We start from the raw sequence: 144,179 nt of genomic DNA, 5'->3' as shown, positions 1-144,179 counted from the left end.
CTCGGTACAAAACCATCCCCGCGACCGGTCGCGGCCAACCCACGAGCTCGGGCCGGTGTTAAATAAAGTGGAATTTCCAATTACAGCTAAAAGCAGCGTGTCTGCGCGGCAACCAATCAATTTTACAGCAAAAACCCACAGCCAAATGATGCTTAAATCGTAGTTCAATTTCGATGCACTTGTGCGCGCTGCCTGTAGTTGGTTTCCGGTTACCCGACGGAACACACTCCCTGCGCCAGGACTTCGGCACTGGACAATGGATCGTGGGCGCAAGACTACCACGATGCTAGTCTACGTGAAGAGTGCAAAAGAAGCAAAAGAAAAGCAAGCACAAGTCCACCTTCACCCAACATCGCCGAAGGGTTGTTTATCGTCGCGCGCGAACCAGTGAAGGCGTGCGCTAAAGAACTCGCCCAGATTTGCTCCGGGCGGTGAAATCGAAACCGCGAGCACGGAAGCTGGGAAATGCAATTTTCCCACCGCTAAGAATAGTGCCAATAAAAAGTTGCAGCTCGTAAAAAGCCCGCACCCTAACCCGGGTAAGGCGGTTAGTTTGTTGCCCCCAGCTCTAGTGACTTTGGGCCGTGCTGTCGCTTTGGTTGGCCGGAAAGTCGCCCGGCCACCGAACCACGGGCGTTTCTTCGCCCGACCGACTCGGAAAAGGAATGGAAAAGCAGTAAAGAATAGCTACCGACGAGATAGAGCCCGGTCCGTAATCCTTCGGCTCACCCGCGCTTCATGCCCGTCCGGTTCTCGAACTCGCCCAATACATCCGTTACCTGAGCCGGATGTTTTTCGGTTGCATCCTTTGGCTGGCGCCCGGTGCGAAGGTCCAACAAAAACGCCACCCCGTGAGCGCGAGGACCGATTGGGGTTGATTTTCCGCGCCCGACCCAACGCATGGTCGGGGAAAATGCCTTTCAAATGTATAACGACAGGTTGAGTGGAGCAAAAATACAGGCCGTTCGGGTAAAACGGCGCAATGAAAGGACGACCCTTGAATGTAGCTGGGGTGAGAGAGAGTGAGAGAGAGAGAGAGAGAGAGAGAGAGAGACCTACTTCGCCCTACCACGGACACCCATCGAGGCGCGATTCTTCGAACATTTACCTCCCGTCTGATGGACAAAACCATGCACGAGAAGCCATGCCCGGGAAACTGCCTCACGAAACTCGCAATAACACGTTCTAGCTTTCAGCTGATGATGGCGGCGGTGGTGGCGTCGGTGTTGGTTTGCAGGTTGAAGCATAAACGGTTCGCTGTCGCTTCCAACCATTGCGGCACGGATTCGGGCGCCGAAAGGTGCAAAGTAAAATTGAATTTACTAAATTGACCTGAATAACTGTATTTTGCGCGATTTTTTTTCTGTTTGCTTCTGACGGTGTGTGTGTGTGTGTCTGTTTTTGCAGCCCAACGGCGTTTGCTCTTTCACCGCACCGTGAGGAGAAGACCTCGGGTCGAGTCGAAGAACTGTAAGAGCTCAATCATGGTTTTCAAACTGCAAAAGGGCTCCTCAACGCGAAAGAGAACCTCAAGACTGGCAAGACGTTGTCAGCTCGTCCAGCTTTTGCATCTTCGCAACCGAGTTGTTTTCTTCCTCATGGAAGACGATTATGCAACGCTGCGATAATTTTGAGGAAGTTTCATTAAGCGCCAAGGGCGAAATCAATTAGCGCTTCGAAGAAGACGAATGGCCCCGAAAATTGTCCCTGAAGCGCGCACTGATTGATCGCGAAACGCGAACACTCGGAAAGTAAAAGCTGGACGACTTCCGAGTGCGTCTTTAAAGCACGCAAATTATGGCTTCATCAACTCGAAGCGGCCATTAAATTACGCCTTCACGTGGCGCACGTCACATGCCGGCTTTTTTCATCGGCACCCATTCGTCACGGAATCGAAATCTGTGAATTCGATTTATAAATCAGTAGCACGGTTGTTTTTTTTTTTGGGGCGTTGTGTGCTCGCGTTCGCCCATAAATCAAACGCCCAGCCTCGAACACGTGTTACAGCAATACGCCACCGGTTGGAATTGAAACAAATAAAATCGTTTAGCGACAAGCGGAAGGTGACAAATTTCCCGCTTGTACAATGTTTAAGTGCGCTCGTTTGGCAAGCTTTCCATCCTCACGCGTCAGCGCACACTTGGATGAAGTTGATGGACACCATTTCGTACTTCTGTTCGATCGAATTGTCAGCCTCTCGTTCGGGAGCATTGTTTTTCGATTTCTCACCTTTGAGTGCGTATCAAAAAGCAAAACAATCAATCAGTTACCAATAAACGGTGCCACCTTCTGCCAGTGAGCCGATCACAAGGGCGTCTATTTTGGCCGGCGAGAAATGCGCCTCACAGACGGTGAAGCTGATGCTGATTAATGACAGCCGGCTATGAATGGTTCGATCTGCAACGTTTGACTTCCCGGCCCTTTGGAGAAGCACACAAAAACATCCTTCCCGAGGGCTCTAAATACGAGCCAGCCAAACAATGGTGGCCCTTCAGGCTCGAGGCAAGTTCAGCTGCCGCGGGCATTAGCCTCGATCCTATCTGCAGGAGTGTTTGCTGCAAGTGAAGTGTTCCGTGTCTCTATTTTTTTTTGTTCTTCTCACTCCTCACGCACGCTTTCACCTAGCCTGAAGCCCTCACAGGGCAGGCAGGCTTGTGTACTGCGCAGCCCGAGTGAATGTGCCGTGAAGCGGGTCGAGTGATAGATCACTTCCGGCTCATTCAGTATGCTTCCTGTGAGACTTTTTCGCCCAACGCCCCCAACCACCGGTGGGTGGAAAATCGAGCGGGAAACGCTTTCAACAATGCGCATCCCACGGCGTGATCTTTCCGCGCGCGTACAAACCAGCTCTGCATCTTGCCCGGTCCCGGTTGCCGGTGGTCCCGTGGTGGGAGAATTGGCCCGCGGAACGGTACGAAGATGAATTATTTCCCAGCGCCGGTTGGTGTATTCATTTGTGAAATGGCTTCACCCCGAGGATCATTTTTTATCGCACCGCCGTGGCCATGCCGTGTTTTTCACGGTTTTCCGAGGCCACTCACTTCTCCCTCCGGGGAGATTCCAGGGAATGGGAAGACCGCGGGAACGCTTCTCGACACGAGCTGGCGAGTTTTCATCACCATTATCAGTTTATTAGCCGCGCTAATGTCGATGGGTCTGTTTTGCAGGACTATTTGTAGGGGCAAAATGAACGGAGATAGGCATCCCAAAACGGTAGAATGGGATGAGCGAAAAAAAAAGAAACCATAGCGTCAAAAAACGGGCTGCAAAGGCAGCTAGCTACCTGCCGGTGTTCGTCTGACCACCGAGAATGTGAAAAATTAAAACAGAACGAGCATTCCACCGCCTGGTGGCATAATATCGCACATTTGTCACCGGGCACGTGATATAATTAATGAAGAATTTAGGTTTATTCCCCCAAGTGAAGCGGCTCCTGTCTGTGTGAATGAGCGACAAAAGGCAGTGGAAGCAACAAAAAAAAAACCGTCCAACCGGCGAATATTTAACAATCGCTAACGCCGGCATTGTTGCGCTCGTTATCGCTCACGGGCGCACGGAATCCGTCCCAGTGGGGCGGGTCCACGTGACGCGGTCACCGACCGCGATCGTTCTTTCTGGCCGGCCTCGAGCGCACGGGAGCTTCGATTCATCATTGATTTATTATTAGCGGGTGCGCGAAGGTGCGAGAAGCCATTTTTCGGGTGGCATGCGGCGGGAATGCGCCTTTATCTCGCATTACGGTGGAATTCAATTTCACTGCGCTGCGCTCCCCCGGGCGCCATATTTCATCGTCCGCGGCAGCTGTCACTGGCCGTGGAGTGTCCTGGGGAGTGAGTTTTTTCTTTTTCTTCTGTGTGTGTGTGTGTGTGTGTGTGTGTGTCTGTCTCTGCCACCATTTTCGGTTGCCTTTTATCGCCGTTTTATTCGCGTCGCACCCACGTCGCAAGGAGAGCAAAAATCGTTCCTTATGAATTAAATTGCTTCTCGCAGTAATCGCCTTTTTTCGAGGGCTTACGATAAGTTACGATGAACTTATGGTGATAAGTAGATTATGATGGAAATCGCTGAAAAAAACGCTGGTCTACAGTGGACTAGCAGATGCCGGGTTTGGAATCTTCATCTAAAATTCACTCCACCCAGCATGCGCCGACTGCAACGAAGAAGTCGAAAAATATCGAATTACTGCAACCCGAATAGGAGATGTTCACCGTCTAAACTCGCCAGGCACGTGGATCCACCCTGCGGCATGTTTTGATTGGATGTGTGCAAACATTGTTGAAAATTGTGAAGTAAAACAACAATCCCGTGTTCACCGATGGACAGTTCTTTCTCTCGCCCACGAGCACATGCCTTGGTGGCCATGATGAATAAACAAGGCATGAAGTAATGCAACGGCGGCGAGCCACCACGCATCCCTAGAGGTCCTGCGGAGTCAGAGTACGCAAAGAGCTCACCGGACGCCTGGCGGCCACCACAAAAACCGACCAAGCCGCAGCCCAGTCGGAGCCATCACGCGACAAACGAAACGCATATTGAATCAAAAATCCATTACTCACATGGGAAATTAACTTTCGCAACAACAATAACAATCCATCTTGGAACGTGGGGCCAGAGGCTGACTCGGTTGCTGGTGGCGAGCACGGATGGGTGAAAGAAAAAGTAGCGAAAAAGCATCGCAATTGCTGACCGGAATGAGGCTGAGGCCACGAACTGCCTAGCGATTTTTCGGTTCGGTAAGCTTTCACAGACGGCCTGGGCCGCGCGTTTTTCTTCTTCAAGCGTGGATTAAAAGTAACCCACTTCTAGGCGGCCATTTCGTCTCCACGACCGAGCACAATCGAACGCTAAGTGGCAGATGAAATGCTCCAAAGCGGTATGATTCGGTGTGGCACTGGCCAAAAAAAACCCCCAACTTTATTCGCTGGCCGCTCGGTGGCCATCAAAAGTGACAAAAGCGAAACCGAGCAACGGAAAAGTTTCACCATGAAAATGTTTTATTAATTCTCTTGCCGGCGTTCTATTGGGCCAGCGAGGGATGGAAGAAATTGGCCATTTTTCCTTACATTTCCCGGCGATTGCCATCCACCCTGGCGAGCGGACGGTTGGTTTGGTAAACGGAAAAGCACGGAAGCACACCCACAAAAACGCCGCCAGCGGGATGTTTTGCTTGGTTTTTGTTTGCACGTCGGATTGTTTGCGATGCTTGTTGAATGATTTTCCCAGGTTTTGGAGTGAAACTTTTGCCCCTCGGTCGGCGGTCAAGCGAATCGCACCGTACCGATATTTTCCCCGATCGATTCGATTGGATGCTGGTGCGTCGATCGATACGATATCCGGAACTGACTGCGGTTCGTTAACGGTGTCGTTTCCAACTAAAACCAAACCACGAGGCTCCTAATAAGCTCACCAAAGTTATGACTTTACATTTGTTAACCTGTTCCGGTGAAATGCGAGCGCGCTTCTCGCTTCCACAGCGGTGATAGGACAGTCGGGCCGGAATAGTTTTAATAACAGTTTATTATCGTTTTTATGTCACCGCCTACACTACCGGGCACCACTTCCCCCTCGGGAGGCTTACGATTTTTGTGCTCCAATTTCCCCGGAGCCACTCGCAAATGTCAGGTAAGCGAATAATCCAACCCAAAAACGAACCCGACATGGCTCCGGCAAGGCGGCTCAAGACAGCACATTGCTCCCACCAATCGCAACGACCAAGGGCTTTTGGGGGCGGAAATGAAGCCCCCATGGCGGCGCCTTGGGAGCTCGTCCCGAACGGGGTACGCGGCAGACGGGTGCCATCAAAATCGTATAAATTTGAACTTAATTTCAGCACGCCATTCCTGAGGACGCATTCGATCGAAGGAGCTTGCCCTGTTTTCCCGAACCGTTCGCCGGAGAAAAGTAGGTTACCATGGTTTCATGAAACATTTTCGGGGGCGTGAAAAGCTACATTTCTTTCCCTTAGAGGCCGCACCGGGAAAACACAAACTTTTACCTAAACGATTTCCATATCCGCCGCATCCTGTGTAATGGCTTCTCGCTTTGCTGTCTTCATAATTACCTTGCGAAGGGTCGCGTACCCAAACGGTGCTGCTGTTTGCTTCACAGCACGGTTTCAGCACGGTGGTTTATTCGCATCGCCCGTGAATGCGTAGCTGTAGCTTTTTTTTCTCCTCACTCTAAAACGCTGCTGCAATTTTAAGTGTAAATGGTGCTCATGCTGGCGCCACCGCGAGTGCGTTTTGGTTCAATTTTTTTGGTCAGCTACTTTCTCGGTCTAGCAAAACTCCTCCACGGCTCACGGTTTCGGTTCCAGCCCCTGTTGGAAGGCTTCCAACGGCATCCAAAATTGTCCACGGAGGCGGAAATTTCGTGGGATACCGAGCGGCAACAACCGAATTTGTCTCTTTTAATCTGGCCAACCGGCGAACAGACGGGAAGCAAAACATGCTGCCCGATCGCACCGGTCCCTGTTCACAGTGGGATGCCACAGCTCGCTGGCCACGTAGGCAGGACAAGCTTTTTTGTAGCTTCCCGGGATGCCCGTTATTCGTTTTTCAGCGAGGGGGATATCTTTTCCGTTCAATTGACCACAGGCTTCGGGGAAATTATGGGCGCCCGGGACGAGCTGCCCGGGAACGGTGGAAAGTAAATGAAAGTGACACGCACAGCGGGCGGTTTTTGGGATGATTGGTCGAATGTCTGCTCGCGATAGCTGGAACAAGATACCCAACCAAAAGCGGGCGTCGTTTCATGAAATGTATACCGTCTTTTTTTTTTTGGTTTATTTTTGACCGTCGAAAACTCGTGTCCGGCTTCCAACACTGAGAACCAGCTGTTTTAATACACTACTGTCGTATTTATTTTATATTTAATAGAAAAAAACGCAGCCACCTTTCTCGCGAATCACAGCGTCTTCAGGCACTTTGTAGAGAATGTGGCTTATGCCGTTGCCTAGTTTGCCGGCTTGGCGGGTATATTTAACGTCTTTTTTATTCGTTCTTCTCACGGTGGTCGTCCTTTGCCTCACCGGTTGCAGTCTTGGGGTATCTTTCGAGGCCGTTTACGATTCTCATTTCGTACCATTTCATTTTCTCATTTCCCTCCAGCAGAATGGTTTTGTTTTTCTTCTAATTATAATATATGGCCTTGGCAATGGTGGTAACGAGGCCACTAGCATTCCACGCACTAATGCTGCCGCGCCCTTCGAACCCATGAGCTCGTGGGCCCGTGGGTTCCTGTTTTGATCTTGTTGTGCTTCAGCCGAGGCTATATGTAAGAGATACGGTTATGGCGAGCCTTTCCGGGGAGCGGGTTTTTTTTGGGTTTGTATTCGTGCTTAGGTCGTGGGCCATTTTTTGCGAATTTTATTCACCGTAACGTGGAAAGATGTTGTTGTTCATGCCACCCGAAGGCTCACAGAAGGCTGCCAAAGGAAGAAAAAACGCCGTTAGCTTTTGGATAGTCTTGTTGTTTTAAGCACCCTTGTTTGCAAAACATCAACCCCTCTCCATTTTCGATGCAAGTCGACAAGCATTATGATAATCGGCTAGCTAAACACTTTTCTATGTGCGCTGTAAAACAGTATTTTACACGAGATAAGCGATAAGCGAGACAAACATTGATTTCCTGCTGCTTTACTTGTGCACTGCGGGTGATTTTAATACGAAGTGCTCATCGATATCTCTTTGAACAGTGAACTTGCTTAATCATCAGGAAGAGATAGAGGTGACGGAATGAAATAACAAATTTCTTGGTTAACAGCTTCCACAACCGGGTGAAAGACTGGGCGCCTCCATCGCACTCCAGCGGCCTCGAACAGATGGACTTGTTTGAAGCAAAAGCCGTCCGCACGGGTGTCGTTGCGAGAATTATAATTTCTAATCACACATCAACAATGCTGCATTACATTAGCTTCTTTTCACTTAGTTATCATGCTGGAAACTTCCGGCGCACTCGTTGATGGCATCTGTTGAAATAATAATTCCTCGGGTGGCCGGGTGCCCGAGGTGCTGCTTATGGTAACGAAAGACATTTTAATAAACTAGTTGTGCAAACTCTCCGAGGGAGTGGTGTATTTTTTCTCCATTTCCCCCTTGCGACGTGCTATTGCAGTGAAATTACTTTCCTTTCCCGGTGAGCCGGAGAGCCCTTGCGGAAGACCTACTTTCGATCCGGGACCCGGCACCGGCCGGAGCTGTGGGCATCGGCCGTTGGATTGCCGTTTCTTACTGTAGTTAAAAAGACATTTACATTCCACGCTCGCACCGAAGCGGTACGCGCCAGAGAAAGGAGGAAATTGTTTTGTGCCCCGTTTCGCTAGTCTGAGGCCCGCTTTCGCCCCTGGGCACTCCGGCCCTTCTCCGAGGGGTACGCGAACGGAAGAGTATCAAAAGTTTCCGGCTAGTTTCACTCACCCAAGCCCAGCCCGAAACCATGAGCACCGACTTTAAATTCATACCACAACAAACCACGACATGATCACGGTACGGCGTGGTATCTCATTAAAGTTTCCTCTGAAACGACGGCAGGACGCAGCCTGGTGAGTGCTGGTGCCGGGTCGCGGATAGCAAATAGATGTGCTGAATGATGAAACAACTTACCGGAAATGAGTTGAGTATGGTCGCTAAGTTTCCTGCACGCTGGAAGAAGGAGCTGCTCGGTCGGTTGGTAAAACTTGCTCCGAGTACCACCGGAACTGAGCCACTGGCACTTGATGCAGCCGACGAAAGACGTGTGCCCTCGGCAGCTGGGAGCTGCCAGGATGTCACAAGAGTTCGGATCGGTGGTGCATGGTGGAAAAAAAAACTCCAAAACCCATGACGAACGAGTTAAAACTTGTGCAAGCGAGCGGCTCGGAGCGAGCAAAATTTATGAATAACACTTCAAACCTCAAGCACACCGAGCGAATACACAAACACCCACATAATCGATGTTGACATCGAGGTCAGACCGAGCGCACGAAGTTCACGACAAGGATCGACCGCAAGCGGCACTCGCGATAACGCGTCCACCCCGAGAGTAAGAAATCATCCCCATCTACTCGGTGGTGTTCGATCGTTTTTCTTGTCTTTGCCATCGAAAGACTCCTTTGCAGTGGTCACAGGGCTCATACGAGGATTAGGACGTGGGATCACATACGTGAGCGAGATTCGAGGGCCGCAGGCGGTCGTTTGGATATTCGAGGCGGGATTTTGAGACAACTTTTTTTCTCGGTGCATCGCGCTTCAGATGCACCCGAGGAATGGCCGACAAGTATGGTGGGCGAAGGTCCTCGTGACTTAAATCTCTTACTGCCAGCAGCACTTTGGCCACGTGCTGATTTGGGTTAGTCTTACGAAGCTTCTCGATGCCATCGTTTTGACTGGGTAAGGATCAAACTTCGGCTCATGTTCAATGTCACCAAACAGATCGGATAAAGCAACGTGTTGAGCGATATGCAATTCAGAAGTTGTATACATCGAAGGTCCCACATCAGAAACAATGCTCTTTAAGAACCTTATTTGTCATACCATTACACCCCGCAATCCACAAACAAATAGCTCGTCGCAGTTTAATAATCACCTGGGGCAAATTTTCAGCTCTGTAATCATGAAACCGAGATGGAATCGATTGACCAAAACGACTGACACCATCGTTTATGAAAGTTGTGTATTAAAAATTGCCACTCCACGTGGTATCCGATCACTGAACCTCATTCTCAATGCACTTTTTGTACAGGGCAGCGAGCTGCCGACAAATAAAACACAAACACCGGAAAGAGCCTGCATTTGTTCGACGAATGGAGCACAAAAAATAACGGAACCCGTGTTTACCACTGTTCAACAATCGACTTTCCGAGCGGAACCGAACACCATTAACTCGACCGATTGTCAAACCGCACGCTGCTCGTTGTGACGCCTCACGTTTGAGTTTGAGCGCTTGGTTTTGCGAAAAAGCGGAACTAAAAACGCACCCCGGATGTGGGGTGGATCGATTTTCACTATGTGGCTCAACGTGGCGTGGTACAATGTAAAATTTCTCCTCCCTCTAGTTCGCTGTACGCGCTGCATGCATACGCGGTGATCGCTTCTGTGGGTTCGGTCGTCAGTTTAATCAAGCAAACGGTGCACTTTTCAATAATATTTTTGGTCACGGTTGGAGCACTTTTTTTACCGCATACAACCGCGAACGGTTGGTGCAAAAAGCACTGGTGGTTTGGTACATGAAATGTACTCACAAGAGCGACATCAACAAGGGCCAGTACAAATAGCAATCGATCGTCTGCATTTGCCAGTTCAAATTTAGTCATAAGCTATGAGCTTTATTTGCAAGCAGCTGCCGCCATTGAGCAAGTATGAAGACTATGTTTAGTTGAACGCTTCATATGATCGAAGGAATGGATTATAATAATGCACCAAAAGCCGTCCAAGCATCATCTAAACGCGGTAGTAATCTCTTTTGCATGTTCGACACGTTCACCGTCCATCGTGCAGGTTCACATGCGGGCCATCAAATAAGGTGGTACCATCCTTGCCACTGGTATTGGAACGGTTTGCATCAGCTTCAATGACGATTAGTGCGTGTTTTACGAAAGCTTATCGATTACCGAGCGGATGCATCGATAGTTCCAGTCTATGAGCTGTCGGTCCGAATCAACGGTCCACGAGTCGCTGGTCTGCCAAAATAGAGCGCGTCTAGCCGCTGCCTCTAATTTTCCCCGTTGTCATTATTCATTCGCCTATCGACTGCCGGAGCTGACGGCATTGAAAGCGACATGGGACGATTTCCACTGGAACGATTTCACCCGAAGCCCGCCTGTCAGCGAGCGGGTTATTTTGTGTTGTTTCTATTTGGTAGAGTGCTGGTTTTTTCCTCTTTTCATGCGTTCGACCAAAACAAACTGCTGCTGGTCGCTCAGTACCGTGGCTCATCAGCGATTTATTTTCGTAACGCTTGCCGGCACGCCGTTGCACGAATGGCTAGTTTATTTTGGCTCCATGCTTGTCACCAGGCAGCCCGTGAGGGTTTTACACAGCGATGAAGCGAGATTGAGCTTTCGAGGGACAAAGTGAGAGAAAAAAAAGCGTGCGGTTCGTCGTAAGCTCGCGTACTTACGTATGCACGACATGCTGTCGTCAGACGCGAACGCGCCAATTTCCCTCGCTCGCTCCACATACGCACCAGCAGCCCACGGGGACAGATGGTGCGTGTCCTTACGAACGCAAGATGAGCTGATGGAAAACAAGGTTCACCGGTTTAGCGGCCTACCCAGACAAGCTCAACGGATCCACGGTGAGATACGTGGCGAAGGTTGCCAACGCAAACACGGGCCTCGGAGAGACGATCCCACGATGTGACCAAATGGTGCGTAAAAAGAGATTCCATTTTGGTACGATTTCGTGCACGCCGTTGGTAGCAATTAGAACGAATTACCTTGTTGCTAGGAACGGTTCAGAGAGTGAGGCATGTGTTCATGGTAGACATTTTCATTTAAGGTAGAGTAATACCAAGTTTTGCTATTGCATCGTTATGGACTTTTCACTTTTAGGCACTAAATCAGCTTGCTTCTTCGAATCAAGTTCGGAATTTTTTAACCATTATTCCCAAGCAAACGGCTTCAATTTCATTTGAGCAAGCATAATCGGTAGCACTAAAAGCAGACAATGTCACCGAATACAAACAAAATTACGTCCAACCCGACAGGGGAGTTTGCATTTCGATGCATGTTTTTCTTGCTCGTGATAGTACGGGAAAAAAAAGAATAACTAGTCTGGGTAAACTTCCATCGTACGTCTTACGAGGAGGAAAACGAAACTGCTTCCACTTGCGGGCCCCAACCAACGCGGTCTGCCAACTGGCTGTGTAGCCAGGCGACATGCAGCTCATAAATTTGATTTCACACTTCGGCGTGCGCAACGGAACAGAAAACTTCATCTTGGTTTTTATTTGCCACCCCTCGGGCATGCCTTTGTCCGTCTTGTGTGGCTGTGAGTAGATTATCGAAGCTTTCCAAAGGATTTCACCCGATGTTGGCCGCTTCCGTGCTACCGCTGTCGTTGCGTGTCGTTTGCATGCGTCCACCAGAAGGCTTCCGAGGATGGTCTTGGCGTTCCTTGCGCGCGTCCGATGCGCGCACGAAAGCCAGCGAGAAGTTAAGAGCGACGAATCCAATGCAACATTCCACTGCATGGTTCCCATTGTCAGCCGGAAGAGTTCTAGACAGTTTGCGCTGTGGTATTTGGTAAACGATCGCCATCCCAACACGCCGGGGGTGGGCGTGTCTCGAGTGAATATTTTTGCGGTGAATGGATGAGCAAAAAAAAAAAATGAAAATGTCTACCATGGTGACATGATGGCACAACGCTTCTATGCTTTCGCCTGGCGCATATCGAGATGCGTTTTGAGTTGCTCGTGGGATGGATATGGACTGCGAGTAAAAATTTCTCAAATGCTCTCAAAGTCCAAGCAGATCAGCAACATCGACCGACAGCTACTGTATGCTGGATGAAACCACACTCTTCAACATAATCTATCTGGCTGCATTCCGTCGTCAAGCTCTGAGAGCATAGTACAAACTCAGGACCCCTAGGCAGGTTGTCGTGAAAGCTCGTTTGTTTGTCCTGCTAATTAAGGGCGTTTTTTGCGCGTTTTCCATTTGTTTTTCATAAATAACGCCTCAACCAAGCGTGCTGATCCTGTAGAGCATAACTGTGTTTTATAAGCATTTCCGGGCTTTGGAGCGTAGCCACCAAAGTATGGGGAAACTTTTCGGAACGGTTCCACCGCCGGAGGGAACAATTTCGTCCGTCTACGGTTTGCGTCAGGGCTCGTGATCTGCGCTTCCTGGCCTTGCGTAGATCCGAGCGCCATTCTTGCAGAAAGTAACGCCTTCCGGAGGGAATTCCAGCACAGGGCAGTACAATGGAAGCAGACCTACGCCATTCCCTGTCTGGAATGTCCTCTAGGTGGCCCAGTGACGGACGGATTCCGGGTGGCCTCTCATTAATGTTTACGATTGCAGTGACTGGCGGACGACCACGACTGGCCTCGAGGGTCTTTTAAGCAGTTACGGTCGGAGAGATAAAATCAACCCCCAAACGGTGCTGGAAAATGTGGAAAGAGCTCCACGTCAACCCCTGCCACTATGGCGTGAGTTTCAGTGAACTATTTAAGTGGTTAGAACTAATCGTTCCGGGTTGGTTAGCTTTATCACATTTCCGGAAGAAATTGTGAGCTCGGTTGGCCAGAGCCTAGGCCGTTGGCTGCAATAAATTAAATACGGACAATGGATGATAATTTTCTGAGTATCAGGCAAACAAATTTTGCTAGAAACTGCGTTCGGTTTCTCCGATTTCTAAACACAGTGAACCGATGCGCTTACCGATACTAAAGTTTAAATGGATTTTCGTCCAACGGCTGCTTCTTGGAATAAGTAAATTCAAAGGATGCCCCTTATGTTCGATTCCTACGCGAGTTTGCTGCTGTGATAATTACTATCCAACAGCCGCTCGCGGCCATTAAGCCCTGCTTGTTCGAGCGGAACGCTTCGGCGAACAAAAACAATAGAATTCATAAGCTCCTCCTCTAAAGCGAGTCATCCGTTTGAACAAGTCGACTTCCGGATAAGGCCACAGAAACGCTTCGAATGAGACCGTGAAGCAGCCACCCGTGAAGCAACACTTGACCTTCCGGACATCAAACGACCGGCGTCCACAACCATTCTGGTAGCACTCACGATCATTATGCTGGTGGTGATTTACATTTTTCTCAAAACTCTTCCGAGAACTGTCGCTCCGTGCTTTGAAACCCAAACGAAGTCAAAGTGAACGAGTGTGTTGGGGGCGTGTTTTCCGAGCAAGAAAACAAAGCATGGTTGGGCGCCAAAATTCAATTATTTATAACTTCAAACCGGAACTGTCACGAAAACGTCGGGAAATTATTTTTCATTTCTTATTCATGCGAGGTTAACCGTGTCAGACGGAACATCTCGCACGCTCGATGACGAGCCAACCTCAGGCGCCAGCAAACGGGAGCAAACCCTTCAGGGTTTTTTTGGCAACGCCCTGGGGCCAGCAAAAGGCTGCAATGCTCGCATGGCGTCTCGGAAGCCGGTTTTGCCTTGAGCTGGAAACCGGTTCCACGATGGAGCATCCTTTCCCGGGGGACATTCAACAGCACCGAGCCGCTGGGGCTGGCAATTTGTCAGCTGAGCCAGCGTGCATGGCACACACACACATACACACATTCGAAAACCGAACCACCAAAGCCATCCATTTACCGGAGGTCCTTCCGCAGGAGGTTCGGTTTGGATGAAGACGCAGCCAAATGGCGTGGCGTTCTAGCGCTTGCTTTGCGAATGGCTAGACGGTGGTTTCGCGAATGCACTTCGCCTCGGCCCCAGGACCTACTGGTGGGATGTTAATGTTGTTCCCGATCGAACGGATGCGTTCGCCAGCCGCAGCTCGTGGTAGTTGGGTTCATCCGCTCGGAATCGGTCTCAAACGTGCATTAGCACGAAAATTGCATCTTTGCTGTCTCCCAGCAGATCAGAGGCAAACGCGCAAAGCGACTGGCGGTGAGCAATAAAAATCGAGAACAACGACGAAGCAAAGATCTCCTTTTGCTTTGGCGTGGCCGTCGGGACCAGGTTTTCGCGACACACCCTGAGCGCAGGCGAGCCCTCCGGACGCCAAAGGACGTGCAACAACAAAGACTTTGGACAAAACGATGGCCCAGTGTGGGTGTGTGTGTACACGAAATCCAGACGCCCAGGGTTTTTGCAAATTTATGATTGCATGCTCCGGCCATCCCCCGTTCGGTGAGAGTTTTCTCCGTGTGTATGAGTGTGTGTGTGTGTGTGGGGGGGGGGGGGTGTTTTCCACTTTTGAAATCGTCCCAGTTTTCCGCCAACACTCCCGCCTGGCCGGGTATTCTTGTTTTTCGTCAGTTTTCCCGAGCAGCTCAGTTCGGTGGGTGAGTCGAATAATGGCTTTGCTATTGACGCTTCGGTAGCTGACGGTGCGAACTGCACTTGGGTGCATTTGGAGTTGCGAAATGTGAATCGACTGGACGCGATTTAGACGCGCGAAGGACCAACGCGTCCTGTTTGTGCTGATAGCGCAAAATCCACAAGACCACGCTGGATCGTTAAAGCAAACAACGACTTTGGCGACAAACGTTTAGTAAGTGTTAAATACGGTGCAGATTGCAGTTAACGAGCACAAACTGCTGTCACTTCTGGTGGCTCGCTTCGGCCCTGGGAAGCATGCTGGAAAGCACACAATGAAGCGAACATTTTAAAACCACGTTCATAAACATGACCGCAGATTGCGTGATACAGCGCGTTTGTGTGCAATTTATTTCATCGCTTCTGCTTCATTTATTTCAGAACATTCTTTCAATCCGCTTGAAGCGTTTGCTTGGGGAGTTTTGTTTTTGCTTGCTTGCTTCTGCCTCTCCATTTTCATTTGCCATAATCCCATCCCATGCATTATTTCCCGTGTCACGCAAATTTATCCTTCCGTCTCGAGGGAGCTTTTTGTTCGGCCGACAAACGCTCCTCTGGGGCGTACGGTCGCTATCGGTCCGTTCCCGTCCGAAGATGAACGTCTTGCGAGCAGACCCGTCCGGCATTCTTTGTGATCCGCTTTGCATCGCTCGCATAATGGCGGCCCGAGGTCGAAAGGAGCCATTCGGTTCGGTGCCAGGGTGCGGTTGCTCGTATTTGATCTTACCATTGACCTCTTGCTCCTCATGCTGAATCGTACCCTTACGGCTGACAGTTCCATTGTGGGTTCACCTCCTTCGGGGTTCATTGTGAAAGGTGTCCCTCCGAGGGACACAACCACCACGGCCATTGTTCGCCCGGTAAAGGAATGTATTTGATTATGTTTTGCAGTGGAACCGGTCGCCCGGCGCATTGTTTTTCCGACCTGCTGCCCGTGCGCTGGAAACGAGGCATAACGATCAACCTTCGCAAGGACTCTGGTCCCACGGCACAGAAGACGCAATTTGCCTCGCGTTCGAGAGCAAAAACGCCTGGATGCCACCTGTGCTCGGTCCCTTGCTCTATCTGAGATTTTTGGCATCATTTCCCGGAAATGGGCCACAAAAGAAACCAACCTACTTACCTACCAACCAACCACCGTCGATGATGTGAGTGTGACATTAAAACGTGAAATATGACCGGTAAGATATGTGGCCACGAACCCGAACCTGTCACCGCTTTGTCCACCTGGCCCGAGGGTTTTATTGCCCGTTTTATATTCCCGCACTCGGCCCGTGTTTTGTTTTCGCAGATTTGCTCATTGTTCAACCCCAACGCCATCACACGCGCGAGGAGTGGGAAATTATCCCAAACCGACCAAGGGGTGGGAGTAAAAAATAAGACTGATAATGTTTCCACGGACCTGGGAGGCCGTGTCGCGTGCTGGTGACACCAAAAACCGCGCGCTCGCAACACGCGCTCGACAGTTAGTCATTTATCTCCGGAAAATTGCCACACGGGTTGAGAAATAACTTTCCCTGCCACTGGCGCACCGGAGCCAGCGCCCGGCTGTCGTCGAATGGCGATGGTTGGTGAAAGGTTTTAAAGTGTTCTTCTCGGTTCCCGAAGACAGGATTCGCTGGTATCGTGACATGAAGAGGACCTCTTTAAACCAAAACGCCACACGTCTATTGTCGATTCGGGTGGCTTTAAGTGTGGCAAAAATCACCCCATAATTCGTGCATAATTAAAGGCTCAGATGGACCTGAGGGCTTGCCGACGGAGGCTGGCAGTCGAACGCCAATCCGCTGTCACTCGAACGAAGCAGACTTTTCTGCGAAAGCCCATCCGACAAGCCCGCGACAGCTACTAAAGTTCGCCCCAAAACTCCATGCGGCCGACCACACACCCTAAACGAACGCCGTAAAAGGACCTCCAGCAGAACGGTGCGCAATCTGTGTGCCAACCGCACTCGTCCTGCTCCTTTCAGATGTCGATGGAAACGATGCTAGAACCACAAATCGAAACCAACCTCGGTGTGGGGTTGCACGTGCCCCCGTTTGTCTGGGGCTTAAATTTCGACCAACAATGTCTCGGTGATGGCAGGCCCGGGGGCACTGACTAGTGTCGCTTCATATTCGACTTTTGTGGCGTCTGGGTGGCGTCCATTCAAATCAAGTGAATGATGCCGATGGGGCGATGTCAAACATGAAGCGTACGGAGAGAAAATTAATCGGATTCCATTTCATCAGAGTTGGCTCAGCTCGGCTCGGCTAATGATCTCGGAGATCGTCAACCACGCTCAGCTGGTGAGAAAGGATGTCTCAGTTAACATTGTACTGGCGTGATCACCCGATCGATGGGGCTTGTTTTATTGTCCTGTTTTGATAACGGAAAAAGCTGGAAGCAATTACTTAACGACCTCGTAAACGTATCCCGGTAAACGCCCGGTTGACTGGTGTAAAAGCGCCGCACACCACGCACCCCGACAACAAAGAAGGAAATCTATTATTCTTTCCCTAATTATGACACTCATTGCACCTTGAGCACTCCGGCCAGTGGGCTGCCGACTCATGGAGCACCTTCGCCTAGCTCCGTTAGCGGTCATTACGACAACCCTGCGCTTGGCCAATCGATGCCATAAATCTTCTAAATTAGCTTACCGTGAGGACGGTGCCCATTACCAGACCACTCATTAACTCCTGACACAGCTTAATGCCGCACGGTGGTTGTGGTGGTGGTGGCTTTGGTGCCTTAGCAACTCCGTCTTCAGAGTTCACGTTGCAGGGTTGTTCGTATATCCTGAGGCACCCTGGGCGCTCTGGTGTCGTATTACAAACCTCCGCTTCAAACTAAACGTCAGTGGCGATTGAAATTTGAATGAAAAAAACTCCAAAACCATCGTAACTCAAGGATTGCTTAATGGGCTTCGAATAATTTCTGAACACCCTCACGATGGCCAATAAAAAAGCGCGGTACATGGAGTGGTCGTTCCTTGGTATGCCACTGTTCGACCGTTTGGTGGTTCGTTTTCCCACCTAGGTCAGCAGTTATCAGCTATAACAAATCTATTTTTACCTCTTCGAGCCCACAAAAAAATCCTAAGATTCGCCCCTTTTACGCGCGCGTTCATTTACGCTGAGGTTAAAATCTGAAAATTGGGTACTCACGTTTCAGCCGCAGGTGAGCGTTTCCCGCAGGCAGCCAAATCGAACGACGGCCGGGTGTACGAGACATGGGCTATGGTTTTCCCATGGGCGGATTGGGAGGATTAAATTTTAAAAAATTCCAGTCATGTCCCGCACGCTGCTTGCTCAGCGGTTCGATTGGATGATTGCAAACATTGGTCCGGGAAAGTTGGGACGCGCGTTTTTTTTTATCCTTCACTTTTTTTCACTCTCTTTTCTCTCACGTCTTCGCCCACCGCTGGTTGTTTCGTGGACCATACTAACACACTTCTGGTAGAAACTCGCCTTCTTCTAGTAGCAGCTCGCATCCCGTGCTCAATAACCATCGTGCTTAAGCAAGACTTCTTTTTTTTCTTTTCTCTTTTTTCCTCTTCCCCAAAACAACCTACTCGCAGGACCCCATCAGGCGTAGGAGTGCGGAAATTCAAGCGTCGTGCCACTGAACGTTGAAATACGGCACGAATCCCGAACCACCTTCGACCAGCTGTGCAAGAACTTCTCGTCGCACGTTAAGGAGAAGGACACACCAACCTGGCCTGCAGAAAAAATCGAACTTGAAGTGCGGAAGGCTGAAGGCTGAACTCATTCAGCTGGTAGTGCGAAAGTGGTTGATAAAAGTGGAACCATCGGTAGGGCTTTTGCAACGACTTTGAGGGCGCAATCGAAGCAATTCCGGTAGCCACATAACCGCAGCCCACTAGGTACACCGTTGTAGATTGTGATTGATGTTTGAACAGTTTTAAATGATCGATTAACGTCGAACGTCGCCACACGGTTGACCGATGGTTAGCCGCGCAAAAGCACCCGTACGTGGTCAGTGAAGTCGGTGGAGACGAACTGAACGAAAGAAGAAAAAAAAAGAAACAGGAGACCCTTTTCGAGGTGTCCTTTGAGGTGTCCGCAAACCACACCCAACACAGACAGCCGCGCTGGACGAGCCGACGAGACGCCGTGTCCTTCTTTTTATGCTGCATCCAAACGGTCCATCACTAGACGATCCCAATGAATGTGGTTGGATTGCTGCAAATCATAATAGGTAAGTACGAGAGACCACTTGTACCACAAATGTTTTAAACAAAAAAGCAAAATTTAAGCACTGTAATTACATTTCCGAGAACTTCGTTTACGAGCTCTCGAGAGAAATCAACCTCACGAGACAACACGTCACCTTACTACTGTTGTTCCCCTTGAGGATATCGACATGCAATAACGTTTTATGCACCGAAGAGAAGACATGTCCTTGTGTCGATGTCCCCATGTGGAGTAGTCGTCCTACTCACATTCGCTTCAGACTTCCATCATCGGACGCTTTCCTGGTGCTTCAGCTAATTGATTGAGAATTTCATTCAATCCTGCTATGGTAATCAAAACAAAGGCACTCGACGAGTCCCATCCAGTCCGGTGCTCGTTTCTTTCTCGTCTGGTCGAATCTGGACGACGGAAGATGATGATGGGCGTCTAAATGATCACCCGCACTTCCCTGCTACCCACCCACGTGCCAGTGACCACTGGTCTGACGGGAGCAGTTCCGGGAGCGTGCTATCGGGCGGAAAATGACACTTAGATAAGATGGCTCGCACAGTGAGTAATAAGACCGAGTGGTTCCTCCTCGTCGGTTTGGTTGGGGCGTCCTTTTTTTTCTTTCTTCTAGTCAACCGTCTTTTTATCTCGCAACAAGCCACCCTTCTGGGAATCTCGTGTTCAAGCGCCCTTCCTCGACGTTTCCGGAAGCTTTGAGCCTCGCCCTCACTATCGGAGCAGCGTGATAATGCGTTCTCATGCCTTCCGAGCATGCTATTTTAGCGCCGTTGATATTTTCTCAATTCCATTTTGCTTTATATTAACACTCCACGAGCGCATAAAACAAATTTAACTGTCAGCCATCGTTAAAACGGGCCCGAGCGACGTCGAGCCCTTCGAAAGGACCCTCGCGTGTTGGTTGTTCGTTTTTTTCTCCTGCTCGATCCGGCGTCCTTCTTCACGGTAACGCTCAGGGAGATGCTCCTCGTCAACCGGACAACGACGAGTGGACGCCTACACGAAGCGGGTGCGTCGGCTCCAAGAAAACGAGACAAACGCAAACTTTGGACGGACGGATACGGATGACAGCTCAAATTATCACTCTCAGTCTCGTGCCCCCGCAAAGCGCAAAGCCGAACACGCCCGGATGGGAGGAAAATGATGTAAGAAAGAAAATGTAAAAGTCCAGTATCCGAGCGACGATCGGGCGATCTGAAATCTCGGGCCCCAAAATTACCACCCTAATTGATACTTGTGCGGACAACGATGGCACTGCAGCACTGTGCTGGACGGGATCCGTTCGGCGTTGTTTCTTTTGCGCCGTAAAAGGACCCTTGCGCCCAGCGCAACCTGTTCCGGCCGAGCGAACGCTTCAAGGAGCTGTTTTCGCACGAAAAGCAGAAGGTGAAGAGTCGGATATTGAATCGCCGAACATAGGCTGAAGTGTGTATAAAAAGATCTCCCCTCGGGAGACGGAAGCTAGAGCAGGGTAGATTGAGCGAGACGAAAGTAGCCCAAATAAATGAAGGAAAGGAAGCTAAAAAGCACGAACGGCACCCAAAAGTGGAGGGCAAAATTTCACCGGCACACAATCGCAAAGCGAGAGCGATAAAATCATCATCTTTCACTCGGCCAGCAGCGAAGCAGCGTTGTAGCTTCGGTTTTATCGTATTTGCATCATGGAGCTTTCTGTTTATTCGTTTTTTTTTTGCAACACCACTGTCGGTCGTCCCGCAGGTCGTCCCGACGAATCCTGCCGGTATAGGGTCCCGGGTTTTCCTTTTGATCTCGAGTTTCAATTCCCCGGATGGCTTCATTTGCATTGAAGATTAACCTTCGGTACCGAAGCGGTACGCGGCTCGGTTTCAAGCCCCGGCTCAGTCGGGTGTGGTTTTAGTTTGACGAGCCGCCGCACGTAAGCGAAACTTTCCCACCGAAAAGTGAATCTCTAAACTCGATTGTAGCTTACAGTGGGGTGGAAAAAAATCGTGCCCCACTCGATGAAATATAAACCGAAGCGAAACACTTTCCATCGATGGATTTCGTGGTTTCGTTGCCATCTCCTGGCTACTCGAGGGATAAACCGTCTTAACAGCTCAGCCACGAATGGTTGAGCCGAAGGTATTGGGGGTTTTTGCGCTCAACGAGAAGCCAAAGCTCGTTCGCTACTCGGTCACTACGCAAACCACAAAACGCTGCCGCCACATGCCTTTTCTGCTTTACAGCCCATCCCATCGGTCGCTTAGGGATGCCAAGATGGTTTTGTTTATGGTCGATAAAAGAAGAGAAATGAGATGTTAATCTTTTGGAGGCAAACGTTTCGTTTGTACAGTATCCCCCACAGGCTGTAGATGAAGAAAACATTAGGAGCAGAACATGTTTTAATGTCCTTTTTGGAGCCTAAGACTCGTATCTGCATCAAATAGTAGTGAAGTTTACAATTCTGCTCAGTGTTTCTGAAGAATACTTCTCGCTGCCAATAAAATTTTGCTTAAAAAATGTCCCTCGCAGGACGTTTTTAGCTTGCCAGGACTTGTGTATGAGACAGCTATAAAGCTTTTACTAGTACTTTATAGCACTGACTACATTTTACCAAGAGACGAACCTGAGTATAAAAGCGACGTCAAGATCCATGTTATAGCACAGAAAAAGGATGCTTAATTATAGCATATGTTTTTGTATAGTTAGTGCACAGCTCGTACCATATAGCACTATCTATTTTATCGCACATCGTCGCTATAACTCAAGGATATTCAGCATTTGTACTATGAGTTCATCAGGATGTTCTATAAAAAGGAATTGTTTGCGATTATAGTTGTTTTATAGGATTTTTGACAGCATCTGGTGGGTTTTCTTTAGTGGTATTGATACAGGATATCGTATCGATTATAGCATTGGCAAAAGAATGAAATTTACCATTCAATTGTACACAATAAAGCTATTAGCTAGTTGTAATGGGGAAGCTTCAGGAAACTACCATTGTCGGTCTTTGGTGAAGTTCCGATAAGCACTTCAGAGTCGGGTTTAAATGTTAACTCGTCATTTAACCGCACGTCAAATTTACCCACTGTTTGTCGCAAATTCTTCTGCTCCACCGCGAACACCGTTATCAGAGAGCAACCAGTGATAGCGCAACATTTTCACATCGGTATGCAGCGCTGCCGCATCAGAAAACAAAAGGCGATTAATGAAACCTTGTCGAACACACATCCGGGTCAACGACGGACACGACCTGCATCCATTCTTCTGTCCGCGTGAAATAAACGGACACGCGCATCGCGGAAAGCAGATAACTTACTCGTGCCATGCGTGTGGTGAGCTTGTGGTTCGTGCGAGAGCGTCTCGTGTCGTACTTAATTATCATAAATGCATAAATAATGTTTTAACTGCTCGACCGCTTCGCAGCGGCAGTTTTCAGCCGAAAAAAAATGTGTTATCGCACCGGCGGTGCATTAAAAATTCCACCGCTGTCTCATTCTGACGAGGATACTGTTTTATTTCTCTTCGAACCCTTCACTGCACGTGGCGATCTGCACGGCTGCCTGCCTTTCTCTGTGTTTGCGGTGTGGGAAAACAACCTTCACGGTTTATTTATTGATATGTCATAACCACATTAATGTGCATACATATATATTTACCGTGACGGGGAAAAAGAAAGGGAGATTTTCCATTGCCACAGCCCATCGTTATTTCAGATCAATCAACTCCAGGAAGGCTGGTCGCGTTTTGATTTCTTTTTTACGAGCCGATCGAACGGTGGGTGACATTCCATCGCGAAAGCGCAAGGTTTGCGAGAGAACGATCGAACTAAAGTAGAGAGAAAAATGGCAGAAAAAAACCCCGGGTGCTTACCGGCGCTTGTGGGCAGCGGAAAATAAACGACGCCGATCAACGGGCCCAATTTATGATGATTCGAATTGTTGTCACAATAAAGGTGAATCATCATCGAAATTAATTATGATGCCGGTAATTGAATAACGATAATTAATTGATATGCAGCACAGGCCGACGAATTCATGGCCGATGTGAAGCACTCTTGCGGCCACAAGCGAGCGCACGTTTAGCTGCACACGAGCTCACCACGGCCGCGGAATGTTTAAATTGGTGCAGCTCGGCATACCAAGCCCTAGAAGGCGCTTCGTGGGCAATAGTTTCGAAACATCGGCTTCAAAATTGATTCCGCTGAACTATTTTGGTGGTTGATGAAAATTTCTAGCGGCCCCCTTTTCCCAAACCCGATTATGATAATTTAATGCCCCAACTCGCCCCAGGGCCGTTGCGTGAGCGCTTGGGTTCGTTTCATTGCTGGCTTCATCCCGTTTTTGGTCGTCTTCCTCCGAGAATTGTGTCGATTGCCGTTACCGCAGTGGAATGCGCGTTAGGCTTGAAGATTGAAGCAATACCGCACGATCTCGGCTGGCAGAGGCTCGGTCGCAATGTTGGCGCCAAGCATATCAATCATTTAAGAACCAAAGCACAGTACCAGCGAGGCAAACCGCGACGTTTGTCGATTGTGACACATTTGTGGCGTTGATTGATCGGCGGTCTGTTGGTGCAGGTGAAGGCGTCATAGGGACAAAATGTTCTGATTTAAATCGTGCCATAATCTCATCGGTGAAATTAACTGAATAATTACTGGCAGCGGGAAACCTGGTCTCGGTGCTGAAAGGCTGATGACGTGTCATAGGGTACCGTGATTGAAGCCGCTGTTTCTCGTTTTCGGCCTGTTTTTGCTGCAGTTTATCTTTTTTTTGCACTTGTGCTATCAACCACCAAAGCTGCTAAATAAATGGTTTACAAGTGAGAACAATTTGTTTGATTATGATAAATATAAGTGGTGGACGTACATTCGCGGTAGTGGTTTAACCAAAAAAGCAAAATCTTCCCATAACATTGCCATCAATCAATCAATCAGCAAAATGAATGTACTTTATCAGGCGGTTCGATGCGATCAAACGTAGCAAACCTTTGAACGGTTATGAGCCGCAATGACCAGTTAAATCCGGACCCTAAAAATATCGCCCCAGAATACCGTTGAATCCGCGCCGCGTTAACGATTTTTCTTCGACCATTTTCCTCGACCACATACGAGTGGGAGAAGGACTTTTCCAGCTGAACTCACACACGGGGCTAAGGGAACGGGAATAATGGCTGACCATAATCCATTTACGCTTCGCTAAACGGAATCGAGCCTTACCCACCCCATTCCCGGTGTCGGTTCGAATTCCTGCTCGATCATCTTCGTCCGGCCGGAAGGGAAGTCGTTGCGTATGCTTGATATTTATGGATTTATTACAATCACGCTTGAAAGCCAACCCACCCGGCGCATCCGTCACATCCCCAATCGAATGCCGCCAGCCGGTGCAAATCAATCGAAACGAATGTACGAGCCTGTACGCTGCCATGCCGGCAACACACATTTTCCCATCCATTCGTAATGGGTCTCGTACCGAGGCTCGGGTTCCATGCTTGTCATGCCATCGTTTGCATTACAATCACGGCGTCACTGGCGACATCCAGTCCGGAGAGGAGTGGTCAAAACGAAGGGATGGCCTGGAAAAGTGGGGCAAAAAACTCCTCCCAATCCTGACCGGTGGTCATCGGGTGCTCAGGATGATGCACGAAGCGTTTTCCGGCAGGGCTGGTGCAAGTTATGACATGAGTTATCACCAAGGATGCTCCATCGTGTACCTGGCTTGTGGTATCGAAAGCTCGTGGGAATCGAGCCCCGAGCGCAATTCGTTTCCACCCGCCCACGGTCGCTTGTCAACGAGACGCTGTCATCGTAATTGTCCTGGAGGGTATACTCGTTGTTGTTTTCCGCCGGTCTAAGACCCATGCCATCGGTCCGAGGCATGGGTGAGCTTTGCAAAGGGACAGGAAGCTATGGAATCAAAATGATTGTTTAAGGTCAACTGACATTGTGCTTCGGACGTAAATGGGTGAATGTCAAGTGCGGGAGACCCAGAAATGTTCTAAAAATACCCCACAAATTGCCACCGAGATCTCAAAACTCGGTGTTACAAAAAGAAGTCAAAACACATTCAGAAGATAATATAAATATGAAAACTCCAAAATGAGTGAAACGAGTGAAAGTTAATTGTGTATATTTTATTATGCAAATAATAAGCCCCTGCGCGGACGGAGAAAACCGAAAGCACACTCCCAAGGACATCGCAAAATATGCTCAAGTAAGAGAGACATAAAAATTACATGCTGTAAGCGGGGTTTGAAATTGTATTGTCGTATTTTTTTACGACCATCATCAACCGTTTTTGCTCGCAACCCCAGTCCACCAGTACATCTCCACTCAACGCTCTCCGAGAGGGTTGATGGTGAACGATGCTTGCGGTCGAACGAGCGGTCAAATGACACGCCGGTCAGTGGAAGGATGCGTGCAGGTTGATTACATTTTTTGCTGTTCACTTCCTCGCTATATCCCTTCTGGGCGCCACAGGATAACCTCTTGGCCTCTCGCTGGCCGTACAGAATGGTAATAAATTCTCAAAAACGGGGCATCGAGCAGTACCGTGATTTGAAACTCATGGGCGATTGGTTGGGGTTTGGCCACACAGAATCCACTGGATTAGAAAACGGATCCATACCGGTAGACGAACGATGCTTGGTCGTAATTCGTGCACCAAACCACGCGAAGGACGCGCTGAAGGATTATACCGGGAATGCATCCCGATCGAAAACTCCGTCTTCCTAGAACGCAGCAGCTCTGCCTAAAAGTCCGCGAATTGGAAGCCCTCGGGAAGCGCTAAACAAGCAACCGACTGGCTGATGGGCGTCGGTCGACGCCTGTCGTTGATATCGGCCACAACCCACCGCCCGGACGCAATAAAGAATGTGAAAATTTAATGACCATCCAGCCAGCCCACGTGACCACCGACCGGTTGCGAGGATTGCACGATGCCGGGAAGCGTACATGTTCGCCTTGCACAGCATTTCCCTTTGACAACGGTTTTAAACGGTCCATGCTCGGTTGCTGGTACCGATCGAGATCACCACCTAGAGAGAGGGAGAGAGAGAAAGAGTGTGTTGATTTTCTGCCCACTCGTTTCCCGTGGCCTCGGTGCGCTATCGAACCAGCGCTTCCCGCAAGGCTCCGCAGGCTTGCAGTTCACCCAAAGCGCCCAGTGTTCCGGTTTAATGGTTACCGTCGACTTTTTATGGACTGGTGATTAAGCTGATGATATTTTTATTCCACCATAAAAAGCTGAAATCCATGGCAATCGATTCCATGCGCTCTGTTGGCCCGCTCCCGGGTTGGATGTATTTTCCTCTCGGCACTTGCGTGGGGAAGGCACTGGATTAAGGACGAAAGCGGGTTGAACCGTGCTAGCTTGCCTGCCTGCCTGCCTGGCTGTGCGAGCGTGGGAATGGCCGGGTTTTTTATGGCTTTATTAAAAAGTATTCGTTTTGTCACGTTGGCCGTCATCCCGGTCGGGTGGTTTTGTTCTGGGCAGTGCTTTTGATGTGCCGCCGTTTGGGTTTTGCCCTTCGATTTTCCTGCACACGGATACGGGGAATCGAGGGATTACTAGGGGGGTGGTCTATTGATCGGCGGTCAAGATTGTATGAATCTCTTTAACTTGTTTTCCCCCGTTCACAACACTATCCCGTAAGGGTGGCAATGAAAGGGCTGCACGATAGAAACGAGAGAGTGAGTAAAAAATAATGGTTCAATTTGGAGAGCAGTGGAGCATTTTTTTGTTTGTTCTTTTACAAAGTCAAATAAAACGAAAGCACAATGCCAACATGCATGGGGTCGATAAATCATTTTCCCCTACCGACACTAATAAACCAAATTTCTGTCATCATATCCGAACCGTGCATAATCCAACGGTGTCTTGTCGTTTCGGACAATTCAGGACGCGCGTGAGGCTCAAATGCACATCGAGTGCTTCACAAAAGGAAGAATAGAAAAGGAGAAAGATAAACCCCACCTCGAGCGCGATTCGAGCGGAAGTGAACACTCGAAAGAGTCATGTGACGCGCGAGCCGAAATAAAAAGAGTGGCCAAATTTTTCATTCACCATTATTCCGATAACGAATGATTACGAGATGAAGCAAATTATGTCACACGGAAGAATGCACCCTTGCGAAATGCGGCCGTGCTTTTCCGCGAACCTTTCCAACGGCGAAAGGATTTCCGTTGCGCTTTTCATACGCAACCAGCCCTGCCTGTCTGCCTGTGTGCTTGTGTGCGTGCGAGTGCCCGCTTTCTATAGCCAAATCTGCCAAATAGTACCCACCGTGGCGTGGTGGCCTCAGCGATTCATCGCCCGGCATCGTAAGGGCCACCATGGTGGATGGAAAGTCGGCCAGATTTCCTGTTTGGAAAGCGGAAAAGTGCGAGCCGACGTGCCCGTCCTGCCACTGCTCACCCGGAACAGGAAAGTTCCTCCAGATCAAGGATCCCCGCATCGGATCATCCTCTCGTACCAGCTCGAATATTGTATGGCGCCTTCGCGGGCGCCACGTCGTTCCCTTTTCTCATTCGTTCTTTTTCTCGCGCTCCAGCACCAACTACACGCCATTCGCATCACCCTTTTCATCGCGAGACTCAGTGCGCGAGAATGTGAAGATTTTATCTAGTAGATTGAATTGGAACTACACGACGCCATACTTTCGGCCGGTCTCTTTCACGGGCCTTTCGCCTTTCCTGCTTTCACCACCGCCAGTGGCCGGTTAGGGTGGTTATCTGCCTCGCGTTTGACCATGCAGTTAAATCGCAATTTTCTCTCCATCTCTTTGTCGGCTACCCCACGAACGAAACGTGACGTGCCGCCCCGTGGCATGAGCGGGCGGTAGCACAAGAGTAACTTCCACCTTGCGAAAAAAGAGCCATCTCGAGGCAACCGGGACCTTCCGCAATGAGCGATAGTGGCGCTAGGGTGAAGGTGCAAGACAAAGCGCAAGAGCGTGTCGGAAGGATGCCGGTAGAGTGGCGATAAAAAAATCTCGTTCATCCAATTTTCCCACGAATTTGTTTGATAAGGGTGGGCAGCTTTTTTTGTTACCCATTGTCGCGCAAAGCCATCCGCACGGATGAGGATGCCGTCCTGGTTGGAATTTGGCAGACCGCTAACAGCATAATCACATGAAAGCGCGCGACAGTGCTAAACCGGAGCCAGGTGGGGTTAAAGCCGAACGAGTTGCCCGGATTCGAAGTTTGTGAACTCCGCCACACGACTGCTGGATGGTGTGCGGACTATCACGGAAAATTAGATGGTTTTCGTGGCCGAGAGCGTGCCAATCGAATGATGCACTTAAAAGCGTCGCTTTTCCAGCCGGTACCTGGCGCAACTGAATATGTTGCGCTTTTAGGTTGCATGCGTTGATCCTTCAACAATTTTAACGATAAAAATACGGTACTGAAAGTGGCTAACTGAGTGCGGAACGAACGAATGCGTCAGTAAGCAGGAAGTTTGAACAACAAGTGTGTTGAAACCACCGGAAGGGTTCGTGCTTCTTGCAAGCTTGATACGTGATAAACTGATTATTTCATCGAGTCAGCAGAAAACCACCTGCAGTGCCGATTGATCAATAATGCAGGATTTATTTGCAGTGATCCCACAGCATAAGCACCTTATGTATCATTCCAAGAACCGATGGGGCTGTAATCTTCGCTTCGGATGAAAATAATCTCGACTCGTTCGGATATCGCTCTAATTGCTCTAGCGATGAATGCCTCTTTGAGAAAACCCCACCATCCAAAGCCTACCCTACGTAGATTGCTGCAAAATCGAGTAGGGTAATGTTGTTTCGAGTTGTTTACTCAAACATTCATGACCATCGTCCTGCAGCACCGAGTGCCCATTCGGATAAACCATTCGATTAATAGGTAATGTTGTGCATCGATACAGGCGCAAGGTGCTAGATGCAGGCTTACTGAAGTCCAATGTTGAATGAAGATAAACGAAGCTATCAGTAAACTTGTCTCTTACAGCTGGGATTGATATCTGAGGCTTTTCGTTGGATGTGTTTCGAAAATCACTCATCTAATCAGTTGGTTTAAATCAGTTCATCTTCTTGAGAATTCCCTCTGGTCTTGCAGTTAGCATCAGCTCTAAAACTGTATAACAAACACTCAACGCAATTTAAAAGCGTATTGGCTACTGAACCGGCATGATTGAGTGCTGACTCCTGAATTCTTCTAATTAAACAACCACGGCTTGTCAACATTCCGCAACGAATCACATCTGACAGCCATTCGTTATATCATCGCAGCACGTGGTTTTCCGAAGGACAGGCGGCGAATCTTGCCGGCGTTCATCAACACGTTGCGCAAACTGCCCACCAGCAACGAGGGTTTGACGTTGGCCAATTTATGCTAACTGGAGGATGGATCAACGAAATTACCTACCCATAAAGCCGGTGTCGTGGGTAGACGTGGTGGTCTTTTAAAGAGAGAGAAAGAGAGAGAGATGCTGCGATAGAGCAAAAAAGCTCACCAAGCTGCAGTATTTTCGGAAGGCCTTTTCCCGCTGTCAATGACCGCCATCAATTGCGGAGGACGTGGCGTAAAATGGCGGAGTTCACCCGGTGTTACTTCGGGCACGGTGAGGGCATTTGCTCGCCAGCTCGCGAGATCGCCATTTTTATTAGCGCACCCATAAAAAAAAACGACCCGAATGGGTCCAAAAATTTCCCAACCAGCAAATTTATTTCGAAAGCTTTCACATTTGTTGCGCCCCAGCCGTGGGCGGAAGATTTATCCATTTTCTTGCCAATTCCTCTAATTTTGACGGTGCGAAACCTCCCCACCCGACGGTTCCTGCATCCTGCGACATGCGGAGGCGGAAGTATTAAGGTTTTTTTTTTCGTTCGTTCGTTCGTTCACCCATTTTAAGTGCTCTGCCTGGTGCTTTGGTGGCCCTGTCAGGTGCAACATGCCTTGGGGAAAGGCCCGGTGGGTTCGAGCCCGCTGTCAATTATCGCGTGGACGAGGGACAGCCAGACCGGGGTAGCGACGCGCATCATTTCGGCAGTAAAATGGCACCACGGGCGGGATGAATCGTTTTCATTTCGCACCCATGAAAAGCAGGTTTGCTTTTTTGCGTCTGTTTTTCACTCCCACCTGATTTTCGCCGCACCGGAAACGGGCGAAAATATTTGCTTATAATTTGAATACATTATCATCCGCATGCGCTCGGTCGCTGAGCCCGCTTTCTTTTCACCCCCTTCCGGTTCCGGGTGGGTGGTAACCTCACCTCTACCGCCACCCTCCCGTACTCCCACAGTCCACGTGGTTCGAATCGGAACACGATTGAACGTGTGATTTTGCGCGATAAGGTAGCCATTTCGGTGGTGTTGAGCGGTGGTTCGAAATTTATCGCCTCCGATGATTGCCGTGAAGAGTGTTTGGTGCCTTTCGTGGGTTTGTTGGATGAGCGTTGGTTCAAAGGGAGCGTTGCGTAACGGGAACCGAAGGTGAAACAACCACACAAACTTGAGCAAGTATAAAAAAAAAACTCACACACATTCCAAACGCATCGAACGCGAGCAGTCACGCGAACCGTTGGGGTCGTTTTCGTGCTGCGATGGAGCAACGAACGCTTCCTGGCGGATTTGCAGTGCATGCTTTCCCTTGCGGTATTTCAATAAATTTCAATCATCACCGCACGTAAATTATGTATTACAACCATGCGAAATGGTCAATTTCGAGGCCAATCGCTTTCGGAATTCGGCGAACGTTCTGAATCTGGTCCGCCGCTCAGCCGCCCGGTGAAAAGGACGTGAAATTATAACTCAACTTCCGTGCGGTACCCCGTTACCCAACGGTTCCTGGATGGGTGGGTTCCGATCGTTAGTGAATTTATCATGCATTATGATCATCGCAATTGAATCGCGTTCGACGTAATACCGCTGCTGCTCATTACACCGCTTGCAGTTTCGCGTCATGGCGAAAAGCCGCAGCACATATCGAATGAATTTTCTCACCCAAATCGGCACTACACCAGTAGTCAAAGCCGATCCTGTCGCTCGGAAGCCGCCGCTTCGAAAGTAAAAATAGCGAGCGCAAATATCGATCGTCATGTGCGGCTCGAGGACCTCTTGCTGGGCGTCGAGTTGCACTCTTATCTCCTGTTTCGTCGTGCTTCATCATTAGATCGGATCGAAAGCGAACCGCAACTGGCAGGAGCGCTGCGCCAATGCAAATTCTCCCACCTTCGCTCAAGAGCGATTGCTTGACCTGCATTTTTACTCACCAACACGGGTGGTGCCACCGCTCGCAAGCGTCCTGCGAACGACGGAACACACTCGTGTGCTTTATTCGATCCGATTGAGGGGTTTTTTTCTACCATTTTTCATCTCACACACGCTACACACTTTATACGGCCACCGTACGTACTCTGACACGTAATTTTTCTCACTTGTCGTTGCATCGCTTCCAGGTAAGCATTGCGATGACGCGTTGACGCCTGACAAATCGTTGTGCCCTTGAACCGAGGGAACCAAGCGACGGGTAAGTTCCCCATTGCGAACCCGCAGGTAAGTTTTCACTCTTACTCGTGTTGAAGAAAGCGCACTCTTGGGGCAACGGCAAACGGCCACGAAACAAGGGGAGTGCTCGTTTTTCCGCATGATGCGATTAGGAAAACGGCACTACACCCCGCCCAGTGCGGTTGGAGCAGGTGGAATTCAATGTCGGTAGTGCAGCGGAACCATTCCAAACGCGTTTCTGTCCCTTCTTGATGTGCCCGACCCGGTTTATTATATATTTCCGTGAGAACCTTCGCCAACGAGTGCGGGTACTGTTGACGCGGATAACCTTTTTCCAAGGATGCGTTGTGAGCTGTTGCAAGGACATCAGGCTGTCGTTCGTTGGAATTGCAATGGTGCAGGAAAAAAAAAGCGATAGATAATGCGGTGTGCCGGGCAAACCACATCGTCGGTGGCACGTTAATATCAGATTTAACATCGGACACGGCTATACCAATCGTATGGATCGTTAGGTTTGCCACATCCATCAAACCAACCGAGCGAAGTTCCATTCAAGCAGCCTTCCACTAACGACGACCGCCATCGAAGGGCTGAATTCGATTGTTTTCGCTTACAACCCCTCAGTGACTGCAAACGAAAAAGGGTGTACGTGCGGATTTTTTATGCAACGTGTGCATGTGTGTGTTGGATGTAATTTCTTTTCGAATTCATGCCCCAATCCGTGGCATACACCTTCGTTGTGAAATTTATTCCATTCCAAAATCACCTTGACGACTCCGTCAGAAACAGATGTGTGAAGCCCAAAGTCGGCAGGAAAAACGCTCATATTATTCAGGTGCAGATCTCACCGGCTCCATTGTTCCATCAGTGACCTGGACGGCTCGTCTACGTTCCAATATTCGCAGAAGACCCGTGCAGGTTTCCACGGATCCATCTGCGCAGCGTGACCCACGGCTGATTGCACCAATGCCGGTTAAGCACAAAAAAGAAGGCTCCGAATTTATGAACAAATCGTTGAGCGAATGGATGAATTTTTGAAAACAAATATATATGAATTTTGATTGAATCATCTATTCGTGGAAAAATAGTTAGAACATGCTGCGCCAGCTTTCGCGAGGTCATGTTTTCATGGCCCAAGTATGGCTTTCCTTTTGGAATGGCATGCTAGTGGAACTCTCAGCACAATTGGACGCTTGAGCTCGGGCTACTGACAAGCACGATGTGACTTTTGATTAGCGAACCGACGGGACTCCGGCACCGTGTCACCGATGTTCTGCCTGTTCGGTCGCGATTTCCCACGAAACAGAGTGGGCTGGTGTTTGCTCGATGACTGCCTGAAACTACCGACCGAGTTGCCCGCAGGATCCGTTCCGTCAGCTCCCATCGACACATCAATCTGGGACTGAGGTTTCCAGTGCGGCCCAGCCCGGACCCATAGCTGGATTTAGCCACCGCTGCTGCAGTACCCATGGAAAACGTCATGTTTTCACCGCGACGAGGCTCGCATCCGTCGCTTACTGCACCATCGTCACCGTGACCGTAATTCATTTCAAGATTGATGTTTGCCAGCGTTGCTTTGCTCAAACATTGACCCGGGCATGGTAGCGAAGCGGCGTAGGTTTTACTCGAACAGACAAATTGCTGCCCTACCGATGGGGGACGAATTTTCCCCGGGAAAGCGGCTCGATGCGACCGATGGAAGCCGGAGTTTGGTGAGTGTGCATTCTCGTTACGACGCATAACGACCACGAATATGTGACCTCAGCCTTGGTTTGGTTCGCGTATTTCCCATTGCTATTCGAAAGCTTCAAAAGATAACCGTGAGGTGGCAGTGCAGCGTGGGCATTTTGGAATTCAAAATTTGCCCGTATCTTAGCCGTCGATAAATGAAGCAGCTACATGGAGATGCGATAATAATCGTTCAAGAGCCATCGAGTTCGTAAAATTAACCTGCAAAAAGCTAGCCAGTATGGATGATGCTTCACGTTTCCCAGGCAGCTTGAAGGCCTTAGCTAAATCCATGAGTAGGTGGTCGAAAAATGTTTACCGTTACCGAGAAGCAACATTGATTCTCGAACTCCGGATAAGCATCAGGGTCATTTTCTTGCAAAAAGTTTCAAGTGAAAGTTACTTTCGGCCAAGCAGAATTCTAGGGATTTTTGGGTCTACGATTTTTCTCTTCATTATGTTACAGTTGCACAAAGCGTGGTTTACAAAATGCCAACTTCTCAACAACTTTAGAAGCAACGGCACGATACTACGCCTAACAAGCCATTGTCGTTACGGCTCATCAGCCACATGGAGCTGAACTTGCCGTAACGTGGTGATTCCAATTATTGAATGTTCCGGGCGTGGCAAACGACAACCAGCATGGTTACGAGCGCCGTGATACTGTCCGTATCAATTACTGCAAACTGTGTCACTTTATTTACCGTCCAACACTTTTCCGACATGCCCGATCGCCACCCGTCAGGCCCGCGTTCGTTTGTTGTCATTTTTCCGCAGCAATCGATGCCGACACAAACAAATTGAAGCTTGTTTCATTTTCCCCCAAAACGCTTACCAACGGCGCCGCATGCTCCCCGGGGATCATCACCAGCACAGGCGCGGGTCGGAGGATACGACGAAACGGCGCTTGCACTCGAGATTACTCGAATTACATAATTATCAGTTCGTTTGGCTTATTAAGTTTAATGGCACTCGACACTTTAGACATTGTTCGAGGCGAAGAAAGAGCCGGAAAATGCCCAAGCCCCCGAGCAGGCGCTTTCCCGGATAACGCTTTTTAGAGCGGCTAATGAAGATAACGAATAACACTGCCCGGCTTAACGATCCCTCCAAGGGCAAGATGCTGGAAAAGCCGAGTGCCCAATACAATATGATGGTGCTCAAATCGATTAGCAGGAAAACAAGCGAGCAGGAAATTGTTTTCGGGTTGTGTATTCCAATCATGCGCGGCGTCCGGGGTTTGCCAGGCGGGAGAAGAAAATTAAATAAAATCATCTGGCCGCCTCCCCACAGCCGGGTGCCCTTTTTCCGCCCGGGTGAGGAAACTAAAAATCGTAATCATGCCAGAGGGATAGACATTTGCTCAAAAGAAACGGCGCAGTCGGGCTACGGGTTTCTGGTTGAAAAATGGAATCACTTCGCGCCCGTTGGAAGCGGACGGAAAAGTCTAATTGATTTCGCAAACAGCTTTCGTCCGTGCCTGGCTAAGACGCGAGACCGGCATGGCATGGCCGGAAGCAGATGAGAACAATGCTCAAATTACTGGCCGATTTGAGCCGCCGAGCAAATAGATCTGAGGTGTCGGTTGTTTATTTATGTGTTTTGTGTAGCGCTAGAGTTTATAAATCCCCGGGCTTCGGTGCAACGAACCGGTTAAGAGAGAACCGGTAAATTGACCGAACCAAGTTTGTTACACAACAGCACAGATGTTTCAACACTTTGATCCTCTTAAAATCATCATCTACTGTGAATTAGAAATGAAATAAGACAAAGACAGCCGATAGATGAGTTGCTGTTTCGATTATGAAGCAACATCGGTGTGATTTATATAAGAATGTCATCGACCTTTCATCAAGTTTGCCCTTGGTTGGTGACGCGAAAATCGTGAAATGTGTCTGGAGACATTTATTATTTCAAATCATCAAACTTTCCAGCCAACGTTAGGGCTGCTGAAGCAGTGCAAGAGGTTTTATGGCCTTTGGTGCAAAATTTGATAATCATATTCTGGTTTGCATTTCCGATCGTACTGAGTCACGATTGCGCCGGTTGGTCGGTTGGCATTCCCGACTCTTCCCAAGCTTATTAGCATTCGTTCCGCTGCGATAAACGTGCCAAAAAAAAAAGAAGCAACCCAACGCCGATCATCGGTTTGCGGTGGTCCAAAATTACTTTTCCAAATTTAAATTAGTTCAATTTTGTTTGCTTATTATGGTCTTTCCGCTACTCGCTCCCAGGATGCTACTAAAGCTGAAGGATACGTGAACGATGACGCCATTCTTAGCAGGTTTTTTCGGGCTATGACGATGCAGAGATTGAAATTTTCATTTTCAAACTGTTGGCTTTTTCAATTTAAATGTTCACTGTGAAGTGAGTTTGAACACTTGCCAAACTTCTGCTACTCATTTCTGCTTATACAGAGAACGCAAACACAAACGGGCCACCGTAGTATACTTAACAACTATGGTTACTCATACAAGGAGCTTTTGAAAACATGTTCTCTAAAGCATCATTAATGAGCGGTAAAATGGAGCGCAAACAGGCAACCAATCTATTAAAATTCGTCGTACTATAATGTTATCCCGCATTATCCCCTATTAAGTCAACATTAACAAGGTGCTCATGCCTCACTATGCAGCTTGTACTTTCAGCAATTTACATTCAACCCTTTAGCAACGGAGTGATTTATACGAGAATATATGGTGCGCGATAAAATAACAATTTGATTCGTTTCCTCCGCTCTAAAACACACAATGCAGCAACCATTTTCACGAGCACTTTTACACAATGTTCGGTCAACATCAAACACAAATTGGGAGCCACGGTACCACCTGTACGGTCATTTGAATAAGTCGTTAAACTCTTCAATTATTCCAACGAGCAGACCGTGGAACCGAAACACTGCCAAATGAAGCCCGTCCTGGTGCTATTCGGAGAACCAACCGATGTACCATTTTATGGCCGTGCATCAAGCAAGGGCAAGATGTGCTTCACCTGTCAATAGAAATCATTGACCAAGCACTTGAACATCCTGCTCAATCGTTCAACAGCCGTGCGATACGAACCAACATTTCGACGCTATGTTCTGCACCAGTCTTGGGCTCGGTTGCCTGTCAATGGTGTGCTATAAAATTTCTTATTGCTACGTAAATTTAACAATCATTTCGATACATTCCACCATGCGGTGCCGTCTTGCAGTGCGATTGAGGAGCCACGCGATAAATGAACGCAAAATGTGATCTCACACGAGCTCGAGGGAACTGAGGCCGAGAAATGACGACAATCAAAACCGGTAGGCCTGCAACAATTTCGGACCGCACTCAGGCGTCCTTCTGTGAAGTAAACATCATCTTGTGGACATTAAGGCGCAAAGCCATGGCAAAACAAATACACCAAAAACCCTTACAACCACAGTACCAGCGATCTGGGAGTCGGTCGTTGAATTGGGTGTTTCTTGCTTATTTTTTTCACAACTGCAGGAGCTACTCTTTTGGGAATCTTAAAGTGCATTTTGAAGTGCTCTTTGACGTTAGCTGTTGAAGAAATCCCGACCGAGCCGCACATTTGAGAATAAACGAAACAACCAAACGTGCCTCGGAATTTGTATGAACTGTCATTAAAGAACAATAATATCTAGGCCTTTTAAACATCCTTGAAAGTTGGGCCTTTTCAAACACTCATCCATGCCATCTCGTGTCATGGTGGAATGAGTTGAACACGGCTTAGTCGTGTCTTTGGGCACCAGCGAAACGCGCTAGTTTCGCTAAAGTCCTTACAAACTGTCGCAGATTTGAGCTAAAGTTTAACAGATTTCTCCTTCATGCTCGCTCCATCGGCTTCTTGTCAGCGGCTCAACGCCTCAGCAGTGCCATCATCAGATAAGCCTCGCAGCTGACAAAGCGGACTGCCACGGCACTCCGAAGGTGCAAAGAACAGGCTTCGTCGGTTAATGGGGCGAAAACAGGCTGATAGTAGCCAGACAGGCAAATGGACCAAAAAAAACAGGCACACCTCAGACGAGTCTTGAGAGGAAGGTGAGAAATGATTTGGGTATTCGAGATCAACCGGGTGTCTGATAAATGAAGTTTTTCTTTTTATCATAGGCATATAACCTTTGATAATAGCACAGTTTGGAAAACCGTTATAACCCCACGGCTAGCGTGTGTAAAACAACAAATAAATTGAGGAAATTCACACATACTCTACCTATTCTACTGCCATAGATATTAACTTTGACCCAGTGACTTAAATCTCATTGCTCGGGCAATAATCGTGCGTTATCGTTATTGCAGCACCGAATCGAAAATCCACACCACAAGGAACAACGCCTCGAGTAACAAAAGCTCGTCCTATCTCAACACGGAATGCATTTGCGTGGCCGTACTCCACTGAAAAAAGGCGTATGTCGTCCTTACCGATCCAACACGAAGCAAGGAAACTCGAGCGCTTGCGTTGCTCAATGGTGTTTCCGAATCGCACCCGAGATTCGGCGGCTGAAATGAACACGGTTTTCGTCACGACCAAAGCTTTCCATCGCTTACGAAAAGCTTTCTAACACACTCCCAATGAACGTGTTCATTCGGTCCAGGCCTCGCCCGGAATGAACTACGGTTCGGGTTGGAAACATAAACCGCCCGGTTCGGTTTCCGATCGAGCTCAAAACACGGCAACCGTGTCCCCGATCGAGCCCCATTCGCCCAGTTTATCTTTAACCGCAGGCGGGACTTGTTCGACTACGGTTTACAGTTCGGTGACTCCATCGTGTTATCTAAATCGAATAGAGAGTAGCTAGAAAAAGTAGCAAAAAAGCGTTTCAAATCAGCCGAGTGATTGGTTGTGGCTCCGTGGGCAGTTCGTGTACGTGGGGTGTAAATTCAAAACGAGAGTGAGTTTCAAGTTCAACCCGCAGCAAAGGCTATCGTTTTGTGTTGTGCGCCTTACGCCTAAGGGTCTTTCCTTTCAAAAGTACGCAATCGGAGGCGCGTAGTGTGTCGTGCTCTAGTTTCGCATGGACTACTGCCGGTTGCTCGAATGTCCGTAATATCTCGTCACATTACATAACAACCTCAAAGGGCTCGCACATTAACTTAGCGCCAACAAAATAGGTGCCAGCGGATCCATTCGCCACCAGCGAGTGGGAAAAAATAAGCACCGGCAAGCATAAACTTAGCGAACAACTACCCCATCCACCAGCCTCCGATCTGCAACGAATGGTGGCGCCGGATAACCGCGCGACTAGGGTCCTTCCCTTGCGGGTGAACGTGTATGTGTGTTTGACGTGTAAGTGTGCATATCTGACCGTGTGAGCATGCGAGAGCCTTCAAGTGAGTGAAGGATAAAAACCACACACACACACACACATACACACATCGGAGCACGGGTGAAGAAATCTCATCACCGGGAGCAGCAGGCTTCACCTGCCTGCCGGAAGGTCGTGAGAACAAGAAACACGGCTTACACCAAAAGGGAAAGCAGCAAGCGAGCATCCATACGCCAGGCGGCGGCGGCTCACAATCGCCACCGCCTCCTTTGATACACACGAGTGAAACAACACTTCACATCAAGTTCGCCCTTGCCGCCGGGTGGAGGCGCATGGTGGCCATTTTTCTTGCTCCCACTGCGTAGGGATTAACGTTTCAATAACGAGCGGAGAGGCCAGTGGAGACTTGCGGTACGCGGTGGATCGCTACCGGTGGTGTGCAGCCTTGCAAAAGTGAAACGGGAATGAAAAAAAAAGAAAAGAAAAAACGCTCCTTTATTTCTCGTGAGCTTTTCCAACGCAGGGGTGCTGCGTTTGTTTTGTTGTACGCGCGCGTGTGTGTGTAAGTGTGGGTGTGTTTTGTTTTCCCTCACCGTTGCTGTAATACGACTGGGTGTGGAAAATCTTAACGTTGGATTATACAGCATTTCTCCGGCAACGGTGCATGATGCTGCAGTGATACCATTCTTTTCCGTCGCCGCCCGGTGGAATCTCGGTGAAAAGCTCCATCACCGGCGGCTAGAGTGAGGGATATTATACGGCACTCTAAATAGCGGGACGGCTCGTGTGTGTGCGCTAAACAAATGATCCCCTCGGAGGAGTCCCCTCGGGAAAAGTGCGCGCCAGAGTGGCCGGAGCTGGGAAAAGTGTTTCGAGTCGGGAAAAGCCAGGAAAAAAAGCATATAAATAAATGCGCCCGAAGCCGAAACCATTCGAGCACCTACCGTTTGCTGGCTAGCGTCTACCCTGCGTTACAACGTGGTACATGAAAAAATAAACACGCCCCGGCTACGGTCGGGAGATTTCTGTCAGTGCGAGATTACGAAAACGAGCTTCCGCCGGCCTGTGCGCGAGTGCTTGGTACCATTCATCATCTGTACGGCACCGAAATATGGCATCTTGGTGACGCGACAGTCAGGCGCTTCCACGGAAGCGCCACCACGGACGCTTACCGGCCACAAACAATTGCATACACACACGCACGGCCACCATTTTGGTGCTGGGATCGGTCGAACGAATCGCACCCCGGATGGCGCCGTGCGCGTGTGTATGAAAGTAAGCGCTTGAAACGGCGCTCGGTAAAGCGGATTATCGCCAAAATCCCACCAAATAATTGCACCGCAGCTTCACGGCATCAGCTCGGTGGGATGCTATGGTGAAAAGTCGGCTCCGGGATGCCGAGTCCTTGAGCGCCACTATGGCCGCTATCGAAAGTTCTTCAATTATAACTGCATTAGCGTGCATAAAACAGTGTGTTTGAGTTGTGAGAAGTTTCGCACGCGCTGCTGCGAGTGCACAATTTTGCTGCAGTCAAGGACCTAGCTTCCTTCGAAAACGTGTCCTCGATCAGAAATTTGTGAGATGGCGCGTGTGGTTGCGTGAGACCGAAAGGAAGTGAGCAACGTAGGGAATAGCGTGCGAGTGTGTGAAAGGATGCGAATTCTTTACCTCGATGCTTCACTTAATGGTTCTTTGGAGCGGGCAAAGTGGTTTCCTCATCGGTTGCGTTGGTTTGCGGGTCCTTGTAGAATATCCGAAAGCTTTCACAGACAAAGCGCACCAAAGTTCGCACCGCCATCACAGAGTGATCGTATGAAAGAAAGAGAAAGGACGAACGCGCCTGACGATGTTCATTTCCGTTGCATTTTAAATCCCATTAAAACTAGAGTGTAATTGAATTTGATAATTTTCCATCGTTATCTCTAGCAAATTATTCAACGCGTGCGCATCGGACCGCTCGGTGCGGGACTGTAAGCGAGACGTCCTGGCGTGAATAGTGCAAACTAAACCGCGATAGAGTGAATAGTGGTTGAAAATTGAGAAATTCACCGCTCAAGCGGTGTAAGGTGATATCCTGGATTGTGGCAGCTGGCTGCTCGTATGGTGAACCGCACGAACCATGTGCATTGAGTACGATTTGTGCTTTTGACTAGTGATACTGCAACTAATCGGCGTTATGGTGGATCCACTGAAAATATTCTGGGTACTGACAAACAGCACTTATTTAGGTAAGCTGGCTCGAGAAACTTCTTATCAACTCGGTTCCGGCAGGACTTTCAATTGAAGATTTAATCGTATTACGATTCCATATGTTAAAACGCTTCCATCCACCGATTTTCCGGCAGTCAATGGCACGCTCTTCGTGGAATGGGTTTAATGTACCGCGAACAGGCTCTTCAGAAAGCCCATATGCTATGCCGAACGCGTCTCGACCGCTATCACGTGAGCGTATCTATGCGAGGTGTTCTTTGCTCCAACTCGTCGCGCGGCTTATGCATTTTCATGTGAATTCGTTACGGTGGAAGATTATTTTACCAACGTGATACTGTTAATCCACCTCCAGATCATGCATCGTGCGCCATCATCTAATCGCTTTCTGCCGAAGCGTTCGATTCGGCAGGCACGCCTGCAAGCGTTAGGATATGGGAAAATAATTGCACGAAATCATATCCTTAAACTCTTCGCGCATTTCATGAACTTTCCCGTGCCGTTACTTACGATTTGATGCGTCGTTGCTCGTACTACAGCGGAACAAGATTGAAAAACCCGCTTCCACCAGGTTGCGCCAATCCGTGGCATACATGAATGCGAGAAAACCTTCGCAATCCTCCTGTGGCACGTCGTCTGGACAGGGATGCGGAATAAGGCTCACGGGGCGTTCACTTAGCGACGGTTCGTGGGCTTTCGATACCATTTTCTTGCCAGCTGCTTGGCAACATGGAAAATTGCTTCGAAGAATGCGATGTATGTCGGCCGGTACGAGTGTGGTTCCCTTTTTTTCTTTTCTTACACGGCACGGTGACAGCTGCGCTTGTAATGTGTGCAGGTGTGACTGGCTCCGATTGCTTCGATTACAGCCAGCTGAGGGAAAACGTAACACGCTCGAATGCTATTGAGATTGAATCTAGTAGGTCGGAATAATGTGACTTACCCTTCGATTTGTATTCATATTGTATTCATGCGCAAGCAGCAAAGCCAAACCTGGCAAAATCAGGCAGTCAGAGCTACAAGCTTTACGCTCCCAAAGAACGACATTTATTGACGCACAATGTGCTAAGCTAATCACCAGCTGATTAAGAATACAAAATTTCAACGATCATTCAGGCCGTAAACGCTCGCTCAGGGATATTGGTTTATGGTATTTTGATGCCGTCCTAAGCAAGCACCATCGGGTAGCAACCCGAAATAAATATGCAACAATCCGAAACACAAACGGCACGAACTCGCCCGGAATGCAATAAAGCTGTCCATGTTATTGACTTTTCCGTGATACAGCGTGTATTCGAATCGATACTCCGTTTTTTACTGGATTTGTCCTCGCCAGACGGACGGAATTGGTCTCGAGACGGGATTGGCCATCGTCAAGCATGATAAAATTCATTAGTTTCCCCTTTTGTTTGTGCCACTTATAATGGGGCGCAGCTGGACACGGAGCTCCATCGCTGCGCAAACAGATGTGGCCTTCGAGGATGACGGAGTAGGAATCGGTCCCATTTTGAACGGAAGCCGAGCTGTTCTGATCCCGTCGGAGCCGACCGTCTCGGCCATCATTATCCTTCGCCAGCAGAAAAATGGCACGAAAATTCGGTCGTCATCACGAAACCGGAACGGGGAACGGGAGCGAGAAAACCGGCCCCACATTGCGGTTCCCGAGATTTACCCGAGAGTCCGAAGCCGGACGGATAATTAATCATCGAACGGAAAGTGACGCACGGAAAAAAAGGGGCATGTTAATAAAAATATTGCCACAACCAGACCTCGAATCCAGTGGTGCGATACAGCCCCGGGGCTAAACCCGGCTCAAGGACGAAGGACAGAAGGGGGAATGGAATCAGCTTCCGGTCAGAAGTGTTAATGTCGAATGGGGTGGCCCGAAACTTCGAAAGAGGAAAGGCTGCGAGGCTTAGTGCTGTTTCCTTCTCGAAATTGCGACTCGCAAACTCCGCAACCCCATTCCGTAGCGTTTCCGGCGAGCGTGAATAATCACTTTTTTCAATGATCCGAACTTTGGTCGGGATAAAAGCAACTGGAAAATATACCACGATGGTTTGAATGGCTGAGTTTGAGAGTTTACCAGTTGGAATACAATACTTAATTTGAGCATACTGGCTGGAAGAAGGGACACTTTGTGTAGTACATCCCTTCTTATATTTGGATGCTATAAACAAGCCTTATGATTCCATGCCCAGACTACTTTTATTACCTTTTATCATCGATTGTCAATAACATCTTTGATATTTTGTGAACCATTTAATGGTTAAGCAGTGGAAGACGATAATCACCAAACCAACTGCGGAAAGCATGGGAAATAAATATCCTTCTGTTTCTCAATCTACAAAATCGATGCCGTAGTCTACAAGCTGAGTCAATCAGCGACGAACAGCATGGAAGTTGCCCCCATTCGGTACAAAGATATCAGTATTAACTGGCAGTAAAATTGCCAATTCACTGCGGGTTGCCGCTTCTCGTTAATCAATAATGGAGGCGCCCGGTCTTTCAGCGCCATCGAGGCGCTCTTGAGAAGCGAGTCGAATTTCCGCAGCTGCTAACCGTCTCATGATGGGGCTCTTATTGTGCTACGGTGTATCGGAAACTGACTAATCATATGTAGGACGCGTAAGCCAATCGAGAGTGTGTTTACTGGGACGGACGGTTGGCACATCAACTCGAAACTTTCTCGGTAAACGTGCTTCATTTTTATAGCTCTCGACCTCAATTTTCCGTTTGATTGATAGCATGGTGCTACTAATTTTTGCTCCCCATGTACACGTCATATTTCACCGCGGGAGATGAAAAGTCTCACTACCCGCAGAAAGCAACCCTCTTCTCATTGTCACGGTTCCATTAGCCGCCTGGCTCCGGAGCAGAACCCTCCGAGAACGATACCCTCGTCAGAGCAAGCGTCACTCGGTGTTTTCGAGCAATGGTTTTATGACAAGCTTCAGAAAGAAACCTTTGCAATTACGTGCGACACCTCCACGAAGTGCAAACACGTCCCTTCACTCACAGTGTGAACGACATTTGCAAACAACGTGCACAGCGAGAAATCCGCCCGATCGCGCACCAGCAACGTCATAAATTTTATGACGTTGAGGTGGTGCTCAAATAAGCGATCCTGCTCATCTGCTACCAACATTACCCACGGCTTGGGTGTTGTAAAACGATCGGCATAAACTGACCATCGCACAACTGAACAACGCCCGAGTGGGTGGATGTAATTAAAACAATTATCTCAACCCTGTGGCTTCACATTCAGCACAGGCGTCGGTGGGCTCGAGAATTTACTACGCTTTAGCTGCTTCTGCAAACCAGCATCTGAAGGGGCGTCTTGAAGTATAATTTCTCAGCCACGAAAGAAAATGTGCTACACCCGGAACGGTAGGCAAGTTTCACCCCCGAAACAGCATCCATATTAATCTTCGTGCCAGTGAAACCGACCGTCGTGCTTGGTAAACTTTGATTTCAGCTCCTTAACCAACGGATCGTCCATCTTTGAGCTCGCTTTTCCACGCTGGCACGCACGCAAAGCCAGAAAACAACACCAAACATTCCGCTAATAAGCAAACAGATTAAAATGATTTCATTTGCGAATAATTGGTTTTTCTTGATTGCTTTTCTTGTCTTCCCGGAACCGGTCTGTGCGGGTAGAGGTAGACCGATCCTATCCGCTATCGCGTCCGGAGTAGGCACGGCAGCGAAAACAACAAACGGGAGGTGTTGATTTCGCTTCACCGATAGCTGAATATTTTTGGTGCAAAGAAATTTAGCGTAAAACTTTCCTAATGAAATTGAGAGCGCATATTTTCCGTCTCGACCATCCGGCTCGATTGCAGTTTTCTTGGTTGGCTGGATTGAATTACACAACGAACGCCACCAGCAGCCAACATCTGTTGAGTGTTGGCGTGCTTTTACGGCCGTTTGGGTGGGCGCGTACGAAATCGACTCACCCTCAGTGGGCTACGTTGCGGCTACGAGTGCTTACGCTTAGTTTATATTTCGTGGTTTTCCTTCGACCGGCGAGCATCTTCGTTCGCTGCTTCCTTGGGGAAAGTAGCGCCTGAAGAACGCCCCAGTTGGTGTGCGTGTGGACGCGACTGCCCTGTCGGTAGTAAAAAGTGCAACAATATTACTGCGACGGACAGCTTCGCTAACCGATTCAGGGCGCTCCAGAGCATTAGGTCAAACGAAGGCAGCCAATAAATTGTGCGGACGAGGGTCGTTGCGTTTTTGCTTTGTTTGTGCACCAGCTCACAAGCAAACACGACCTGTCCGTATCAGGCTTCACCTTCAGCGGCATCTTACCGGGAGCGTGCTTGTGTTTCAGGATGAAAAAAAAACCAAACAAACCAACCAAACAAGCTACAACTCGGCAACTTTGAGAACTCTCCCTTACAGGTAGTGGGAAAGCTTCTTCATAGTAAACTAAGCGAAGGAAAGCGAGAGAGAGAGAGAGAGCGAATAGAGTAAACAGAGAGCGGCGTCATAGAAGAGACGAAGCTGCTGACGACAGCGCTGGACCGTTGAAAGAAGTTAGTCCGTTTGAAAAGTAAAATCAGAAGCTTTTTTCCACCACGAACTGTTTCAACACCTTTTTCATTCTGTGCTGGGTGCAGCTCTGGTGCCAAGAAATGGGAGTAAAAACTCGAGGAGTTTTTATACCACATTAAATGCTACTCATTAGCAAATTGAAAACATGCGCGTATCTGTTGGATCTGAAAAGACGCTCCTACGTTCTGAGGGAAAATAGTACGAGGGTTGAAGGTGGCAAAATATTATGCCATTTCCTGCCGTTTGAAAGATACAAGTGTTGATTCCACGGCGTAGCTCTTTGGCATCATGAGTATTCCAACGAGATAATCGACGAATTAAAGCGTAAAAATGGAGTGTGCCGAAGCTGAAAGCGATCGTCCTGCGGTGGCTAGATTCAATGCCACGATAGCGACTAATATGAATAAGCGAACTCTAGATTCAATTATATGCGAACGATTCACCATAATAGTACCCGTTTGTGACATTCCCGGCGTGCCTCGCTCGAACGTAATCCCTCTGCATTAATTATTCATGGAGCAAGTGCGGCTCCAACGTAAGGACGTTTCGGAATGCAAACCAGATTGGAATGTTACCTTTTTCCAACCATCCGGTAGCGCTTCATCTTTCTAATTCCTCGCCCACGCATACACACACACACACACCCACGCGAACGTGCATTCGGCTCACCAACCGAGGGCTCAGTTTTTCCTCCTTTGATCTTCGGGTCGGGTAAGACTAGCGCAAACTTTCATCTTGCTCGGAGCGTATCATGTGTGCTCTCGCCGGAGGAGTCCCCTGATGCAATTAATGTCTCACATTTCGCCGGCTGCTTCCAGCTACGTAGCAGGCGTTGGTGGTGGTGGTGAAGGTGGTTCTGCAGGAGGGAACGTAGTTATCAGCATCAGCAAGACTGAGGAGGACGAGATTTTCCACTTTTGTGCCTTCTAATCACGCGGGTATGTACATTCGTTTTAAACATTCTAACGACGTACTTTATGGGTGCGCACGGAATCTCGGCATCCATCGACGCTGGAAGAAGCTTTTGAAGCCTTTTCAACGTGTTTCACTTCTTCCCCGGGGTTTCTTCCGCTACCATCCAGCGGATTCCGCAAACATTCCCGTGCGAGAGCACACGGATAACTGGTTATTTATGATATTGATAGTCATATTTACCGAAGCGGAAGAGATATATGCGAAGAACGCTTCAGAATGGAAAGTGACTCCTGCTTCCAGTGCTCGGTCGACACCGAAACGTCAAAGCGTCGTGAAGCAAACGCCACAAGGTACCATCTTGTCGCGAACGCTTCGATTATTGCCTCATGCACCACCATATGAACCATGTGGGCTAATCTGTGTGAGTTTGCAAAGGAAAGTGAACGAGAAAAAAAAGCCGCACCGTTCAAGTTGGCTTAAATCATCGACCATCCTTTTTGCTCCTGCCCCGAGATTCCCTTTTTTCGGACCCACTCTGCCGTAATGAACATCATTATCCGTGGAATGTCAAATTTATTGGTTTGCATCCGGTGGCCAAGCTAACGAACATACCGGCACCATACGGCACGGATGGCACGGCAAGCATCCCGGAAGCAATGTCATGGAAAGCGTTTTTTCCATCCTGCTTCGGGGAAAAATGGAAAGTTTTATCTCGATCTTTCCAAAAACCCGCACCCAGCAGCACCGTAGTCATCGTCAACGGCTCGGAAACTTCATTTACTATGCATTATATGCACCCCCGTACGAGCAATTGATCCGCGCCTGCATCCAGAACGGTACGGCAGTGAAAAGCGGCCGCTTGCAACGGGATCTCAAATATTCGACACGTCGTTAATTTTCATTTCCACCGTTCGTACCACCCGTAGCGCTTCCGCATGAGGCGGGTATTGTTCGTGTGCTTTTGTTGTTTACATTATTCCCATTTTCATCCTTGCCCGCATGCCCGATCCCTTTGCGCTGGCACGCTGTTCCGATCGCATTCTTCCGATGTTGAGCCTGCATAAGCTCGCTGCACCATGCGAGAGCATGATATTTTTCAACAATTTTTCGCACGGCTTAGCTCGTATGAAGAGCATCTGGTAGATTTTTTCTTTCTATCTCTCTCGCCCTCTTTCTCAGCTATGGTCTGCCTTACTTTTATATCTGTGCTTTTGCGCTGCGTTGGCGCTTCGGGATGATTGTCAGCTTTTAGCGCGGCTTCGTTCGATTCGCGTGGAAAGTGGAACGATTTATTTGAGCCGGTCGAGCTCGAAACCGTGCCAGGAAACGGACGGGCTGCCGGATCTCGGTACCCACCACACGGCAGTCACGCAAGATGCATGATAGTGCATCAGCAAGAAAGGCGAGGGCATTTATCCACGGTCATGCCGCGCTTCGCTTTATTGCACGTCTTTCACGTCAGAGCTTTCGTCCGTCTCGGACGAGTGCTCCACCCGAAGAGCATCCTTCACGAGCGCGGATACGCCAGGCAGCCTACCAAAGGCTGAGTACCGGTCGAGGATTAGCTCCATGTAAGGCAACGACCCGAGCACGTTCGCCTGCTGTCCATCCGGAACGCGTCCGAAGTAATTGCGTGCATAAGCCGGTGAAGGGACCGACGAGGGCCAGTAAACTCGGTATGGTGGGATCGATTTTGAATGTTTTTTTTCCTAGTTTTCCTGCAAACTCACTTGCAGTCCCGAGGGGCGAATAATTCATCGTGTTGCATTCAAAATGGCTATCCATTAGCCGAATTTCCACCGGCGGATGCGGGCTCCAAGTTGGAAGGGCTTTTAAGAAGCTGCGTGTCGAGATTGCAGCATATCCGCTCGTCCTTCGACGGGCGGACAGTTGGACAAGGGTTGAATTTATGGATCGGAAACTGTCGCTCGTAATTTGGGAGTGTGCGTAAACTGACCGTGAATAACCGGGCCGAACAGCGCTGCAAACTTTATCCTTCATCGATTTCGACACCGGCTACCGAAACGAGGAGAATCATCACTGCACGAGGCGCATATAAATCACGACCCGCCTCTATGGAGCTGTGTCATAATCAAGCGAAAATCGGGCGCGTCTTCTGTGCAGCAGTCACTCACATCGGGCACCGGCCGGGTTGAGTGTTTTCCGAGCGTGACTAAAATATTCCCACGCGAAACAGCGAATCCTGGCCGTACCGGAGTGTACCTGCATACATGGTGACGTCAAGATAAAGGACGAGCACGCGCCGAGATGGTTGTCTTATCACGATCCGCTGCGATGTTTCCGTTACGTCCTTCTATGTGTAATATTTTTGATGAGCTTCTTCAAGTTTTCCCTTGACACGGCTCGATGAAAGAGCGATATGAGCGTCGTGTCGAGCGATGCTAGCGCCATCTGCGTAAGCTTTCTTCAAATAAACCATTCCTGCTTCCTGAGTGGCAACGTACTTGGAAGGAGTAAATTCATCCTCGCAACTATCGAACTGAACATCAGACGAGAAAAGCCTCGAGAAGCATCCGTCTTCAGCCTCACGACCCATCACATTAGCTCCAATGTGTCAGGATCAAAAGCTCGTGGAGGGAAACTTTAATTACTCCTCGCCCGGCAAGGACGTGGCCGCGAATAGTGTTTGCGCACAACCTGTTTAACTTTTGACAGTTTAATTTCCACGAATGTCACAACGTGCTCGGTTCAAGTGTAAACATCCGAGTAGGCCGTTCGCCCAAACCGCAAACAAAGCCGCTGTCGAATCGGTTTGATGAGCTGAGCTCGCCGGTTCCCGACCCGGGACGGTTTGTCATCGATAATCCTTCTTAACGCGAGCACACTGACGCGCCATTGTGAGGCAGATTTTGACATGAGAAGATTTTTTGACACCATCTTAAGATGCCAAAATCCATCGGATGCGGTGTCGGGAGGCAGCGATTTGTCAAACGGTAGCACTGGCTAGGCCGTGCGAACAAGCTGACAACAACCTGCCCGACAAGAACCCAAGAGCCCACGTCCACACACATCCCGGTGACGAAGCGAGCCCAAGCCACCAGTCGCCTACCGTCGCGTTGAGTGTCGAGATTGATGAAGCTATCATCTTACGGGCGTGATCCAGCTGTCAGAGAGACAGTCGTTTGGAGGCCCGAATCCTCTGCCACGCCGAAGGTGGCGCGAAGTGGAACACGGGTGAATTTATCATCTCGATCGTTTCATTAGGATTACAAGCGGCCTCCTATCGTCCTTCGGCTTTCCTTTCACGCTCTGCCTGTCAGCAAAGCGAAAGCGAAAGAATAGCAAATGATAGACCGCCATCCGCCGAGGATTGCTGTTGTGATTGGTAGAAGTCACGCTTATCGATGTTGTCACTTGTCGATCGGCAACATCGCCCCGGGAGACGATGGAATCGTATCCGCCAAGGCCCAGGTGGTGTTCTGATACGTGCTCCGTTACACAGTGCCTCGATTGCAAGGGAAAGACATAAGAAACAACTCAAAAAAAAAAGTCCTCGACATAATCTCGCCCTACGGGAGGGGAATTGTATTCTTCGTGGCACTTTATCATTGCACTGATATTGAGAGAGAGAGGTCTTGCTTGTCTTGAAGCCGAATCCTGAAAATTGAAGCAAGTGAACGCTACGCTGTGTTCTTTCGCGTTCGCGATATTGAGGACAAAGCTCGATTAGAAACAAGCTGCTGATGACCTCATTTCCAGTTGAAACCCTGAACATCGGCATGCAAAGTGTGCCACCGATGGCGAAGAAACATAAAAAACACGACGCATTGTCACCACGCGAGGACGCTCATAATTTTATCTCTCCATCGAATTTACTTTCCATCTTATCAACTTCCTTCAACCACCTTGAATGTCATCGTGGCGCACGTAACGAGTCCGCATCCCATTCGCGCGTCACCCAAAGCCACGCTGACAGGGCAATTTTTCGCGTTCACGTTCGCGTTCGCCCATCACCCCCCCATGCACCGGTTGACGATCGTTTCGCGAAACAATAAAATATTGTTTACGACATTCCACCGACACCCGCCGCGGTGGCTTTTCCCGTTCCCCGCACGCTGCGCACCGCCCGTAATCAGCTTCCGCGAAATTGAATCTTCAAACCGCATGTTGTCTGATGGCATTATGTCGGATTTGGCATCTAAGCCCCATTCACGGCACATGATGTGCGCAGGTCGTACAAAAGGAGTGCCTTCGTGCTTCCTCTCGGGACCTCTTGTTACCGCACTCGATCCTTGGGTGGGGCGTGATGCTTCATAAAGTCAAGGTGAATCAGCTCACACCGAGGCCAGCCGTTCATCGATCGGGCTGGCTAATGACTTCACGGATTGCTGACGAGCTTCGCACGGCACACGGCGTGACTCTCGGCGGTTGGTTCTTCTTTCACGTGAACCGACCCACGGGAAAAAGGTCGCGCAAAGTTTGACATTTGCTTCGGGTGATTTTGTATGCAGGCATCTAATGAGCAGTGTGTTTCTCGTACACGTCCTCAGGCACTCAGCCCGCGCTCATCTGCAGGGGTTTCTGCTTTCTTTCACGCTTCACGTGTTTTCTGCCGCGTGTCCTTCTCAACATCCGACGGATCGGTGGCTCCTGTCAGCTTCAAGGACGAAAACCATACTCAAGCGCGTGAGCCACGCCGTCACACGTAGCGTGGGTGAAAAACGGCTTGCACTTAAAAGCCACGGAAAGTGATTGTATCTGTCACTCAGCGCTTCCTCGTAGCTCGTGGTGGTTTTCCTTGCCTATCGTTTTCCCCACCATTGGTGGCATTGACAATCGTGCGAAACGACGGAAGAAAGGGCTCGAGTCACGTAGCAAGGACCTTCCTCTCGCAGGAAACACGGCACCTAACCGCAAAGCCCTCCCTGAGGCCTCGTGGAAGCAATCGGCTGCCTGGGTGGCAAATTGTGAAGAGAAATTTCACCGACCGAAAGGATCATTAATTTAATTTTCCCGATTTCCCCGGACACAATGCTGACAGGAGTTTAGTGGTTCGTTGGGATGTTATTGCGCCCCGGTCGGCCATTTTAAAGTGAGCGGTTCGGAGCGGGAAAAAAAGCAAAATTCCTTTGGAGAAAGTGCACCGCCACCGGTCGATGGAGAAGATCGGGTTCACAAAATGATGCTTCAGCAACCGACCGATAAGCAGAACCCGCTCGACCGGAGTGGATTAGTGATAATCGTCCGCAAAATGATTGGCATTTGTCGGAAAATACACACACTCACGCCCACAAGCGGCGTTCGGCACACTTTTCGTTTCATTTTTCAACAGATTAGAATCGGACTTTGAGCGGCTTTTCGGGTGCTTAAGGGAAAAGCGAGCCACTCGGTCGACCAATTTGATACGAAGGTCCTTCGGCAGAGCTGGAGAGCCCCAAATGGACCATCACCACCGGCACCCAGAGCGCGGTTGAGAAGATAGAAATCAAATTAAAAAGTTCAGTTCTTCATCTCATCCATCCGTCCAGATGCGCCTTTATGCGAGACGGAACAAACCCGAACGGCGTTCCTGGTCAACGAACGAGCGAGAAGAGCACGAAAAGCGCCGTTTCCATTTGGGAGACATTTGTCTTGTGTGGTACAACGTAATTATGGCTTTTCATTTCTCGCAAGCGCTCGGCCGAAGGATTCGTTAGCTTTTCCTCCATCCGTCAACCGGCCAGCCCGTGCTGGTAGCCGTTTTTGCATAGTCCGACCGAGGAAAGCTATCTTTTAATCGAGTTTTTCGACTTCGGCACAATTCAAAGGCTGTTCGTGGGTGTGTTTTTTTTTTCGCCCCTTCAATCCTCCTTCTTCTCGTCGACCGAACGATGCGCTTCGGAAAGGCGTTGGTCGATCCGGTTCCAGTGCAACAGCAATCAGCATTTCCGGCGCGTTCTTGTCCTTTCACAGGACAGGGCACTAATTCGATTCTCGGGACGAAAATCAAGGCCTTCCTTCGATTGAAGCAATTTTCCGGCCGCTGGACCGATTCAATCGCCCGGTGGTGGTGATGGAGGTGAATGCGCTAAGTGGGAAAAAAAGGTGGCTTTGCACTTCCACCGGTGTGTGTGTGCGCGCGTGTATTCAGAGGACAAGTGTTTTCGGGATTGGTCTCGTTTCCGTCCCAAGCTTGTGTTTAGTCGGAATCGAAAATGATTTGACCAAGCTCTAACGTCTCTCGGGGCCACCTCTTCTTTCCAGCTCCGTTCATTATCGATTTGGCAACGCTAATCAAGTGTTCCGTGCCGTGTTTGATTGCTCGCCTTCGTTTTTGTTCCAATGGTGTCGATCCTTCGATTGCGATTTGATGAGAACGTTTCTTTCTTCTTTCCTTCTCGTTGCAGGTAAGGCGTATCCTGCGTGTGACATTGGCTCGGGTCTCGAGCGATGGAGCACGAGTTTGCATAAATGAGCGCTAAAACATAATCAAGTATCGGTCGAGCTGCAGATTGCATCCGATTTGAAACCGTTTTCGTATTACAATTTGATTCATGTGATTTCAAACCGTTTCGTACGGTTTGGCGATAGCGTCTCTACTGACGCTTTCGATCCAAACCACTCGGGCTTGGTGACGAACCCAAAAAAGGGGGACATATTTCATCTGATCCTAGAACGTAACACAATTAGTGTCATCCAGGAGTTGCACTCCGATGGAGATTGCGATCCGAACAGGGGCCACGTGGTAAGGGTGTTCGCCAGAAAAAGTTGGTCATCGCGAAACGCCATTAGATGCAGCTGCTGCAATGCACTGAGTGGTGTGGCATTTGGTTCCAAAATCATGACTTATGACACCTCGGGTATCGCTGGGAACCTGGCGAGTTGACCGTACAACGATAACCAGAGTAGCTGGCATGGTGACGTTGGTCAAAAGTTGCTGCGGTTTAGCATCTCCTGTAGGGCCTCAGGACTCAGTGACTCAGCTCTAGCACAGAAACGAACATTTGGGTACTGGAAAAAAGGACTCGGGCACCCCAAACGAACATCAAACCACAAATAAATCCTACCAGCTGCACCGAAAGAAGCCATGTGATAGAAAAACAACCCATAGGTTCAAGTCAGCCCCGTCCCACTTAGGATAGCCTAGCAGCATCCCGTAAATTAACTAATGCTTCATAATAAAAGCTCTCCTAAAGCAAGTCGGCTCGTTGACCGCTCAGATTTATGCACATGTTTTGAGTAAACATAGTTAAATCTCATCACCACACCTCGAGCCGTGTGTTTCCTAAATAGCTTCAGCTCGTGCGGTGCCGATGCTTCGATCATCGAAACAGATGCAAGAAGACACAAGCATAAGCATCCCACCGGGACGATGTCCTCGAGCCTGTACCGTCTCGCTCAGCTCAACCAGCATGTAATGCTTGTGCCCGCAACTTTTCCAGCTACCGGATTGGTGTGGAAGCGAGCTCTTGGCGTAGTGCCGGTTGCATATGTGTGGCGGTTTTCCGATGAACAACGCTGGCATAAGTGTGTTAGTTAGTTTGTGTGGTGGCTGTCACAGTTCGTGTATGCCACAGAGACCAAAGAGATAATGCTACCGTCGGTGCGAGTCGGTTCGAGGTGTATCTAATGAAATATTTATTTCACTTTTTTTCCTGCCCGCTGGCGGTTGTGTTGTGACTTTTTCGGAAAACCCAGCCGAGAGAATGTTGCGCTGCTGTCTAAGGTCAGACCACGAAGGACGAACGGGTTGCTGTGGTGGGCTGAAAGTGATGCAACTGCGATCCGTGTTCCAGACCGACACCGACAGCGAACGCTTGTCAGGGTGGCCGCCTGTGTTCGATCGTCGCTCCGACACGGGAATGGTTGGCATTTCTGCATAATCATGTCAACAGTTATGGGTTGCCAACAGCCCTTCTGGTGGCTGCACTCCGAAACCAGCGATGGCCGCCGTGGGAACGAAAGATTGCATGCTATATTCAAATCCCATCGCCACGCTCGGCGCCGGTAGGACCTCTGGGAAAATCGAGCTCTCTCTCTCTCTCACTCGCTGTGGATGCCTTTCTGGCCAACTAGTTTGTGTTTGCAATCGGGAAGAGTGTTTTTCCGCTGCCGGTCTGAACCACGGTTCACGGTCAGGTTCCTCGTCAGCAGCATCTCGCCCAGTCAGCCCGCAGGTCGTGGTAGCAACCTGCTTGCGAGCATAAATATTTGCGTATCCACCATTTGCTGTTGGCATTTTTCGGGTGCTTTCCAGGCCACCATCGGCAGCTTCACCGAGAGCCTTCCGTTACGAGACTCGGGATGGTTTCGCGTGGTAAGGTTTCGAAACCACCGAGCCATTAACGGTGCAGACCAAAGGCAGCAGCAATAGCAACGTTGCCAGCATGTAGCACCCGGATGGTCCTGGAGAGGCAGTTAGTTCTAGTGCCGTTGGGAAAAGATTTCATAAAAATACGATTGTTGCATGCCCGACTGGGACTGGTGGAGGTCTTTTTTGAGCATAGCGCAAGAGCAAGGGGCTCGTACGCGGTCTAAAAACAACGCTTCGTTGCGTAGGGATATAAATAATGCATACAAGGATGCCATGGTGTCGTATCCCTGGCAGAGGATGCAGATCCTCTAACACGAATGCGCGTTCATTTTAAATAACAATGGTCACCCCATCGGCACCCGTTGCTTACGGTGTGTTAATGTTTAGATGGGATTTGTGATAAAATTTTTAAGACCTCACATGCACGAAGACTACCAAACCAGGTCAGCTGAAGATCGCCAACAAACAGGACACACGTTGAGTCGATGGATGGGAAAATAAAATCACTTACCAACCCACCAGCGTTCATTTGCTCGGATGACCTGAACCTCAGTGTCCTGCTGTGTTCGATGAGCGCTTCCAACGCGCCCACAAACTCCCTGTTCATGCATAATAATGATGTTTAGCGAAACTGTGCCTCTCGTGGCACGGCGTAATGCTCAATGGACGGCGACAGCAGTTTTTCACTTTTCACTGATTTCCTTCGGGGAAAGCACGCCCACGTTCGAAACTGGACCCCTGCTATCGTTGCTACGGCGATGAAGATGGATCGAGACTCAGAAGATGCTATCGGTGGCGCACGTGCACCGGTTGCGATCGAACTGAAAGTTGATTGTAAATTGAATTTTTCGCATTTCTCTCGTTGGACCCGCCGTTGTCGGCAGATTGGCAGCTCATACCGGTAACCCGTGTTGCACTAGTTGATGAAAAAGTTTGCTGCTCGGTCGTGCTGAGTGGTCTATTCGAGCATTTGTGCCCACCCGTCGCATGGAGACCGGTTTCTATAACAAAGCTTGCTTTGATCCTCTGACGGTGCTGGTGTTTATTAAACATTAACTGCTCATGTAGAGCATCATAAATGGAAACGTGTGTAATTTTTTATTGAAATATACCAGCAACTTACAGTACATGCTCATTTGCACACCATTTCGTTACATCAGCTCGAGAGGAATTCAAGTGCAATAGAAGTTGAATTCATTTTAAAGTAACGTGGCCCACTCAAGGCAGCGATTAAGACAATCAGATTCAATCTAGCCGTACAACCGAGCAAACATCCCGTGCCGCGGGTCGCTTGACTCCACGAACCGTGGAACACAAAATCATGATGTTTGCAGAGCAATCTAGCTTGTCTTCGGTGGAATTTCGACGCGCGCCTCATTTACTGTTCGCCATCGGCGTTCCCCACCCAAGAAACCAGCCAAGAAGCCAGACAGTTTAGCGGGGCGATTCCTCCAGCAACTGTGCTGAGCTTGGCCACACAGCCGGTCACGAGCAGTATCGATCGCATTTTCCGAAAAGGACCACATTTATCGCATTACCTTATGCCGCTGCCGCTGATTAGGAACCAGGCTCGGGCTGGCGCTTTGCGAAAAAGGGATTGAGGTTGCGACCGGTCTCGGAACGGCAAACACCGGGCGAAAATGCCAATCTTTCGCACGAACGCCTTCGCGCTGCTGGTGCTACGGCCACGATGCGGCATATTTTGTGCTGTTGGGTGCCCTGTTTCCGGCCGTGCGATTCCATCCCGACATCGAGAGCCAGTGGTACACACGCACGGCAGGATGGTGCGCTACTTGAAGGGCGTGGAAAAACCTTGCGAATGAGCGTTTTCTCCGTCGTCCAACGTGAGTGAGCAGCAAAAAAAAAAAGCAGTGTACCCAAGGCACAGGAATCAAATTTATAACAATCGTCAGTTGGCACTCGGGCCATCAGAGGGCGCCACTGCTGGAGGGAAGAAAATGGTCCTCACGGCTGCAGGAAAACGCTCCCAAAGCCACATGCGGTATTCGTGTGCAGGCACACCATTTGGCCACCGGTGTTCCGTCATTTATATGCATGACTGTGTGGCGCACGTACCCGGTGACAAATGTGTTCGCAACGCGGGAAAATGAGGCCGGTAATGCGTGTTTGCGCGATGAAATGAAATTTGCCGCCTACCTGACTTGTCACCCACCGGTGGGTTCGGGTGGTGTCTGAAAATTGCATTCGCCGTTCGCTCACTTAGCGCGACTCATGGCGTACTAAAATTTCCGGCCAAAGAGCTCCGTCGTCGCTGGTTCTTGGGCCGGCTTTTCTGCCTGCCACGCGTTACTCGCATGTGCACACAAATTCTTGACTTGATAATATTCTGGCCGTGCTGTGTCGGCTCCGGCAGGCGGCCCATCCGTCAGGACTCGCAGGCCTGGATGCCGTGTAAGGATACGCCCTTGGTTCACCACTTTCCATGCCGTGCGGTTCAGCAACTTTCTCCAGGCTCCAGCTATGTGTCACGCGAGGTACACACGAGTCTGGCAGTTTTTCGGAGGGCTCAAACATTTAGAGACTCGTACCCAAGATACCGACCTCGCCAGTGCGTGGAACGCACATTTCATTAACATGCAATGAAGCAGCAGTCACCATCGGCACGGTTCAGCAGTTCGCTTGGTTGGCTTTCCCACGAACTTGCCACGGTGCCTTCGGTGACCAAATCCATTACACGCTGGCACTCCGGGGAGATTCAAGAAAGCGACCTCGGCGCGGTTGGAGCGCAAAGAATTTGGTGGAAAAGCGCCAGAAAAGCCGCGAAACATGACAAACGTTCGCTCCCTCGGGAGGCACCGATATGGCTGCCGCTCGTGTTCCGGGACCATTAGCGACGTTGGCTGCTAGCGATCACCTGCTGGCAGTCCGCTCTTGTGCCGTGGCATAGAACCAACCGTGCCGACTGTCGAAATATGACTAACTGCCCGAAAAGGCCAGTTGGGTGGCCCGAAATTTTAGCCGGACTCGTAAACTTTGCTAATCGCTGTCACGAAGCTCCGGCAGCTGCTGCTTCTTTGGGGGATGCAATAAAACACTACACAAAACGTGCCACCCCCCCAGGCCAAAAGCCATCAGCAAGTGTGAGAAGAGCGATTCCATCGTGCAGCTTCTCGATTTTGCTCACACCCACATCGATGGGGTGGATGGGAAAAGTTTTCCTATTTTTCCACATTCCCCTCGTGGGTGCGAGTGTTTGGGCAAGAGGATTTCAAGTCGATACAACGAACGGAAGAAATGTGAAAACAAAACCCTAATCCCTAATCTTCATGTTGATCTCATAAGTAAATCCTCCGGCATCCATCGGCAATGCGCAGGCTTTCGCTAGCGTCCGAAACCCAGCTCGGGGGAAGAAAACCGGCTTGGAAAAACACACCAAACCCTTGCTTGAACCAGCCGCTAACTTGAGTGATAGTGAAGGTGTGTGTGTGTGTGTGTGTTGCCCTTGCTGGCTGCTGATGCCACCTACAAACAACGGGAAACACTAGTTCAAGCAGTTAAAACATCCCTGCTCACCATTAAGGTGATTCATGTCCGACCGCAATCTAGCGCGCCTGTTCCGACGGTCAAAAAGCCTGCCAAAAGGCCTACACCTCTAGATCGGTGGTGTTGGTGTTGGTAGCAGGATCGCACACCTTTCATGAAATGGAAACACCTTTCCCACGCGTAAGCCTTCCACCCGCAATGGATCGATGGCGATTTATAAAAATTATCCAGGTGCTTACAGGCATTATCTTGCCGGCGGGGATATAATCCCATCATAAATTTTGCTCCCCCAAAAAACCCGTCGGTCGCAACCCGGTGCAAAGCGCCTTTGATTGTAACGGTTTCTTGTCGTAATGTGAAGATCGGTTCGTGCCGCTGCACAAAACGCCACCACCTCGAACCGGGAAACTCACCCGTCGACTCACTAAATCCCGCCGATAGGCCGCGATGGGATGAAGCGAGATACCGAATCCCGGGGAATTTATATATACACACTTTCTACACTAGACCGGGTGGATTCGGTGGTACAAGTGAAGGCGCTACGCGTCGAGAGCCCGCAAGTGGCACGAGCCGCCATCATGAATCATTCCACTCCAAGCCGCCCGTGATCCCAAGTGGTGAAGGATGATAGCGACTTAGAGGCTCGTCGCCGCCTGGCCTTGGTGTTTTTCGCCGAGCTGGCTTTGATGCTACCGAGCTGAAAGGCGAACGGGGAAATAATCTCGAACCGGGCTGAACCGTTTCTCTTGCGCTCCATTAGAAGTGCCCGGTCGAACGGGAAATGAATTTATTAATCAAACAAACGAAAAAAGGGCTTCTCTCTCTCTCTCTCTCTCTCTCTCTCTCTCTCTCTGTTGAAGGCCTGGTCTGGGATGAGATTTGCTTTCGGGTGTTTTACATATCAGTAGCTCGATGGAAATGACAAATGAAGGAATAAATTTCCATTACATTATTGCTCCTCGAACACGGAACAGAGCGCCCAGCAGCTAATTGGAAATTGATAAATATATTTACATCTAGTTAGGACGTGATTGAACGCATCCCATCACCGCATTCGGCGTGATTTGTAATGCATTACAAGGGTTTACAAGGTTGTGTGTAATCGATAATGCGGTGCTTGTGCTAACGAGTTGAATGAATTTCCTGAAACATGAATAAACGAAATAAGAACCGCCATGAAAGAGGGCTCACAAAGGCTCAGGTGACCGTCGTTTATGTTGACTGCAGCCTCGCTTAATGGGTGTAATTCCGCTAACGAAAACGCCACAATCATCGTATTGCGATGCCATCGAATTGCTGTAATGCAATGCGTGACGGCACATCCTTACGACAAATGCCAATACAGCAATTGCTTCGAGCGATTTTAAATTAACTTTTTCTCTCGCGTTCCACCTCCAACCAGCGGCTCGTGCGCAGGATGGCTAATTGTTAAAAAATAAATATACCAATAGCAAAAAAGAAAACAACAGAAAGTCAGCTTCCGCCGGGAGCGTTTTACGTGACTTCACTCGGGAGCCAAATTGCAATCGAAATTGGAAAAAGGATCCTTTCGGTGCGGAGTGTAATTGAATCCATTCGTCTTTTAACACGTCCCCAGCGAACCGGCACGGTGGTCCGCACCCGAAACGCCACAATGGAGACAAATCATACCACCCGAGTGCGCTCACCGTCGTACGGAAGCGAAATGGCGAAATCCCCCTGCGAGTGGGATGGAAAATAATTACACTCCACCGGGACTCGGGCTGGGTAGCGCTCTGGTACAAAGCAGCAAAACTTCTCGACCAAATGGTCACGCCTTGCCACGGGTTTGATTGGAACCTTTTTCCGCAGAAATCAACGACTCGGATTTATTCTTCGGAAACAAAACTTAAAACGTGCGCCACGTGGTGCTGCTGTGAACGATCGGTAGTAAAAAGGAGCAGCTCTAGCTGAGTCAGCGGCCGGCCAATCGGACGAACCTGGTTATGAATATTTTATCGATCAACTGCAAAACCCCTGGCCGGTTCATTTGATTCCCATCGCTGCTTTTCCTGGCCCAAAATTTAACTACCCTCCTGGGGATGGGGGGTCTCAGAACTTGCAACGGGTACCGCACGGCCAGCAAAGCCACGATAATCCTCGGCGGAACAATGGCGACGTTGGGGCAGGCAAACTATTCTTTATAGCAGCATCCTTCCGCTAGTTCCGTTTCACTTCCTCTTCTGGGTACATTCGGGCACACGGTGGTACCGTTTTCGGGGGATGGCCAGCTTAAATATCAATCACGGAAAACGCCCTAACCAACGGGGTGGATGCGAGTGCTGGGAAAAACTAAATAAAAAGCCATCAACCGGAAATGACGAAATTTCATCTCCGTTCTCGATTTTGTTGGGGAGGCTCGGATGTGTTCTTTTTTCTCTTCTTTTTCATTCATTCACCCTTCGTTTCGGTGGTTCCACCCCCCCCCGAGCGAGAAATAACAAAAACCCGGAAGGCGGGGAGCAATTGCAGGCTTCCGAAAAACTTCATCGCCACCGATCTATTTCGGTTGCGTTCGAGCGAACGGAGCCGCCATCTCGAGAGTCGCATGGGTGAAAGAGGTTTTTCGTTTGCGTTTTTTTTTATCGTTTGCTTGCTTTTCCGCTGGGTGGAAAAACATGGACCAGAGAAAAATGAGCGCGAAATAAAAAGCACAACTTTTCTCGCATGATGAATGGGACGCTACGGTCGCTACGGAGGGACCTTTGACGCTGCAGCAGCATACAATGGCACAAGTTTCGGGAGCAAGGATGTACCGAATCAAGGACGCCAGTTTTTCGGGTAACTCCTGCTGGCCGGAGCTTCAAGCCCTTCAGGTACCGGGCACCGGGATTGGGTCCATTGAAAAGTTTGCCATCTAAAGCGCGCCCGAACGACGTTGCGGCATCGGATGCTGCACGAACCGAAGCACAAAGGTATGGCCTTATTGATCGCAGCAATCGATCATGCGAATTGGCCGAACACAGTCGGAGGTAATTTTGTGATAACTTTTCGTCCAACCGACGCCCGTTTGTCATCGCAACAAGGTACTAATGCGGGAAGCCCCTGGCCGGCTGTCAAACGTCTTATTTTTCGTCCAATTTGTTCGCATCGTGCCACACATTCGCTTTTCGTTCTGGAGTTCCATTCCGGGTCACTGTTGGACGTGCGATTGATGGCGGAAAAATGTTTGATTCACAACAAGCTGAGGTCAAAAAAACAAGCCAGCGGCCCCTCAAGAAAACAGATGGCTCCGATAAGCTGACACGACAGCGAACGTGGCGACAAACGAGCAGGTTGTCCTCTCGGTCCCTTGGAATGGGCATTCACGCGAAAGCAACAATATTAATCCTCAGTATGTTAAATAACGATCATAAAAATAACAAATGACATGAACTCTCGCGCGGGCGTGCCCTATTTTGCCAAAACAAAAAAGGCCAACGAGCGGCCATCGTGGGGCTATTATCCTTATTTCATAATTTATCGCAACGGTTTTTTGCCCCATTGCACAAATCAAAAGTCCCAAAGAAATTTACCGCGGGTGGCCTTTCTGAATGGAGTATCCGCCTCCGGAGACGCACCAGCACGATCCGTCGGGAAAATCAACCTAAATTTCTTTTCCATTAATGAACGAGCCTCGGGAAAATCGGGTGCTGGGCTTTTTTCTTCCCTTTCATTTCTGTGTGTTTTTTTTTGTTGAGCTCACGTGTGGCACACATTCGCGCTCGAGCGTATTTAAAGTTCCCACGTCACGAAACCGGGCAGCTCCGGTCTCTCGTCCTGCCGTCTGCGTTTTCGTCGCGCTTCTCTTTGTTAGAATTTACGGTGGGTCGAAATCGAAATGAAATGAAACGCCGGGGCCAGGACTAATTAAAATTTCACTCATGAAAACCGTGGGGCTTTTCATTTCGGTTGGGAACCGAGCGTCTGCGTTTGGAAACCGACGGATGCCGGAAAAGGGGCGCACAGTTCCGGCTGTGTCCGTCCGTACGTGCCGTGGGAAATGATAACCGCGCTGGTCTCACCCACCACCCTGTCGTCCGTCGGTCGTACCCGGAGGGAGCAAAATTTTGCCCTGGAAAGCTCGAAATGACCGTCGAATGGTTTTCGGGTAAATCGGTAATTTATTCCCACCATGCAGCACCCATCCGCTGGATACGTGTTCGCATGCGAGTACGTCCGTGTGGTTGTGGGTGGCAAACGTTGGGATCGTTTGTGGAAGATTGGTTATTATGTTTATGATAATGTCGTTGCCCACAGTGTCTAGGAATGGGCTGCCAGGATGCCATCTTGCCTCGTTGGGAACCCCAGGCGATGCTTTCCATCGTCCGTAGGTGACAGCAGATCGGTGGGCATTGTTTCGTTGCGACGGTCAAGACCTTCTTGGGATCATGACGGAAAAACGCCTACCATCTTCCCGACTGGCCCGAAAGGCATCCAACCGCTTGCCGTCAGAAGGTCACGGTCGGTTGCCACTCGTTACCAACCGACACCAGCAATCGGAAGACGTCTTACTTAAGCATCTGCGGTTGTACAGCGAGCGTTCCCGGTGCTAGTTTGTCCTGGGACGCTGGTAAACAATTTGTTGCAAACCCAATCAAACCCGTAAGCACACTGAATCACATTTCGAAGCAGAACTTCCGCATTAGTGCACGAAGGTGAGCCGCATATGTCCTGACAACTCCGGTAACGTGACGTGGTGCGTTGCGATGGCAACCATAGCAAAGGGTTAACAGACAAAACCCTTCATTGCGGCTGAACCCATTGTGTAGCCCATCTTGGGCTGTGCTGGCAGTCACATCAGCAAATTTGCCTAATCTCTTATTATCGTTATTATTCAGTGGTGAATATTTTATCCCATCACATGGTCGGGCTGCTTGCAAGCCGTGTCAATGGGTGCCATTATCAGTACACTCGAACCACCCGGGCGCCCTTCGATCCCTTTTGTGGAGGAGGAAAACCCCGGACACCCAACGCAGTGTCGCTTGCACGAAGCCAAAAGCCTTCGCTTCGATTGCGTAAACATCGCAGCACACGTTATCACGCTGCGTTCATCTGACAGCTGTCATTGAAATTCTAAACCCCTCCTGCCATTGAACCCAGACCAAAACCCCCTAACGGGGGGTCACAGGACGTTCGTTAAGGGGGCGTTAACCGGTGTGTAATTCAAATATGGCAGGTGTAAAATTCAAATTATCGCCTGCCAAAACGATCGTAATCGCCGAAATGGAGCTTCGGCATTAATTATGCAGCCGGTTTTCGAATGGCGAAAGTTTTCGGTCCTTCCCCGGCGGCTTCGGCCGATGATGGTGCGGTGGTTGCGGTTACCAACGCCCGACACCTCGGATCGGGTTGAAATTGCTTTCATTCGTGGCGCTCCGGGTGTTGTTTCTTTTCCATTACGCCCTGCGATGCTCATGTGCGGTGGTGATAATGAGCCTGGTAGCGTCAGACAGCTTCCGGCCTGGGGGCGAGGGCGAATTATTCGGTACGCGTTGCCAATCAGCGCGTTCTGAATATCATTTGCATATTGATCGATTTGGTTGGAAGACACGGGACGAACTGGGGTCGCATATTTCAACGCCAAACATTGGCATCGATGAGCCGTCCCAAGCCACCAAGGAGCCGTTGTTAACCGCAGTGAACCATGAATGAGCCGATTCGGATGGTGCTTCGTCGAGCATGAAGCTATGAAATACGATTTTCTCATCTATGCTACATGCCTGCGAAACATTCTTCGGGCGTCACGACCGTACACGCCCTGCTTTTTCGAATACCTCGAGCCATCCTCGAGATCTGAGTAAAAGTTAGTAAACCCGTATGGCCCGTGTATGCCCCAGTTGTATCGTACACAGTTCTTGGCAGTTCATGGAGGCATGGTTCGTGTTTCGCTGGCAAATTGGTGGCTCCATTACAACCGGCCAGCAGGTAGAGCTGTAATTATTGCGACCGAGACCTCTTGATCTTTGCCCTGACGCTTCCATCTAGCTACTGATTCTGCGGGTTTGTATTGCTTACATTCAAGAGCCAACGCCCCTTTTGCCGGTCGATCGGAAGTCATTTGCACGTCACGGGAGTATTATCCTTGCCCTGTAAACCTCGGCATAACTCTTCTGGGAAAGTACGTACGATGTTTGCCTCTTTTCGTTGAAATCTAAGCTCCGCATATCGGCATCAGGAACGTCTAGTGCTCACATACCGGGGCGTTTTTTGTCGATCCTGCTCATTCTCCTTGAGTGGTATCGGAGGCCGATTGAAGGGCGTACCTTGTGCGGGTCGACTGAAAGGTATTTCGCTCATAATGAATTCCACCGGTGATTATCCTATCTCTTGAAACGAAAAGAAAAAACAGGTGTTACGGCTTATACGCGTTTACGCCTCGTGTTCTTCCGGTCAGTCGAGAAAGCTTCAATTTCAGGTCTCGATCGGGTACCGTTGACCCTCCTGCCGAGGTCTTCCAAACCATCTCGCGCCATTAACAGCTTAGCAAAACACACTAGCAAGCATTCGGACAATGCGATGGTACTAATTTCACTGCATTAAGACGAGCATTCGTTCGATACAAATGTGCGGTGTCCATTAGCACGTGTCCTCGTTGTTCAGCGGTCGTAGCCCTGCTGATTCGCTGGACAAAAGTCCCATTACACTGTGCAAAAAAAAAAGAACACTCCTTTTCGTCGGTCCACCTTCCGGCCGCCAGGAAGTGAGAAAGAAAAAAAAACACTCCAGGACGGCGCTGAAAGGAAGCTAAGCTATCTTGTGTCAAAATCAACTCGCCCTTTTGCTGCCCGCCTTTCGGGATCGAATCCAAAGCTTGGAGTCCCTCACGCCGGAGACCGATGGAGAAAAATAATTTCACGAAGATCGGATGGGGAGAAACACACACACACACACAGACAAAACGCAACAATAGAAGATGAGCATGAGATGAACCGTTTTGTTGCTTTTTGTGAAAATTAGAATCCTAACAAAACGACGCAAAAGGGCGAAGCGAAGAAACAGAAGGGATAACCGGGCCAGTGGATGGGCGAAAACACACCAAAGTGCGCAAACGAAATGTCTCGAGATGGAAGAAAAAGGAAATGTTTTATTGTTGGTAGACCAGCCAAGGGATCCGGTGCCGGTGGGTCCGAAGCGAAGGGCTCTTCTCTGCCTCCAATTACCTTGACACTCGAAGCTGCCCGTCGCCACAGGGACACCCAGATGGAGGCACTTACATTAACAAATCCATTTTCAAAGGCCCACGAGCGGCCCTCCGGCCTCAGCGGGTGGTTCAGGCTTTCTGCCTTCGACTGCCTGGCCGCATCAGAAACCAATCCTTTGCATTCTTTGCTTGTTTCCAGTGCTCGGAACACCCGCATACATACATTCACAGAGCACCCATCGCCCATCGCTAGCAAACGTCATCTCTCGACGACGTCCCAAGTTGATTGTCTTTCGAGTCTGATCCAGCCGCCTGGGGAAAGGGCCAGACGGCTCGAGCCGACGGGAAAGGGTTTCTAAAGAACCGACACAAAAGCCCAACCAGGAGGCCTTTCGCCCTGTCGTCCTGCCGTCCGCATTCAATCAAAAGGAACGCACCGAACCACGGCGGGTGTCTTCGGATGGCCATGGTGGTGACGTGTTTTTATGCCGCTCGGCAAAATGGGTGATTTGTGTTCCTGGTGCTCCTATTGGCAGGGCACGTGCACGCACCCGCGCAGTTGCCGGAAAGCCTCGGGATGCAGGATGCGAGTGCGGATCCGGTTCCGTGCGTTTTATTTCCGAAACGAGACAATTCCATTTATCAGAACACAATTTATACGATCATATCCATCCGAATGGGATGTTTGTTTTTTTTTTTTCAGGTTTCCTTTTGTTCCAGCCACCACCACCGGTTGGATGACACCATCAAGCCTGCTTCCGTTTGCGAGCTCGAAGCAACGATCGAGTGGTTACGGTCGACTCGATCCCATGCTTTGGTTTCCAGTTACCGAAAGTGTAGCCTGGCGTAAATCCAGCCCAATCCTTCGGTGTCCGCATTTGCGGCTCGGAAGCGTACGTACGCCATCGTAAGCTGGTGCGCTTCAGAAGGATGTAAATTATAAAGGAGACATGTCTTATCGAAAGCACTTCCCGGTGCATTGGAAGGACCCGGCTTCGTAAAGGACAACCGTTGCGTAGCTGGTCTCCCTATCGATGCTTTTGGGAATTGTTTACATGCCGGAGATGAAGCGAAGTAATTAAGGATTGATGATGGACCCGCCTTCGATAACGGAGCGAGAAGCTGGGGAATTGAAATTCATTAAGCTAAGGTGGCAATCCCGCAATCCAAGTGTAAATGGTGAATATTTAGCAATGTATGCTATGCCTTTGATAGTAGGCTATTTTTCAAAGGCTTTTCTCGGTCCAGTTGTTATGTGAAAAATAGTACTAATTTGCAAACCAATGTCTCTCACTGATTGTGATCCTTTAACTGTTGTTTCTTCTAAGCAACAGTGGTTTTTTGACAATCATGAGTGGCACGTGACATTTGGCTATATATACGCGGTTCAATCGATTCAAATGGTTTCCAATTTCCGAAAGGATACATTTCGCTTCCGTTGACTCGGTCCCATTACTGTCATGCTTGGGTTGAGTGATTTTCTCTTTCGATTCTCGCATTGATTTCCACAAAACCCAGCTCATGCTCCCATCTGATCCCATTGTGAAAGTATGTTTGTGCCTGAAATTCTATTGACATAAATTGCCCTTTCCTCCGGATGGCTTCTGTTGCTTTCGCGTGCATTCAAAAGCACTCTCGCTGTGGATTCTGATACTACAAATCGAGCCTATTTCCGGTAGCAAGAAAAGATTGTCGAATCCCTACCGAGCAACTAGCGAGACGCATACCTTCTTTCTCGGAACGATTCCGTTTCCTGGAGACGGCTTGTTTTCTACGCTCTCTGCAAAATGCGACAGGCGTTGCTTTTCACAATAGGTGCCCGTTAAAATATGTTTCTTTACCGAAAGAACTATGTCGTTTGGAATCATCGACAAGGCACGCACTGTGAATTCCTAGAAGTGCTCTGGAAGTGGTTTCATTCGATAGAGCGGCCCAAAATATCGTTCGTCAGTCTCTACATCATCCACGCTGGCAACAGTTCGTTCAACGGCTGGATTGTTGGCACCATTAAATGTTTGAATTGTTTTGAATCAATTTGCTTCGGTATTCGTGTGCCATACCGGAAGCATTGAACCAGGTGCCAACGAGCTTCCAGTACCTTTATAGGTGCGGCGGTTTAGTTCCTAACATTTGGCGCGGGAATTTAGACTACGCGCGAATGCTTTCAAACTGTGCCGTGAATAGAGCGGAACGACATTCTTTGGTGTGGATCGCTCGCATGTGCGTGAAGCTCGTGGCAACTGGCAAATCCCACGGTGCGCTCTACGAACAATGCAAAGTATTGCTTTGTGTTGTATTTTATATGAATTCAACCAACTTAAACGACTCCCAGTGTGCTTCCCGGCAAAAAAGCGGACCACTAAACGGATCCCTTTTTCTGTCAGCTCCCGCCGAGCAGGATTAGATCGCTGTTAAATTGATCGATATTTTTCCTCGCCTGTGTGCTGGCCTGCGTTTCATCGGATTCGCTCCATGGGTGTTTTTTTTATTATTTGTTTCACTTCAACCGCAGATGGAAAAAAAAAGATTCGCACCATCCAGCGGCTGAATGTTGATTTACGGTTTTGCGTCCCCGGGAAGTATTTTCAATGACAGTGTTTATTTTTGTTCCTATTCGCATCGCTTCGCTAAATCGATTTTGTGCCAACCCGCTCCCGATGCCGAGTGTGAAGTGTGACAGCGAACGTAAAGCACTGCGTTGGCGGAAGCCCTAACGAGCGCTTTGGTGGCTTTTAAAACACAAAACCGTCATCCTAGAACGACCCTTGCCGGGCTCATATATCGGTACACAATAGCGTGCGTGCTGGTGTTAGAATGGAAGGTGGCCCCTTTTTTGTGGTTGCGTTGGGCTTCATCGTAGCGCACATTTTACCTTCCGAAACGCCGGCAGCGAATTGCAAAGCATTGTTTGATGTACTCTAAGCATGCCGAATTGGGTTGAAAAGTATTTATGTTCGCTCATGTTTCATCGCACACCATACCCTTTGCTTTTCGCAGTGTTAGAGCAAAAGCGTCAAGCTACACGTTACAAAGCGTTTGCAATTAGAACAGAAGCAAAAATGTGTGTGCAAAAGAGGAGTATTTAGTGGATTAACACGTGCGAGGAAACTCAAAAGATCTACCAAGCAACGGTATGCTATTAGCAATATCCCTAAACATACTGACATGTATGCTCTACTAAGTGGGAGCTACAGACTTCATCATTGCTGGGCAGATAAATTTATGTGTGATCATTTTGCTTTGGTTTTAAAAAATGACTTTTCGTAGAGATAACAATGTCATATACATGTTGAATGTGATGAATGACCTTCTTTCGAGGAGCAAGATTTTCAAAAGAGTAGCTGTAATGTTGTATGCTATCTGTGATTGCTTTTCTCGTTTTGAACGATTTCAATTACCTGAGCGGTTGTCAGATTGAATTATCAGTTTTCTCTATGCTGAGAACTGTGTGGTTTGCTGGAAATATATTGCTTTCCCTTCGTTTCCTCGGAATTTAGTACATTTTTCTATTAAACGGCTTAGCATTTGCATGACTGCTACACCGGCAATGATATGACTTAAGAACACATACTCACCACGAATCTCCTTGATCACATTCGATGAAACGATATCTCGTTCTCTGGAAACAGTTATATGATGGTCGATAATTAAATTTATCGAGAAGCGGAAAGAGAGCATTATAAAGATCATTTTACTGAAACGAATACATTCCAAGCATGCCAGTGACTATTTCCAACCTATATCAGATTTTCTTCTTGGACTCGCATCGTTACGAGATTGATGGTTGCTCTCTGACATTGCGCCATTCATTTGTAGGATAAAAATTGTACTCTCCCAGGAGTCTGTCCAACCACGATACAAACGAGCCACCTTACCGCCCATTCGCAGAAACTTTTGAGGAGAATATATCCTACTGCACCTAGGAATTCTTTTTATTGCGGTTATTAAGTTGCAGCCACTGTATAAAATGGGCTATAAATTTCCCTTGCCGCCGCCCGAGGCATCATCCTGTTGTGTTCCGCGCACCCTGTACCCCTCGACCCCTGCTGGTAACGGTCCGGATGCCAAACCAGCTGGAATCAGCTTCATGACTTAATCGTCCTGTGGGAATGCTTTCCGATCCACGCTGACGCGGTCTAGCCCGTGGCGAGGTTTGCTGCTTGACTGTGCGACGAAGCGGAAATTCATTTTTCCGTATCGAAATTCTTCCCCACAAGCACAATTTTCCTCTGCCAGCTGGCATAGCCTGCTTCGGTCCTAATTTTCGCGATCTAGTGAGCATGTGAGCGTGTGTTTGATGCTCCTTCTCTACGCTCTGCTTGAAGGTCGCACTATGGTGAAGCTCAAAAATCGCTCTGCAAGCGTATAAGTGTACAAAAGAAAGAGAGAAAGAGGGCGGGAGAGAAAGAGAGAGAGCGAGATAGGAAAATAAAAGGCTATTCTGAAATGGGATCCTGGTTGTTGAAAACGACCTGGAAGGGCTCTTTCCCACATGGCGATGCCTTTTGCGCGTTAATTCTCCGAGCTCGATGTCGAGCGAATGGAATCAGGAGACGTGCGAAGCATATTTAGTGAAAAAGGAAACGAACGAATCTGTAGCAATAAAATTGCGGGAGAAGCGTGATTTTATCGTATTTTGGAAGAAGCAAAAGGTTGCAAAACGTCCGCCTTGCCTTACATAGCCAGTGTGGTGTCTCCAAACAGGAAGCGAAAGCGTTTCCTGTTTTTCGCAACCAATCTCCCAAGTATCAGCCGTTGTAACGACGATAGTTTTTGCAGTTATTGTGCACTCAAATGCGAAGGAGCTCTGAAATTGTAATGCAAACATTGTAACTTATCATTTTTAATTGTTGAAACAGAATGTTTTATTAAAATAACTTAAAACAAAAAATGCTGTTAACTGACATCCAACAAGATATGTATATCCATGAAGTACCAGGCGCCTCCATAATAACAAAAATTGCCTCTAAAATACAGCTTTCAGAACTAAACTTCGTACATTATGCTTCTCTACTATGCTTGATGAGCGGAACTCATGATGATACATCTTTATCGTCAACTTCATCAGAAAATTTTTTATTTTTTTTGGTAAACACGGTTGAATTAATTGCACTCCAACCATAACACACCTGTTCGAACTGTTCAAACTTTGAAAATATTGATACATTTCATTGAACAGCTGCAAAATGTTTAACAACTCGATGGATTCATTCAACCGGTATATAAACTCTCCTTGCTTATTTATAAAATGATGTGCAAAATGCTCTCTCATGCAGGAAGCACACAAAGGGACGAAAAAACTTCAAAATTCTGAGCTGGAACAATAAGCGTCGTTGATTATGGTTGCTTAGCGAAACCCCCCTTCATTTTTGGTAGAATGGCTGTGCTCGTATCATGGTATCAGACAATTTCCTTCCACCCTGGTGCAAAAATTGCGATCTGATTTTGTTGAGGTGTGAAAAATGGAAAATTTCTTCGCAAGAATGTTCAACCAACGACTTGCAAACGGAGGCTGAAAACTCAATGAAGTGTACAAAGGAACCGAATTCAATTGCAAGACATCTTCTGTGCAAAGCTACAAGAAAGTAATGTAAATGGCCTCTGAAACTCGAAATGAAAGCTCATTAAAAGCAAAGTTTATGAAGGTGTTTGTAGGCATCTGTGGATGGGACACTCTTTAATAAAAGAATTCAAGCTAACGGTTACTTTGTTTACACATTTGCATTTTCCGGTTATTTGCAATCATTTGATCATGAAACATTATTTACTGATGGAAAAAATTACTTCTTACGAAGCTAGTCAACATGTTTTTGAACAGTTTCCGGTAGAGGTTCAGGTGAAGTTAAGATTTGAAAATAACATCACTTTATATGACTACGTGGAAATGCCATGAAAATTGACACATAATGGATCTTCTTTTCTGACACCTTCAAGTCATTTGAAATACCGTGGCACACTTTAACACAAAGTAAAATTCTGCCAAAGTTTTCAGTATCAGCTTTGCAGCAAACACCTCCACATCCCAGCAGAAAGGTGACCGGATTGTCTCTGCCAGGTGACACCTCGCAGCCATCCGATGGACCGTTGCGATGATTTATGCAAAGCACGCACCGGAACCACATTCACCAAGTGGAAAGTGTTTTTCGAAGAGATTAGCCCAAGATTTATGACCTCTTTGGATTCAGGCCGGCAACGGTGGGGAAAAATTATACAAATCCGGCCAAGCAAACTTTCCCCTGGCGACGGGAAGAAAACACGTTCAGCCGGATAGGTCTCGTCCATCATTTGGCTAACACAGATCACGTGCACTTTCGATCGGCTTCTGGGCGTCACCGAACAGTAGCGGTGATAAATTGGCAGAAAAACGACAGCCCCCGGTGACATCATGTCCCGTGATGGCGTTTTCCGGTCCCTTCCCGAACAAGCGCTTCCGGGAAACTGTGAGCAACGGGAGCTTTATATGTGCTCCGGTGTGCGCCACTTCCACGGTATCAGATAATCAGGGCAGACTTATCGGTCAACGGTATGATGCCACCACCTGCACTAATGCTGAGGCCCGTGAAATTGCGCCCCTAAAGGGAAAGATCCCGATCCTGTCTCGGTCACTGGCATCCTTGCTTTGTTTTGCTTCCGTTTAATATAAATGACAGAAATTAATCGGCTTATTGGAAAGAAGATAAGCCTACGCCGCGAGCAGCCTGTGAAAGTTGCTTCGAAAAAATAAAATGCCATCAGTTATTTTTTCCTTTTTGTTCGCTCTGAGCGGGGCCATGTTGAGCTTATTGTCTTTCCCGGCAACAAAGCATCCGCCTCCTAGAACGGCCCTTCAAAGTGGACCCGGGCACGTTCGAGATCGCTCACGGGATGCGAAATTTGTCCGTCAAGGATGTTTGCGTGTTCCGGGGTCATAATCCAAATAACAATAACCGTATCCTAAGCCACGCTGCTTGTCCGCTTTGGAAGCTGCACTTGACCGGCCGGTCGAGATGGATGACGACCGGACGGCTCACCACCGGAAGCTGATTTTCCCGCGCATATGAGCCGGCTGGCGTACCGTTGCTCCGGCACCGAAAGGTCACTGGTTCGTCCACTCCGCAGCGCAAACATTCGGTTCCGCGGTCCGTTAAATGCGGAACCCCGCACCGCGGCGTGTTTATCCGGTGGCCTCGAGAAGGTTTCGGGGTTCGTCGGGCATAAACAAGGACCGACCGCAAAGCTACATATTGCGGTGGCCCGGTTTTCGGCGTCATGTGCTGGGTATATATTTAACAACAGCACATTTTCGCCGAGCAACGTGGCATCTCGTGGCTCGGGTGTGGTGATAGGTCGCTTCGCAGTGCACGGTAGAAAGAAGGAAAAATAATCTCACGCTGGTGTAAATTTAACTGGACAGCCATGCGAAAGGACTTTGACACCGCGGGACGCGGGCTAACCAAAACGCGAACAAAAGCGTGCTAAATTATGATGCATTAATTAAATTTGCTCCTCAATGAGCGTACCGCATCCGGAGCGCAAAGTCCAGCCGGCCGTGCCGGATGCGACGGCCCGATGAATGTGTTTCAGTTGCATCCGCTAGCCTGCAGGAAACCTCAGCGATGGCGGAGGCACTGTGAAGTCCTTTTTTCATTTTGTTCACAGCCGACGAGGTTTTGTCGGTGTTTAGATTGAAACTCCCCGCAACGGGCGAGGCCGTTTCGAAAACGCAGACACCCAATTTGCTTTGCACCAAACTTTCGCCACATGGAACGATTGAGCAAAAACCAATCCGTTGTATCAGCTCCGCAACCGCGACCCACATTTTGGGGATACATTTTCTGTTTTGTGGTCAATTTGTTTGGCACAATCAGGCACGGTGGCCCAAATGTCGACCCGATCCGCGCCGTTCCGCTCTCATTTAGGTTGGATTCCGTCTCCGGCTGGTTGGAATGTGAAGTCGAAATGTTCGCATTTAGAATTCCACCAACCCGGTTGTGGGTGGAATGTGTGGTAGGAACACGGATTGGAAAAGTGAACCCACGGACCGGAAACAACGCCTCGAATCAATACAACGGTTCCGCTTTGCCATAATTTATTGATGTTATTTTTATTTCCCTCAGTATCTACGGCCCCGCGAGCGCCACATTCCTCCAATGCGCCAGGTGTTGGTGGCCTGTTCTAGTGAAAACCTACCGTTGACACTGCCTCGAGCACGCACGCAGAGACAACGAATGGTGATTCAGCGGCAGCAGCAGCGGCTGTCAGCTCATTAACATTTAGATGAGGTGAAAATTTATAGCAAAATAACCAACCAACGCTTCATCACACCGGAACGGGGTTCGACTCGCAAACGAACCTACGCAGGAGAGATCGGTTGTGTTGGCGTATTTGCGCTCTTTTCCCAACAGACATAGCGAATGGTTGACCTGAAGTCACAATTTATAAATATCTAACCATCGGGAGAAGGCCACGTGGAGCTGGAAATCAGCAAATCCGATCCATTCAAGTCTCCCCAAGCTTGAACCAGGTGTATCGAGTAAAAAGTGTCAAATCAAACATAAGAAAAACAATAACAAACCTACCCATCTATAGACATTGCTACGTGTGGTGGAAAGCAAACACACTCCTGCCCAATGCGGTGCTATCTTATCGAGCCGAAGCTATTTTTAGAGCGCCTTTTTGCGTGGCATCTAAACCAAATGCCCGAAAATCATTATTTTTCGGCCGTCACAAATTCATAACCGAATTTTTATTTCTTTGTTTTTACCACTTTTTCGGGTGCGAACCATTCCGTTTGACAAGGGTTTGGCAGCACTCGAAAGGTCCTGTCGAGCGTGCGCTGGAGATTAGGGAAAAAATCACATGAATATTACGCAACGGAGGGCGTTTCGAGCATCGCTCCGTTCACTAAACTGTTTGGAAAGTTTCTCCTCGATGAAAATTATCCGTACCACCGCATGGACAAGCAGCATCAGCGAAGCTTCGACGGCAACCACTGCCACTCGCAGCGACAGCGAAGGGATTAACCAGAACCGATGCCAGAGTTTCGATATTGATAAAGATATCGAAACATCTGCCGCTGATTTTCGAAACACCACTCCACCACTTTAACGGCTGATAAAGGCGCGAGACGAACGCACAAAGGAACAAGGAACGTTGATTCAAGGTGAACCAAAAGTCACCAACAACTGCCGGAGGCTGTTCGCAGAGCGCTATATAATAGCGATCCAGCCAGTGAACGGCAAACATTAGCTCATCAGGCACGAGAGCGCGTACGAATGTTTTGCCGCACTGCCGTCGATCCTTGCCCCAGGATCTTAACGGAAACGAGGGCTCGGCAAACAAAAACACCCACCCACTGATTGAATTTTGTGAAACACTGCTTGGTTCCGCGGGCACGGCTTGCGTGTTGCTTCATTACAGGCAGGCTTTTTATTCCAACCCGCATACACGTGTGACTATGGTGCAGATTATGTCTATTACCCTGGCGAGGCGCAACGCCGGCTTCTTCAACCCGGTGGCATCTTTCGACGATGCGTGAGCGGCAAGAGATTAAGACTAACGAGCTGCCACTAGAAACTCCATCGGCTTTTCGCCGGATTGCCGAAAGCGAACAGTTGGTTACTTTGTAACCAACGCGTAAAAGTGCTTGACTGGCGGTTGCCTTAGTAGCACGATCCGATCGGTGAACCCCATCAAAATTCCGCCATCAACGGAACAGAAGCCCACAGCAGGAATTGTTTGCGCACGTGTAACGTACTTTTACTCGTTTCTCGCCAGCATCGTGCGAGCCTTGTTTTGTGGGAAAAGTCTCGTTGTTGAGAAGCACAAGGTGAATATGCAGCAGGAAGTTATTGTGAGTCGAAAACTGCGCTCGCTGTGTATTGCAGCAAATATGTGAGCGGTAAAGTTGGGCTTCGTTGGAAACGAGACTGGCGCGTTAATAACTTTTGCTGCATTGAAAGCAGCATTCGATGGAACGCTTTTGTTATCGCTGCGTGCACCGTTTCCATTGCAAGCGAAGTCAGTTGGATTGTTTCATTCCCCAGCCAACAGTTAATTCTTTCCACGTGCAGTTGCAGCTCGAGCTTGTATTTATGTATTTCTGGCAATATGCACTCATTGTGCGTTAACGTGAACAATTTATGATACTTCATCAGTTTTATTGAATCGGTGACGTGTATACTTCCGCGGAACTAACATTACGTACAGTTGCAGCTAACCTAACCATCAACTCCTTTACAACCGTACCTAGAATGATGCAAAGGATAAAATTCCAACTATGCTGCCCGGCCCTTCCATCCTATCGGTTCGTTTTCCAATCAAAACGATTCGATTTCGGGAAGTAGTAAAAATTCGTTTAAAATTCAAATCCCACCCCGTGACGACCGCTCGCATAACCAACACTAAATCTGCTCGTTATTCACCTACATGCGCGCTAAAGATCAGATTCCACTTTACATCGCGTTTAACAGCAGCTCGCCGAGACGGCGTCGCATCGGTTCCGTTATTTCACAGGTCGCCATTATCACCATCTTGTGGAGGACGAGCAATTGAACCTCGTTTTTCACGGGCCTCTTACGCTCCCCAACAACGGGTGTTAGTTCACAGAGCACCATATCCATGTTGGAATCGACGACACTCACATCGAGGCGGCAATCAAAAAGCGTAAAGAACGATCTTACCACGCCACCACAGTACCAGCGAGCTCGCACGATCCGAAGCGCAGATTTCCTCTCGACCATATGCGCTTTATAGATTATAATGATTTTTACAGCGAAAATAGCCGGGCCCGATGTAAAATATGTAGAAACGATGGGTTTCCATTTACCGGACGCCAGACCGGATACATTACGGGGGTTAGGTTGTGCGAGCTGTGTGTTTTTTTTTTCTTTCATCATTTTCCTGCTTGCGGTACGGTATTCCAAACCCCTTTGGGAGGACGTGGTTCCATTTTTCGGAACAGGCAAAGTATCAATTTCTATTCCGATGGCCACTGGATGGACGGCACATACGGTGAGCGCGAAAAGGATATCCCCACGGTGAAGGAACGAAGGTCGTTCAGCAAATATCTACCGATCGTGCGCGCGTACCTCCGTGGTCGTTTTGTAATCCTTTGGCTGATTCAGTGCCGCTACCCATACCCGGCGACCGATGGACAAAATGGGATATGAACGCTTTTTTCCACCCCGTGTCGTTCGCCCGTGTCCTGGTGTCCACGTTTGGCTAACGAATCTGGGATTTTGGACAAACATTCCGACCAGCTCCGGGGACGACCGCCCATCACTTACGCCAACGATGTTGCGCTGTTTCATTATCCTCCATCCAAGTCCTGTCCGAAGAGGGGTTGGCAAACGGGTTTGGGCATGGGTTTGGGGAAGAACCCGAGCCATTCCTAATCGAGCAACATATTGCCATGCCCCTGCGCCGACTGTGGAGAGAAATCCTCACGTGCCTCAACCGAAAGGACAACCTGAGAAAAGGCACTGAATTAGAGGCCGAATCGATTTTATGCAAATTTATGCAGCCCACGGTCGAACCCGGGGTCGATGTTGTCCCCCGGCGTTACAGGCCGTGTCGGTGAGGTTGGGCACCCGAAAGAAAAGCACCGCCGTTGATTTCACTCGGAGAAAGCTCATACATACACACGCACGCTGGTACACACGCGAATCCAGGATGCTGCCAGGATTATCACTCGGATTACAGCCGTGCCGTGAAAGTGATCCGAAAAGAAGCATATGGCTTACCCAACGGGTGGCGTTCGTAATGCGTTTTTCTTATTCCAACTCCACCCGTGCCCACTCCCACCCCTGGTGGCCATTGCGAAAGGGTCAGTTCGTAAAATATTATGCAAAGGATGGACGGGCCACGGGACGGCACCGATGGCCAGATTATGAGCATTCCCATTCAGAACGGACCGCAAATTCGTTTGCGATGTAAAGCATGCAGCATCCTCGAGCCCGGAGGATTGCTTCACCTTTCTCTCGTGCTTTGATGTCGACGGGCCTAATTCGAGTGAAAGTGCGCCTTTTTCACGCATCTCGTCTTTTGCCAAGGATTACGACGATGTGGCGATGATGTGCGAGCTGGTACCGGAACGACGTGATGATTACGTTTGTGCAGCTGGTACAATGTGCCGATAATTGCTGCCTATTTGATGCCGCAAGGATACACCCATTGAGCGTTGCTTTTAGGATAGCACCAGGCAAACTCTACCATTCGAGAGCGTTTCCACGTTGGACAGATGCGTGAAGGATTTGTAGTTCGGGGAAAAAACACACGCACTTCATTCTTCACAAAGGATTACGAGAAGGCAGCGCGAAAAACCGCCAGTACGTGCGTGAACAAAATGGACAAACGTAGCTCGTCTGGTTGAAACGTGGATGCTCTCTCGTGGAGCTCTCGTGGATCTCTCGTGGAGCGGAAATACAATCACGCTTGACGGTTTCCGAAACGGACGCACGGGTGCCAACGCTCGTGGCAAACACTTTTGTGGTCGCAGAATTCGCCTGCGACGTAAATACTCGGGCTTGTATCGCGCTAAGGACCTCTTCCGGTGAGGGCTTTCCGATCGCGACCGCGTTTGGTGGTTGCACAAATTCCACCAAATTACAGAAGGCACGCATCCTCCCGGTAGCGTTGCGACTGGTACGACATTCGTTGGCGATGACTTCATGAGCCTCGTCGCTGCAAACGGTTCACTTCTGTAAAGCTTGTAATCATGCGGTTGGGATGCGTCTGCCTTTCGAAATGTTGCATCATTGCAGGGAACGATGTGCAGAACGAGCTTTCGAGCTCATGGGTTTACTGTACGCGGATCAGGCACACCCTAATTGAGACACGCCGTACTGAATAGTGTACAATTAGCTGGTAGAATTTCCCATCTCACTAATTAGCTGCACGAAAAGGCAACCCACCAAAGGGCTGGTGTGAAGCTTATGCAGCCCAAAACGCATTATTTTTGCGATGTTTATTATTTCAACCTTTTAAGCGTGGGATAATTTTTTTTCTGGAAATTCACTTTGGCCAAGCACCAATTTGCTCACAGCACAAAATTGATACAAATTACCCTATAATTGGTGCAAATTCGCTAAAAAAAATCCAACCTCCCGTTAAGCTCACATACGAAGGACTTTTTTAATTGAAACCGCCATTTTCCCACAGCACCGCAGTTTAGAAAGGCTTTGTCACGTAATTTCGTCCTCTAGGGCAGCACTTCTTTTTTTTCTGTTTCGTCCTTCAACAATCCATCACTGTCACTCGATGAGCGGTGGACACTTCACAGCGTGTTCGCGATTAAAATGCGGATTTAAGGGGTTTCTTTCCCGCATCCCGTTTCGGTCGTGTATCCTGTTTTTGCTTTTGCTTCGCTTGTCAGATCATGCCCCTACGTTCCCAGATCCAGCCGGGCATGGAGTATACGTGGTACGTGTTATTTCTGGTTCGAGGTTTTTTGTATGTCCTTTTGCTCCTAGCTACTTGTATCATTTGTTCCACTCCCGGCAGCTCAACTGTGAAAACTTCCAGCAAAACGTGAAGCACTGAGCTGGTCTGACGTCGCTTGCATGAGCGTTACCTCGACCAGACGGAAAGCCCTCGCGTGCAAGTGTAATTTGTTTTGAAGCGCTGTCAACTGTGGGCAAAAGTTGTGCCGCACCGTTACACAGTCCAGATTAGCTCGAAAAACGACGCCAACGAGGGAGAGAAAAAAAATGCCAGTATCTGTTCGAATAATGTACGCTTTTCACCACCGTCGTTCGGTCGTGGGCGCTTGCTCGTGGCTTCGGGTGCGAATTTCATCGGAAGCTCGTTTGAACAATATTTCACTAACTGGGCTGTCAGGCAATAAAGGAAATTAAATTTCATAAAAATCCGCCACCGGCATCCGAGCGCATCGGAAGTGCTCATAAATTTCGTTCCCATCCGTCCGAAAGTTGTCACCGAACACGCGAGGGCGCTCATTTTCCTGCCGTACGATGCAAGCTTCTTCTCGAAATCAACCCCGAAGGCTGTATGCAGGAAGTGCAAAAATTTGGCTCAAGTTCTACGTGCGCCCGTTAATTGATTGATGATGCGCTTGACCGAGGCGCGAGCTTCTGGTCCATCATCCTCGCCGGCGGGCGCATTTTGACCGGATTTGGCAAATGTCAAACCGAACATAACCCTTCGCTGGCCACAGCACGTCACCAGACGAGACGACAAACTTCCCGTCGCTCGGCCCCGATATAATCAATCATCATTACGCTTGCCCGTAGCCGAGCCCGGCATTATTGGTTTATAAATCCATCAGCAAACAGATAAGGACCCACCCGCAACTGGCCACTGGCAAACATGGCACTGGTTGGCGAAAGTGTTGATCCACCCGTCCGGGTCTGGGGTCGGGCTGTGTCCGAGAAAGCGTGTGCAGTTGGATGCTCTGGAATCGCATTTCATTCCGCTTGGAAAAAGCGGTCGAGCTGAAGTCGAGCAGAAACCGAAAGAGAATGTCGTTTGACGTTGTTGGCTGTTTGTTCGAGCGGAAGGATGGCGTAGTCTGTAATGGGTCAGGAATTACTGCAATGAAATAAGATATCGTTCAGGTTGACCAGCGACGAGTTTTAACGTGATTTGTGCAAATAGTTTACGAACGTTATCGAGCGGAAGATTCTGCTTCGTATGTGCTTGATTTTTTACCGGTAACGTGTCGAAATGTCTGTTGATTTTTATCTATACTTTACACCTTAAACGACCACCTTCATTAACTCTCGCCATGTTTCATTGAAAACAAAATTTCTGGCACAGATCAAAAGCGGATATAATAACAGATATTCAAACAGCCCACTAATGGTTGTAGCTTCATTGACGCAAATTGCAACGAGGTGCATCTTCTCTCGCCTGCCACTTAGAGGTATCGAAAAGCTCCCACAAATCAAACAGCACCCCGACTCTAGCGATCCATCACCGGCGCTAGTGGCTTGACCAAACTCACTCTCAAATGAACGTCAATCGAGTGTTTTCCTAGCACCGAGCTACATTACCGTCATCCTCTTTGACCCAGACGATGGATTGCCGGCGGCCAGTCACCGCATAATTCATCGCTCACCGACGAATGGCGCGGGAATGTTGGCAAAGGACGGCTAGTTGGCGACCTGCAAAGTATCGGAATCACACACACATACACACACAGCAGGACGAAACGGGCTCACGCCGGTCATTTGGCCCTCGGGCGCAATGATTTTCAATGTGGTCGCTCAACGATCACCGGGGCGAGATAACGAATGAGCTGGAAATGATTGTTTGATTTATGATTTTGACATGAGCGGTCGTCCCTCGCGTGTGTGTGTGTGCGATGCCGGCCAACGAACGCGATGGTGAACATAATTCAATTACAGCACCCAGGATTACTGGCGGCCCTGGGCGCTTTCATCCCTTGTGCGCTGCCCCTTTTGGCCAGAGGATCTCGCAAGGTGATTGACGATTCTGCCAAACGGGGTTGAAATGTGGTTTCGTAAATGACGAATGCTACCGAAAGGCACGCTTCCACGGTGGTGTGCGTGTGGCGCACCGATGTCAAGGACCGCAAGCGAAACCGCTCGCGTATGTTTTTGGGGATGAAATGCGCTTTTGCCTTTTTCCCACCAGCACTGTCCCTCATTCCACGATGTGCTTCCTTTCCATCAATCTTGCGCGCCATTTCTCGATCGATCGATTTCTTCCCTCATGCGTGCAAGTCTCATGCGGTATGCTCGCGTTGGTGCCTCATTTTATGCTTCGTCGGACGGAAAGCTTTTAGGAAAATGGAACCGGATAGTTTATTGCAGTTCCCGTTCCCCAACCACACCACCAATACCCACGCGCCTCATCCGCCCGTGATGTACATCAATAAATTCCGCACGCCCTAGCCTAGACTGCTTATTGGGGTGATCATATCGAGTCGTCCTGGGAGCCACCATCGACAGATGTTGACTATCTAACTGGCCCGTGCCAACCAAGCGGCGTGGTGTGGGGAAAAATCGAATGCAATATAATGGCCCGCTCCCACTCGGATGCGATTCCACTCGGCATCAGGATCCAATCCCGGGTTTTTCCAAGCGGTCCAGGACGAAAGCACCATGGGATGTGGTGGCAGAAATAAACCCCCACCTCGATGAGAGGCGCACCGTTCGAGCGGACATTTCGCGCGAGTTGCGTTTATGATAAGGTGCAATAATTTCCGGGCCATCATCACAAGCGCCTGCTCGCGCACAAGGGCTATCGTTTTACGGATTTGCCCGAGGTAAGGCCGGCTCACGTCTCGAGCGAGCGCGCGCGCGCGTACAGATTGGCCCTTCACGGCGTGTTTCTCGGGCAAAGCACAGTGTCCTTTTACCGGATGCTGTTTGTGAAGAATACACGCCAGCAATGGTGCACAAAAAAAAAACCTGTGTCACAGTGAAAAATACGAAAACTCATTAAACTTCCATCAACCGTCAGTGCTCACGCCCCGGAGTCGGGAAGTTTTCTGCGACCCCAATTTCGCTCCACCGCGGCCGGAGATCGCTCGGAAACATGTTTTTGCGCTTTTATCTTGGAGGGGAGTAAATTGAAAAATGGACTCTCAATTGCTTGGAAAAGGCTAGAAAGCGTCAGGATTTGAATTGAACTTTCTCGAGTAAAAGCTGCTTTAATGGAGGCTCGCCTGCCGTTTGGTCACGCGAGCTTTATTATTATGTCAAACATGTCCCGCTTCGTAAACACCGCACGGAATGTTATCTATTTGCATGGCCCAGTGAGAGAAAAAGGGGTTGCGTGGAAAAATTAAACTGAACCGCACATCGGCATCGGTTTCATCATGCATAACCAACGACCGTAACCGCTTGGGTAAATCACGGCCCTAAATGATCCTTGCCGACCTTTTCTGCGAAAGGACTCTCCACCATCCCGGTACCGCGTTGGCGTGTCCGTTGCAAATTGCCGAGCCCCTTAAGCCACATTCTTTGGACTACATGTTAATGGCGTTTCAGGCGCCCTATCGACCCGCATTCGACGCAGGCCAAAGTCTCGATCTGATGGCCGATAAATCCCAGCTCCCTTGGCAGTTAACACGAGCACGTAATCCCGAGCGATGCGCTGTTTTGTCGTCCTTTTCCTCGCCCACCTGCTGACGCTTATTTACCATTGTTCGCTTTTTCTCCGCACGCTGTCCCGGGTGGTGAGCAGAAACCAGATTATGCGGGTACTTTAATTAGTAATCCTCTTGCGGGCGGGCTTGGTCGGTTCGTTTACGGTAATCTGACCGTCAACGGATCCCTACAGTTAACGCAGGTCATGTAAGATCATCGACAAGCTAAATGAGCGCGCTCTGCATCGATCCACATCTCAATCAACTCACCAGTCGATTCGATCACCACAACATGACATAAGAGGTGAAATTTTTAAACCAAATTCCACACCGGACCTCGAGAGAAACGCCGATGGAAACGCTTCGAACGATATCGATATGGAAGCTGGAACTGAAATTTCTGAGAAATCTCATACATGTCCCTGAGAAATCTGTGTTTTTCCCTGAGAGTAGCATAATTTACTGACAGCTGTTCTGCACTCCATTACGTGAACAACTTCAGACAACAGTTTTTCTCGCACACTCGATTTAAGCTTACGCTCTTTTTTGCATCAAACTCATCGAATCTCATGCCACCAGAAACGATAACTAATTTTCGCCTGTCACGCCGAGTGCAGTTCACTGCATCAAATCGAGGGCAATCGTGACCGTGGTTGGGGAAAAAACAGGTCCCAAATTGAAATTACGGGTCCAAGATAAATCACCATCATCAATTAGAGGATCCGAGACATGTGCAGGCGGGCAGCATTTCGGAAGCAATGATGAGCTGCCAGTTATGGTTCTTCTCACCCGGGATCGACCTATATTACGCTGTGCCAGCAGCACCGACTGCTCGAGGATGCAAACGGAAGAAACCACCGTGCTTCGGAGTCGCAAGTCGACAAAAAAGCTCATCAAATCCCGGTGCGCTTGTTCCGTTGACACGAGTGGTCCCCAAACCGGGTGTCCTCAAGTAGGACAGCAATCGTTCACCAGCTCGTGAACACCATCTTCGCTGAACTAGCGTCTTCGAAGCAATCGAGCATCCCACCCAGGCTCCGTGCTACCTTCGTCGCTGTTTGAACGCCGCTCGCTTTTTCGCACATGATTGCATGTGAATCCAATTGCAGCAGAAGCAGAACATTCTCCGCATGAAATGGAAGAAATGCACTCGCGTGAACTACTCGGGAACGACGCAGAGCGAACAGCGCTCCATCGCGACCATCCGTCTACCGGTGGACTCGGCTAAACCGATTCATTTTTTTTTGTGTTGCTCCTTGCTCCGTCTCATGCTGCACCATCGTGATGGAAACACTCCCGGAATGGCAACATATTTTTCTACCAACCGGTTGTAGAACGAAGGACATTGGACATCCTTTTCCTTCGCGACTCTGTGAAAGAATCCGCTCGAGCGCAAGGAAACCCGATTCTGGAACTAATAAACAAATATAAAGGAAGAACTACAATGGCACAAATTGAGAACCTCTCCCGAGAGTCCCTCACAGGACGGATTCACAGCTGCCGTCTCGATTCCGAAAGCAAGCAAAAAATACCTCCATCGTCCGAAACGCAAGCAAACTGGCAAACACCGAAACAAGAGCATCACTGCAAGTGCACCACTGCAACAAATTGATGCAATTTTTTATTTAATTAATTCCACTTAGTGTTTGTTTATTGCACAAAAATGTCGTCAACTGCGAACAATGCGCCGGCCACATGCTCGCCTGGGCAGACAAATGCACGCGGTGGCTACGAAAGGAAGCTTAAGAATATTATATTCTTCTCCCGTCCACCAGATTGCCGTCGGGTTTTGTACGCCACTCCGAACGAACGCTCAATGGACCCCGAAACGAAGCCAGACCGGGATGGGTATTGTTGTTTACGCTTTCACAGAACAAAGACGAAACGTCTTAATCCCAGCTGTCGTTGGAGACGACGTGCCGGCGTTGTTTTTTTTTTTTCTAGTCGAAGCCGTTTTCCGCTTCGTTCAATTTGCTCACTACATGTGCAGGATGCAACAATCTTTATCAGTTAAATGAATCGGCAAGTTCCTGAATGGGAATTTTTTTTTCGAGCCTCTAAATAGACTTTCGTCTAATTCCACCCCTATTATGGTCATTGTGCGATGATAATGCTCGACCCCTAATGGTTGATAATTAATTTACACACTCCCATTTCTGGCCATTGTCGATATGCTTTTCCTTTGTGCTTTATCGAAGAGCTGCTCTGGCATCCGATCCATCATCTGCCCGGCTGTTTAACATTTTATCAGAGGAATGTTTATAAGTTTATCGGCACAACGTAAAAGCCCGCCTATTACCCCGGAGGGTGCCCCTATATTGCATCGCATAAGGCCTCCCGTCCAGAACCACATGGTCGGTAGGCACCCAAGCGTAGCGTCCGTTTCCCATAAAAGGCGTCAAAGCGGGGCTGGTTTTGCTGCCCTTTCAAAAGTTGCTAATCTCACCACGGGGAGAGAGCTACAGTCACGCGGTCGTTTTAATGGATGGTCGTAAAACAAAATATTATTCCATCCCAGAATCAATTAGATCGTTGTTCAAGGCGCCGCACCAACCTAAACACCGTTGTCGATGGGTTTGTTTTCGGAGAACTTGCCCCGACATGGCGTTTCCGTTCGCCAGCACGGGCGAGCTATTTGCAGTAATTGGGTCGACTTTTAGCAGCGTCCAGAGATCGAGTGCCGACAAGCGGTGGCACATAAAACGAGTTTCCTCCTACTTGGGATGTAAGGCGGGGCTAAGAAAGCACCATCAGTAGCGTGCGCATGAAGAGAAAAACGCGCCAAAGGGTGGGGATTTACGTAGCTAGACGAGTGTTGTCACCAATTTCGTTTAATAAAACGTCTTTGTTTCGGACTATCTGGGTATTTTGCGCGATGCGAGCGCATTTCAATCAATCCCATGGAATGAGCTTTATTTTTATCTAATTTGACGCGTTGCTTGTACGTGCGGTGGGAGCGGTTTTATCACCCAGTCGCTCTTTTTTATTGCCGTCCTTTAACCGTCCATTTTCATCCCGCACGCAAGTTCTTTATACCACGGATCGCTTTGATACTGGCTATTCAGATGACAGCCGTTGAACTCCCACAACCGACAGCCATCCTCGCACTCAATAGCGACAAATACCGTTGTCAATAGATTGCCATTAATTTACGGAGCCATGGAGGCGCCTGGTGCTTCGTGCTATGTATCTGGTTGCGTACTGACTCCAGCGATGGCACAAATCTCACGAACTATTTCGCTCCATCCTACAGGCTATTTGTGCAAAACCACATGCATCTCGTGCGGTGCAGCGGATGACAGGAAAACAAATCAGCAATATAATAGCTCATGGAATGTAATAGCGTTGCTCATAACTGGAGTAACTGGGGTTTTTACACTTTGAATCAGTAAATGCAATACGGGCGAAGCATAGTGCTGTATTGCTGATTACACAACGCGATTTACTGATGCACGAAGCTGCTATTAAAGTTGTTGTGTGCGATGAGAATGTAAATAGAGGATCTTTATTCAAATAGGAATACTGCGAAGCGAATTCCTGCAGTGCAGTTATGTAATTAATAATGAAATTTCCCCGATTCAAACAGGTAAAGCTTGTAGCATGGGGATAATTTAACAACAATTTAACTGCAATTATGCAACTCACCATTCAATTCAACGTATGTTGAGTTATTTTGACTTCACTCCGATGAACTATTTATTTAAACTCTTGTGCGAATGCACTACTGCCAACGTCAGGTGTACCAGAAACGATGCAAACAATGATAGGCAAGCGGAACGAACAAGACTACGGTAAAAAAAGATAATTTGATTTTGCCATTTTCACCTGCCTTCCAACGAATCTTCACGCCAAACCGACCGATAGCAACGAAGCTCTAACGTACTCGTTCATGTGAAGGAAAAACAGCGCACCAACGAAGTCATATTTGACTAAATAATAAATTTCATTTCGTGTCGCTCGTTCTCAGTGAAACGGTTTTGTGACTACATCACGTTGTTGAACCTATCGATCAATGCGCTAAAAGATGTATACTAGACAGAGAGTACCGCTACTCAGATAAAGCAGTCTTTTTCTCGCTTCTGCAACTAATATTTTATCATTTTTTTAACCCTACTATGGTATCAGTGAGGCTATAGATCGATACAATAAATGTTGAACATACTTTCTACGCCATATTCATTGTTTGCATTGCAGGTTGATTGAAATTGTTCACATGACTCTGATGAAATGCTTTAATTTTAAATATGATAACAAATGATCAGACACGAAATGTTCCATGAGAAAATTTACCGTTTCTATATAAAACATTTATTTTGAAAAGTGAATTTGCAAATATAATTATATTTTATTATAATTGGTGTGCAAAATGATTCACCCTTATATTGGAAAACGGATTGAAATTTCAATGAGCGACCTCTGGAAAAACGCAACCAAATCTCCACAATGATTCTGTTGGTCGCAAGTCAATTTCGTTACGTCAAGCATCATCCAAAGTTTGCATTGCTGCCTTTCAGCTATTTCCCAATTTTGCATAAAGCGTAGTTTTGCAATTCTGATGTGCGCATATATAAATACGAATTACCAACAACAAACAAAACCAAAATACTACACATAACAGTTGCAGTTCAAACCCTTTCCACAAAATTTGCTCGTTTGCTTCAATGGGTGGAAAATTGTTGTATTCAGTACTCAATTTGAATGAAATATAAACGTTGCTGGTCAGAGGAAATTTAAGCAGAAGCATCATATGATCGAATTCGAATTGCATGTATGATTTAGCAGGAACTGAATAACAGAAAACGCACTACTGCTTTTGGAACCTATTGAAGGTTCGGACGAACGATAACAATTTTATGCCACTGCACAATTTTCCTGTTGCCAGCAGATTTTCTCTCTTTATACACATTTCATTTCTCCTCGTGACGCGTTGCCTATTAACAGAATGTTTTAAAAAACAGCTATAAAGCATCGGTTTTTTAACACATTTTACTCATGAATATCTGCTCTTTCATTGTCGTTTTATTTTCCCATTCATTAAGTGTTTCTAGTCTTTAAAATTTTTCTTATCAAACCGTTTTCTTGTCTAAACAACGTGAAGACCTCTGATTTTGTTCATTCATTCGTTCTTTGCTTCAACGCGTCACCCCCATATGTTCTGTAAAACCAGCAACACATGGTGCTCGATAAAATGACCTCAAGCCATTCGATTGGGTTGCAACGAGTCTCACGAAATTGTATGACAAGACGGTGCAGTTTGCAAGTGTCACAGAAATGACCAAAAACAAAAGAACCGTACAAGAAAACCCCCATCTATTTGTGGAAAATAGCACAGGACGAACCCATGAAACCTCGCTTCGCTGCGGTGTCGTGACAGCCACAGGAGGTCGAGCCAAACGAACGAAGCGAACGGAGCGAACGAATCGAAGTCAGAAATCATGGCAGTAGAAAATGGATTTTAAATTGTTTCAAATTGAGCTCGCTCCGGCACTCCTCGAAGCGCTGGCAGGGCGAAATCGAAAGGTCGCCCGGAACCGGACGGCCTCCAGCACGATTACGATGGGAAAAACTTGTACCATACTAACCTCAACCGGAACGCGACCTATACGCGCGGTTCGATGTATATCTATGTTTGGAATTCGGATTTGAGCCGGCACATGCCGCTTCCATCCGTTAAAAACCAACGGTTCTCGCGTGCTGACTTTTTCGCTCGCTCCGTGGCGGGAAAAGCACATAATGGATGAATTTCCACCGCCAACTGGTTAAGCTACGACCAGATAACGTGAGCAAGCGTGAGTTTGTCTGTGTTTGCGCGGTTTTCCTATTCCGACTATTTCGCCACCCGGGGCGGATTGTTGGAGCGGATTTTCTTTCGCTCGATTTTTTTTCAATCTGCCCTGCTTGCGATGTCTTTGTTCGTTCCTGGCGCTTGTCGTTGTGTAACTGCAATTACCGGGGATCGAAGCGAAACGGAAGGAAAATCGAAATTTATCGCTCCCGTTTTCCATTAGTGGTCACGGTGCCCAGAAAAAAAGCATGGAGCGGAACCGATTTCGAGTGACATATGCACGACATCCAGGAACGATACTCGAAATAAAATTAAAATATTCCGCAATCGCTTGCTTCTCGATCGCCTGATTTAGCCCTATAGCTGGAATATCGTATATTTGTTTTCATGTGCTGTTTCAAGAATATTTTATGTATAATGTTTTAAAACTTACCCATTTTCTCATCTTCTTTCTCTGTACTTTCTTTTTCAATTACAGTTACTAAATTCATCAAAACAGGTATTGCCGACAAGAACGAGTACCCGCTCTACTTTGAGAAGGTCATCTATGAGGCGGACATCGACGAAAATGTGGAAATCAATCACAACTTTCTTAACGTCACGGCAAAGACGCACGGTGAGGGTGAGTATCTTACTAATCTGCATTAAATGTAGAGCTTCATAAAACAAAAGTGCAAAAATCGGCATTAAAGTCATTTCTTTATTAAAAAGTTAACTCGATACATTACGCCGGAAATAATTATCGCTTTTCAATGAACACCTGTGGGTAAAATATCTTTCTGTTTGTGGAATTAATGGCTGAAAAGCTTTGAGCTCGATGAAAAAAATAACACATTTGAGGAACAAAACTAATGTCTTTTTTCGACGATGCTCAGCGAGCGTAGTTTTCATTGCGATCGTTATTCACCTACTCGCAAGGGACTGAAGGAAAAACGAAAATGTTCCACAAATATTTGCGTCTTAATTTAGATCCCAGGCTTTTACAACGCACCACAAGCGACGGTGGAGAGAAGCGCATCCGCGCTCTAGGGCCTTGCTCGTTCAGTCTGAGTAAAGCGGGCTGCACTTGTGGATAACTTGCAAGAAGTCATGTTTTCTTCGCTTCCCACTATTAGCTCACATGTTTTCTTCATATCGTAGAAAATACTTGGTACGAGAGGCTATGTTTAGCTGCATTCACGAGGCATAATACATTCCCAGGCTCACTGCTTCCACATGCCAACCTAAAGGAATGGTTCGAGTTCAACTTTATCCAGAGCTTGCGAGAAAGGACCGTAAAAAACACAACTTAAAGCGTGTTTATTCCTCCACTCGAGGCAACCTCGATGTGATGGGTGTGCTCGGGTACTCCACCGAAAACCTTAGCAAAGTATCACACCACTCACGAGGTTCACCTCATTTTGTTTTCCCGGCACGCAACGTAAGCGTAGGTGCTGATGTACACACTAGCAAGTTCTCCGAACCAACAAAGCGCTATCGAAATTTGAAGAGCAAAACAAATTCCAACGGAAAAAGCACGGGCGGTTCTTCATGTATCGAGGAAATGGTGCCACGTGTACACGCTCCCATTCCATCCACATCACAAGAAGAAGCTTTGTTCATTTGATCTTGGGACAAGAAAAAGGAATGCATCACAAGTCATTCTAGCGATGTTATGTCAGTGTGTGGTTGCTGTGATCTGTTTTTATTGGGCTGTGTTGGGCTGGGATGGAACCTAATGCACATGCTCATTGGAACGTTAATTAACTTCTTAGCAAGTTTTCGGAACTCAACGTCGTTCCTTGTTGTTGAAGAAAGACTTGTTTAACCAGTACATCAAATACGTCTCGTTAATGTGGTATGCTTTTCGGTGACTATCATTCCTTCTAAACGATGGAGCAATTTTCTGGTATCATTTATTAGTGTGTAACATTTTACTTCGTAGCTCCATTCTCCATTCCATTCGAAACGCAAAGCCACCGCTTGGTGTTTGAGGTTTTAAAGTGAAATTTCTCCAACAACAGCAAGTAGCCAGAGGCACCCACCGGTTGACATCAAAATGGAAGATGACAAGAATGCTCGACCAACATTCTTCTGCAGTGGGGCATCGGTGGGTCGACATTTATCGCAGAAGACACATTGCGCTCCTTTTGAGCATACGCACACCCAGATGAGATCCTTCGAGGAATCTTAAGGACTCTTTTAACGAATTCTTTCACTATTTCCATGAACGCACGCCCCTCGGGTGGATACTTTAATGTGCGCTTTGAAGCTAAAGTTTAAAGAAAAATTTCCCTCGTTGAACTGCCATCAAATTTGCACCAAGATCTGATTCAGTTTTTTTTTCGAGTGCCAGCTAAAGTAGGTTCTTCGTCACACTTGAGAGCGCCTAGCATCTTAAATGGGGCCGAATATTCGCCTTTAAATGAGAACGCGATGAGGGGAAAAATGCTTAAAGAAACCTGATCAATATTGGCCCGGATGGTTGTAGAAAAATCTCACTAACGGTGTACAATCTTCGCGCTCCGAGATTTCCTTGTGTCGAGATCAGGTAGTAGCCAAAGCGTACGCGGGAGCCAGAGAAGTGCCCGCCTCAGAGTCAATTTATTTCGATTTCATTTGAATTTCGAAGCACTTCCGTTCGCGAAAGCAGCACCAAGCGTAATACGAAATATGGTACATTGGTAGCGGTCGGGCTTGGTTTCTTCTTCGTAGCAAGTTTGTTCCTTTGGCCGTGAGTTTGTTGGCGAAAAGTTGGTGACAATGGTGGCACGGTGTGTTCCGGGGGCGTTCCATGCTCGTAACGAGGAAATACGATTCGATTGGATTATTAGCAAGCGCCGGTCCCACCGAGTGCGTACGCTACCAGCACGCCATCGCAATCCGCACGCAAGCAAATACACGCGAGAAAAGATTGGAAGTCAGCGGACGGACGCACCACGAAGCAATTTCGCCTTTCGGTTACGTTCCACTTTTCCCCAATCAAAACCATCGAAACCCTCTGCTAAGGCGTGTTTTTCTACCACGAGCTCGTTGGCGAGAATGTAAAGAAACTGAGGCTGCCGAGCGGTAATGGGCCCGGCATCGAGTGGGGAGATTGGCATTAATTCAATAAATTAATCCCTTCACGGAAGTCACTCAAGGCCACGGTCGCGGGAGCAGTATCGGATTCTGAACATTTTTTGTTTCGTTGCCCAGGACTGCTAGCTCGCACCCTACGGTTCAACATCGGCAGATTAGGCGATTTTTCAATCAGTATAACTTTTCAATCCACTCGCCATTCCATGGTCCTGGAACGCGTCGTTAGCAGAGCCACCACAGCGTAGTCCTTGGTAGAAATGACAAAAACGTTGCGCCAGCCTCAACCCAAGACCCGCGAGCTGCGAGAAGGATTAAAATGCCGTATCCTTTCGAGCCGGCGGCAATAAACAAATCGCACCAGCGCTTATCCCTCGGCACCGTTAGAAACGTTACCGGAACCCAAACAAGTTGTCAATTGGATTTGCTAAATTAGGTCACCCCGTCTTTGATGTGGATCATTTTGGGTTTTGATTTGTGGACGGTTTTTGCATGTACAGCACGCTCGCTGTGAGGAGGGATTTGCGTGACGCAAATTAATGGCCGTATAATTAACCTGTTCTTAGCCGGCTTTGCAACCTGTTAGGCGCGCTTATCCTTCTCGGTACCAAATCCACTTACACGGGTTTGGTTAGCGATGTAATAGACATTTTTTTTTGGTATTCGTGAAACACGTCGCTCAAAAAACGATGAAAATTAAAATCCAGAAAACCTCGTCGGTAAACCATGAGAGGATCTTGTTCACTGCAAAAAAGCTCGCGATTCAAGGAGTATTTGTGCTACTTCTGTGGCATAAACACTAGCTGCTTGCTGCAATTTCATGCGGTATCACCGAAAGAATGGCATATAAAAATACCATCCTTCTCTCGTTCCATAGCCAGTTAAGATAATTATGTTACAACTTGCTAAGAAATGCATGCTGGATTGCCATGCTTTTCTTCGTACATTTGCGTACTCATTCATCACCCAGCGAGGTAAACAACGGCAGGGCTATGTTACACCTGCTAGCGTGGTTTTGGTTTGGACGGGTTTCATTCTCGCACACCGTGAGAAAGTGCGTTGTTTCTCAAGATGGATCAGAATAAAATCACTCGTACTAAATTAAATTTACTTTCCCTTTGCTACGGCACTTCGTCCACCGTCAAGCTCCTTCAGCACCGATTGGTTCTGCGAGCTGAGCGACTGCTGTGCATGATGGTAAACCCATCCAATTAACTTCAAACAAGCCCAGCCGGCCGGTGTGGAGCCAACGGGTTTCCCATGTGCCTGCGAAAGGTAAACCTGGCAGAGGTATAATTTCGATGTAATTTCTACGATAGACACCTGGAGCTGGTCGCGTTCAGAGCCGGAGCCTCAGGTTTTCCGGAGTTAACGGCTACGGTAAACATCCTTTACACGTAGGAGGATATCTTGGATGTAGGCATTTTCTCGTATATTAATTATGTACAATATCTGAAGCTGCGCCAATGGTGAAATAGTGGTGATCTAATTCTCGGGCATGTTTTGCTGCATCACAGGTTTGCAAGCAGTATCTTTTTCTGTGAACGACTCAAACATGCAATGCAATCTAGTCAGATCCTGCTACATAACCAACCAGAGATGTGCTGCGTGTAGCTTCAGTCATCAACAGGCGAACGACTGGAACGTGGCGTAGAAATACATATTACTTTCTACTGAAAAAGAATTCAAAAGTAAATTTACCAATCATACTTCAAAACGGAAACATCTTTTAATTAAACATCGCGTAAAGACTTCGGTTGCGACAAAGCCGTTGAGCTCAGGCACGTCACTCCATAATTAGATTCCTTCATGGTTTATACTATCGGAGTGTTTTATTGGATCAGTGATCTTCAACCGCTGTGGTTGTGAGAAACCGAGCAGGAGTCGTGCCGATGCAACGAACGATGTCACCCTTCAAATGATGTTCGTGTCCTTGTCAGCGCTTCGTCGTTGTAAGTTTCCAGTACGTGTATGCTCGTTCACCGGCAACGTCGAGCGCTGAGAAGTCAAACAAATCATCACACAACAGCATGTTGGAGTGTAGAAATTTATGAAACTGCTTCCGTTTCGAAAGCAAACGGGCACAGTGTGGGATTGGCTTGGAATGTTCGTAACGTCAGCTAGCCGTGAAAATGAAGCTTTAACGTATTACGGTTTCCATCGTCGTTCTATCATGATTTCAGCCGCTGAAATTTCATTTCGATCTTCATAACGCTACGACCGAAACCCCATTCTCGAATGAGTTGTGGTGGTCCGCAGTTTCACCGTTTCATTCGAAACCTAACTACAACCAACCGGCAAATGACAACGTCGCCGGCAAAGCAACGCTGGGGAGTGCCACTTCCGGTAACGATACAAAATATTACCACTAAGAGCGAGCGGAAGTGAAACCGTCTCACCGACAGACCGTCATAATCCTCTGAACCCGCAGTAGTTCCACTTGCAGCCCTTCCGGTTGACCCGGTCGACCCTCGGCAGGCGGAAAATGTCACCCAAAAGTAGCTAGCTGCCGGAATTCAGTCTCAAAACAAGCGGTTTCTCCCGAGCGACTCCCGTCTCCTCTCTTTCTCTCTGGTGACGCTTTTTGTTTCCCATGGTCAGAAAGTGGGCTCCGGGTCGTTCCAGCACGATCCGGACCATGCGAGCCATCTGGGAGCATTCGTCGGCGATGAGTTGCCGGAATCAGAAATGACTTTCTTGTCCTGGGTGAATCTCGGCTTGCGAGTAGATTAAACGTTATAGTCTCGGTGAATATCTACTAATACGTACTTGTCCGACATCGTCGTCGGTGTACCCACCTTCTTGAGACAGAACGCAGCCAAAGACGTTGTCGTCTCGCCTGCACACACCGGAAGCCGACGATGGATGGCTCCGGAGGATCGGGAAAGCTGCCATTCGCGTCAGCCCCCGGAACGGACCCGTTTCGCAAGACAGTTTTGGCAGAAAGTTTATAATTACGAAAACTGCTCCCGCTGTGTGGAGAAGCCAGAAAGGATTACGCCTGCGGCGGACAAGGTTTTACCCGAAACAAACGACGTGACGATGGGATTAGTGTTTGTGTTACCCTAAGGCGCCGGGGGCCCACTTTTCCTCGCACAAGCGACCGCCGTCCATGCCACGGCGCCATCGCTGGAAGGGACGCGAAAAGCTTAAAGCGATCCGGAGGGGACATTATCCCGTCCCACGATCCTCGACCGCCTGTCGGTGTCGATGGAGGCGCTCGGAGCGGATGTATTTTCGGCATTAATTAAAAACAAACGCACGAGCAAAGACGCTCGAGAGTGAGACAAAAACAACATACAACTCTTTAGAGAAGTGTACGCAAATGCTGTGTGTAGCCCTAGTGTGGGAAGTTACACTGAAAACACGTGCAAATATTGATAAACAAGTCATCACAAACATTTCGTTAATTGAAGCGTACGCAATTTGCTCCAATTGAGAACGGCAAACAGGAGAATACAATTCCCCACTAAAGTTGTGTCGAAAAGCCGCTGTATAAGTATCGTTTTTATGTAACTTAAAAGACCGCAAATTTCAACTGTAATACATCGGAAAGATTTTAAATAAACATTGTTGAAGCGCTCATCAATTGACAAAAATAAATGTGTCCACCAACAAATGGTAAGGTTGCGGGACATATTAAATGCGGGACAAAAATCTTGAAAATGTTTATGCACTGCTTAAGCTAACCAGTGAAAATTCCACGATGAACATTGGCTTGGTTATTTTGTGCACTTTTTAACGTACGCAATAGTAGTTATCTGACGGCGATAACAACGCGCAACATGCCTCAATTAGACGAAATGAACATGAACCGAAATGCCAAGTGGAGTTGTAGTGGTAACGATAGCATGAGCCAAGATCTTCAGCCAAGCCTACCTTCGCTCCTGACGTCATCTCGAATTAAAAGCGCCAGCTTCCACTTGACACGATCGCACCGCTTATCGCTGCCACACTGTACAGAAGCGAATGATGCCACGGTTTTCTTTCACACGCGTAAAAGACGCCTCTTTGTCAGCGTCAAATGTCTGGTATGCTAATCAAGCAGGTAAAACTGATGCAGCCTCACACAGGTCCTGGCAATATTCCGTCCGACAACAACCACCGAGTGGAGCAAAAGTGGAGAGCCGACACGTAATGAAAACACAAATTTCACGTCAACACCGCGTTCGGCTTCTCTTTCGCTCGCATGGGCCCATCTGTGTGGGGGCTGCATTTTCATGAGAGGTAAAAAATCGACCTCTCGCTCGTTTCGTATTTCGCTTCTTATCGCCGCTCACAGCTCGTCACCGAACACAAAGGGCTTCCACCGAATGGTAATTAGAAAACTGATTTAAAATGATAATTACTTCATTAACTATTACTTTGCACGTAAAATTAATTAGAATCTTAAGCCCAGGAGGGAAAGAGAGAAGCGAGAAAAAAACACAATGCTAACTTCCGTCACCGGGATGCAGCTCGCTCATTGCCGCGTCTGGATAGTTTCGTTTCACGGTCCATTGATTGCGTTTTTCTACCAGTTTAGAGTGGTTATGACTAGTGGAGGGATTACCTTACTGGCAGAAGAACATCATGTGTTGCAAAACTAGCTGGAGACGTTCAATTATTTCTCCTTTTTAATCCTTTCTCATACAGGACACATGAAATTTATTTCCTGGCAATATGAAATTTGTTTTGTGCAGCATTTGAACTATTTAAAGTGAATTTAATCACTCACACGAACGATAGTCTCACAGCGGTGCTGACAGTGTAATGAAAGATGAGAAAATCCATATTGAAATATTGAAAAAAGCTCGGAAAATCGAACGATCAGCGAACACCGTGGTGTTGATGGTGGAAACATATTTCACTTCACATTCTACCCGACAGAAGGCTGCAAGCGGTACTAAATCGAATCTACCAATAATCCTCATCCATGGCACTGGCGACATCCTTGACTGGCGAGGAATTGAAGCATCTGTTTCCACGTCACCGATCGTCGAGGCTCGCCGCGGGCATTTTGTCCTCGTTCGTTCGACCAACTCTGGTTCGCGAGTCGCAGGCACAGCTAAATTGAAATTATAAATCAACAGCCGTCGCCGAAAGGGCGATGTTTTAATTTAATTATTTTGATAACGATTTTCTGTTCCTGCGAAACGTATTTCCTTCGAGGGCAAATGATCAGCGCACGACGAAAAATGACGACTCTCTCCCACTCTTATTTTCTCTCTCCCTCTTTTTCTCGCTGTGCTATGGAGCAATTTTAGCTGGGTGATTGAGCGAATGGGAGCTGAAAATGGAAGGCCCACCTTTTCCCCCAAGGCGTTCAGGTTGTTGTAATTTTTTCGACACTTTGATAATGTTTGACATGGAATTTTCAATTTAAATTTAACGATTCATTTACGCTGATTTCTGATGCCCCAGGGGAAAGATTATATTTTTATTTTTATTTCTTTCCCCAAAAACTTTTATGCCCTTAAATTGCTTCCCATTCTTACGATACGACACTTTTCCTTCCATTTGGTATGCTCAGTAGGCGCTGGATTTGAAATTAATATGCAAATTATTTATAAACCGCTTTCCGGCGAAATTACCTCTCCAGCTGCAAACTATCTTCATATGACCGCAGTTTTCTTCCCATTCTCACGCGGTGCCTTCGAAGGTGCGTGCAACCAACCGTTTGATCATTTCCCTTTCGAGTGGCTACCCCAGAGAAAGGGACCGCTCCAGTAATGTGCCATCGCTAGGGCGTTGTATTTAACCTCAATCCTTACCAACGCCATCCATCAAAGCGGAACCGGCGCGCTCGTAACAGCAAATTTCACAACCGTGCGAATCGGCTGCCATTAATTAAGTATGCAATTATAATAATGACAGAGTATTATAATCATTTAATTAAATATCTCCACCTGGCGCGGGGTCGAGAAATATGGCCATGAAGCCGAGGCATTCAATTCGCACGCGGCCACGGCTCAGTCAGTTGGCCACCGCTAGCCCAAGGAAAATAGCAGCGAAAACAAGCGCCCAGCCAAGGACGAATCCCCATGCGCTGACGTCGCAGTCGACGGCATCACCGAGTGCGCGTCACAAATTGTACGTCGCTTAATTCTGATTAAAATGGCATAATTTATTTTATTTACATTTGCATTTATGCTCCCTTCGAAACGGTGCAGCAGAGCAGGGACATGAGCCATGCTGGCTCCCACTGGGAAGCGTTTCCCACTGTTCGTCTTGGAGCAGCCGGCCAAGGCAGAAGATGACACCATGATGGTGGTGGCATTAATAACGCCTTCTTGTTTAAGCTCGCAACCCACCCCCGAGAAGCGCAACGTGCGAACGCGCAAAGACAGTGAAAATCGTCCAAGACTGAAGCCGTTTCCCCAAGGACTTGCTGCGACGGTTCGCTCCAGTTCATTCTCTCACACTTTCTTCGCTTCCCGTTCGGCTTCGGCTTAAGCGCAGGCTAATGAGCTCTGCTAAACGGTGGCAACAGAAAATTGCAGAATAATACGAGCAATCAAGTGTGAATCTTTTACTGGTCCTGCCCAGCCGAGAAACGACGCCGTGGTCTCATTACTCACCCCGAGCCGAGACCCCGTTTGTGGTTATTACCCGACTCTTGCTGACGACTTGCAAACGACTCATTTCCTTATGTTGCTGGCGCTTTAATATTTGCTCATTTGGTTATAAATTTTACGGGCGCACTTTGTGGTTTGATGGAGTTGGGAAATAGTTTGTCCGCAGGCAGGCGCACAGTGGAACAGGTTCGGACCGGAAGTGATACACCCATCATAATAAACGAATTAGCAAAACTGCACCGAAGATGTCCGCTCGGAAGGAGTGCAACGACCAACAGCGTAACTTATGGCACATAAACTCTTGAATGTCCTTTACGTAGAGAGCTTAAGCAGGACACCAGCTTCAGTCGGCACGGCAGTTCACTTTATTTCATTCATCCGGTGTAAGCTGTTGCTCGATCAGGAAACCCAGGAGCACTCGGAATAATTTGAATATATTTGCTAACAATTTAACGCAACCATTTCGTGACGTTTCGCCAAACGCTGGTCCCTGATTTGATTAGAGTTTCCATTAAATAATTGAAGTAATTAATTTAATCAACGAACCATTCGTATGAAAACGAACGAACCGCTGCATAGTTTGGCCCTTTCCAGCATACCTTAAGTTTCTAATTCTCTTCCATACTATCGAGCTCGCGAGCAATGAAAGTACTTCGCTAACAGACGTTTTAAGTCGACTGATTGAATTTCTTAGCGGCTTTGATGTTTAATCACTCAATAGGTCAGTCAGTTGGTTGGCGGTCGAGCCCACGCAGATTGGCCCTTTCCGGGCTGGAGCGGCATGGAAATGAACAGTTTGAACCGTCGGCCATAGAATCAAGGACACTTTCCTCCATTAGACCCGCTAGCCTCCGAGTCATGCAGAAAACTTGTACTTTTCGGGCATTTTGTATTTATTTTTCCATCAGAGATATCAGATTCTGTTATAAACTTTACGAGGCCTCAATTTGCCCTTGCCCAGGCCAGCGGTGGTGGTCCTACCGCCTCTCTGCTCAACCACCCACCCCAGTGGGGGATTGCAGAAAGCCAAATGACACCGGCATCCGGGGATTTGGGCACGAGCCACCCGCGGAGGGTGGAGAAAAACTTTTTCTCCCGACACCGGCGGCGTCCTGTCAACGCCTAATGTTCTCTGGTTGCAACTCACCCATACCCGGCACCGGGACTCGGGGTGAAAATCCCGACAAACTTTCGGGCTCATCCGGACCCAGGACTTTAAGGGAGCGAGACATGTGTCCGGGGTGACTCGATAAAGCATATGTACGTACCTTTTTCGGGGCGGTCTCCCGGGGATGTTCCTATTTTAAAATCATTTTCAATTTCCCCCTCGGAGCGCGTCCGAGAAGACCGAAGCCACCCTGACCACCGGGGCACCGTTCCGGCGGTCATTGTTTCGCTGGGGGCTGTGTTTGGTTCGTCCAGCGAGCAAAATGTACAACAAGTTTTCTAATAGAACACAACATGCTGCTGCTTGCGAAGTCAGAAGTGATTACTTTTTAAACTGCCGAGCAAAAGTTTTCCCCGACCTGCCAAACCGTAGCGGCCATGTTTTCTCCCACCGGCGGGAGCTCATTTACGATTTGTGGTTGTGGTAATACTTTTAGAATCATGTTCATGGAAGAATTTTGATCATTTCGGCAACCGTTTAGGCCTCGCTACACATTCCTGTGGTGAGCCACACGAAGGATGCGTACCATCCCGCCGAAGGACCCGGAGAGCCATCTCGGGCAGATAAAACCGAGGCAGCTTATCTCGATTGTGGTTATGGTGGGCGAAATATCTCATGGCCGGGCTAGTCGAAAAGCAAAAAAATAGGATCCAATTTTTTACGCTCCCACGCGGTGCGATGTGCAATACAATCATCTTCACCCGGGTGCGCGTTGCAAGTGGGCGAGAAGATGAAAATTTGCCCCCATGTTCATTACTTCATCCATTCGCGTTCCATTTTCCAATCTATCTTCGCCCTCCACAGGGCCGGGAATGTTCCCCGAGCACGGGCAACATTAGCTACAAGTGCGCGTTCGCGGTGCGCTGATAAAACTTTATCAACGGATATAATAAAAATTCCAATGTTGTTCCACCACTCGCTAAGCGAGCATGTTCCCGATGCTGCTTGCTTGTGTCGTTCGGTTCCCGACTCTCGCGCTCCCGTGACAGGTCCACCGTGATGCGCTGCGAAGGATAAAAATAGGGCAGTAAACATTCGCTGGAACAAGGGGATCCTTCTGGTTGTCCTTATATGCCATTCCCAAGCATCACCAGGAAGCGCTCGAGCTGAGATGGATTTTTTTGTGTCTATTTTGCCACCCAAGATTCTATCACCTAAGTCTTATCTGTGTTCGTCCTCGTGGCGTGAAGCCTTCCTATGTGCTGGAAAAAAACGAAGCGAACCCTCTGGTAGCGGTTGAGCATGAAAAACGGCCACTCCCACCACTCGGGAGGCTACAGAGCGATACAGAAAAGGGGTGCGAAAAAAGCACCAAGCACGATCGAGTTGATGGGAAAGTTTGACGGAAACATATTTCACCGCACTGTTAGCGAATCAAGCGAGCTTTAAATGTGCCGAACGAACCCATTTACGATTATTTATTGCTCTCGCGGGACCGGCAGCAGGAATGTTCCTCACCGAAACGGAGCAAGTGATCCTACATCGCAGGGCGTTCCCGAGTGCAGGAAGCATATTTTCGCATTCTTCTCGCACCGTTCTGCGGACAAATTTACTTCACCCGAGTGCGCCCGGGCGGATCGAAACGAGGTGCAATGACAAACCACACTCCACTTGGAGCAACCGATGAGTTCCACCAGGATCGGTCCTGCGAGAGCACTTGAGTGCGGGCTAATGCCTGATGATGTTTGCGATAATTTAGGTTTTATCGGTCGTTCAGGCAAAAAGTTTCCCAACTACGGGAAGTGGAAGTGCCCGGGTGGAATCGGATCTGATGGCGCCCTGGTTCCTGCCGGGTGGACTAAGATTAACAGCTCCGAAATATCGGGAGGTCGTTTGTTGGAAAGGATTTCGCAGCCACTCCGGCCAGAACCTCTCTGCCGCCGGATGCTGAAACTTGCTCATTGATGTTAATTATTAATGGACCATAAGTCATGCGAACGAACCTGAACGGGGTCTACATTTATGCGAGTTTATCGATGGAATTTCGACGCGATGGAGTTTTCGTCCCTAGTTTGGTTCGCCATTTCACGGATTAGATTCCGGAAATGTTTATTGAAACTCGAAACACCGCCCATCAGTTCAAGTCCGGCCCAAATGGCTTGAAAGTATTTCGAACTGTTCTAATGCATTGCAAAATCGTGGGATGTTCAATAAACAGACTTCGCCCAACCAACAACGAACGTTATTCAGCGTACACGAAGCATTGCATGGTCACAGGTCTTTAAGCTATAATTTTGGTAATTTAATTTTTCGTGATAAACGGGTTGTCCCTCGAAGGGTCTGAAGTGTCCGAACTAAGGGACTAGGCAGCAAATCAACTAATATTCAACTAAACCATTGCCCTAAAACCCACCAAGAACCATGTCCCTAGAAATGCCGTAATTGTTCCGCTCGTCCCGAGACCCTAGCACCAGCCAACGGAGGCTCATTTTCTTCGTCGCAAACAAAACAAAGACGGTGGTTAATGGTCTAAAAAAAAAAGTAAAACGCAATACAGAAAACGCCCGCGTTTGCCCACGGGCCACCCGGCGACTTATCTTTTCAATCGACATTTAATTTTCCAACCAACAGCGGTGACCAAAGTCACCAAAACCGAACAGCCCGAGAACCGTGACAGTGGCCTCCGTTTTTCTCCCCAATTTGGCCACAACACAGAGGCGATCGTGGGCGTTACATTTCGCTATGCCCGAACGGCGAGTACACGGACCGTTGCTGGTTGCATGGCATTTTCTATTACACCCTTCGTAAGCCGCCTCTCGCATCGAGAGCACTCACTTTTCAGCCCCACGCGAATGGAAAAGCGGAGGAGCTTGGTACGGCGAAAAATCCGTCATCGCAACGACAAGAAAGATTACATTATTTGATTTTGTCTTTTCCTAGCCAAGCGGAGGCCTTTTCGGCCGGCTTCGGTTGCTTTTCCGATCCCTCGTGAAGGGCGCGCGCAAGAGCGAGAGAAAGCAAGCGATAGACGTGGAGAAAAGAGGCAAACCCAGCCAAGGAAAACCCGTGGGGTGGATTTCAAAGAACCATTAAAAATCACTTGTCCTCGCAAAGTCGGGAGGAAACTCACACCCGTGGCACTCCGGAAAGGGACCGAGGCAACCGAAGCGACCATACCTAATAGCACAACGAACGCTTGGGAAACTTTAAGGCTCCTTCGAGGCGAGATTCGTTTTAAATTATTCATTTTCCACCAGCAGATACTTACCACCCGGTTGACATTTGGCCGCTGGTTTCTTTGCTTGCGGTGTGCGAAGTTTTGGCTTCCCACGATTCTACGAGTAGGCCGAAGTCAGTGTTCGGTAGGGATGGGTTTCCATCGAGCCGCTATCACGTGCCTAGTTCAATTAGCGCTGATACAACACACTGTTTGATGGAATTTTGCTTAGAAAATTAACAGCAGTCAGTTTGAAAGCGACCTTTGTTTGGTTACCAGCGGTGAAGCTGATCCACCGGAACAAAGAATCCGTTTTCCTACGTAACAAACGGCAACAGGCGCCGGCATGCTCTCGGTTCGTAATTACCGTACAAAATTCCACCCAAGCAACGAAAGAATAACAGACCGAAGGATTTACGGCACTCGGACGCACGACGCTGATCCAATGATAAACTACCGTCTAATTGAGCCTTAATACCACGGACTCCGAACGGAACCGAGCTTTTCTCCGACTCGCACCCAGCGAGCTTGTTCGCATGCTGAACCAATTCGTTTTCCTTCATTAACCAGTAATCCCGGGCCCCCGGAACCAGAATGTTTTCACCGACCACGGCTGCCGATACTGCTGACTACTACTTCTACTAGCGTTGGAAGCGTATTTTGAGGGGTTGCTCAAACGCCCAACAAACGCCGGCTAAGCGGATCGAACGAGGAAAAGCACCGGTAGACAAGCGGAGCGCGGAAAATGGATCGTTCGCCTTATGCCGCCGGGCAGGATCCGGGATGGGTCCGCCGACCGGTCCTTGCGCTCGCGACCGGTTGGTTCGAAAATTTTCGCCGTGCCATAAATTAGTAACCCGTGCTGCTAATCCTTCCTGATGACGACATAATCAATTAACGGAGCAATCTCCCGGCTGCGCACCCATTCCAGCCGCATGGTGCGTGCTGATGTGCGCCATTCCTGTCGTGGCAGAAAATGGCTTTTTCCTTGTGTTTGTCCGTAAGCTCGTTACACCCGGGAGCTTGCGGTGGTTTAGTTTGGAACGGATTTGAGTGTGTTTTATGTGTGTATTTTTTTCCCTGCTTTCACAAAAGCCAGCCAGCGAATTGGACGTTCCAAGAAAACTCGTTGCGTGTCGTAGTGGAAAACGAATGATCAAACGTGCCGAACGGTAAGCACAGAGATGTGTTCTGATTGGACGCCACAGGCGGAAACGTGACTGGCGTCGTGCTGACACGTGCCCATGGTTTCCATGGCGGTTTCGTTAGCAAATATTGATGCATTTTTCCAAGAAAAAGCCACATCCCGCAGCGTCCTTGTTGACGAATCATTACCGATCGGAGAGCGGCACAGTGGCTGATTAATCACGCCAACTCACAAGGCGATCAACTGGTGTGCTGGCTTTTATGCGTTGCACGTTAGTTTCAGCAAAAAAAAACTAATATGCAAAATATTCGAAGCATGATTAGAGGATTATTGTTGGTGTTTTTTTTTTACTTTTTCGGTTAACCATCCAACCATTCTTTCCACTGATACTGATAGCTGGTGCAGATAAAGCTTATGTGCTAGGAAATTTGTTTCGGTTCGAGAAATCCACCTCAGACAACCAGTTCGGTCGGATCGTTCTTTTCTATGGCAACAGACAGGTGAACCGTTTGCCTACCTTCAACAAGCAACGTTATCAGTGAATTGTTTTTGCTGGAATCGAGATTTGTCTGAATATTTATCCTGCGTTCATGCATGAAAAATGAAATATTTATGAGACACAGTGGGCACAAATATGAACCAACCTGCCCTGTAATAGATCTGCATAAAACGATTACAGCCCTGAGACGAGTACAAAAAAAGCTTTTCGAAAGAAGCTAAGCGCACCGAAGCACGAAATCCGATTAAGCAATCAGCATTTAAGCCCAAATTAAGGTGCCCACCGAAAAGGACAAACGGAGAAAAATACACCACCAAAGTCATTGATCCTTTGTGGGGCACGTGCAGTATTTGCCAACACCAAGCATTCAGGAGTAAATTGAAAACGCCCCAAAAGCGGCTGCCTTGACAACACCTTGGAAACCACAGGGATGCTGCGACTGTTTCATAAAATTACTTCTAATACGCACCAACATGAGGCTTATCGTCCGGACGATACAGATCGTTTGGAGCCAGTGACACCGTGCTTCGTCACTGAGCAATGTATTAATCTTCCCGGAATTTTTGGCAAAAAAATACAGCTCTCAGCAATCATTTATTATTGATTACAACGTTTACTATTACTGTTCGCCAGCCCACTGTCCGTACCAAAGCCAGCGCGACGCCGCTGCAATCGAATCCTGTTCGTTGGACGGGGAAGAACAAATAACGCCAACGCCCTCCGGAGGCTTATCGGTTCCACGGCTAGCAGAGGGCGTGTCGGTTTCGCTGCTCAATTTTGTTGGCTTGCGAAACGAAGACAAAAAGCGTCAAAGCATGCAAAAACATTGCCCGGAGGAGGCTTCAGCCTGACGAAAAATCGTGCCACCGTAAGCATTGTCCGCGTCCGGTACGACAGCCTGGTGTTTCTTTTCCATGTCCTTTCGTCGGCAGCAGGACAAAGTGGAATATCTCTGATTTATTGCCATGAGTTTTGAAAACAGTGAATGAAAACGAATGGACTGGATGGATGGTGGTCGTAAAATTGAAGAAATATTTTTTGCCTTTCTTTTTTGGAGAAAAAAATAACCTAGGCAATGCCCAAAAGCTCCGCTGAATGAAAATAGTAGCCACACAAGTAAAGCAGGCCTAAAGATGCCCCAGAAAAAGCAGTGTGTAGCACTGCGAAACGTTGCGTCATTGCGAAAGAATCGGCAGTACTTTCTTTTCACGATTCGCTTGCCACAATCGTTCTATGTCCTAGTGCGGAATGGCGGATTTCATATTTTCCACCGAATTCCAGGCGCCCGCATGAAACGAGAACCGGGGGAGAGAATTATGACCTAATACCATAAATAATGATTCCTGATAAATAAACAATAAACTTTCGTCGGCGAAAGCGACTGGGAAAGTGAAAATGTAACGGAAGAGTAGCGTCGGTTTTTAAATTCCAACCACAGCAGGCGCCACGTCACGTTCGCCATGGCTGATGGGCTAACAATGTTTCGAAGGGACAACACGATCGCCAAAACGCAGTACGGCCGAGAATGTGCACGCAATAACTTCTCATTTTTTATTCCCCTTGCGTGCACGCCGCCAACTTGCGAATGCGGATCATTATTTATGGCCCCGCAAAAAGGGCGCGTGCGTGTAACGAACGTTTTGGCGAGGGAGAAAAAAAAAGAACAACCGGAACCGTCATGATTTACGCAGCTAATTACGAGTGACCGGAAACAGATTGAAGCCGACCGGAACGGACGTTTAGGATGTGTGCTGACTTCGATTGATTACGGGCGGCTTCGTGTGCTGGCGTTCACCTGAAGATGCCTGCCGGCGTCCAACCCGGGAGTTAATTATCAACTATGGTGCTGCTTGTCGTGGCTGCCACAAAATTCTTTTTCTTGCACGACCTACCACCAGCAGCTAGCTGGGGCAGACAACAGTAAAAAAATGGTGCCATTTCCGGGCACCTTCGCCATAACGAGACGATCCGACGCTCGTGACCATAATGAGAGAAATCGAACGATTTCGGCTGCCTGGATTCCCGGGCGGCCCCCAAAACCCATCGTTCTATCCGTCAATCAAGCGTTGTTAACGATTTCCCGACCTGTCATGCATGCTGTCTTTCGGTATTATTAATGGCTCATTAGGGGAGATTTGTGTCCGGGTGGCTTATTGGAAGCGCGCGATTTCCCGACTGGTTTTAATTTCTATTTTCAGACGGAAGCAGATTAATAACATGAGTGAAACGGTAAAATTCGGCAAAGCCCATAATCCCGTGTCGTTTATCAAGTGAACGTTTTAATAATGAAAATTAATGACTGTTGAATACGGCGAACGATCATCATACAGCCCACTTATATCAATGAGCAGAGATACAAATTTTATTTTCATTCGTTTCGGATGTACTAAAAAACTTCATAGAGTTTCATGCCTAATGGGAAAATATTTGATGGAAAATATTTGAAGTAAATTATTTGGAAGCATATTTACTTCTTTTCCATGGTGAACATTCGTGGAACGGATTAATTCACAAGCAAACGTTGCAACTTAACACACAATTCATTTCCGCCGAATCACACACCATCTGTACGATTTGAGCCCCAGCAGCAAGGGTAAATTTAGATCATGGAAAAACATGCCGCATCTCATCCATTCCTTTCATCCTTTGCGCGTAGACGCGACTTCCTAACGCACAGTAATTACCCAATTAATCTCAGGTCAACGATTTTCGGTCGAGATTTTCCGTCGATAACGACTTCAACGGTTCGATAAATTTAACTTCCCAGCGTCGATGATTCCGTAACCGTGGCAGTCGTCACGCCACCAGGCCTACCAAGCGTTCCATAAATCCGCAACGATGAACCCAGATAATGGGCCCCATGATATATTTTGCCGCGTCAACAGGGTTCGCGGGCCTGGAGATTGAGATGAAACCGTGCTGCTTTGTGGATCGGTTTGCGCACGGAGGCTAAAGAGAGGATCCTTTCATTCAACTTCCCGGAACTTCCATTCGTGCGGTGCTTTTATCTCGGAAGTCGTTGATTCTCGTCGAACTTTTCATATGGCTCCGATATTTGATATCCTTCTCTGTTTACAGTGCTCCCAATTTCGGTCGACCCACTCGCAGCACAGGGGACCACTTTTGCATCTTGCTCCATCGTGCATTCCTGTGTTACATCAAACATATGCAAACATTTGGCGAAAGGAAGGACTCCTTTTGCAAACTCGAGTACAATTTTCCAGCACCACTCTGGCCTCGCTACGGTGGCCGAAAGTAAACGAAAATCAAACATCAAAACCATACCCTTGACAGCACGAGCTTGCCGACGGTTTTTCTTTTTCTCTTCACAGGTATTTAAAATAGATGAAGGAAAGTAGGGATATATTTTATGTATGAGCTAGCCCGTTCGTGGTCCGAAGATGTTCGCTGGAGAATCAATTTTTCTCTCGTAGAAATGATTTATTCACCCACAAAAGCACAAAACGAAAAATCACGCTCGAACTCGGTAGCGTCCATGCGTCGTTCGGAGAAAAGCGGCTACCAGATTGAAAAAGAGCATTAGGGGAAAAGCAGAAATGCTTCTTACAATCAATTTTCAATCTTCCTACTAGTGGAAAACTATTTGCAGCGTGCGGTGCGGAGACACTGTTAGTGATGCCATATTTTAAGGGCGCAAGCACAAAAGTCAATCAATTTATAGCGTTCACTAAAGCCTCAGCATGGTCGGTGGTATTAAATTCCATACCACGTGCTTGGGAAACGATCCCGCCCAATGCTGGCTGCTATCTGGTTGATTCTATAAAACGAACTCAGCATGGGAGTGCTTCTCGAGAAAAGGGGCTTCTTGCAAGCCAATTTTCGAGCGCTCTAGTGCCGGAAGCTTGAATAAAATTGAAAGCGCCAATGTTAGCGAGAATTATTTATGCCCGTGATGCTATTAATCAACTCGGAGCCTTTCGACGAACACAACAGAGGGAAGCTTGAGTAAAATCACAAACCATAAGAAAGCAACCCGGCCACAGTGTAGCCATATTCTTTCCCATTTTCCTGTAAACGAATCCGTGGCTATAATTTGTCATCATACCGTTTGGCTGAGCATGCTTGGGTTATTAGGAAGCAACAAAAAGTGGTTTGATACCGGTGACCCAGTTTTTGCTAAGTTTTGCGTCTCCATAAAGTCAATTTGTAATTTTCAAAGGAAATTATCGACGCTTTCCGTCCATTTGGCTCTTTCTCCGCTCATTTTCTCGCTCGCCTGGAAAGTGTATAATCCAATTACTCAACGTCAAACAGTTGAACACGACAACAGTGAGAAACAATTTAAGCATCACGCCACAGTGAATGATTTTCGATCGATCGGTCTTTTTGACTGACACGTGTCATTTAACTATGTTTGATTTCCTCTTCCTGTTACGCTACTCGAGATGATTATATTGCCGATTGGAGTGTTTCATATCCAAGTGTACCTTAAATTATTGAACGGATTGCAATTTCCGCAAACGAACACATTGAACGAAGAAACTATACAAACCACTATGAACACTAACTAATACGTTTCATTGATTGCAACTTAGCTGCTGCTAATAGTACATCTCGTTTGAAAAGTTTAATGAAGAAGAAAACCGTTTGATAGCGAGTGTTTACACAAAAGATGAATAAATTTATCCGCGAACTGGATAGCCCTTACCAAATGTATCTTCTGTAACTCCTTCACGACCGTTATGGATGAGCTGGAAATGGATCTTGAAACCAAAATATGCAAACGTGGCAACGGACATACCACAACAGTGCGGTCTTCTTCGGCTGTCTCTCTTTTTGGTAAGGGTTTTTTTTTTGTTTTTACTCTCCCTTCTTTTCTCTTGTGTTTTATGTATCCAGGCGTGGAATATTATTTCCGGATTTATCGTTATCACAAAACTTTTCAAACCCAAACGTCTTAGTGCTTAGTTCTGCAACTAGAACGAAACCTGCTCGCAGTATTCTCAGGGACGAGAAGAGCGTAAAAGGATCCCAACAACCAGAAAGGGTTGCAATGATGCGAGTACACACAGACACACCAAATCTCATCGTGCATAAAGCTCATATCGAGATCGAAATCAAAGTATGAATAATTCATCATGCCATTTTATTCGCACAGGGTTTGTACCACTTGCTGGATAAGTCCAAAGCTTTTGGAAGACCTTCACAATCTTCATGGATGCATGCAAGCTTGAAATGGTAGTGCAGAATGTGTTCAGCATATTCGTTTTACTGCGTTCGTCTTGGACATGTCAGTCCGTTGACTAACTTTAGTATCACTTTATGGAAACAATTGACGAAGTTATAACCATGTTTGAGCTGCGTATCCAACACTTGTGTAAAGATCGCTTTACGTAACAGATTTATTCGTCTCGTAAGCACGATTAACAATTTAGGAAATGGATGAATTGTTTCAACTAGTCAAAATCCATCTGCATGAAGAGAAAAAGTAAACTAATGGCTTAGAGTAGTTTGAATATTATGAAATATATTTTAGTTCTTTTATGCAATAAACCAGCAAACTAGACGAAAAAATCCTATTGCATGATGAACTAATAGCTTTGAGTAGTTGGAATATTACGGAATATATTTTTGTACTTTTATGCAATTAACAAGGATACCAGACGAAAAAGTCCTCTTTCATGATTTGCCAATAAGAGCGGTGATTGGCTTTTTTGCGCATACTCCATAGTACGATGAAAAACCAAGTCCACGAAGCGAACGGCACAGATTACAACGCGTCATATGCATTCACATTTTTAATTTCACCCTCAACTTATTGAACGGAATCGCAATTTATCAACCCATTCAGGCAGCAATATTCAACTAGGATTAAGGGAACCCATCGATGAATGCACAAGCGCATGCCTATTATAGGTTGGCATCACAGAATCGCAATCAATCGCCTGTAATGGTAATGCGTGCCGGAGCTATTTTTTTCGTGCCGTCCAATCACTCGCATTTTATTGAGTCACTCAATCACCTTTTTTTTGGTGGTCATATCCTCCTGTTCAATGATCGATGCAGACTCAGCAAAAAATGCAGTTGAATGTGGTGTCGGTTCATTACTAACCCAATCACACTCGAAATAACGAAGAATAAAGGCAATGCCCACCCAAAATGCATCGCAAATACACCGTAATGTAATCGAGCATTGAGAGAATCGGAGCTATAAATTGCATCAAATGATGGACATTTACGATGCCATGCAAATTTGCAGCAGAATCAATGTTTAATGGTGGCAAAATTAATTGAAAAGGACACCTCGTCACAGTCAGTTCATGTTTAACTTTACCGATGGCATGTACATTTTGTAGTTAGTTGGTCATCACCAATCAATCTCACGCTAATGGGAAGCGACACCTTCCAACATTTCTGTGCCTTTTTTGTCAGTTGCACAATTTATTGGCACATAAATACCAGATTTTATTGCCCTCTATTTTGATGGTTGAAATATGAAGTCATGGTATTTGCCTAAAACGTATCATAAAGTAATAGAAAGCTAATCGTATAAACCAATTCGTTTGAATTTAGTTTAATTGAGATTCATTGGGGAGAATAAAACAATTTACGATACCAATCTTCTTCAGCCATCGAAACTCGGCTGACAATAGCACAGAACGTAAAGAAGAGTAGATATCAAACACACGAAAAGAATAATGTAAAATATTTGACAGGATCGGCGATTGCTCCAATCACGAATGATTGCAGCATCTATTGAATGCCACTTCTGATGGTAGCCAGACCAAGCCATTCAGTACTACAGCTGCACCACGAACAATGTCGAGCCAGAAATCTGAAGTACGAGAGCGCACTGGAACTCAAAACCAAATACCGATCCGGAAACTCTGCTTTCGCGGAAAACCGCCAGCAAATGGAGGTTTCTCTGCCTGTTATGAAACGACGTCCGCTTGTTCGCTGGTTGCAGCGAAACAGGCTCAAGAATTTACATCCTTATTGGTTGTTTGCAAAATGTTTCAATTCGAGATGAATGTTTGAGTTGGATTCAGACAGATTGTCGTTCCATCGTTTGCTTTCCGCGTTGTGTTCAAATAAATGAAAGCAGGAGCAGAGAAAGAGGCATTTGAAGATTTTTCGCGCTGTTGAGCGAGTGTAGTGTAAAGCAAGTTTCAGATTTATAATGCCAAGCAACGAGAGCATTCCCGGAAGTAAAACGATAGTTTTCAAAAAAAACATCGCTTATTTATTTTACAGGCTATATACCGATATACTGCATTCTTCTTCGCGTAGGCATATTTGGATAGTAATGTAAAAAAAATCTTCAACTATTTGCATCAATATTCATGCAACACAGCACAAAAAAGCAGAAAAAAGAAACGACTTTTAACCAACAATGAACCAACGGAATCGTTTTGGCCAAATGTTTTTGCCGTGAATATGTGCATCGCCTAAAGGAAAGAAACCGATTCATATGTTGGGACCCATATTTCAGGCGGGTCTTCCCGGTTTGAACTATCACAACATGCTCATGCGGGGGAAAAGGAAACAAAAATGGCCACAAGGTCCGCAAGCGGTAACATTCTACAGCGAACATACAACATTCATGTTTGCTTAGGATTTTTTAGACTTTCCCTGGTAGAAAACCTTCCATATGCAAACGTTTTCTTCCCCGAAACGGTTCGAGATATTTTTATTTCAACGCATTTTGGAAAGCACTACAAACGCTCGAAATTCATGGGAAAATGTGTTTTTTTTGCGCATTTGAACACTGAGCTAGCTCCGGGGGGTTGTCGGTGATCGCTTGTCGAGACATCTGCGCGGAGGATATTTTTTAACGAGATGATACCACTCGAGATTTATCGCCGTTTGAATTTTAATTTCCGCCGTACCGTTCGAAAGACCTCCACCACGTGCTCCAGCCCGTCCGCCGGGCGTTCGTAGTTTCGGTCCAGGTGCGAATCAATTATGACACTGGCAACCCGGATTGTGTTTCATTCATTCTGGCGCTTAGAAGCATCAACTTCTCGCAGCCACCGGAGTGGGACGGATCAGAGGAGCACGCTGAGCAATGGGACCACGACGTGGAATCACATTACAGGGGCAACATTCAATTTTCATCGTGTTTCGGTGCGCCGGAGAACTTTTAACGTGCCTCTTTTACGATTATGCCTGTATAAAATTATACTATTAAAAGCCCGCCCACGCCTAGCCGGGCCGGCGGGTTTAACGCGCATTTATTTACGAACGCGCCGTTCTTATTAAAAGGCAGTAAAGTTTAATTTTTACGATACCGCACCATCCTTTGCGGTGACCACCTGTCTCTGAAGGATTGGAACGATCCCTCCCCGGAGCGTTTAGAAAATCGAATTCTCCTTGGGCAGACCGCCGGTGCTGTTCGACCGAACGATCGAGCTCTTATCAATGCCCCATTTTTCGGTCCTTCATTCTCCATTCTAACCCATGGTGGACTACACCACGGCACCCTTTTCTTTGTGAGCGAGGGAAAGCGAGCTGAAAACATCACAGCGGAAAAGTATCCCCTTAGCTTATGTTCGCTCATTAATCATTCTATTTTTCCAACTTATCATTCCTTTGAGACGGGAGTCGGTAGGTCTTATCGATAACTCACCTTTATCATCTGACCTCCAGTAGTAGGGTTGCGAGAGCAAATAGCAAACCCGCTCGGACCTTCCCGGTACCGGTTCGGCGAAGAGCTAGTGGCTAGCCTTGCCTCCCAAGGGCCCACCGGGGAAGGGCTCAAATAAAACCCACAGTACGGAGCCGGAAGCCAAAAAGTTGGGCTTTAGTTGTTTTTTTCTTTGCTCGTTCACGCAGAAGCAAAGTAAAGATATTTTGACATGTTTTCACCTCGGGGGTCGCGGTTCCGTGCGCGGAAACTCAAGCTCTCGGGGGGATTTGCACACCGAACCGGTTACGCAAATATTCACAAATGTTTTCCAATCCATAATAACGAGCAAAGAAAAGGAAAAACTTTTTCCAACCCAACATCGAACCGGGCCAACCCCTTCCATCCGGGGCAAACTTTGTGCCAAAGGATCAAAGCTCCTCGCGGCTCGAGGCCCGCGTGCGAAATGTGGTATCCTTGCGCAAGCCTTTAAGCGTTGGCCTTGACAGTGATGGAAGACTGCAGCGGGGGCGGAAAAATCAATTGCAAATCAACCTTTGTCAGGGGAAAATTTATCGGTCTGAGGCGTCCGGGCCCACACGGAACCCCGCTACAGAAAAAAATTGATACGGCGCCTTCCGACTAGCGGCCACAATCCTGTGTCATCAATATAATGCCGACGAATGAATAGCGAGCGAATGCCACCCCAGTGCTGGCAGCTTCGTCGCCCAAATGCCCGTCCACTCAAGCGGGAGCGATGATGATCAACGATAGGCGTCTCTCTACGGAAGGATGCGCAAATGGCCCTGGCGTTGTAGTGAACGACGTCCGGCTGCTTCTTTGTCCGTTTCCAGAGAGCCTCGGCTCGGCTGGTTAGGGGATAATTAATTTAGCTGGACGAAGGCCGTGCACAGACTGCACAGCTTAGCTCGGTAGCACAGGCAAGCACATCTGCCCATCTGCTCGAAACGAATCACTCTGCTCTGCTGCTTATTGTGTGCTCATCTCTTAGCCGCCAGCCCGATTCCGAAACCGGTAACCGGTCACAGGAGGTGATGAATGGAGCATATTTCGTTGACATGATGGGTTGATGGGTTGCTACTTCCATTACACGGTCAAGAGTCCAACACTAACAATGACCCGCAAAGAAGCGTCTTCAAGAATGGAGACGACCCAAGGACCACCTGACCCATCCATCTGTGGGTTCTCATTGGGAAAACGAACCACTTTGTCCGTACCACCGAATGGTTGGAATTGAAGGCGTGGTGTGGAGAGGTGATAAGGATCTCTTCACTTAATTAATCTGATAGGAAAGTCCCCGACTCATGGCATTTCCTTCTGCATGACGGTGTTCGACGTTCTAAGCTTTTTTCTCAGGTCAAGAGTTGCGTATTGACTCAAACTTATTCGTGATTTGTAGATCAAACATGCTAATTTTCCGGCGATCAGATTTAATTATATCGATTCGTAGATAAAATTTTGCATGCTGCTACAGAAAAAAAAACATTGTCCTTACAAAGTCTGTTGTCTGCGTCGCGTCCATTCGCTGTGCAAAATACGCTTCAAACCATTCGTGCAACATCCAAAGCATCTCGGAGATCGTTTATTAAATAGGACAACACCCATTAAACAGTTTATGTGCCAAAGTTTCGCTCACATGTGACTCCCAACTGGTAGAGCTTTATCACGAGGGACGTAATGCTAGCCGAAACTCACGCCACAATGGGTCTAATTTGGCGGTCTCGTTTAACTTTAACCCCCAAAGGCAGCACTCAGTAGTCCGGAGCTTGGGCAGCAAATGAAGATTTGATTCCGGTAGTGGTGCTTCAATTAAAATAAACGGCCCATCATTGTCACGCTTCCCACTAATGCTGACACGTTCACGAACGACCCAAAACGTGAAAAGAGCGAACAGTGGAATAACCGAAATAGTCAACAGCTCCAAAAACCTGCCGAGAAAAGCACGTAAAGCTCATTTACAGGAAAAATTAGCTTCCCGGTGTGCAGAATTTTGGGACCAATACGACACGTCCGATGAAGCGACAGGCAGTTGTAGGGAAAATCTAGTAAAAAAAATTGTCCTCTTTACTGTTTGGAGTTATTTTTGTCGTTCGTTCCGTATGAGACATTTCATATCGTCCTTTTGTACAGGGTTTTGTGAAACCAAACATAACAAGTTCATGTGTTAAAGCTTTCTTTACCCATACCCTTGGCAAAAGTAAGCAAACAATATGCTCGCACAAATATCTCCACTAACTTCCGACTTGCTTGATTGAAATGTTGCATACCCAGCGATTGCAGATATTGTAATACCAAATAGAATGGTGATGAATGGAATGAAATTTGCCCACAATGCGCGTACTGCCCGATTGCATATCGCAAACTTGTTCTACTGGGAAATGGTTGCAAATAGCCCAAAATCAGTTCACATTCATTCGTTCGTCCAACCGAAGGACGAGTCGGTTCAACAAAATAGATTCTCTCGAAAATCACGCCACGAACACCCATGGGCACGGTCTAGGGTTGGAAAAGGAGTTGAAGGAACAAAAAAAAATGCACAAAAATCCACAAAAACTTTTCGACAATGAATTCCTGCAGCAACCAGCGCTCCGGACATTACGGAGGAAACCGCTGGCAGCGTGTGATTTTGCATCCGCGAGATCCCTCGAGCAGGCGACTGCTCAATACCAGACAATGGCCTAGAATGCGGCTGTTAATGACAAAAGTTGCTGTGCGCCGCCACTATGTCGCTTTAACGCCCCGAGAGCCTGCACCGATTGCATTTTGGGGGTGAATTTTTGGGACGCGAAAGGGCGCTCTAAAATTTTTGTGGACCACCCTGCGATCAGAACATTGTTTGCATCAGAACGTTGTAACAACACAAGTTGCCGCGTTCAACGGATCGCCCAAATTGGTTTCCGAGGAGCCTCCATGGCTAAGGCTTCTTCGTGCCCTACTCAGAGTCAAAATGAGATTGCGCAGCAAATTTAGCAGTTACAATGCAATGGATTTGATTTACAAATTTGTGCAACATTTTATAAATCTGCTAATACGATGGCGATCGATTTCAAAACGACTTATGATAGAGCCATAGAAAGAGAAGTATTTTCATGAATCACATTCATGAGATAACTCTATACTGTGCATTTTCTAATTAACTCCTTTTCCCCCCAAAAACCCTGTTGTTTAAAATGCACATTCAACCTTTTTTTCCCTTAATATTACAATGGTTCAATACCTTTTATGCAATCCTACCTATCGGTTGGTTGCAGAAATCAATCCACTTAGCGTTACGATACGAAATTAAAGCTGAAGCACGTTCCAGCCATTTTCTCATGACGATTGAGTCGGGTAAAAAATATTGACAAAAAATCGAAAGTGCCATTAGCCGAGCAGCAGAAAACAAAGAGGGATTGATTGCTTCAAAATAGACACAGCAAAAGAAGGAACACAAAAAGAGCCGCTCGAAGAACAACGGATGAAAACTTTTATTCATTTGCAACCGGGACATCCAGGATGGGTGCCTTTTTTCTCTCGCTACACCTTTCGATCCCGCACGAGCACCTCACTGTTCATTCCATTATCCTTGGGACACGTTTTACTTTAGCGAAGTAGATGAAATGCTTCCCCATTTTCCGTAAATGTCACGACCGCGTCGTTGGCGGGAGAAGCCACCCGTAACTGGGAGTGAAGACACGAGCAGTAAGACTCTCGCAAGCGGATTGTTGGCAGGAAAAGAAAACGAGTGTAAGAAGCGAAGCAGTCCCGACACAACTGAGGAACTATTTCCCTGAATGATTGGTTTGGCGTTGGTGGGTCGCAGAACGAATGGGCCCGAAGCGGGACGAGACTGGTACGCAAGGACTTAGCTCTGGTCGGTGTGAACAAGCAAACCGCCGAAGGTGAGATTGAACGAAGCCAATGCCGACGTGCGACGATGGCCTGGATGCACCGGTAGATGAAAAAAAATCCTTCCCCCACTTTAACGTAACAGCTCAACGGTGAAGTGATTTCGGTAAGTGACTTGCAGGGCTTTCACGTGCATTCCACCCAACGATGCATACCGAATCGTGTTTTGGACTTAACGTGAGCGCCCCAAGGAACGATGAAAACGAACCGTCACCGTGCCCAGGCTGATGGACTCGACGAGCATTTCTTCGAATGCACTCGCATTCAACCGGCTCGCCGTGGAGATGTCCAACCAGCTCCGTGCGGTTTCTGGAAGGCGACCAGGCTAGCGTGCTTTTGCAGGGACATGGCGAAAGCAAATCAACTCACCGTCAATGGCACTGATGTGTCTGTTCGAGCCGGGCACGATTGGAACCGATTTCCATGCTCCCGGTACGATGTATACGATGAGCCAATATTGGCGTTCTTCAACCGCTTCGCAAGGATGACTTCATTCTGGGCCCTCTTTGGTTGAAGTTTCCGTAAATGAAGGTTTTACCGCGTGGTATTACGGAGCGCAGGATGGCGCGGTGTACAGTCCCGGAAAGCCGAGAAAACCCCCTAACGTACTGTTTCGATTTAGCGCACCGGCAGCTCCATCCAACCATCATCCACTAACAAACCGCACAATCTTCCCTAATCATCTCTCGGGTAAAGGGCTTTTGTGGCTTCTTTGTGGCTCTCGAGCGATACCGATTCGCAGAGCTGGAGAATCAATAATTGAAAATAGAGAAATCATCCGGGGGCTGCTGTGCCGAACGGGGACGCCTTCGAGATGCAAGATACCGAGCGTGCCACGCACAGGACATGGACTCCTTGGTCCTGTCGTACGGTGTACTTCCCTCGTGATTTCCAGATGCAATACACAATGCATGCTTCGGTTCCAATAACCTCGTGAAGTAGCAATGTGGAATTCAATGGAACCGCATCGGATCGAATCCAATACCGGTAATTTTACCCCTAATGAGTCTTTCAAACAGGATCGCACAGGATCACCTTCGAAGAAACGGCTTCCTTATTACGGTACAAAAGTACCCAGATTTGTCTTTCCTCTCATAGAGTCGGAACACCTTCAGAGATCTTCTAAGGAAATGTAAACCATTCTCGTGTTAAAAATCTTCAATGCCAGTTGAGCTTTCATATTCCATTTTATACCATGCTGTAAAGATGATTTCTTGGATTTTTCCAAGGATTAGTTCCTCGTAGCGTTGAAGCAACTAACGACCGACCTTCCGGAAAAATGTAATCTATTCGCTCCGAGAAAAAAGGCAACATTATCAGAGAACAAACGCTCGTGAATTGTAAATTATGAGTTGCGAAACTCGTCCTGGTGAAAGTTAGGGCAGCTCTCGGAATGGATTAGTTCCCTCCATTGCCGTGGGGATGGATTCACTGCGACTGGCTCATAACTGTACCGCCATCCATCATGTCAAAGTGACCCAAAATAACTCACCCCCAAAGGCGCATGCGTCCGGTTCTGATGCTACTGGTGCCATTGTGTCTGCCCCTGCACCATAACCGAGAAGCGCGACATGACAGCGAGCATGTAATTTTGTGCTTAATTTTCCAGCAACAACGCCCAGCGGGCGAAAAGCTTCCCGATGCGCCGGAATGCGCTGCTTCCGATAGATTATGAACTGCTGCTTTGTGCGAGCGTGTGACGGCTTTGTGCTCTGTTCGAGTAAAAGCGTCTTGTCGTGGCCATCGTTTCGCTTTACAATGGTCGAGTACATTTCGATACAGTTGGTCGGTTGGTTTGCGTTACTTTTTGTGCTCTCGTCCTTCCGGAGACGTACTGTTGCAGATACACGATCCTCGTTTAACCGCTCACCGTCGGACTTGGAGTGGATTTTCGTGTCATTGAAAAGCTTTCTCATGCGTTGATCGAACCCGACAGTGACGGTTACTGGAGCCACCTTCATTGCACCGACATCGAGGGGTGGTTCGTAGGTCAAACGTCAGCGCGTTTCTGACAAGCATCCGAGCGATAGAGCGCCATCATTGAAGGCGGATTACACCACCAACCATCACGGTCACCGCAAACTCATTCCGTTGGCTTTCAGGAAACGTTGTCCATCCATCCGACAGGACCCTCCCGGGGATCTCACACGGGATATCAAACTATACCTACTATGATTTTCGTTCCGTTTTCGAAAAATGCTTTACTCTCGACAGAAGAAAAAAAACTCTTTTCATGCGGTTTCAGACGAAAAGAACCCTCGGACATCGAGAATCAGCTTATAACGGTCTACCATCACATTGTCATTAATTCGTTCCGGGTAGTGTACCTTCCGACCCACGGCTATCAAGAAGCGGATCCCCGACAAAGGTGAAGGACGGGATCAATACGAAGGAATACGCGGCATTCCTTACAAAAACCCGCCCGGTCCTTTTGAATTCTCCAGGCGAGGAAACGAGCAGACGAAAGTAAACTGTTACGCTTCAATTGCTACGAAAACTTTGCCGACCTTTGGCTCTCGTGAGGCTTAAGTCGCTTGTGAGCGAATGCCTGGGTGACAGCGTTTTGATCTCTGTGCCGGAGCTAAGGCTTACGAACCGACTGTGGAGTGCCTCGGGACAAAGAATTCCCCGCTGTGAGACGCGCTGCTGCGGATGACGGTGCCATCAGTCAAAGTGTCCCGCATCCCGGGGCAAGTGGTAGACAAATTAAAAACAACAATTACACAATCCTTTTCTAGCTCCCAGCGAGCCGGATGAGAGTGGACGCCCTTTATGGTTGTTGGCCGAATTCCGAACGCTACCCAGCGAATACCTTTAGCCTGTGACGAGTGGACTCGAGCCTATTGGCTTGGAAAAACAATGTGGCCGAAGCTCGGAATAAGGGTAACGAAGCAGAACATCGGCATTGAAGGAGGATCAAGTATTTTTGAGAGTTTCTTAGCGCCTACTTTCAGTTTCAGTAAGCACCGTTTTTTGATCCAACATTGACCTGCAGAAGCTTTGTTGGGTTTAATATCCAATTCTTTAAGAGACACCCACTATTGAGGGTTGAAGTAGAAGAAATGAAAATGGTATTCGTTTTATAAGCCTTCAACGAGCTTTGTCGATAAGTTTCACATAAGTATGACTGCCGGTTTTGGTTTTGAAAACGTCTGTTTTTAACTAAACATAACGTTATTAGGTACTGCTCTATCTCTCCAATCAGTCTTAAATAAATGAGAATGCAGAATGAAATTGTTTTCGCTTATCAAAAAAAAATCGCCAAATCGTGGCTATTCACAATATGACGAAGCGAAGGGTGCAATAAAGATAATTCAATCAAAGTTACGCTTCCACGCGCCAACATGTCGCTGACTGGAATATAAATGCAGCTTAATTCGACAAACCACCCGGGCTCGAACGCCAGTGACATCGGTGGGAAAGTTTCGGAGAATCCACCCTCACCCCTTTTTTTCACTTACGCTCCCATCGCAGACTCCCCAGGGGGTAATCTAATTTAACGCGACCAGTTCTAATCAACTCTAAGCGCGCACTATGTAAAACTACTGCTCCCCGGCCCGAACTATTGTTACACTTCAAACTTGCCCGTGCAGGCGTGGGCTCGTTCACAGACACAACCCTGGGCAACCCAGGGGCAGGTGACAACGCAAGGACACGCCCGGGTATACAAAGGGAACAGAACTCCCGAAACACGGTTCTGCCGTCCAAAATGTATCCTCCGCCTCGGTGGTGCTGATGGTAATTGCTACAATCACACGGCGTCGGATGCAAAGCCACCGCCAGAGCCACCAGGCGTCTCCATTTGAACAAATCCTTGGCTGACCTGCCGTGAACGGCCGCATGTGAGCTTCTGCATGTCCTCGGACGATGAAACCAGCTCTGAGCTGCACTCGAACACACACACAAACACACACACACACACCGAATGCCGGTGCTCAACCCAGCCAGCCATGGGCGGTAATTTATGAAAATTTATGTTAATAAACATAATAAATCCAACCGCACACGAACGCCTACCGACCGGTGCCACTTTAGACCGGCGGAAGCTCAGCAGGGATGTGCAATATTTTGCATGAAAAATGGATGACCACGGAGCCCTCGATGCATGCATTTCTGGACAATGTACACGGTGTTCGGTCTCTCGCAGTGCAGCATCGGTCACACGAGTTGCAACACGATGTGCATCAAAAATGTATGCTCGAGCGATGAAAGCCATCCTTAGGGTTTGCATTCTCTTCCACTGGAGTAAATCGCGTAAGGAAACGCTTGATCAATCACAACCCGTGACCGTTTGATTGTCGCACGAAAGTTGTGGATTTACGCTGAAAATTCGGAAAATTCATAATCTATTTCACACGCTCCCAGCACTGTCGCGCAGATCCATTAGCAGCGAAAACCCATACTCTTCCGCGGTTGCACACATCCACCCACCATCGTGGAAACTAAAACATCGCCAGCTTAAACAACAGCACCACTGGCGCTCGGTGTGGTTTCGCTGACTAAACCAATTCGAGCACGATGTGGTTTTGGAAATTAGCATAATTTTAGCTCCACTTAGGCGCGCGCGCTCGCGCTGAAGCCGCAATACGGCTGAATATCACATGATTATTGCCAGCCGCTGTTGCTGCTAAACTAGCTTTAAAATTAACTTACTCGTTTGTCAGCTCAGGGGCCCATTGGCCAGACGCTAGGCTTACACACCGGTTGAGCCCAATTTTACTTCCGTGGCGTACGCGCCTGAATAAATTGCACCCAGTCAGGGGTGCCTTCAACACGTGCTGTTGTAATGCTGAGCCCACCCTAACACGTGCTAGTGGCTGTATGTGGCTTGCCTGTGAGCCCTATAATCACTTCGAACAACCGCAGCCAACGGTGAGTGAAGAATGCCATCCCTAGTGGTGCGGTCCACACGCGACGACCACTGTTCCCATGTTCACGAACCGCGCTCTGATGAAAGCTAATTACCATACATTTGCAACACCTCGCGCCCCTGATGGGCAAAATTAAAGGTTCATTAAAGCGACACTTTCGGTCATAGGTGTGCCATTGGTCTAATAGCGCTTCGCATTCTTCCCTTCGTTACAGCGACCGGTATACGATACAAGATCTCGAGCGGTAACATAGGCAATGTGTTCGCCATACGCAACACGACCGGCGCCCTGTACGTAGCCAAGGCGTTGGATTATGAGAAGATCAAAAAGGTAAGCAACTGCGCCATGGGACGCCATCAACGAAGCGCCATTCTGAAGGGATCGTACGGGAAATCTCCCGGATTATACGTGCTTCGTTTTAATCCGTCCCCCCTGGAGGGTCCTACCTGGAGGTGGTGGTGTGCGATGGCCTACACGTGCTTCTTTCACTGACAGTTTTTCTCTTTTTCCACTCTTTCTCTCTCTCTCTCTCTCTCTCTCTCACACACACACACCCACCAGTATGAGCTACGGTTGACGGCATCGGATAATTTTAAGGAGAACTACACCACCGTTCTGATCAACGTTCGAGATGTAAACGACAATCCGCCGGTGTTTGAGAAATCGTCATATCGCACACAAATCACCGAAGAGGACGACCGAGGCCTACCGAAGCGCGTGCTGCGGGTAAGTACACCATCCCGACTCGGGGACGTTCTTTTGTGTTCGGTGGCATCCTTTTGGGGCACGGAAACTCCCACGACGAGCCGGAAGCGGCTTATTTACGAGACTTCAAGCATGCTGACCACCGTCAGGCCGGGATACCCCAAAGACCAGTGATCCGTAGGGCTGATTAGAGTCGATGCCGCCCTCGTGAATGAGCCATGCCCAGAAGGGACGTGTATCTTTGAATGCCAACCTGATTTGCTGCGTACCAGCGCGTTCCACTGGCACGAACCGGACCATTCAAACGATCCCGATGGTTTCCGTACCGGGGCACCTTTGAGGTACGCACAATGCAGGCAAATATATACATATGAGTTTAAATAAATCCAACTACCGACGATCCTGCGAAGGGTCTGGAGAGTGATCATTTTCACTGGCAAAACGGTTTCGGCTATCCCTTGCGTACACCGGGCTTCATCCGGATCGGGTTCGGAATCGCCAAATGGGCGTTTCACCAATCTGCGTCTGCAGGCTTTCTGAGAAATTTTTAACGAGGGTCACAGGGTCCGATCAGGGCGAGTTGCAAAATAGAACCAATGTAAATAGAGCCGGACAGGAAGAGCACCAAAAAAAAAACAGCCTACCGTCTGGGTCGGCCATTGCGTGCTGCCGCTTCGTTAGCAAATGAAACATGCACGCTTTCTGTTTCACGAGACAGCCAACCGGTTGAGAAAGGTCCTTTTTTGCAAACGTGTGAGCAATTTACGACTCCACAGATGCATGGCATGTAAACGAGACAGGCACAAATCAAACATTTACGGAACGTTCCATGCCTAGCGTGCCGAGCTGTCTTGTGGGACCGTTCACAGATGCTGTGAAATTAGTTCAATTTTGTCGATCGGGTGTAAGATAAAAATGCTACATCATTTGCAGGCGACATATCATCCTGGAAGATCCTGTAAAATGGAACCCTGGAGCAATGATACGGAAAGTCATTAGAATTAAGTGTCACAACCGGTCGAGTTGGTGATAACTAACATCGCCCCTCGAGAATGGCGTTTCGGAGCATGAAATCCGGGAGCAAATATTTTTTGGCAATTAGAAACACCGGTTATCGGAACCGAATAATCATGTAAAGCCTGCGGCGGGTTGTACATTATAGCACGCACTTACTCTCGAACGGATTTGATTATGGATTAGTTTGACCAGTTATCAGTTAGCGATATCAGGAATTCGTACGTCAGTGTACAGGTACAGAAGCCTCCAACAGCTCAGTACCCGAGAGCCAATTAATAATTCAGTTGGAAGCGACAATTCATTGGACGTCGAGGGGGCAACCAGGTCAATCCTCGATCGGCAACTCGGTCTCCAGCGGCCGGCAACGGATGCGTAGCGACGAGATAAGCTGCAAACGATCGCCCAAAGGCATCGTAAACTTTGACCCCTGACGCAACGGGGAGTCTGGGAGTCCGGTTGTTCCGGAAGTGGCAGAGCAACGGAAACCGAACGAGCCACGAACCGAAATGGGAAAACCACCGCCATGACCTTCCGCAGCCGAATGCAAAAGGGAGATCGAGAAAAATAACAATAAATGTAAAATATGTATAAGAATAATAAACATTAAAAATAATGGCCCAACTCGGATGAGTCCTGGGAGAAATTCTGCGGCATGGCAAATGGAATTTGGCCGAGTGCAAAAATTGTATGCGCCTGGGGCAACGTGCGTGAAACGCCAAAAAGGCTAAAGCCGGCAGCTTCTGCATGGATAGAACGAAAAGGGGAGCAAATGAAGGGAAAGAAAAAGAACACCGCCCGCTTCTCGCAACAAGAGCTCGGGGAGAATCATAAGGAAATGGACACAAAAGTCGACCAAGTCATACGAAAATTCCCAAATCACTGAGGCATAATAACACTTCCAGGGGCAAAGTTCCACGAATTGTGTTGTGTGGCATATGAAAGAGAGACAGCGAGAGGGATACATAGTGGGAAAACAGAGCCACCGACGGGAAAACTCCTGGAAATGCAAATCTGCAGAGGGAGAACGGAATTTAAATCCCATCCCAACCTGACCCATGCCAACATGTACCCTGATGTGCGTTAAACCACCTCGATGGTAATTGTAAATAGCGCTACAATGGATGTAATGTGGGATAGTTTTCTCGGATCATTCAAGTTTGCTACCTAATGCATACAATGAAGCAAATTTAATCTCCGCTTGATGGTCTCCTCTGATTAAAGCATCAAAATAGCGCAACAGTGTCGTCTTAAAGCCACCGTTTCTATGAAATATCCTTTCCGAGGAGCACACAAGCATGATGTGGCGTGCGATGGAAAAGTTTTGAATTCATAAATGTTAATTAGCTCTGATCATCTTGAAGAACCGCAAACTTTGCGGTCACCTGGGATGAAATATGAATGTATCACACGAGCAGCCAAACAGACGCTGGGACGTTAAATAAAAAGATAGAGAGACAGAAATGGAGCATTTTTGAAGCATTAGTTTGTGACAGCACATTGCTTGTAAAATATTTCCCCCGGGGCATTAGCAAATAGACATTTTGTGACAGCAAAAAATACGCCTTATCTCTTCCCAAACGATACCGTTCTCCTATGTCAGCCTTTAAATCTGATTGGCACGAGCTGTGTCGGGCGAGAATTGATTTCAAAAATGACCTTATCAGCGTTTCCACTGGTGCTAACTGCACGTTGCAGCCTTTCTAATTAATTTCATGAAAAGCTAACTGCCGGAATAAAACAAAATTATCGTGATGCATCGCCCGACACTAACACCCACGGCACGGTTTGACCCGAAAACCCCGTTCACTTGCACCACATTAGCCCGTCGGGATCGATCTTGCACGCTCTCGGTACCATCATTACCAACGGAACCATTGTCCGTAATGCTCTTAAAATTTCATTGAAAATGGCATTCATTTCCTATTACAATCAAATGCAATTTGCACATCCGCCAGCAGCATCCGCCCATCGGACCGGCAAGCGAATGCCAACACCAGAGTCAGCAGGTGCAGATGCAACGGAAGTCAATCGATCCGTCCTCATCAATATTCGTCCGTTCACACAAACACCGCCGGCGCCGACATCAGTGGGCGTGTTTGTTATTATCAATCAGTCGCGCAAAACAAATACGCTTTCCGGTTGCCAGGGTGCGCGTGAATGACAACAAATTCTCTTGATGCCTTCCGCGAGGGCGCGTTCCGTTTCCAGTTATCGTCAATCGGTGCATCCTGCGCTGTTGTTCCACTGGATTCCGCTCAATTAGGGGTTTAATTAACTCACCCACGCAATCAGCGTAACATTCTAGCACGAGCTAGATCATTGCCGGTGGAGCCAAACGGCAAGGGTCAGGCGTGGGAACGATAAAAATGAAAAACGATTTCCCTAACAAGATGGCTTTTGGAGCGAAAATCCTCATCGCCAGGCAACCAGCGCCCAGGAATGGCGGTTATTTTTTGTCTGTCCCAAAATTTGATCCTCGCTGCTGGGCTGCAGTCGTGCAGGGATGGAAAAATATTTTCCATTCTGATGTATTTTCCAACCCCTTCCGGTGCGAGCAACGTCGCGTTCTATCTTCACGAACGTTCTCACGGATAGAGCATTGCGGCATCCAAGCGCCCGTACTGCACGGTGTCCGGAAAAGTGTGAAGAACTCGTGCCCACATACATTCTACGTTTCGGGCAACACGAGACGATAATTCATTCGACGGTATAAATCTCCCTATCTAGCCCAGGCCAGCCCCGGACGCGCTCGCTCAACCACGCTACGGCGGCAACCGATTGAACCCTCCGGAGGGCTGTGTCCGGGCTCCGACCGCGGTCGGAATGCTGTGCTGCAAGCGCTCTCAGTCCTGCACCGTACGAGTCCTTTGCGAAGGGATTGGAATTTTTGCACACACTTGAAATCGGTCCCCATCCTGCATCCTTGTTCCGCTCGCTGGGCTGGGATTAACGGTTTGAAGTAGTTTTATGTAGCCACTTTGCTTAATGTATTCCACGCCATAAATAACGCTCGATCGCCTTCTAGCGGCTCACGGAGGCGTCCACTGGACAGAGGAGCAGCAACACTATTAACAAACCGCAGCAATTATAGAAAGTTGTGTAAAGCGTTAGCTTGTGGCTTGATTAGCTTTGGAGGTTTAGAAGCCTGCAAGCATCCGGTGGATGGGCTTAGCAAACCCTCGAAAAGATTAAAAGTAATTTATCACTTCATAAAGTCGCTTTAGTTGGAACTCGCAATCCTCGGAAGCGATTAAAAATGAGCCACTCATTTGAACTACCCCATGGCTGGTTTTGGAAGAATGCCAAACGCATTTTTTTGCTTGTGTCATAATTTCAATGCTTCAAAAATGCTTCCCGTTAGCTATGCTGGCCCTGGCAGTTCATTTACTCGGTTATTTACCCAACCATCGCGTGATCGAAGCGGTTTGTTAGTTTTCCAACGAGCACGATTTCACCCGAACTGATTTTAATTTCACTTAAGCCCTGAAATTGGACTTTTTTTTCCCAACCGAGGCGAGACTTTTCGCAAGCAGCCCTGTTGGTGGACATTTTCCCGAATCGATCTTTCGCGAACAATGAATAATTTATTCCAACTTTACGCTCCACCATCGTCCAGAGCCGCCCGTGTCCGGCCAATGAATTTAACCACAGCGTAAGAATGCCCAAAGCCACTATCATGAATACCACCCCGAACAACGACGACGACGACGGGTCCAACCCACCGGACCCGGGAATTCTCGCAGGCACTTCGATGGGCCGGATTCGTGCCGTCTCAGCGCAAAACTTTCCACACTCGGCTTTTCGTGCGCTTCGTCCGAACCCAGAAACTACCGGCAGAAAAAGTTCACCCCAAAGACCACAACGTAAGACGATGGAGAAGTTTTACGTACACTTGACGGCGGCTCAGCTTGACCAGAGCACTAGACAATGTCCTTTTCCGACCGCGGCCCTGTCCGGCCCGTTCCTGCAAGGACGACTGGCCACAAAACTCTTCTTCCTTGACATTTTATCTTCGACCACGAGGTTCGAGCGAACGAGAGAACTAGCGATGCCGTCACGTTCGCTTTGCACGTCGTTGGGGCGTTGATATTAATCTGTACCGAAGGGCGAACGTTGTGCCCCGGGCCTAGAGCGCCAACTGAAAATCTTAACGCTAGCCTTCCGGTTTTGCTCCTTTCCACCCAGTTCGAAAAAGGACTACCATGCCTCCGTCGAATCCCCAAACCAGCCCGTATTCGGAACGAACGAAACATCCGGAAAAACCATTCGAATCAACATCCCCTTTCGACTGACCCGTCCCTAGTCCCGCGCCGTAGTCCTTACACTGGGCTGTGGTAAACGAACTTCGGACAAACCGGTGACACAATTTCCGGTTCTTTCATTTACCGATATGGCTAATGAAAGAAACATTCGGCACTCGGGGACCGTCCGCCGGGACCAGCTCGGTTTCGGTACCGAGAAGTGGCGGCCAGCGAGTCCTTTCCGCGTGCTCCACCCATTCGCCCAGAATCAAGCTTTTTACTGACCATTTCACTAAAATTGGACCACCGCACGAGTGGCGCCGGCCACCACAACCACCTCGAACGCCACCGGGGTTGGTTTCGGTCGGAAAAAAGCGCAATTTGATAAGATTCGTTTCGGTTTTATTTCGGGGCCGCTTTTCCGGCCTGGTAGCGCCCGACTCCCTCGAGCAGAACCATTTGCGGATGTCCCGGGAGGATGTCCGATTGGGCTGGTAAAATGAGCCGAAAGCAGCAAAAAGCATGGGGTTGGGTGAAACGAGCAAGCACCGCCTATCCCGCATCGTCATCTTAACTGCAGCGTGAGCAGATAGTTAAGATAACTCGTACCTGTCCGATGCCCGTAATGGTTATTGTCACTCGAGAAGAAGGTGCGCGGGCGAGTGATAAGGATACCGCCTCTAATGGATACACCTTTAACGGTGCCCTTTCCACGCATCCCAGTGATGGGTTGCTAATGTGCCGCCGGGAGTAAACACGCCCAAAAAGGTGGACAGTAACGACGGTACCATTATGCGGGAGCGATGACGGCGATTTGATTTCGCCCTTCTTTCACCGTCCGTTAAGTGAGCTAAAATAATCGCCAAGAGAGAAGGTCATCTTGATGGTGAAAAAAAAGGATCCACAACGCATCGAAGAGTAGGCGCATTTTCCCGGAAGCGCGTTTGTTTCTAGCGTCAAAAAACCAATTCTCGTGAACCAAGACATCTGTGTTAATTTAATACCCAGTTCATTCCACACCCACGACTCACACAAAGTTCGTTAATCGTGTAACATCGCCACTGAGGGTGGCATTTGTTTACCCAAAATACGCTCTAGTCGGGACATGTCGCTGTCACCCGATAATACTGACTACTTCATGCACCATGCGGGAAAATGGCCGAGCTGGTGCAAAACAGTGAAAAAGCGCTCGCTTTCTCTGAGCGTTTAAATTGAGAAATGCACTTTTTGCTCTGTGCCAGCACTTGGACACCTTCCGAAAACGGCACGACCACCGACAACGTGCTCTCGTGTTGTTTTCCTCTCCATGTGCGCTTATGCAATTTATCTGTCGCTGCAACTGCTGCCCGTGAACGCCTCGCACGCTGCCACGGACAAGTTGCAGGAACAGCACTTCACCAAGCTCACGACCAGTCACAAGTTCACTCAACCGTGCGGTTTGTTGTTTGTTCGTGCCTGTCGTCTGTAAAAGACAAACACACTCGCTGTAAGCAAAAAAGACGCCGTATTTCCTGTTGCAAATAGCGCGCGATGCACAAAACGCATAGACGCAAGCAGCTGGTTCCTGCTAAGTACAACACTGCATCTCGTCGAATGTACAAGAGAATTCTCGTCTCGTTGGGAAAGCAACAAAATAAACTCTACCATACGGTGGTGCATATTTCCGTAAAAAAGCAGAACAACGTGGCTTGGTGCACGAATTTTCATCTGATAACAGTTACAAAAATAACGTCACAAGAGTCGTACTATTTCAGGCTCTTCGCCCACTCACTGCAGCATGCAGATTCTTTCCGACGAGCCGTGCTCCGAGGTGACACCGTCGCCAAGAACAAGCGATATTGTACAACGCAACAGGGCCCAGTGATTGTTTGTGTTTCTTGTGCAGGCACCGCTGGTTTGGATTCTTCGCAGAAATATGCCATTTTCTGCCGTCCATTGTTAGGCACACGTTGCTGAGCATTTTTACTGTTGCGACAGGAGCATTGTTTGCTCGGAAAGTATTACAGGCACTGCGAAGGGATTCTTTTCCGCGATGCTGCGAGCCATCTACGGGACGAAACAAAAAAAAAGAGAATAATAACGTGAATGTAACAAACGGCACGGCGATCTTCCGGCTAACAAGAAAACCGGTGACAATCCCGTGTGCCATTTGCAATGGGCAAAAAAGCGACATCGAGAGCGGGATTTTCGATAACTTTCATCCATCACGCAGGCAGCAAGTCCGGAAACTTTTCCATCCACATCCCATCACATACATTGTTATCTGCTCGTCTGACTTTACAAACACAATTTCAGCACGATCAACGCTGAAGTCAAGAAAACACAATGCATTTATTAATTTTCCTTTGATCAAACTTTTCGACAACGAACTCCCACACACCCAACAAGCTAGCACGAGCTTTCTGAGCCGCTAGCGATCATTAATCAAAGGCACGGGTTCCATCGTCCCGGTCGGTAATCAAAATCCGGCTCCAAATCCCGAGACTCACCCTACCCAACGCCCAGCACGTAATGGAAAATGTTCGCGAAAGTCAAGTGACGGAGTCTGTTTAGCTTTGCTAATGTTAGCTCATTGTTCGCTCCCACCCACCAATACAAATGCCGGCTGGCGTCACAAAGTTGATCCTGTGCGATCCTGTGGTGCATGTGGAGATGCACGCGCCGGCACAACGGGCTCGTCTCCACGATAAAGCACACATGCACTCCCTGTCACTTACGGTCGTTAAAGTTAGATTCGAAACTTTCTCGTACACTATCAGCCACCAGCACCGGCGGCACTGTCATCGAGCGAGTTCCGTGCCTTTCGCTCTCCGCAACGGGTCTTTTCGGCAAGGACACCGCGGTGCTGGGTGTTTCATTATTTGCTCGAAAATTGTTACGACTCGTGGAAAAAGGACCCGAGACTCGAACACACCGGCACGGATGGCGTGAAAACGTAAAACAATTCTACCTCTTTTACGACAAACGTACCCTCGGACTTCTTACCACTCACTCGCTTCTACACCAAGGTAACATACGGTTCCTTCTCCCCTCGAACGGGTTCTCATGGTCGGGTCGTTTACGGGCCCCAAGCTGGAGTTCACTTATCAAACAGCCTATGGAATGGCAGTAATGGTTCGGGAGAAAAACCTTCCTCGAAAGAGTCGCTCCGGCAAGGGTGAGCGCGCGAACGAATCCCAGAAAACAAATTGTTCCATAAAACGAGGAGGAAAATAACGTGAACTCCGGCACGGCTCCGGAAATCACGTCCGTGCAGTTACGTGGCCGTAAAATGCTGCATCAAAGCCAAAAGCGTAACTTTGCTCTCTCACACCAACCGCTTGCCGTGGCGTGTGGGACCCATTTGTGGATCGGCAACGCATGACCTGCAAACATGTCGATCTCGATCGTAAAGCTTGATCCTTTTTTTTTTGGTTTGCTTCGCGCACAGGCAAACACACGAAAAAAGGACACTGATACACTTCACGCTCACACACGCTTCTCAGCCCCAAGGATATACGAGGCGAGGCACCGTTCGAGCGACGTAAAGATGAGCGTAACTTATATTAGTCCTATTATGGCCCATTTTGGCGTCCCATTCCGTTCGATTGCTCGACTAAGCGCTGTAGAAACGCGCCAGCGCGCGTGTCCGCCAAAGGTGAAGGGCGTGCGAACAAGGGAAAGGCGTAACACCGACGGGCGCCAGTCGAACGAAGGCAACGGCGACCCGTACGTTGCACTCGATATCCGTTTGACTTTTGACCGCGAACAACTGCAGCTGTCGGGCATTTGGTGCTGCCTCATCCAAGGACCAAGAAAACCATTCCATTCACTGTGAGCGAATTTCTCGAGCACGGCGTCTTAAGTTCCGCCTTGCTTGGGAGAACATACGCCCCCGAGTTCCGGGATGTCGTCGGGAACTTCACAAATTGAACCTTTACTCTTCGCATGAATGAACTTTCGCTAAGGGCTAAGAATAAAACGAAAATCCTGTTCCACGGCATGTGATGTGCTGCTGTCGTTGCTGCCACCCTGAACTATGACGGAGAAGCCCAACACGGCACTCGAATTGAAGGATGTAACACTAAATACCTTTATGTCCCGTACGTTGCCGTAACGCACACACACAAGGACCGGCTCGGATGACGCCGGCGCTGATCAAAGAAAAGCCCCTGGCTGAAGTTTGCCTCTCGCCTGAGTGCAGCTTCATTTCGGTTCAAGGATGTGCCAGGAAACGGAGTGCGTACGTGGTGGGAACGGCCTCAGAAACCCGGCCCGGACATCGGAGATAGTTCTAACTATCCCCTTAGGCGAACGCCCCTCAGGGGGGCTAAAAGATAAATTGTATTTTTCATTAGCTTCCTGGAGGTTTTTAAGACGCCTCAGCACGGCCCAGAGTCCTGTAGCTTGATGCGTGCGGCTCTGTACGGCCCCTTTAACCTAGCTCTCTGGTCAGGCGAATGTGAAATGAACGGCCTCCGTGCGGAGATGGAAGACACTTATCAATTTTATTGCCTTCGAACGTTCAATTATGGCTTTGACCGTTACACTGCTCTCCGGGCCGGGGCCGGCTCGTAAAAAGGGCTGCTTTATGACCCCGACACATCCAGCACACATCCGGCCAGCAGACTCGATCCGGTGGAGCTTGCGATCTACGCGCCAGGGCTTATCTGACCTTCCTGCTCGAACCGGGACCCGGTCCCAGGACCTCACGCACCGATCCTGGCTCGGTCTGTCTTTGAAAAACATTTATTTAATTTATGGGATAGTTTGTCGAACGGTCACAAACTTGCCGGCTTGCCCTGCGTGTGTTTTTGCCGGCTGCCGATGGGAATGCTGATGCTGATAGAAGCAAACATGCTTTTAGTTTTCCGGGGCCGACGCTTTGTATGGCAGTTCCCTTACGAGCGGTGCATCCCGAGACACCCAACCGGCAGAGTGCAGAATGTTTAGTGTTGATTTTTTAAATGTGCAAAACAAGCTAGAACACAGAGTGAAACAAACACACCGATAAGCGACATGAATCATTCCTATCCACTTTGAGATATTCCACGGCCCTGAAGCGCTTCGATGGAGAATGCAGTTTTATGACATTTTGTTTGTAGATAAAAAAAAAACTTTCTGCGTTGCTTAACTTCCACATCCGCAGCTATCACGTTTGCGACTGGAAAACCAACGATACTGAAAGCGATTTTATGGCTCAATTTTTTTTTCTGCTGTTTGCGAACGAACACACAATGGCGAATTAATAAGCGTAGCCTCTGGTGGAACGTTTTCTCGCTATTTCAGAATCACCGCTCCACACGTGAGCCGCTATGGGAATCCCATGGTATTAAATTCAATGCATTGCTACATTGTTAACAATCGCTATATTGAAAAGGTACAAAAGCGCTCTCACTCGTATCAATAGGAACCGAAGTGAAAACATGTCCTCGGCAAGCGAGTCTGTTCGCTCCTTCAGACCAACACCGAACGCTCGATTCATCGAAGTATAATCTTATTTACCGACCGGTGGCTGCATCACCGCACGTGGTTCACTGTTTTTTTTTCTTGCCCTCCATTTTGTTTGTGTTCCATCTCCTCTCGCAGCCATGGGGGGATGCTGCTGTGTGCTGGATGCTTCGGCAACGTGACTTCGTGAGCCCACACCCGTTACGTTCCCATCGGGGAACGATAACGACGATAATAACGTCATCGTATGCTCAAGCAAAGCCACCAGACCAGCTAACGCCCGCCTATACTGGCCTTGCACCAACGGCAGTGAAGTCAGTGATGTCGGTGATCGAATGGCACGTACGACCATCGTTTCCCACCGGCGTCAACAGGAGCTCAAGGCTTCATCCTAACGAGGCGAAGGATAAATATTAACAAGCTTATGACGGGGTAAAGATGTCATTACGAAAATTCTATCCTGAAAAATGCTTCCCCTTCTGACTGGCATCGTCCTGTAAACGATCGTTATTTTAGCTGAGGTGGTTTCTCTATAGAATCCTTGTTTCCTGAGCCTCGCGACGCAACTGGGTGGGTCAATCTGGGCAGTCTTGCTATGTGCACACACTCAGCACCCATCGGGATGCATCCTGCGAGCGGATACAACACTAGAATTAACATATACACGTGATTGCGAACTCGGTGATACCGGAGAGCAGAACTTTCACTCAATCCTGTGTATTACGGATTGCATAGATCTCGGCGTTCGCAGCACATAATGTCCTGGCTGCCAACGCCCCCGCTGGTTTACGCCTGCTGACGCCATGATTGATGGCTCAGCTGTCACAATTTAAAGCGCCACCTGCTAATCCCACCTGTGAGCGAGCTGGTAAAGTGATTTCGGGAAACAGATCGCTATTTAATGCCGCACGCCTTTGCATCCCTGCAGGCGCTGCAGAATCCGGCGTCCTAATTATGAGATATCACCGAAATTAACGCATCGCCGACTACCCCAACCAGGCACTGCCAGTTTCCGCACGATAATGCTCGTTCCTTCCAGTACGCCACCGTTCTGAGCCCAAATCAGCGCACAATCTGAGGGGTAAACTTTTTAATGAATATAAATACACACCCGGAACACACTCCTTCCGACGGTTCCGGAAGCTTGGGTTCGAGGAAGAGTCCGCTCTATCGAAAAGCTCATTTCACGTGACCTCCAGAACCAGCCTGCGTCCTTGGCATAGTTCGGTTCGCGTAAGGAAGCGAGCGTTCGGGCTCTGGGCTCAGGCATTCCCGTGCCCAGAATGTGTCCACCACGCGTAGCGATGTGGAGCTGTTTGCATAAATTTGACATTCCCTTCGGTTTCGCTGCACCCGCCGACGACACACCACGTCGCGGCCTCAGGCAGGCCATTCTCGGGAAAGTTTTGCTCGCTAAAACGAACAAACGAATGGAAATGGTTTCCGGCGCAGTCGCTCGTTGGATGGAAGGCGCGAACCCACCGGCAGGGAGGAAAAAACTTATGCAGCTATCAAGTAGAATGAAATTTCATTAAAATTTACATAACCAACGAAAGAAACACCGAAGTTCCGTGGAAGCAATGCGCGATGGAGGGCTTCTACACTCTTTCTTTTACATTTACTCTACGACGGAACAACCATTACGGCGCGTTGCTTTCGCTATTTGTTCGTTGCCAATTTTCCACGCTATTGTATTCTTGCCCCATGCCCTACATGAACGACTTCAAGAAAGACGCAGATACGCCACGGATGACGTTGACGCAGGAAACGGAATCCAGGAAGCGAACAGGAAACAAGCAGCACGAACGATTAGCGCTTCCTGCGGCTAGCTCCAGGCGAGCCTTCTTATCCCGTTCCGGCATGCATTCACATCGGTTGGGATGCAGGTGCGGATGAGGCAAAAGTTTTCCCACTCTCGATCGAGGAGCACGTTTGCGATGCACTTAAGCGATGATGAAATCCGTGGCCGCATGAGCACGCGAGCCACCCGGTAATGGGAGGACGTTTTTAGCACCGATCGGTATCGGACCACCTTCTGGAAGCTCCTGGGGGAATGCAGTATTAACGCGGTGGGACGTAATTGCTTCCGTAAACATGGTGCGGTTGGTTTTACAAGCAAATACTCCTCCCATGGGCCCTTTTCTCGCTTGGTTGGTTGGCTGCACACAATCAGACGTGCCACAATTCCAATTGCCTTGCAGCTTATGGGCCCCATCAAATCTGCAAACGGAAGTAACGTTCCGCGCGTGCCGATTCATCTCGGCAACGTACGATATGAACAATTATAATAAGGCATCCTTGGAAGGACCCGGTTACGGAAGATTGCAGAGAGCAGCTTCATTTGCCTGGACGATAAAATTATGCACAATTGAAATCGTTCCTGGAATTTTGCACAGCACATCTGCAAACCGGCACATGGCCGCAATAACAGTCCTGCTTCGGTGTGCAGAGAGCTGCCGCCAATTTGTTGCCTTTTTGCATCGATCAATCACAGTGAACCGGGTCTGGTATTCCGCTTCCAAAAGCAAGACGGCCAGGCCATAGAATAAACAGCAATCAATCACAAACGCCAACAGCTTTGCCATTGTAATCACTGCGACTCAACCGCTGTAACAAGAGAAAATTCATGAACTGACGGCACGACCCTGGCTTCGATTGCGTTCCGTTCCACCACCCAGTGAGGTTCAGGATTCGCCCGGATGGGTTACGGCTGTAGACCGTCACCGTCTCGAACAGAGATCCTTCAGCTGGACGGGCAACGGTGGCGTTCTAGGCGTGTTTCGAACGCACCCAAACCCGAACACGCCCTGCGAACACATCATCGGGTAATGCAATTTGCAGTAATAAATGAAAAACTAATTTTCCAACTGACAGCCGATGGAATTGAATTAGCTGCCGTGCGCCAGGTGTGCGCCTGCCGTTGGCTTCGGCTTCGGCTTCGGCAATCGAACGGGAAATGGTCATGCCAATCATCGCAACGGAGCATTCATATTTCCCTCGTACCACCGTGGGCGAGCTTCCTTGCGGTCCTGGAAGGCTTTCTCAGGAGCTCCCGTATTGAGGCCCACTCACCCAGACTGCGCCAACCTTTTCTTCTTTTTCCTTTTAGCCTTTCTCCGAAGATCGGTTATTTTGGGGCGACATTTCGTTTCTGCCACCGACACTTTGTTCCCCGTAAGCCCACCGGCCACTTATTTCTCATTTCGGCTTTCTTTTCACCTTTCGCGCAGGTCACCGCATCCGACGCGGACGTTGAGCGGCCGAACAACATCATCTACTTCCTGACCGGGCCCGGAATCGACATCGAAAATCCCTCCGACAGCAACTTCGACATCAACAAGGCCACGGGGGAAATATTTGTCCTAAAGGTGGGTACGCCCTCGCCGGCTCAAGTCACGCCATTGCCGCAATGGCGACAGCAAACAAAATCAATGCAATGGCGTGACGGGCTGAAGAGAAATGGAATTAAACGAAGAAACGAACCGATGCTGCGGGGGCTTGTCGGCGGGTGTTCGTCCTGGACCTGAATGCTGACAAAACTAAACGGATGAACGTCGACCGAGCGTCACCGTGTGGTTGAGGCAGCTCATCCGTCAGTGATTTCGGTGGAAAAAAAAACACAGCTACCGTGAACGAAACGAGAAAGCCAGGGCAAAAAACGCCATTTCGAATATCCTTTCAAACTCGCTTCCAACTTCCAACCCGGGGGGGATGTTTTGTTTTTAAGGATGCATTGTTCCAGGGGAGTGTGTTTTCGCTGGCTTCCAGCTTTTGGCCCACAAAACAGGTTAAGTCGCTGGACAAAAACTTGTCCGTCTTCCGCAGCGTAGTTCTTCCTGGCTGGCCATCGGGGGTTGGGCTTAGATGGACAAAGTTTCAGCCCAAGTGGCCTCGAGTCGCCGTAGAGTTTTAAATAACTTTTTTTCCCTATGCATGCGCCAGTCTCGAATGACTCGTACGGGACTGGGCGCATTGAAAAAGCGACCCGTACATGTTTCCGCTTTTTGGAGGTACTGGACGATGCCGAACTTGCAGACGTCGAGTAAATACTCTAATTTAATTAAATCAAGTAATTTGCAAACTTTCTCTTCCTACTTGATGGTCTGAATGCTGCTTTCTCGACCAACCGTCAGCGATTTTGTTTCGACCTAACAGAAATAACAAAAAAAATCTGTATGCTCGGCTCATTTGATTTCAAGCTACAAAACTGTTCCATAACTATGCTAAACCATTACCTCTCGGTTTTTTTTCGTATATTTCGTATGACCCTTAGCCCTTAAACCGTGATCCACCGCATGGTCGAGCCTCGTGGAAGTTCACCGTATTCGCCCAGGATGAAGGCGGTGAAGGTTTGGTTGGATTCACGGAAGTGCAGATCAACCTGAAAGATGTCAACGACAACGCACCACAATTCCCCAATGGCATCGCGTACGGAAACGTTACCGAGAACGGCACGATTGGGATGCACGTGATGACAATAAAGGCCGAGGACTATGACGATGTGAACGAGGGCACCAACGCAAAGGTGATCTACTCCATCGAGAAAAACGCCATCGAGGAAGATACCGGACTGCCGATCTTCGATATCAACCCTGACACGGGCCTCATTACGACGGCCGTGTGTTGCCTGGATCGAGAAAAGACACCCGATTACTCACTGCAGATTGTGGCAACCGATGGTGGTGGTCTCAAGGGCACAGGCACAGCTTCCATTAAGGTGAAGGACCTGAACGATATGCCACCACGCTTTACCAAGGATGAGTGGTTCGTTGAGGTGGAAGAAACAGACGGCAGCGTTCTTCCTGAGGCACCTATTCTGACCGTTACGGTGAACGACGATGACGAGATCAACAACTTTCAATATAAGATCATCGAGAGCAGTGGTTATGGGGCGGATAAGTTCGCCATGGTGAAGAACCCCGATGGTACGGGCAGTCTGAAGGTGGTTCAACCCCTCGACTACGAGGATCCGATGCAAATCAACGGCTTCCGCTTCCGAATACAGGTCATCGACAACGATGGAATCGACGAGAGTGACAAGTACCACGTCGACCATTCGTGGGTGATCGTGAAGCTGAAGGACATTAACGATAATACACCGCGTTTCAAGAAGCCCCACATTGAGACTGCCGTGTACGAAAATGCGGACATTGGCAAGAACCTGGGCACGTTCAAGGCGGTTGACATAGATAAGGGCGGCAAGAGCAAGATCATCTACAGCATCAATCGGGCGACGGATCGCAAGCGTCAGTTTGCTATCGACCAGGAGGGATCAGTCACGATCCAACGCGAGCTGGATCGCGAGACTACAGCAAAACACTCCCTGGAAATCCTAGCCACCGATGATGGAGTCCCACCACGAACAGCTTCCGCTCTGCTGACTGTGTTGGTGAAGGACATCAACGATAATGCACCGGTGTTTGCCGAGGATTACCGGCCGATCCTGCTGGAAAACTCGCCACCTTCTAAAATCATCGAGTTGTCTGCCATCGACAAGGACGACCGACTGAAGGGCAATGGTGCACCGTTCCAATTCCGTATGGATCCGGACGCGGACGATGTCATCCGAACGTCCTTCAAGGTCGAACAGAGTACCAAAGGGGATGGAATGGCGATCATCTCATCACTGGGATCGTTTGATCGCGAGTACCGCAAGCAGTACACTATCCCAATCGTGATCAAGGACTCGGGAACGCCACCTCAAACCGGCACTAGCACTCTCACGATCATAATTGGTGATCTGAACGACAACATCATGCAGCCCGGCTCGAAGGAAGTCATCGTGTACAACTACCAGGGCCAGGCACCAGATACCCCCATCGGTCGCGTGTTCGTGAACGATCTGGACGATTGGGACACCTCGGACAAGCTGTTCTACTGGGATGAGGCTGAAAACCCACGCTTCAAGCTAGACGACACGTCCGGCATGGTTACGATGAGGCGTGGTGCTCGCGAAGGCCGCTACAAACTGCGGTTTAAGATCTACGATCGCAAGCACGCGCAGGAGTCGTACGCTAACATGTCAGTGCTGGTGAAACACATCTCCTACGAGGCAATTGTCAACTCTGGCTCGATCCGTATGACGGGCATCACCGATGAGGACTTCATCCGCATCTGGAACTATCGCACGCAGAACATTTTCCGCAGTAAGTTGGAGCGGTTCCGCGATAAGCTCGCTGAGCTGCTGAACGTTGACGCAAAGAATGTGGATGTGTTCAGCGTGCAGATGAAGGATAGATCCGTACCACTAACGGATGTTCGCTTCGCTGTCCATGGGGCGTACTACTACAAAGCGGTTCAGTTGAACGGCGTGATTCTGCTGCACAAGGACGAAATCGAGCAGGAGGTGGGCATCAACATCACGATGGTAAACGTGGATGAGTGTCTGATCGAGAACGCCGACTGCGCTGGATCTTGTACCAGCATCATCGAGGTACAGACAAACCCATGTCTGGTGAACGCGAACAAGACTGCTCTGGTGGGCGTGCAGATCAATTCCACAGCCGAATGTGTCTGCAGCTCGCGTGAGTACAAACAGCAGCAGTCCTGCAAGTCACACCCGTGTCTCAATGGAGGTCGCTGCACGGACTCTAAGTCAGGCATCAAGTGCTCATGTCCACCGGGCTACACTGGACCTCGATGTCAACAGGTCGTCCGTAGTTTCCGTGGAAGTGGTTGGGCTTGGTACCCACCGCTGGATATGTGCGATCGATCGCATATCAGTGTCGAAATCATCACAACGAAACCAGATGGACTGGTGTTCTATAACGGGCCTATCACACCTCCCAAGGAGGACGAAACAACGAAACAGCTGTCAGACTTTATCGCGCTTGAGCTCGAGCAGGGCTACCCGCGTTTCCTGATCGACTACGGCTCAGGTACTCTCGAGCTGCGCGTAACGACAAAGCATCCACTAAACGATGGCGAATGGCATCGGCTCGATCTATTCTGGGACACTGAGCAGGTTAAGATGGTGGTGGACTTCTGCAAGACGGCCGAGATCACCGAGGCTGATGACGGCAACCTGGTGGAGTTTGTTGACCACACTTGTCAGGCGGTCGGTAAAGTGCCGCAGTTCAACGAATATCTCAACCTCAACACGCCACTCCAGATTGGTGGTGTGTTCCGGGACAAGTTCGATTACACGTACAACCGCTGGCAACACATGCCCATTGGCCTGGGTTTCGAGGGTTGCATTCGTGAGTTCAAGCACAATGGCATCCTGTACGATCTGTCACACCCAGGACTGTCAAAAGGTAGTGCACCTGGTTGTCTCTACACACAAGAGGTGTGTGATCTGAACCCGCAGGTCGCTCGGTGTCTCGAGCATGGCAAGTGTGTCGGCAGCTACGACGAAGCCAAGTGCGAGTGCAACCCGGGCTGGACGGGAACGTACTGCAGTCTTCCGACGACGCCTACCACCTTCAAGTCTCACAGCTACGTCAAGTACGCGCTCAGCTTCGAGCCGGACAAGTTCACAACTCAGATCCAGCTGCGGTTCCGAACCCGTGAGACCTACGGTGAGTTGTTCCGCATCAGCGATCAACACATGCGCGAGTACGGCATCATTGAGTTGCGAGGCGCTAAGGTGTTCTTCAGGTACAGCCTGAACACGGGCCAAGTGGAAGAACAAGAGGTGTCTCTGACAGCAGTAGAGATAGATGACGGTCAGTGGCACGTGGTAAAGGTGCAGCGCTACGGTTCAGTGGCCATTCTAGAGCTAGATGGCGGTGAAGGAGCCAACTTCAACCAGAGCTTCTCCTTCGACGGTCATCAGTGGCTGTCAGTGGACAAGCAGGAAGGCGTCTTTGCAGGTGGCAAACCCGAGTTCACCGGCGTCAAGACATACGATGTCAAGTCCGACTATCAGAAGAGTTGCATCGATGATATCAGGTATGCTACTCATTTTTTCGGGTCATATAGTGAATCTATTCTAAGCCTATCGATGGGTTATGTCTTCTTCTCATCTCTGCAGGTTGGATGGTAAAAGCCTACCACTACCACCGGCTACTAATGGCACACAGTGGGGCCAAGCAACCATGGCGAAGAACATCGACCGGTACTGCTCGTCGAACAACCCCTGCCAGAACGCATACTGCCCAGATCCGTTCGAGTGCGTCGACTTGTGGAACAAGTACGAGTGCGCGTAAGTACCCTCACAAGCTCACAACACTTTAAGGTGGCTCATTCAAAACCTCCTGCTGTTATCTATCCCAAACACTCAGATGTGGCGATGGTATGATCATCTCACCGGAAGGCAAAACCTGCATCGACCGCAACGAATGTCTGGACTACCCGTGTCTGAATGGTGGCACTTGCATCAACCAGGAGCCCCGCCTGAAGTACAAGTGCATCTGCCCGGACTCGTACTGGGGCGAGAGTTGTGAGTTTCTGAAGGAACGACAAGCGCTTAAATTCAGCACCAGTGCCTTGGCCGCCGTAATAGCCTGCCTATTACTGATCATTAGTAAGTGTGTGCCTAAGCCATCCAACCAACAACTGTCTAACGCTTACCGTATCATCCGATTCACTCCACAGTTTTGCTGTTTGTATATTTCTCCTGCTCGCGGAGACGTTCGGCCAGCTTCAACAAGAAGCCCGCCACCAAAGACGACATCCGCGAAAACATCATCAACTACTGCGACGAAGGTGGTGGCGAGAACGACATGACGGCGTTCGACATGAAAACGCTCAAGATCCCGATCGGTCCGCTGCCGGAGCTCGTTCAACATAAGGCACCGCCAGTACGTAAGTAGCGTGGTTCGTTTGCATGTCCTGTTCATGCATGCCGCTGGTAGTTGTAGACTCAATCGCGTCCTTGTTGTTACTAGATGTTCCAAAAGGTGTTTTGCCTTTTTCAGAAGGGATCCTCTGCGGTTACACTAACCATTCTTCTCACCATTGAATATTTCCACAGGTCCAGATATTGCCGTCGTGTCCGACCAGGTCGTCGGCAAGGTGGACGTGTTCCTGGACGACCGGAAGCGACGCGTCGACATCGACCCAGCCTCCGGGCCATTCGACGATCTGCGTAACTACGCCTACGAAGGTTGTGGGAGTACCTCTGGCTCGCTAAGTTCCTTACAGTCAGGTAAATCAAAAAAATCGCCCAAACCCATTATAATCTTCCACACCTGCCCCGAACAGAACACTATAATAAACTCCTAAAAACCCTCCACTGTTCCACCGCAGGTACGGACGATGAACCCCATGAGTATAGCTTTTTAACCACATGGGGTCCCCGTTTCGATAAGTTAGTCAATATTTACGAACCAAGCCAAGCGCAAATCGAAGATGACGATGTTAGTTAAAAGTGGCTGCCTCGCGGCCCAGATGTCTAGGTCTAGGTAGAGTCCGTGCGCGTCTCGGTGTCGGTGGCCATGGGCAGGACGAGCGAAGAAGCGCACGCTCCTTGTAGATATATCGTGTGCAGTGGCGAGACTAGCAAATTATTACACACACGCAATCCTGATGCCGCCTTCCGGGCACACGGACAGACGGCAGCAGGATGCGGCATTTTCGGTAGATATTCATTGTAAAATAAACTAACTACACATACAACATATGCTCATGTACGCGCAGCGGGGAACTACGAACGCCCGCGAGAATCCGCCGGAACTTCCGCCGCACTTTGGTTGTACCTTTTTGCGGCGGAAGCCGCAGGATAGATAAGAGAAAATTCAAATCGATTTTATTAACCTCTATTATACGATCGAGAGATGCGCATGGGCAAAAGTTCAATGTAAAATCAGCATGAAAAATCGAAACCAAACCGATTACGCCGCACGGTTTCGTGGAAACGCTCGATAGACGAGCATGAAATGCTCGCGATTGAAAATCGCCATTTGTACGATCGTGACCCTCTCCCGCCATTCTAATAGGCACCGCGTAGGTGCCCTAGTTATTGATCCGTTATTCTGTAAATAGTGCATGTATAAATCAACCCAATCAAATAGGCTCGCGGCGATGTGTTTGCGAAATTCGCCAGCAAAACGGTTGGCGGATGGGATTTGGGTGTCCTTTTTGAAAGGCTAACATTAAACACTCTCATGCCGCGAGGGTTACAAGAAGCGAGGATCAGCACAAGTGGAGGTTATGTACACGGCATTAGAGAAGGGCTAGGGGATGAGATTTTTTTTATAAAAAAATATTCCACCATCCATAGCTCGTCCTGCGGTCCCTAGGTATGAAAGCAAATTCAGCAGACCCCGGTTCGGTTCGATGGCTGAAAATTCTCGAGAAAAAAAAACACTAGATCATGTCTAGGAGTTGGCAAAGATGAAGAGAAAATAAAAAAAGAATAGGTCGACATACACAACATAATACAATTGCATTCGAGCATTGCGCTTGCGAAGGACGAAACGGGCATTCGTCAAGAAAAGTTCATCAGCTCTGAGGTCAGTTGATAGCGAGTTCAGCAAACTCAGTCTCCCAAGCGAAAAACAACCCACTGAAACGGCAAATCAAAATGAAACAAAGCACAAATGCGAAGAAAAATCTAAAATCTACTCCATCGCGGTTGCGAATCCACAAATAGACAAACATTTACGAACAAAACTCTAAACTCAATCAAAAGGAAAGGACAAAGGTTCAACCGGTACGTTTTACAGCCATCAAATACACACATACACTCACGATGAATCGAGCAAACTTACCAAAATGCCGGATGTCCTGCTCTTAGTGGGAAGAAAACTTCCAAGAGAAAAATAGCCGGCGTTCACAAAGCCAATCCCTTTATCAAAAGGAAGCGCTTCGTTCGACCTCAGATGAGTTTCTTTTGTTGTTTGCAAAACAGTGGTTTTTCTCGCACTCCGTCTCTCTTACTCGCGTCCGCTTTCTGGCTGGTTGAGCTTCTTTATTTGAGCCATTTTGAAAGGGAACGTGGATGAAAAAATGCTAGTTAGCCCAGCTGCAAAGGAGCCCACTCGTCGCAACGGTGGTTTCGATTGAGCTGAACGTTCGCTTTCAACTCTCCTACGCTCGGACGAAAAACTTTACAATTTTCCTCCCAGAAAACGTTCGAACAACCCCAGGAAACGCGAGCTGGCTTCTATCCCACCGCATTTCGATGCAGGATCAATGGAAGTTTACGAGCCAAGACAAATGAAGCCACTCGCTCGTGCATCACGAATAACTTGTGTTTTATCAATTACGATGAATGACGCTTCTCAAATGGATTCGGAAGGATCACGAATGAGTGCTGCTGGAAAGAGAAAAATAGTGAGAGAGAGAGAGAGAGAGAGAGAGAGAAAGAAACGGAAATAAGCGCTGCAGCTTCTGTTTGCCGATTTGAAGCCGTGCAGAAAAAGGCAACATGGTAGGTCGCATTTCAATAGCGCAGCGATGCTTCTGCTGAGAATGGCGCTGGAGAGAATGCAATTGCAACTGCAGCACATTCACCTCGTTCCCTCGCTTCGGTATATGGCCTCGAGGCAGAGAGACAAGTATATTGGGAGACCACCAGTCTGTGTTACGGGCGGATGTGTTTTTTGTTCATCATCTTCGTTCTGTTTGTGCATGAATTTACATACTTTATCAGATTATCAGGACGAAAGATCCGCAGTGCTCGAGACCAGAGTGCTGTTTGTTTTGTTGATCGTCTCCGATAGGAGTACGGAGTGTTATGTAGCCCCAGATTTATAGAGATCTCCGTTTCACTTTCGCCTCTTGGCTGTGGAAGGGGTTAGCATTCGGCGTTTTTATTATTTCACTTCTTCCATCCCTGCTGTTACACACAAGACCCCAACCAAAGCGCTTCCCTTTTGGGTTCGATACCGGATGTCCGGAAGGGCGG

General features: G+C 48.3%; 1 protein-coding gene across 1 annotated transcript; it reads left to right on the top strand.

Annotated features, from left to right (window-relative positions):
• The first annotated feature begins 40,793 nt into the window (after positions 1-40,793).
• Positions 40,794-141,696, top strand: LOC128726197 (neural-cadherin-like). Its single transcript, XM_053819991.1, has 11 exons — positions 40,794-40,845; positions 88,519-88,662; positions 121,207-121,322; positions 121,554-121,718; positions 135,616-135,753; positions 136,659-140,278; positions 140,361-140,531; positions 140,611-140,852; positions 140,924-141,133; positions 141,303-141,476; positions 141,578-141,696. The coding sequence occupies exons 1-11, from the start codon at positions 40,794-40,796 to the stop codon at positions 141,694-141,696; spliced, it is 5,151 nt and encodes a 1,716-aa protein (XP_053675966.1).
• Positions 141,697-144,179: the final 2,483 nt, after the last annotated feature.

The sequence above is a fragment of the Anopheles nili genome, chromosome 3, assembly GCF_943737925.1.
Source record: "Anopheles nili chromosome 3, idAnoNiliSN_F5_01, whole genome shotgun sequence".
Lineage (NCBI taxonomy): Eukaryota > Metazoa > Arthropoda > Insecta > Diptera > Culicidae > Anopheles > Anopheles nili.
The sequence above is the reverse complement of the archived record's forward strand: the minus strand, read 5'-3'. Positions and strand labels throughout refer to the sequence as shown.

Excerpts from the sequence above, each read along its gene's own strand:
- LOC128726197 (XM_053819991.1), top strand. The coding sequence starts at position 40,794 with ATGGTGGATCCACTGAAAATATTCTGGGTACTGACAAACAGCACTTAT. Across the intron at positions 40,846-88,518 it reads GACAAACAGCACTTATTTAG|TTACTAAATTCATCAAAACA; the intron begins GTAAGCTGGCTC and ends TTTCAATTACAG. Across the intron at positions 140,532-140,610 it reads TGGAACAAGTACGAGTGCGC|ATGTGGCGATGGTATGATCA; the intron begins GTAAGTACCCTC and ends CCAAACACTCAG.